This window comes from Strigops habroptila, chromosome 6, assembly GCF_004027225.2.
Source record: "Strigops habroptila isolate Jane chromosome 6, bStrHab1.2.pri, whole genome shotgun sequence".
NCBI lineage: Eukaryota > Metazoa > Chordata > Aves > Psittaciformes > Psittacidae > Strigops > Strigops habroptila.
The window spans coordinates 42552251-42696429 of NC_044282.2; the positions used below are offsets into that span (position 1 = coordinate 42552251).

Here is a 144179-nt window from a genome sequence, read left to right on the forward strand (position 1 = left end):
AAACTGCTGAGTTTCATGTTAAACATTTTGTTCATTTGGATTTTGGAGCCCAGTTGTTAACAGAAAACTCTTCATGTTTAAGAAAACTGGCATTTTTAAAATGTAAGTGAATAACATTTAGGCTTTTTATTCTGACATCACCCCCAGGAGAATATAAATATAATTTTTTAATATGATAGCATGTAAAAGAAAGATATTCCAGGCTACCTGAGTTCCTTAGTATGTACACTGTTGTTACGTATGATCAACAATTAATATTGTTAAATCGAGAGCCCTAGATGAAGATAATCCATTTAGCAACGTACGATTTGAACAGATTCAAGAAATAACTTTTCATGAGATCTGTATTTTCTTCAGTTCAGGGAGTTCTCTTTTCAGATCACTATTTTCCATCTCTTTGTTTTGCCAAGACTATTTCTAAACTGATCAAAAGAAGGATAACTTGAAGGTTCTTCTATTGATCTAAAACAATTTTCTGAATATGAAGTTAGATTGACATGCATTTTTATCCAGCATTTGTCTTAGTACCAAAAAAGGGAATGATGAAATAAGCAGATAGCTTGGGTGTGTCAAAACTAGCAACTAAGATTAATATCCCGTATTAATTCCTATTACCTAAGTAAATATGAACTTAAATTGCTATTAATTATATCTTTCCCTTTCTTAGATTTTTCCATTCTTCATTCACTGTGGGAGTGATCCATAGTTTCAGTTCATGTTCCAGTTTTGAAACTTTTTGTTAATATGATTTGAAATTGTGTCTCTTTGCTTAATTTAGTAGGTCATGAAGAAAAAAAATCCTTATTTCTGAAATGCGAGAATAAAGTATTTATATACAGAGATCATCCTGAAGGATTGCAACAAAATGACATTAGGCTGACAGTTTCAAGGAACAAGTTAATCTTCTCTACTACAGACTCTAGAAGGCATTTCCTATCTCTCTTGACTGACTGCTTTGGAAAAACAGACATCTAACTTGGCAGGACTCCTAAACCTACCTGAACAGGTTCCCAAAAGTAGGTGGCACAAATATAGATATATTTTCAAAAATAAAAATGCTCTTTGGATGATGGGTTGGTTAGCGCTAAATATCCTTACCCTGCATTTTGTTTTTTAACATTTATCAGCAGTGTGGCAATAAGTGCTACTCTACGGAAGGGGATCTCTGTGTATCAGAAGAAAAAGCCTTGCTATAAGAGGAAAATTCTTGACATCGTGGAATTCTCAGTTGTGATTAGGAATCCTCAAAAAGAAAGTCTGTTTCCTTTGGTTGCCATGTTCATGACCAGACTCCAAGGGATCTATAGGAAAAGATGCTGGCAACCTGCACAGGAATCTGCAAAGGCAGCCAGGGCTGCTTCAGAGCTTCAGTTCTAACTGGCTTCAAACATTTGAGATGTATGGGGTAGCCTTTTCAATGACAGAAGTAACTGACCTGAAGAACACATAGATGTCAATACAGGAAAAAAACCCTTAGCACAGACTGATTCAAAGTCAGTATTGTTTCTGCTACAAATGTGAGCTATTGGAAAGCTACATTCAGAGTATGTATTGCTTCAGAGTGTGATGGCCATGGAGAAAATATAGATTGGATTGTTTTCAGAGGCATGTATCAATAATCTGTCTTATACATAGTTTGAGCAGCAGCCTGGCTCCTAGTAAAGTCAGCAGAGTAACGTAGGTTTCAAGTAAATGTAACACCATGCAATGTTTAAAATCTACCTCGAAGTTACCAAAAGAATCCTATTGATGTAAAATCAGCTGGAACAGGCCCAAGTATTTTCAGCATTGCCAGAAGGAAACAAGGGGTTAGTCTGAAAAGCATGAAATCAGATACGCAAAAGAAGTGATCCAAAGCACATCAAATACAATCTTTGGCTGCAAAATCTTAAAGCAGCTTGTCCTGGTTCACATTTGTAAGAATCTGATGGCTGACAAGAAACCAATTAGTGTAAGAGACTGATGTTTTGAATTTCTGGCTTAACTGTGGCCTTAATTTTAACATCAAATATGACAGAAGGAAATTGGGAACATTAAAATACAAGACAAACTGAAGGGAATACCAGGCTGAGAGCAAGTAATAGCCTGAGACAGGTTTTAAAAGTTAATAGGCAGACCTACTTTCCATAAAAAATGACCACTACAGAATGTATAATTCAAATCAAAACCAGTATTTTAACAGACATCACCTTTGCTTAAAAAAAGTTCATTTTGCCCTGAATGTCTGCAGCTGATAAAACCTTACAGAATGGCATCTATTTAAGTGACTTGATACTTTAGTAATCAAAAATCTCTCCTAAGCAGCTGGAACTGTCAATCTGTGACAATACTGTTGCATCCAGGTGCTTTATTTATTTCCCTCCAAAGCATTATCTAAATTTATTGTAAGGCATAACTCACATTTAATTGCACGAAAATTAGAGTCTAAAATGATTTTAAACCCTTGGAGACAAGGATTTGACTAGTATTTACATTTGGAAAATAAAATGTCTGAAAGCATAAAAGGCTCTGCAAATATTGTGAAAACAGGACTTCAGAAACTCAGAATTCTAATGATGTTTGTTGTGAGACCATATATCTCATTTGACAGAACAACAACTTTCATTTACAGGAATGATGTGAGAATTCAGGCTGCCAAAGCTAGTTAAGTAGCCTCTTCTCCTCCCTGCCCCAACTATTTGATACAGTAGTTAGCATTACTCAGATGTTTCAAGGGAGGCCAGAGGAAGGTCAGGTTTAATTGCCCTGGATAATGTCAAACATAGCCCTGAAGCATTCAGCAAGTCAGATACTAAAAGGCCATGCATAGCACAGGAGTAGTACAAGACTGGAGAAGGATGCACAGGTGGAAAAGAAGAGAGGAGGGGAAATTTGCTTCAAAATTTCTTAACCAATAAAATTACTTTGATTATTGTTTTTGTGAATTGAATTAATCATATTAAAGTAGTTTATGGAAACATATCATATACTTAAAAAGACCTTCAGGCTCATATTACCACAACAGACAACATCCCGAGATTCAGCAAGCAAGCAGCTCCTGGTCCTTCAGCTAGGCAGATCTTCCATGTGGTAGACAGCTATGTTCTGCTCCTCTAGGCACTGCATGGCTTGCTTTCTCTGTCTCTCATACAGACCTTTGTATGAAAGAAAATTCTCAAGCTGAAAGACAGAAATATGCATAAGTGTGCTAGGAGTATTTGCCTTTTCTGTAACATTAAATGGAATGTGAACTTTGCCAGGTAAAAGGCTCAGGAACCATTGAAGAGAACTCCAAAGCTGATAATACCTACAAGCTTTATAAAGGCAGATGCAAAGACTCATCTTAATAATGTAAATGGCAGAATTCCTCTGCAGTCTACAGTTACCAGAATTTTTATTTCTACTGCTAAAAACCAAATGTAGGTAAAGAATTACAAGATGGATCAAAGATATAGAAGAACACATGGATATCAATCTAGCATTAGGGTTAGTTCATACACTCCTGGCATTTAAGGAACTATTTGCACTTAATTTTAGATGAAATTAGCTAAAACCTTTTCCAAAGAATGAAGCTTGCTATTTCTTTTTATTTATTTTTCTTACATTAGTTATGGCATGGGAAAAGCCCAAAAGATTTTCTCTGCAGTATTTCTAATTGAATTAAGAGCAAGAACCAATCAAAAACTCACAAATATTTTCCCATGAATGTTCAGACTGAAGATTTGGATAAATTTAGATTCTCAATACAATTTGATTTCAAAATGTTCTGGCTAAGTTTCTTAGAAATAGATGCCTATAGGTAGGATGCTGTATCTAAATTTAGGTAATACAGAAGAAAGGTCTAAATTTCAAAAGTTCTGTGGATCTAAGTATCCACAATAAACCAACATAAACAGCTGCAGTTCAGCTCCCTCTAGATCAGACAATTCTTTAAAAGATTTACTGCAAAGGCTGGCAAACAACAATTTTTGTCTTCCTTATGATCCTATCGGCATAAGCTATGTACAGAATTGGTAGAAATATACGTGATATGGATTTAAGACTGTAAAGTTTGACACAATTTGTAAAAATCTGGTTTAGAAATTTCTGCAAGCGTGATTAGAGCTGCTGTAGAAATTTATTGAGCTTTTAAAGGAGAAAATCATTTTTCAAGGACATGCCAGTACTCAAACCTGAGGAATTTCCGCCTGCCATATTACTCCCAGTTTATTAAGGCAAACAGAACAGCACATCACTAAGGAAGACCTTCAGTCAGGCTGAGCTGGTCCTTATCCAAACATGGATCCAAAATAACCACCCAGTGCGTGTGTGTGTGTGCGTATGTGTGCGTCTGTGTACATTCAGAAAGAGTGAAACAGAACAGCTAATCAAGAAAGACTGTCCTGAGATGTTTTTGTGAAAGGGTTGGTAAACAGGAATGTCTGGCCTGTTATGAGAAGGGAGAATGGGATTACATGTTTACTTGTTGCTGAAGATTTGGAGATATTAGCCACAATGGAAATTTACACCTACACCTAATAGAAATACTTTTTCAGCAGCAATGGCCTGCAAGGAAAAAAAGAATGGAAAAATACGTTAGTACAAAAGTTTTTCTGTTATACTATTTACAAAAGATATTTTTAAAATTATGATTTAAAGTTAAATTACTAAGGAATTAACAGATTTTTGCAAAACAGGTATTACAAAAAGTAGAATTTGAACACACCATAATTATGGTTATGGTCATATACTTACCACAAATGAACATAAATGGATGAAATGACGTAAGCTGTCAAAGAAACGTCAGGAATAAACTGAATAAGTTTAACAAACTTTTTAAAATTTTAGAAAGCATAAATACCATTTTAAATAGTTAATCAAAGTGGGTGCATTAATTAAAATGGATGTGAAAGAAAGATCTGTTGATAACAGTTGCACACTGTTTCTCCCTTAACAACTACCTGACAAAATGCCTGTAAGAAAGAAAAAAACCCTTCTTTTTCAGTTTTCCCCCTGCATTTTGTATCTTTGGCTGGTATCAGGGTAAAATGAGTGCTTTGGGTTTTAAGCTAATCCTAATGGTTTAAAGATAAACTTCAAAATGCATCATCCTGTCCCATTACCAAAAGTTGAATGCTTTTCTTATTTACATAATTTGTGGACAGATGGCTGCCTAAATTCTCTGAATATTGAAAATTTTGGAAGCATACAACTGTCAGATATTATTATTTCACCAATACAAACTTGGCGTATTTAATGATTATGATTGACTGGTTTTGGTTTTGGGGTTTTTTTTTGCGTTTTTTTTTTTTTCCCCTTCTGATTTCTTTCAATGGATTCTTGCAAAACTAACAGAACCTTTAGTCAGCTAATGTAAATTTTCTAAATCCCAATATAAACCAGATATAACATCTTTTGAAGTTTTGTTTTCTGGAAAGGACAGATTTGAAGAAACTAAGTTGTCATATGTCATATATATGTCAAACCACACAAAATACAGAAGTAGGAAAGTGAGTCTGGATCCAAAAGCTGGTGAGTGTATGCATTAGAATCTTCCTGTGAGTTGAACTCTTGCTGGGTAGACTTGGTAGATAATTATTACCATCAATATATATTCTCTGGTAATAATTCTCTTTTATTGTGGAAAAAGAGAATTTACCTGATAAGCAGTGAACAGCCTCACAAGGAAAAACTTGCATGCACTGAAAAAACTCAGACCAGTGGAGAAAGCTATGTCATCTTCACATGTCTGAGGCTCTAGGACTGCCTTCCTATAGGTGACAGAAGTTGCTTAGGAATGAATTCAAACTCTGGTTTGAAAATATGGGTGGGGGAAAACAGTTTAGGGAGACTATGGAAACTGTTAAAAGAGGAAAAACACTATCTTCTTCCCTTTATCTTTTTCAAGTTTAAGCAATGAAGCTATCAGAAATGGATAGAGATGGTAAGGCTTTAATCACCTTGGATTTACCTCAAAAAATCCTTAGTCCTCTGAACTACTATGAGGAATATCCTGAGTCCACTAGAAATCAACCAAGACCCAAACTCATGCTGAGGGTGAGAAAAACCTAAGTTTTCATTCATTTTGTCCTTCAACTGTGACATTTAATCAAGCATCTTGGTCTCTGAAAGGATGAACAGACACAGGTAGCAGGGAAGATGAATTCAAATGCTTGAAGCAGAAAAATCATTTGATATTTACAAAAGGCCAGAGTTGGTTAAAACATCCTTGTAAACTTGACATCAATATGTATACATGTGTTAGTGAATACACACCAGCAGAAGAGTCTTTGTAATGCACCTGCAACAATACTGACCTGCCTGTCCAGTGACCCATCGGTAATCGTGTGTTGAGAAAAATACTTAGATGTAAAATGCTTAGACATACAAAGGAAAAAAATATTTCTGGGCACCATGAAATTCAAAATTTGAAGCTTACAATATGGTAAGCCATAAGATTTCCTCCAAAAAAAATTCTACTTTGACTATTTAGGATGGTGAAACATTTAATGTTAAGATGAATTATGATTAAGTTACCTGCTGATGTTGAACACGGACCATAGAGTCCTAACTATGACCCTATGGGAATTAGCTTGCTCAAAATAAAGCCTACGAAGACTGACAGGAAATTGGGCTGCCATATATAAAATATAGTCCCAAAATAAATATGTAAAGTACTTATATATAAATTCTATTGTCTGATTGCGCTTCAGCAATAAAAACAGTTGGTTTATATGCTGAAGATAACTGCTTCTAAGAGCATGGTGACAAATGTACCTGCTCAATGCCACAGCAGTACTTTGCCCCTAATCTTTGTTCCTTTCATTAAGCATCTCCTTCAGGGAAGCCCATGGCTCTGAAACTCATTTTTTCTCTTCTAGTACAGACACCTACTGATTTGGTCCTACAGACATTTATCCTCCCAACTCCCCACGAAAACTCAAGATGCCAGGCACCTCATAGCTGGTCTACAAACACATTTAATGCTTTGTGCTAGAGGCATCACCTTCTTCCATATCTTCTCTTTCTTCTGGACCTGAGCAGACATCCTGTAGCAAAGGAACACATACATGGACTTTCTTTCATGGAAAACCCTCTCTTACCAGAACACAAGTGTCTCTTGGGTGACTCTACATCTCTAGGTTTTTGTTTCTACACCTACTCCAGGGAACCTCCCTATATAACTACCGGTTTCTTACAGATCTCTTAAGTTTACTGAATCATGCAACTGTAAACCATTTTTACTGTAAAAACACTCTTGGAATTAGCCTAAGCCCACTGATACGGGTCAAATCCAGCCTGTGTCAAAGGCATCAGACAGTAAAGTTCTGTATTGCTTTAGGAAGGTTTGGTTTTGACAACCAATAGCTTTTCTTGCATTTAGGCTAATCCACTGAATCCTCTTTCCTACATTATATTTAGATGAAGAAAGGAATGTTCCAGGTATGAGATACACTTCCCATTCAACATTCCTCCTAAAAATGCAGTTTGGATTTAGTAATTAATCAGTGCTATCCTCCAAAGTCTATAGACTATCATGAACACTCAGATTAGCCAACCCTCATTTTTCCCCAAACTCAGCTAAGGCAATCCAAGAAACTGAATTTACATAAACAATAAAAAGATTTTACTGTGCAAGTTCATAAATACTGACAGTTTCATGGAAGAAGACACTTGAGATGAATTAAGAAGCTTTAACAACCCTACACAAAGGCAGGTACACTGGCTGAAAAAGCAGCCAGCATTCTGAAAATGACTAATGAAGTACTACAGCACAATTCAGCTAGTGGATGCTACAGCTTTTATGCACAACTAAAGTGCAGCAACATGGTATGATACATGCAGGAGTGATTCTTCATGAATATGTGGCATATTGAGCTTCTGGGACTCTGATATTATTATTGATCCTGTTCACTGAGTCTTGATATTGGATGATTTACTGTTTTCTTGCTTAATAAGCAGTAGATGCAGTCTATGAAAAAAAAGTAAACAAGGAATTTGCTTTCTTACCTCAAATTGGCAGATGCTACAACAATCCTTCTAAAGGCATATATTAACACTTCCACTGCAGCTACATAAAGCTATATAACTCTTTCCAAATGGTTGGAAAATACCTTCAAAAAAAAATACCTGCAACAGTATGGATCTGTTTGGTGGTGGTATATGTCTGAAGACAGATCACATACATCTGTCTTGTCTGTGAGGCAAAGAATATGAAGGATTTTCATTGAAAGGCAGTAAATACATTTGACTGTTCCTTCAGTCTCTTCTGCCTCATTTTGAGTTTGTTTATTAAAAATGTGTGGCCCAGTCTGAAAGAAATCGAGAAACTTTTGCCAGTGAGTGGAGTGGAATGATTTTCTAATGAAGTCTTCCTCTCTATGAGGCTAGAGGAAGTATGATTGTCAGCTTGGCATTAACTCCATATAAGAGACAAATTCAGCATATCCAGCAACGAGAAGGAAACTAAACTGGTTTTCAAAAACTCCAAGTCTCATTCTTACTTCTGCTTGGATTTGTTACATCAACTTTCAAGTCAGTATATGCATCTATAAAATGAAGCTGATTTACAAAGACACTCAAAATTAAGTTGAAATCCAAGAATGATAGTACTACTATGTAGTACTACATTACTACATAGTACTACAGTACTACATTACTACAGTACTACATTACTACTATGTAGATACTACAGAAGTATCTTCCCTATCTTACTGTTAATAATTTATTCTGTAATTTACTCCATGTTGCTCTTTCCTTAAAGATTAAACACTAAAAAAAAAAAAAAAATCTTAAATTGGAAGAAGCAGGAAGAGTTGTGGAAGCTCACTTGTGAATCAGGCAGAGATATCTCTACCTTGCTTTCCATTTGTGGAACAAGATCCTACCATGGGACATCATAAGCCCACATATTTTCTGGGAGGGACTATTCATGCATTTTATTAAGCAAACTTTCAGAAGTGCTTAAATTCTTCAAAGATGAGGGCACTATAAACAAGCTATCAGAGAAGCTGAACTGCTTAACTGTTACAGAGTTGTTTAAAAAAAGGTCTTTATATGCCTAAAAAGGACAAATACTGGGGACAAGACCTACAGTAGTTACTAAGAAATACTGCAATGCCTAAAATGATTTTTAAAACCAAGTATAAAGGTAACTTCTTCTGCTATACCTGTGAATAAAAGATTTGTGTTTACTAAAAGTAACAAACTCCAACTCAGAGATGCTTTGCAGAAAAATGGAAAGCATTTATTAGTGAGACCATAAATTATAATAAATTAGCATTTTTTTCAGCATGTTTAGTTTGAAATTGTTCATAATTTTTCCCTCATGTAAAAAATAAATCCATACAGCAGGGCAGAACTGACACAAGACACAAATTGGAGTAGATTTATACAGCAACTTGCTCAAAAATAAAACTTTGTCATAAATTGACTATCGACTACTGCTTAAGAAATAAATTTAGAGGAAAGTTCGGGTCATTTGATGCATTTCAATTCCATGTTAGAATAGTCTTGATCAAGAATCTCATTTTAACAAAATCTGAAAAGTTAAAATATATTTTTCAGTGTAAATATATTACTGCTTCAACATTTTTTTCTATATGAATTTACTTGTTACTTATGGCAACATAATTGGCTGGAAAGACGCCAGTTTGTCCTCCTACTCTACCTTCCCACCAATCAAACTGGGAATCTGTTTTGGTTGTGACCATGATTTTGTCTCCAGCTTTGAAAGTCAAGTCACCTGGCTGTTGTCCTTCAAATGAATAAAGTGCTGTCACTTCTACCGGATTATTCCAAGAGTTACCTGAAATGAAAGAAATTGAATGAAATAAAATTACTAAACTACACATTCAGTAAGTCCTTAAATATAATATTCTTAAACGACAGTAGAAAGCTGTGACAAAGACACCAAAATAATTTATCTGAGCATATAAACCGCTGATGAAAAAACCCTTCCATTTTCACTACAAGTGAATGAAATTTGGATTCTAGCCTATCAGTACAGTCTATTTAATAATGTCATATTCTATACAAAATAAAGATCAGCAACTTTTTCTATATGCCTCATATGGTCAGAGGCAGTGCGAACAGAAGCAGTGGGTTGAAGAAAGTGCGAATACTTTCTGAAAGATTGCTGAAGAGAACCAGTTTTGGATTTTAGTTTTGGATTTTAGTTTTGGTATGTGTTCTCTGTGACATTTTCTTCACAGAATCTGCAAAACTTAAAGCAGGGATTTGATTTTTTTATTAGTACTCAGGATATAAGATGGTAAAATACAAAATATCTACAGCACTTCCCTTCTTTTTCCAGTGGGTTTGCAGCATCTAGGATCTGGTGTATCTTGCATGTTAAACAAACACACAAAACATGCTAGTAGAAAGAACTGAGCATAGTTTGATGTACTGGAAGTGACTTGGCTTGCATTGTGGTATTTTAGACCACATATACATGTGGCTTTTATTCTCTTCCCACCAGTCTCTTACATAACTTTCTCAGTCCTTAGCTGGGGTTGGAATCATGCCATGAGTTTTCTGATCTAGTTTTAAAGTCATCTAAAGTCTTGGGTACCATCATCCAGCCTCCATTCCTGCTGACACATTTTAGCCAATATCTCAATGTTTATTACTATTGAACTTTTAATCTAAGTGAATATCTTCAATTTGCTAATAATCATTTTTGCTATCAATTCCTTCAACTGTCTGAACTAAACGACGTAACTGTATTTGTTTAATGTTGATGTAGAAAGCAGTTACATCTCTTGCATGAATGCATCTAAAAGTGAAAAATGGAAGGCGCAATGGAAGAGTAGCTAAGAGGAAATAATGAAGATGTTTACACAGTCAGGTGGAGAGATTTTAGGATGTATGGCTCATACGGATATGATGGCTGCACAAATGCTGAGATTAAAGGCTTGTAGCATGACCTACACCTGCTTATGCCAAAACTGTGTTGCAGGAGGGGAAACCCAAGCTCATTTTAGTCTACATGCTGCAAGTACAAATCTACAAAGGATGGTGAGAGAAGCACTAATACAACTTTTTTTTGTTTGGAAGTCTGTTGTCAACAACTATACCCACAGAACTTTTCTTCTAGTTGCTTTTAGCATCTCAAAAGCAACAGGAAAAATCCTTTCCCCTCCAAGCCTCACAAATACAAACTGTAGCCAAAACAGGACATACAAAAGAATAATGAACTAAAATGTATGCATAAACACCTTAGATTTTTTCCCCCTAGTATCAGTCAATACATATATTCATTCCATAGGCCAGTTCTTTGCCTTCATGATCTGCATTTGTAGCAATCACCAAAGATTTATGAAAAATTATTTGGTTGTGTGCTGGGAGAGTGTTGGTTGCAGAGAAGCCAAATGCTGTTTTCCTTGATCACAGTCTCTCCCTCCTGATATCTATATTCATGATCTGAAGTCAGACAGCACTACTTCTTTTAACGTGAAAACAAAACCAGATGAGAATATCCATGTTTATCAGGTCCTTATCTCCACCAGTTACTCCAATAAAAAAAAAGGCAGCAATACAGCTTTTCCAAATATCTTTTTTACTTTTACACTTGAAACCCTGACAGAGTATTTAGCAATTCCATGATCTTCCTCCAAGAATTCAAGCAATTGATGCAGTCAGGATGATATGACGTGGTTCCATGCAAAGTGCGGTTTGAGGCTAGATATTTTGATTGAGGAAATCACAGCAAAACCCAGGAATGTAAAAGACGTTTTTACTTTTTAATCCTATGACTTAGTCGCATATAAAAAAGAAGAGAGGATGTGTTTTATCCCTGTGCCACATTCAGGCAGCACACATGGGTAAAACTGCATTCTGTAAGTTACAATTAAGGCTCCAAGTTCTTACCCTTTTGAGTTCTTAATCACATGTGTTTCCATCACCTAAGTGTTCAAATGCATAACCATGCAAGGAGAATTAGAGTTATTATATAACTGCCCAAACTATAGTAATATACTTGGAAAAATTAGATAATTGTCAGCACAAAAGAAGAGGCTGAAAGTACTAAAGGTGATGGTGAGAGCTTCTTTTCATTACATTCAATAGAACAGTCACCACCACGTTAACATGCTGGACTTTTGGCAATGGCAGCAAGTAATAGTTACCTCATCCATGGCTGAACTTGCTTTAACAGCAAGACTGTAATTCCTCTTACACAAACTACTGAGTAAATTGACATTGGTTTGGTAAAAGTAGAGAGAAAAATGAAGGGAAACTAGACATAAACTAAAGCATGAAAAGGCAGAAAAAAAAATGCATGTGAGAGATTAAAGTGTAGAAGTGCATTTGATACACCACAATCTTGCCTCCAATTATTGTTTGCTCTGTCATATTAAAAAGATTGTTTTAAGCATTTCCCTTACCACTTTCTGCTTCTGTGCAAACATACAGAAACCTCAAAGCACTACAGCTAATTATGAACATTGAGTTCTGTGTCCTTGCTCCATTTGCTACCTTGCTACCATTTAAAAGCATTTTCCAGCTTTATTCCTGTCAGCTATTTTGTAACAATTCCTATTTAATTTTCCCTAGCAGCTCTTTCCCATCCCACAGTTTCATTTTATTTCTCTCATCTCTGTGCTTTACTTCTGTATTTTTGTAGCATAAAACCAGATAAAATACATATTTATTGCCTCCAGATTGCAGCATCCCATGCCTCATATTTATGTGGATCATCCTAATGTATAGGTATCTTAAATGAATGCACTGTTATGAAATCTACCACATATATTATCAGGGGGAATTATTTCATATTCCTGTTTCCCCAATTTCAGTTTTATGTAAAATCGTTTTAAATAAAATTGTTACAGTCAACATGAAGATTGTTGAATGCATATACTGAAACCACATTTGCAGCTCACAAGATGGTGCTACAGTGCTACACACAGGATAAGATACTGAAATCATTGAGATTTATGAGTATGCACACTGAAATAAAAACAAATTACATTGTGGAAAATCCTTAATTAATGGTATCTGAATAAACACAGCACACTTCTACAAACACAGTGGTCAAAACAGAAATACAGAAATTTTGGCTGAAGATCGATTAGTGCAGCAGCCAGCATACATATTCAATGCTCTAGCATACACAGGTATGGTGTATGCTTGTTAACAAACTGCTCTGACCACAATATCCTTTCATTTTTATTCATCTTTACATACCATAATGATTTGAACCTTTTGCTAAGGACTACTGCTATAGATTAAGGACTTAATGAGGTATAAACTAGAGTGAATTTACAGCCTCTTGGCTGCGCTGCAGTACCAGTCCCAGAGTAAATGAGAGAATGATAAAATTACCTTTAATTAGAGCACATTTAGCACAGAACAAAAACACTCTCTAGAAAGTTGCTATACAACAGATACACTGGCTACATTTCTATTAATTGGTTGAAGAGTGCCAGAAGCCTTTTTTTGACTTCGAGACCAATTGGCACAGTCTGGCCACATACCTACCAGTACACACTCACCACACAGGGAGGAGAGCCACATCCAAACTACCTATTGGTTTCTATACTGGCGTAACTCCTAAATCACATCTGTGAATTATCTGGAAAAGTGCAAGGTGAGAATAATGCCAAAGAATTTTCTAACAACACAACCACACAGGTAACTGAGTTACAGTGCTTGAGCCTGTGCCTTCACACTGTTTAATTTACTAGTGGATGTAGTCACTAGTTTCACATTGTAATGTAAACCTACAAAATATTAATAAAACCATAGGCTGTTTCTAAGACTGTTTTTTAGAGAAGAACACTCATTTTACATCATTTTAGGTTCAGCTTATTATGCTTCCAAAAACTGAGTTGGAAGACAGAATAGTACAGTTCAGCTGTGGGTCCCAAATTTAATTTTACTGGCATAGATATATATATTCCCTAGCCACTGAATGCCTGATCTTGAAGAGCTTGCAGAAGAAATTATATAAAAACTGTAAAGTGCTGCTTTTAGTCATTGACACAGCAAACTGAAATAAATTTCATGTGCTTGAGATTAGTGGTGAGATTGCTAAACATCCACTTTGCAAAATTCACTAATTATCAGCAATTAGAGAGCTAGCATGATTTTGTGGGTCATGTGTGCACCTATGTCATGGTTCAATCACAGCTGGCAACTAAGTACCACACAGCTTCTCACTCACTCCTCCCTGATGGGATAGGGGAGAGAATCAGAAGGGTAAAAGTAAGAAAACTCATGGGCCAAGAGAAGAACAGCTTAATAGTGGAAATAATGATATAATGATAATAATTGTAATGAAAAGGAAAACAAAAAGAGAAAGAAACAAGCCCCAAGAAAAACAAGTAATGCAAATGAAAAACAATTGCTCACTGCCAGCCGACTGATGCCCAGCCTGTTCCCAAGCAGCAGCCCCTTGGCCAGCTTTCCCCCTAGTTTATACGCTGAGCATGATGCCATATGGTATGCAATATCCCTTTGGCTAGCTGGGGTCAGCTGTCCTTGCTGTGTCCTCTCCCAGCTTCTTCTGCACCCCCAGCCTACTCACTGGCAGAGCATGAGAAGCTGTAAAGTCCTTGACTTAACATAAGCACTGCTCAGCAACAACTAAAACATTGGTGTGTTATCAGCATTATTCTCATTCTAAATCCAAAACACAGCACTGTACAGCTACTAGGAAGAAAATTAACTCTATCCCAGCCAGAACCAGGACAATCCATATGATAGAAACGAACTGTACTAAGTCAAACTATTACTTCTGGCTTTGGGTTCATCTAAACCGTATTAAACAGCTTGCACAAAAGGAGCCCTGGGACTCAACTGCCACCGCCAACAAGCCATCTGATCGAGGGGACTGATGACTGACAGGGTAATCCTATTGTTGACTGTCCATATATTACACGCTTTCTACTAAATCTCTCCTTTGGTAAATGAGCGTGGGGTCTGCTTTCTTTTGAAGTTGAAAGGTTATAACATTGCTTCTATTGGGATGCAACATACCCTATGAAAATGTGATTGTCTAGGTAGATATATTTTTCCTTGGAACTGAATAGTCTACCATCCTTATTTTTTTTCGTGCAACCTTTAGAATGCATGGCTAGTAGTTTTTGATATTTAAAAAACGATGTGGATGAGTAACACATTCTAAATACTAAATTCTACTTTCTCTGCATTTTGTAAAGAAATAGAAGTGACTGGAACTGTCATACAAAATGTTAAAAGTCAGATGAGTCTCCAGCATCAGAGATGACAGAAGTTGTACACTGCTGCCATAAAAGCTCCACCAAAAAGTGTCAGCTTACAGAAAAGCTGCAACAGAATTCTCATTGGTGGAATGAAGACAGAGAAAACTAAACAACCACATGAATCCTGTTTATGCAACAGAAGAGAAAACCAACAAACAGATCAAACCATGGAAAACAACTAATGAATCTAGGCAGATGCACACATCTATGCTTTTAAAAACAAATATATCAAGTATCAAAAAGGTTTACTATCACTAATCCAGTGTTCAGAGGCATTGAAAGCCTTGGTATTGCTTGTAGGTTTAGGACGAGAGCTGTAACTAGCAGGGAACAGACAGAAATCTTAGTTCTTTACCTATGATGGGACACTGGGCGTTTGTTTAGAAAGAATTAATATTGAGTTTATAATTAGAGTTTGGGAAAGGATTCAAGGCAGGCTGAAGAACTAGGTTAATTACAGTGTCCTGCAAATCTCCAAGTAAAAAATGATAGTTGGTGCCAGCAACAATGAAGAGTTTATAGATTTTAATTACTATCCTTAGCAAATGGTCTGGACAATACCACCTGCTAAGATACTATTGTGAATATAAACACTTGGACAACATGGTCTAGGGTGAGGTGTCCCTGCCCATGGCAGGGGGGTTGGAACTAGATGATCTTAAGGTCCTTTCCAACCCCAACTATTCTATGATTCTATCAAATACATACCTTGATTATACTCAACTGCCTGAAGGATATTTGTCCCAAATTATCATATTAAAAAGGAAGACTATTCTCAGGCCCCAACGCGACATGTTAAAGTGGAAGACAAACATTAGCTTGATTCAACATCTTTAAATGAACCAGCAACATGTCGTTGCAGCAAAGGTGGTGAACAGTATCCTGAGCTGCATTAAGCGAGAGTCAGTGGAGGAATGTAAAGGACGGGCAAAGTGACAGGGCAGGAAATTAGCTTTGAAGCAACAACTGAATCTAGATGAGAATAAAGGAATATTGAATTTGCAAAGGTCAGACAGAAGGATGTTGTAACAATTGAATCATAACAAGACAAAAGCCTGGACAAAAGTGGAGACGGAAAGAAATGGCAGCATCTTTGAAATGGTATTGAAATGGTAGAGAACAATCTATAAGACTTATTGCTCAGAAAGTGAAATTCTAACGATGATCACGTGCTCTGCAGTGGTCACGAACAGGCAGTTTCAAATTCTATTTGATCATTTTTAGCTTGAATTCATAATTAGTGAACCAAAGAGTATCAGAGTAAGGGAGGAAGAGAGAGATCTGGAACAAAGATAATTATGAAATGTCTGCAGAAAATGTTATTTAGCAAATGAAAAGGGACAAAGGACAGCTAGCTGGGAAATCTTAACAGAAAAATGGAGGGCTGATAAGAACACCTTCTCATTGAGACACTGGAAATATATATATAAAGGCAATTATAGACGCAGGCCAGCAATGGAATTCAGGAAGCACAAGTATTACTGAACAGAAGGTGACAATTAATCTACCTATTAGGCTAAGGGAGGATGGAATGCTATTTCTAGTATGTGGTTATAAAGAGGTCACCAGAGATGTGGAAGTAACATTTACATCGGTGAATGGAGCAGTACCAAGGCCAACTGCAAGTCTGGACCTGCCCATGCTCCTAAACTCCATGTCTCCAAATCAGAGTAGTTTCTTTCATATTGCCTACTGGGGACAGTCTCCGGCACATCAAACTTCTAAAATACTAAGAACAGCCCACTACATTTCCTAGATCAAAATCATACCAGGAACTTGCTAGCAATTTAATGGAATAAACGATACAGTTTCAGTGCCTAAGCACATTCTATGGCAATGTTTAATTTATCAGCATAGATAATCTTGAACCAGGTACAAGAGAAACTGTTTTCAAGAGAGTCCAGCATAATACTGAAAAACTCCAAAGCAACAACATAAAAGAAGATTAGGTAACAGGATTATGATCAGCTATGGGCTTCATACGACGAAAGAGCATAAGATGCTAACACCGGGAAGAGATATTGCTAGAGGAAATTGAAAGTTCAAAAGTTGAAAGAAGGGACAAGATATGATGGAAACCTGGGACAGAGAGGGCATAAAACAATGAGAACCTCCTGAATCTATGAAAGCTAAAAAGTTTATAGAAGATATGAGTTGAGGATGAGTAGAACCATCCTATCTGTATCAGTATCCTCCTTAAAGACACCCAGAATGGACTGCTATGAGGGGACAGGAACTGGCTAGGATCTAAAGAATGGTCTAGTAATGCAAGACCTCCATGCAGGTGAGACCGGGAGCATGTTTCTAAATAAAACACATTCTCTGACACAGGCTGGAGTCTGTTGCACACATTAAACCACCTTTTTGGCCAGTCCTCTTTTTGCCCCCTTTATTCAATTGGAGAGGCTATTTCAGAGCCATATTCCCCCAGCTGGCAAAATTGCTTTATGTCCAGCATCAAGTAATTCACTACTAGTTTACATCTATTTTTTTGTTTGTTGATACTGATACTAGCCTTTGGCTGAAAGCTTTCCTTCTTGACATTTACCTTTCTTATGCTTTTATAGTCAACCCCCTTTTTTTTTTAACCTACAGTTTAGTCCTGGATTCTTGAGGAAACCACTAATTATTACTACATGCTAGTTTCCTGCAAGCTGCTCAATCCTTTAATTTTATGGATCTCCTGCCTTATACCACTATCACATTTTGTAATTGCTTTTAACTAAGAGTTTTAAACAAGAATGAATACTAGTTTTAAATTAACAGTGGCTTTCATCATAATAGTTCTTATGAATCACACTCTAATGACTTGGAACAAAGAATACTTCTGAAAAAACAGAAGATGATACTCTAGGATGTAAAGAAATAAAGCTACAAAAGTACGTAATTTTATGTTTATTACTTACTACATGCACACATCCAACAAAAAAAATAATCTTTCCTTAAGACTATTTTTCCTCTCAGGGTTTAGAAAGTAACCAAGATCATTAAAACTACATCTGAAAACAGGATTCTGTTATTAAAATAAAAAATACATGGCTTGCAATGTATGTGACTACCAGTTTGAATATTTCACCAAATTTAAAAACCTCTTGCATATATAACTCCGTAAAAAACACTGGCTCATTTACTTGCTAAACTGTAAACCAAGGAAAAAAAAAATCTTTTAATTTTTTTAATGATTAGATATTAAGAAAATTTTATATCAGTGATGTTCTAAAATATTGAAACAACACTGCCTCAAAATATCCACTTTATGACCACATGCAATAATAAAATCATGACAGATACAACATGTTATTTCATGTGACTTTTGGAAAATAGGCACCTTGGAGATTAAGACCTCAACAGGTAGAGTTCACTGGACACTTCATAATGTTTTATGGATATAGAATTTTAACGCAACTAATAGTCCATGCTTTGATGATATTTGAATTCCAAGGCTTTACTATTCTTAAGTATTTTCTAACAAATATTGTTTAGGTAATGTGAACTTCGGCTCAAAGTTGGGGCTCAGACCCATAAAGATGATGTTGAGTTCCTGGTCACAACTAGATTGCACTGAAGTTAAGTCAGCTTACTGAATTACCTAGGTTACAATGTCATGGTAAGCAGAAACAAGTTACCTTGTAAGGTTAGATTCTCTTACTAGGCAACATTCATTCCCAGGCTTCATCATTCACCATGTCTAGCAAAAGGCCTAAACCAGCAGCATCTTTGGAAAGTGACAACTGGTCTGTGTTTGAGGACTTAAGATGGAAGTGAAGTAAGGTAAATCAGAGAAAGGATGAAAGGAAGTGCTATATGAGAAAGTGCTATAACAGAAAAATTGGGCAGCAAACTAAAAGATGTCATGGGTTTCTTCTCAAGACAAGATGAAACATCAGCCAGCAGAGTGGGGAAAGTAAAGCAGCTGTATATTGTAGCATGTTACTCATTGAGACTCTCTGAAGAAATTACCTTTTCAGGTCCTGTATGGCAACCAAATATTACATGTGCTAATATACCAAGAAAGAAAGTCTCCATGCAGCTCTCATTCAGAAAGAAATATAGTAGCCCAACTGTATCTTAAATAGTAGAAGTCATGAAAATAATTTCAGTTCTTGAATCATACCAGTATACAGATTAGTTCTTTTCCAACCTAATGTACTTTATTTTCCATATTCTTAGACCACACCTCTCAGCCTTTAACCTAAAAAGAAAGGGTTGCATCTCAGCTTTTAGAGCAGAACAGACATATACCTACTTACAAATTTCATTTTAGTTGTTTCTGGGCAAATTACAAACAAAGTGTTTGTTCAATCTTACAAATGAAATCTCAAATGTCCTATCCACATTAAACTACTAATTTCCTTAATGGCTTTTATTTTGTTTGTTAAATGTAGATTCACCTCAAAAAACCCTCAGCATACACAACACAACAACATCAGATCTCACTGAACAGATGTTTGGGATGGCCTAAATATGCAAGGTAGATTTGACATTTTATAGCTACAGGTACTAATCTGCTATAATCAGATATAAACATAAATCTTTCTGTACAGGTACTTGAAGCATGTCATATGCCACCATTGATCCAATTAATCTTCAATAATGTTCATCTGATCAAAGGTCAGGAGACATGATACTCAACAAATCATGCTCAGAACAAATAACCTCTTGCCTTAGCTGTTGCTCTGCCACTAAGTATAGCTTGTTTTGGGTAAGTAAACAAAACCCCTTGTCTTTCTCTACTTCCTGAAAAAAAAAAACCCAAAACCCAAAACCCAATAAAACCAACTCCTTAAGATTCGCAAAGTATTTAAAGTTAACACTGAAATTCTAAAACTATTCCTTCTTCATAACTAAGAAAACAAGGATGGATTTTTTTGGGGGTACCTGAGCTTCACTGACACTGCAGTAAAGCAGTACTCTTAAATGCCCACACAAATGTCTCTTTGTGCTATGAGTTACACAAACCTGCTCTGAAAGGGAGGTCAGGCACTAGCTGCTTTGCTCTATTCCACAATCACAGGCAAAGAAATGTCCTATATCCAGAAGACCTGATGTCTGTTTTGTTACAGCAGCTGTAGCTTTAGGGCAAAGTGTTCAGGATACCTCGGATAATATCAAGGAAGACCTGCATCATTCCAGGAACTACACTCTTTAATATCTCTTGATAATAAATGCACACCCCTGTCATAGAAAGGAGTGCAAAAGCAAGTGTTAAGCCCTCTTCAACTTCCATAGGAACTGTCTCAGCAAACCCTATTTTCTGAATTAGTTGCAGAGCTAGATGTCATGTATTACTTCAACTAGGTACTTTGTCCAGGTTTCCAGTGTTACAAAGCCCTCTAGTTGATTTCTGGAATAACTTAATAACTACGTTCTACATCAACAAAGAAATGGTGGCTGGAAAAAACTATTCCATGTTGCTAAAGACAGTACAAAGCAAAGTTAGCCACAGCTGTTCCATACAAGGTATGTCACCCCCAATTTTGCTCCAGAGCCTTAACAGTTAAGAAATCCATCATCAGCTGCAAATCTGTTATGCATGGAATACAAGTATTATACACACTTCTATAATAGACTCACAAAAGCAAGAAAGAGGATCAAGTACTTTTGACCTCTCCCACATAAGGTAGAAATGGGCAATTTAAAAGCAGCTTCCAGGTCACCAACTTGTGTCACTACTGAACAGTGTCACGTCCAGCAAACAAAACTGGTGGTTTCATTGGTGGTTGAAACAGACCTGACTATCTTTAAAGTTTAAGTTACTGTGCAAATTAAGCTCATTCAGTACGAAACATATTTCACTTATTTTGAGTTTCTGGCCTAGTAGGGAACATGCTGGCTCATCATCTTCATCTGCTGATGGAATGCTTTCTATCTTTGTTTCAGCACAGTCAGCTTTTGCATTAAAGAAGTGCCTTTTCTGTTAAGCATCTGTGGATGTATTTGATATTTAGGGTATAAAAAACTCCCACCTCCTGCTTGCAAGAGTCAATTCCATAATAGTACTTCTGCTGATTACTTTTTGGCTTTTTCTGCCTTTTCAAAAAACATTTAAATTTTCATTCAAACTGAAATGGTCAAATAAACTATATCAATGCCAAGGGCTTTATTATGTTCAAGACTACATTAATGCAAATAATGCTTGTGTTGAAATCATACTGCAAAAGCTGAGACGCAATGCTAAGTATAACCTTCATATTTTGCAAAGAAATGAGCACTGTTTTATTCAGGTCAAACTGACGATTTAGGAATAATTTGTGGATCTTTTATTACGTTGACAAGTTTCTCCATGTTTCCTCTACACATACCGAGTTAACATCTCAACTTGAATACACTGTCTCTGTATTTTGCCTCTCAAATCTCTGTACTGTCAGATTCAAATTCTGATAATGAGTTACTTGCACATGATTCTTGATGTAAGTCTTAGCTTTTACCCCAGTCTGGGAAAGAACCTACAGCCTCGAAAAAAAACCCAAACCAAAACAACCTCACAACAAAAAAACCCCTCTGAACCCCTAAAAATATCCCAACACCCAAAAGGAGTAAACTCAAATTAATTCTATATCGTTTCTGCCAGTTTCTTAGAGTAATACCAATAGAAAATTATTTTCAGCCTTTTGTGGAAAAAATCTTCTCTGCATTGGTTAGAAAAAATAGTTAGAAATAGCAAAATTATATGAGACAAAGAGGCATCTCGTATAGAAATATAAAAAATAATCAAAATAATATTATTGTAAAAGGCCTCATTTGAAGCGCTGTTGACAACCCTCATCGCCAATGCTTAAAACTGGACAAGGAACAGGATGACCAGGAACAGAAAACCTGTTTTCAAGAGGAAATGAAAATGAGCTTCACAGCATAAAACTCAGATGAAAGAGGCTACTATTACCAGATAAAGGAATAAGACAGAAAAGTATTTTAGCTAAAGAGCATGAGACAAAAATGATTTAATCATGCTAAGAATAAATTTAGATGAAAAGCAGAAAGAAATGTCAAGTCATTAAAAATGAAAGATTCAGAAACTGCTTTCTGTTAAAAAAAAAGGCTGGAATTTCATCCCTATTTTAATGTGAAATGTAGCACTTTCATGAAAACATTTAACTTATGTGAACACCTGCAATATATAGAAAACTCTTGCTAATGTTAGTTGGGTTAAAGGGCTCAGGGGCTGTTGAAATCTATACTAGAATTTATTCTTGACACAATTACTTATTCTCATTGCTGTTATGTTACTCTACTCCCAGTACAGCTATCAATTCTACCTATACCACAGGCTTCATCAGCTTCTAAATTCAAAAGGTATTCAACAAATGTTTCCTTCCTCTGCCAAATGGTGACACAAGCAATTGTACTTCCACTTACAGCATCCCATGGCACAATCCTGTATCATCTGATCACAGTGTAAACTGGTAGGAGAAAGGTAGATACCCCTACTTCATCACAGAACAACTTCAGTAAACTGAAGCTAGAAACAGCACAGACCCATGAACTGGTGCCTAAACTGATGAGTGCAAACTCTCCAACTTGCAACATCCACCCTCATGAGGATGAAGCATCTTGGACTGCCACCATCACCCAACCTGTGTTCACACTACACTTCCCAGGCAAGCACTGCCAACCTTCACTGAATACTCAATACATCAGCCTGGCCAAAAACTACACAGTTATGACAAAGTTCATGAAATAAAACAGCAAACAGTTCTGTAGTTTTCAGTTAAAATTAAAAATGGTATTGACAGTATTCATACATGAATACAAAAGTATTCATACTTTTGTGAACATGATGCAATGCTACATATGCTTTTAGGTCAAGTGAAATAGTGGATGTGTAGATGCTCCTTCAAAAGAAAAAGCTTATAGTAACTTGTCGTGGTTTTTAAGCTCCTTTTGCTCTTGGAGTTGATGAGTCACTTCATCCACTGTTGGTGGTGCTACATCATTCCAGGTCATTCATGCCAATGAGTGGGCATATGATGATGGTGCACTCCATGTAAGTTTCTGCCACATAGGTCATGTACATTCGACTTCATCTGGATCTACGGATGCATTCCCAGCATCCGGCCTATGATAGATCATCTGTAGAATGGCTGGTTCCCTCGGGGACTAGAATGTCAATATTGGGATCTTTTTTATTCCCTCTTAATAACAATAAAGAGTGAAAAAGCTAAGAGCTAAGCCTGAAGACTGATTGCTTTCACTAGCTAGAACCACACTCTCAACAGAACTGGAGAGTACAAGGTTGAGAGTCGTCTAAGAAGGAGAAAAAATTACCGCTACTGATGAACCCAGGACATAACTACATTTGTGGGGAAAAAAAAAAAAAACAAGCAAAAACCCCACCAAACCCCAAAACAACCCCCCACCAAAAAAACCAAACCAAAACAACAACAACAAAAACCCACAAAACAAAGAAAGAAACAAAAAAATCCAAACCAAAACCTAAACCCATCCCTTAGTTCAAGTATGAGGAAATTCTGACTTGCAGATGGGATTCAGCCACTAACTCCAATTCGTCCAATGTGCAACGAACATGAAGGCAGATTTTGCCCCAACTCTACTTCCAAACTTCCTCTGCTGCCCCATACCCAGCTGTACCACTAATCTTACATTCTTCCCCCTCCTTCTATTGTAGTTGACATATAACAGAACTGGTGGAAGGAGTAGGGAAGAGACTGTCTGAGCTTTATGGCAAGGGACCAATACATGAAACTGTGTACCAGAGTAAGTTTTTCTCTTCTATTTTTTCTTTACAGAAGAGTCTACTATTTTCTCTTTTTTTCTTTTTTTTTTTAATTTTCCTTTGACACCTTCCTTGCTAATAGCAAAGGACCTGCTAAGAACACAAACATGAGAGGAAAGGGGGAAGAAGGGCGCAAGTCTCACACTGTATGAACAAATTAATAATACCTCACGCTTCCCTTCCATAAGAGTAGAGGTCATTCCCAGTTGAGTTTCTTAATGAAACAAACAACTGGAAAAAGACTATTTGAAAGTTGCCTAAGATGGTGATAAAATTGTTAATGAGAAAGTGAAATGCAATGGAATATAACCATAGAAGCCTCAATTAAATCTTTGCCAGATGTCCCCAGGAACAGGTAAGAAGTTCTTGAAACTGTAACTTTTTGTAAAAGTGAGAAGCATTATTACACCATTTCTAGAAGAGTTACTTGTCCTACTAATTTAGTTTGCATTAGTGTTTGCCTTATTGATTATTTTTGCCTCCTATTCTTATTCACAAACCGACATTTTTTTCTACAAAATGTGAATGACCTTCTTGGTGCAATCAGCAATGGCCAGCTGACTGATCTGCACAATGTAATCCTGAACTAGCACAGCCAAGGTAGAGGCAGGACCCCAGAGGTCCCTACATAACAGAGAACACATCACCTTTTTGGGAATTATGGCACTTAATTTTACTGCTCATGGAAAAATGTATTTAAAGTGGTTGTTCCATCAGGCCAAAACCGAATGAATTCCCAATGAAAGGAAAGTAGAATCAGAGTTTTCCCTTAGCACTTAGTATAAAGTAGATGTTCAGTATCCTTCCAGGAACAGATATGCAGCATTTTCTTCCATCTCCTTCCTGCCTCTCACCAGAGATAAGGTAAGTTTTGGGGACCATGTGGAAGGCAGGATGTTCTCAAAAAGCAGTTTTCAGATGTAGTGACGTTTCTTGTCCCTGCTATCAAGATGGATCTGTAAGCGTCACCTTATCATTATTGCAAAACAATCTCCGTTTCTTAGATCAGTGTTAGCTTTCATCTCAAGTCAATCAAGCACAGGGCATTTTGCCACAGTCTGGATAGAAATCCTGTATATTTAACATTTCCTTGAAGTACTTGAAAATCCTGTTTGGCTTCTATTAGTATTAATGAAGCAGAAGCTCCCATACTCCCAAAGACTTTTCCAGATAAATAGATAGGAAAGCAATTTAAACTTGCCTTTGTCATACTACTTGAACAATAAAGAAAGAAAAGACTATCTAACGCAGTACACAGCACTGAAACAACTTAAGCGTATATTTCATAAATATGCCAAAACATTAAGCTGCCTGATTGACAAGGGCCTCAGACGAAAGACTTTAACTTATACCATTTAACATTTATATGTTCACATGAACAATTTCATATTTTATCTGCTGTGAGCCACACTTAAAAAAAAATAAGTATAGATTGCACTGAGATTTTCCTGTGATTTAGCTCCAATTTCCTAATTTTTATTCCAAAATGCCAAGAAAAAATACTGTTCCTTGTGCCAATATATCTGGCTCATATTTAGCATAACAGCTTTCTGCCACTGCATGCTCACATCAGAAAGACACCAATTTCATCTTAGCATGTCTGACCTCAATCTCTGTGCCTCATTGTATTTTGAGTTAGTTGATTAAACACAGCAAGTTATCTGTTTCAGTATGACCAGTGAAGTCCGGCATGCTACATATTTTCCTCTCAGTTTGCCACAACATAAGCCACAAGCAGCTTGATTATCTGACTTATTACATTCATGTTCGTAATAGTATGAACCTAGTAAAAGTGAATCAGGGATAAAAATAGTCTCAAAAATAATTTCCTGGGATTTCCTGGGTTTGGTTAGTATTAAGAAAAAGCTCATAACAGCAAGAAAATTAATACTGTGGGGGACCACCAGATGGATATTTTATTTTACTAAATATAAACATGTCACAAGCCTTGCCATGAAAAACACAAAAATAGACCCAAGCTTAGCTAAAACTCTTTAAAACAAAAACAAACTAACAAAAACCCACAAAGGAAAAAAAAAAAAAGGTATTTTATTTACTTTTCTGGGGGTTAACTTCTTCACGTTTACTAAATTAGTAGACAATGTCATGAAGGATTATGACAGATACATCATATATCTCACTTTGTAAAAATTTTCTACAAAAATATCTATTAATCACACTGAGATGTCTTATTGATTTTACAGTTTATAATCTGCTAGAGTTCCTCCTCAAATTATAGCATAGAAGGAACAGATTTCTGCACAGCTTGATGAAGGTTCTTGCTTACAATGTGAAATAGCTCAACTTGATCCTACAGCAAATCTCTGCCTTTCTTGGAAAAGGAAAAGTTCATGAACTGAAGAATGAAGAGTAGCATTTTATCAGTTCCAGATAAACAGCGCCTAAAGGAATATGCACCTATCTGATTTTATTATTTTATCCAGCTTTCAGTTAATTACTGAAATCGTTATCTTTCATTCACCATAAAAAAATGTCTACTCCACTTCCCGATGAAGATACACAATGGGAGAACAATTTCATTAACTAGTTAACTTCCTTATCTACAAGGTGTGAGTAACAGCTCAGAAATATCACAGAAAAATATGGAAAAACTGAAAGGCTTCCTTTATCAATGCTCCATCAGGTGGAGCAGATTTTTCTATTTATCTCCAAGTTATCATACATCCATTACTGAATAGACTTTTAAAAGTGTACAGTCTAATGCCTAAGAAAATGTCTCAGGGACAACATTTCTGAAATATCATCCAGTGACAGAAATAAATCATATTTCTATGGATGATTTCATTTCCAGTTCAAAAACAAAATGCATTTTTTCTCTTATTGTGAACCATGGAGCCTTCCTTCATCCTTAAAACCAACCGATTTTGGATTCCTTCTCCCTTCCAGGTCTATGCAGATAGCATGGTACAAAAACCATTTTTTAATCTCACTTAAGGAGAAGTTAAAAGGTTTGATTCATTTTTACTTCAAGTTGGCAAATGAATCTCCAGAAATTTAAACTATTTTAAATGTATTTTAAATCATCTTGATTCAGAACAGACAGAAAGCAGCAAAACCTACAATATTGACAATATTCTAGAAAGACAGGCTTTAAGTGTATGTTTTGTCACAACTAAGGAAAAGCAAAAATTTAGGTATACACCAGGGAAAAAGTTAGCCCGAGACCACAGAGACACCTGATTTTTATTGGCTTCCAAACTGATGATATACTTTTACTTTACTATTGTGGTGTTTAGTCCTAATTACCACAAAAATGCCAAAGTCAAAAGTCACTCATCAAGAGGAGATTTGGGCACATTTACATTTCTTTTATAGTTTAGTTGTCAGAATTTTTTTGTCAGTGGGTATTTCTAAATGTGGAACTGCATAGCTGATATAAATAGCTGCATGTTAGATTTCCAGTTAAATTTGTGTTGTTCTAAAATAGTACTAGTTTTGTTAAAACTGAGTTAAGCAGCATAATAGAAAAACAAAGTGATTGCTTCAACACACATTATGTGCTTGCAACTTTAAAACAGGCTTGCTTTGCTTAGAGTGATGCTCTCTTTCAGCAGCTCTAACCAAAAATTATATCGTTTCACTATACTGGTTTTAAACAAGCTCAGCAGTACACATGATTAGAGGTACTAATTAACGCAGAGACAGCTAGAATGTTGTCCACATTGCAGGTTATATTTTGTCTTTTCCCTGAATTTGATCGATATTATCCTACAGGATAACAGCTCTAAGAATAACAAGATCATAAGTCAGATGGAACCTGAACTGCAGAACAAGCATACAAGTAAAATAAGAAATGGGAGATGAAGTTACAAGTAAAAATTAGGCTATTGACCTCAGAGAGCTGCAAAACAGAACAATAACCATGAAAAGCAGCATCTCTGAGAGGGTTTTAGTTAACACAAATTGAGTTTACTGCAACCTCATGGTACCGCCTAATCAAAAAGGGTTTCTTCACTATGGGAGTGGTGAGGCACTGAACAAGTTGCCCAGAGAAGCTGTGGCTGCCCCATCCCTGGCAGTGTTCAAGGCCAGGCTGGACAGGGCTTTGAGCAACCTGGTCTAGTGGAAGGTGACCCTGCCTGTGGCAGGGGGTTGGAACTAGATGATCTTCAAGGTCCCTTCCAGCACAAACTCTTCCATGAAACTGTGACACTTTTTTAACTGTTTTAACATAGAGTAGCAATATGTAAGATGGTTAAAATAAAAAAATGAATAAACAAATAATAAAAAAAGTAAGGACTGGAGTTTTGTTCGTATTCATTATGGCTTTTAGGAGCCCAAATCTTACTGAGCTTACATCTCAGAAATTGCTATTTGTAGCACTATTTAAAACTGCAGAGGAAAGAGAAAATTACTTATGACAAAGAGCTCATCAATCTGTTTAGCAATCAAAAGAAAGATCAAGGAAGATCAAAAGGTGACTTGATTACAGCACAAGTGTCTCAAAGGGAACAAGAGGGGAACAAAAAAAAAAAACCTGGGTAGGAAAGAGCTCTATAATATAGTGAAGAAAGCCACAACAAACATCATTGTCTAAAAGATGCAGACAAATTCATATGGGAAGGCATAAATTTTTAATAATAAGGTTGGCAAATCACTCAAACTACCACTGAAGGAAGGAGTAGTTTTTTAGCTTCTTAAAACCAGTGACATTTCTCATTTGCCTCTGTGTCTTCATCAGCAGGCTTGATATAGCACTTTTTTCAGCATGTAAGAATACAGGTATATGCCTAATGGGGCAGCAATAATCTGTTAATATTTTCATGTTTTTTTCAAAGTATAACATTTCTGACAAATTTTTTTTTTTTGTTTTTGTTAGAGTTTTACTGTAATCAAGCTTGGGTGTGATGACTTTATGCACAATAATAATCTTAAGAGTTCAATGTCTGCAGATAAATACTTTATTCAGTTCAAAAATCAAAATCAGAGGGCACACATCTTCCCCAAGATAAAATGAAATTTAAAACTATTTAGTTCAAGTAATTGTGGATGGTAAGAAAGCCTTCTGAGAAAGTTTGAGAGAAATCTAAAGAAAACCTTGAACACAGGCTTTAAGGCACAAATTCTTATGAGTTTCTTAAGCAAATTATATGACTGCTTAAAAGATGCAAACAGCATCATTACTTTTGCCAAATTATGACAAAATTATTACTAATACTGTTATAAAAAAACCTGCTTTTGTGTTTACAATGAGCATTTTGACTTACAGTATTGTAGCCATAGGCCCACCCTCTTGTCATAAACATTTCTGAAAGGAAACACATTACTGAGCAGAGGCAGAAAGAAACACTTAGCAAGCATGCATTTTTGAGGCCAGAGAACTCAAGCCCAGGATGATTTTGGTAATTGTGAATGAGTAGTGAAAGAACAATGTTTCGACGGAAAACATTTTTTTTGCATTTTCGTCCCCATTCCTGCCTCATGTCTGTTTCCTGATTGTTACTGCATCTTGGCAATTTGAAGGGATTTTTTTCCAAACATGTGAACCAGTCCTTCCCTGATTAGCTGAGCTGAAGAAAAAGTGAAAAAATACCTGACTTCTGATTCTGAACAAATTGCCTGTTCATGATTTGGTTCTCAACATTCACTTTAACCCAGACCCTACTTTTACTAGCAGATTGCTACTCCTGCTACTACCAGTTCAGCTGGGAAATCATGTCACTAATGTTTTCAGGATCTTACAGTCTTCAGCAAACTGCTAGGAGAATAGACAGCTAAGTCAAGTAACCATTTATTTACATTTTTGGTTACTTGCTGCTCCATGGCAGTACCCCAAGCAGAAATAACTAGAAATCATAACACTAATGAAAAACTACTATCTATGAATAGATATTCTAGTGTGACAAACTATCAACCTAATGTATCTAAAAAAAAATGTTCTGATAAAATAAACTTCTCCTGAGTCTACAATGCCCAAGTAGTCCACTGAAGAACCATGGGTCATTTATATCACAGATGTAGTAAAGAAACCTTCTACCCAGATAAAGTACAGCTAAATCGTGGTAATAAAGCTTGTAATGCCCCGTTGGTCCTTTTATTAGATTGTACAGCATAGAGGGGGCAAGTAGAAAAATGAAGCTGCAAATCCCTAATTCCAGTAATGGAGGTGGCATGAACTATCATACTCATAAGCAAATCTAATTCCTTTATCTTAACAGTCACCAGAAAAACCTCTACTACTGTAGAAACTTCATACTTCACAACCTCAACAACTGTATCAGCTATTGGGTTTTGGTTGATTGGTTTGTTTGTTTCTTTTTCCCCAGAATTGTAAAAGGTTTCTGCAAATTATTAATTTTTTTAAAAATAAAATTCGTGGTATTTCAAGTTTCTGGAAACATTTTAAAGCATTACTGAACCTAATTTTACAACTAAATGCATTACCTTAAGTATTATTCAGTTACATGAAAACAATCTACTTGCATCTGAGTTCAAGTATCACATTATCAGTTTAGAAAAACATGTTTTTCATTTAAGAAAACATTTGAAATAGGTTATATTGCATTACCTATCTAGATAATACAGCCCACATAAAATAATTAAAAATGTTTCATCCAGAAGTCTAGCTCTTCTTCCATCTAATGCGAAGAATTAATGTTTCAACCTTTCTACTACTTTTGCAACTGTTGCAAAACCAAAGCTTCATAACACAATGCCATCCTCCCCTCTCCCCACCCAAAAGCAAGTCTTTACTACTGGCAATCCAGACCAGCTTGTTGCTCAGCATCAAAACCTACCCCTGCATCAGCCATTACACCTAAAATGTAGTTTCCTAAAGGTTAGTTTCATGCACTCTTCTATTAGTTAACTAAAATATATTTTTTTTTAACTAGGAAGATGCAAAAAACGTTGAAGATTTTTTTTTTTTCAGATCACTGTAGAACATCAGTTGCAGCAAGTAATCCTGCAATCAAAGTTGGCTAGTATGAGCTCTAGCTGCTACGCAGCTCTGTTGAAATCATCTGGACTATAAACAGGCAGGAAGAGATTATTGACAGAAGGTATGGCCTTAAGGCTCCTTCTATTCCATCATCCAGCATTAATACACTCTATGTGACTGCCGTGAAAGGGGCTTCAACTCTATTCCAGCCTCCCATCAACATGCTTGTAGGCTATGGTATTGAGATACTCAGGGTAACTGACTTTAACCTTGATTTTTCCCTGTGATAAGAGCAATTCTCTAGCCTTTAGAAACATATAGTACTTCTGAGGATTCAGATAGCATTTGAACTGTTTCCTATGGAAATACATTCTGCAACAGCAAGCAAAATATACCATGCCAAGCTTGTAAAGTAAACAGAATTACCATGAGACATCATTTCTTGCAGGGAGTAACATTTACACAGATCCTACTGCCCCTTGTACTCCTCAAAAATAAGCTTGTGTATTTCTAGAAACTGTTAGGAATCCTCAGTAGTAGACTGATCAAGTCAACATATTTATTTCAAAGAATCCTGAAAATGATCAGAGATGGTTCTTGAAGATTTTTACCTTGTCTCTTGCACCTGAGTGAAAGAACACTCCCTTTAATAGAGTAAACGTGTGTGCAAGATTTTTCTCCTGCTTTAGTAACCTCTTCTCAATTGGTCCAAAAAAGTGAGAAAGTTTAGTTTTAGTGGCCAGAAGACCAATTTTTCTTTGTTTTTGGATGACAGCTGCTGAGTACAGATCACTAGAATCATCATTCTTTTCCTGGTAAAGTCATAGAGCACAACAGCAAATTTTGATTCTCAGGAAGTCTCTGATCTAGAGAAGTCACATCAACAGCTGAGCTTAAGATCCTCCTATGTTGGTCCCCTCAACAGACGCACACGTCAACAGCATGTATAGAGAGAAGGTATGAAGGAGAATGTAAAGACAATGACACATATAATTTATCTTACTTTTTAGTGAAAAATCTCTAATTACATTAACCAAGAAATGAAAAATACAATGACGATTTTGACCTTCAGACAACTATTTAAATACTGTGTTAAATCACAGTACTCTACCTAAAATAGACTTTTCACTGTGATCTATTATCAAGCTTGATTTTAGCTCCATTTTCAAAAGTTTAATTTTATTTTCAAGTGATGCATGCAATATGTGAAACTGTGTGTACACAATCACGTATATACAAACATATATGTATGTAATATGAAATGCCTTGGTCTTGGTTTTGATCATAGCAGAGACCATTAAAACATTTGTTTATCAAATGGACAATATACTTCATGGTAGAAATAATTTATTTCACTGACTTTAAACAGCTAACAGTCTTTTACCTGTGAAAGGTGAGATTCCTGATGGGAGAGAACACTACGGCAGCCAAGTGAACATAATCACTTTTTATTATATTTTTTTTCCTAAGGGATCACAAATTTCCAGATGATAAGCCTCACACAGTTCAAGAGTACTGTGTAGTACTGTGCAGTACTGTGCAAGTACTACACAGTAAGATTCTTCCATTAGAGCCAAAACTGTTTTAAACTTAAGAGAATCAGAACAGAACAAAAACCAAGTAGTTCTCGACTCAATACATAAACCTGAAAGAGTATAACCGCGATGGAAATCTGTGTTTATGCCAGCATAATCAGATATGACCTGTGGAACCATTTTTTAATTAAAACAGCAGTTACAGTACCTTGCATAAGGACTTGGACACAAGCTTGTTGTATCAGCTTTCTTTTTCGTTTCAATTAGGTGGTAATATAAAACAGTTTTACTGCTTTCAGTTCATTTTTCGAGCTGACTGAATAAAGCAAAAGAACTTTTGCTGTTCAGAAAAAGAACACTGATGTTGGAATATAAGGCCAGGGAATAAGATTCACATTTGTGAAATATTTTCAGAAGAGCATACAAGATCTGATTCTCATTTTAACACATGGACAAGCAAAAAAAATACGTACGGCCAGATATTGTTAGATGTCTTTCAAAGTACTTTTAGGATTTCTCAGATTGCACACTGCATTAGTAAAATATGTGTAAGCTTAGTACTTACCCCCAGAGGCATAATCATTTGGAAGCTCAGGATAAAGTTTGTTTGTATTCTTTTTAGCTGAAAGAGAAAAAGTAACAAGTTATATAATATACTATCATATATTATTATATTTCATATGCTGCTTGTGTAATACATGTTCAATAGTCATAAAATGATTGCAGTTATCTAAGGAGCAGTACAGAAGAAAGAAATAAGGACTTAGCCTTATATCCTTGTCTAGAGAAATAAATCAAGTTAACAATAGGAGCTGTACATTAAAGCCTCACTTTCAATGACAGCACTTTGGCACACAAACTGTTACGGAGCCCAAACTGCCTCCCGTGCTCTACTGTGAGACATCTACCTACTAAAAGATAATGACAACCTAAAAGAGAAACTAAGTTTTCTAGAAACCAGAATTTCTAGAAGTAGAACTAGCAGTTTCTAGTAGGACTGTTCTTTTTACTAAGAAGCTTCATTGTATCATGGGGCAATAAACATCTATGGTTCCCTTTGAACACTCACATGCTTAAGTAACTATACAAACACTATATATAGCAAATCAAACAAAATATTTACTCTTTAGTGCTCATGGCACTATCTGAACATGCTTTCAGTGTTTGCCCAAGTTTCTGTAGAGACAGCTACTACTATAATAATTGCATAACATTCATTAGCTTCAGTGTCTAATTTTATATAGAGAATTAATGATTATCAAAATGTTTTTAACCTGGTGGTGTTGGTCTAACAGTGGGTTTAGGTGGTTCAGGTCGCAACGATGGTCTAGCAGGTGGGTCATTTACCTAAAATGTACAAATTTTAATAAAAAAAGTTGTATCACACCTGAAAGTAGATTGTAACTTCAGAGCCTAGAGGTGTAACAAGTTACACTGGAAAAAAACCCACAAAAATCACTCTTTCTCCACTGAAATTGTATGAACTCGAGAAGCACACTAAAGAACTAGTGACATACACGACTGTAATGTAATTCGCCATGGTTTAACAAAGATGGAAGTAAATTACTGTCTATCAGTAACATTAAAATCTACAGGAAAACATCTACAGTCTTAGTATTACTTTGTAAATGTGATTGTTTCAATGGAAGACAATAAAAATAGAAAAACAAAGAGTATCCACAGCAAAGCTGGTATTAACTTGATTATTATTAAACCTGCATGTTATTTGCGGATTAACTTGATTAGGAATAGTTGAACGAATTTTTTTAATCATCACCTCAGATTTGATTATACACTATTATAAAAACAAGGATGTACTTTGTTATCCTGGAGGATGCAAAGCAAAACCAGCAACATTCTTGTCCACAAGAGCCTACCATGGCAACATTAGAATGAATGCATTACTCACATGCAGTATCTGCCATGTGTTACGCCTTTAAGCATCCAATAGTGAAGAATGGCACATGAACATCAACATTACCACTGACTAGGAACAGTCCAGGAACAGAGAAAGCCTATGTGAAAGAGAGGTGCACAAACCCTTCTTTGTTCCCTGACAGCTTTTCCTGGATTATTTTTCTGCTCTTCATTTTCATATACTTCAGTGAAGGATGCTAGAGTTTCATAAAGATCTTCTGCTTGTGCCGGAAAAGGCACATCACCAAGCAAGATGGCACTAGCACGAATATCCTGCCCATAAAACCTGATACAGAAGAAAAGATGCCAAGTATTTGATCATCGTTACATTTCAATGTCTAGATAAATTCATCTTGTGCAAATGTTCCCCCCGCCCCGTCCCTGAATTTCTCATACTGATCATATATCGCGAAGTGATAGAACTAATTCAACCCTGTAAATTTGGAATAATAAGTAATTGCAGCAAACGTGAATGCTTACCTACCATCTTACTTCAAAATATTCTTGTGAGTAGTATTTTGTTTTCCTGGTCACACAGTATAGACCAGCTAGACCTTTTGAAAGCCAAGCACACAGCAAACTGAATAAACACCACACCACTTTTCCAAAACATTGTAATAGAGTCTTCAATGAAAAAAATTCCTTAATGGAATTTTATGAAGATAGCTAAAAGCTACTGATATGCTGTGATTAAAATGAGTGTCAACTCTTTTCTGATACTAGCAGATCCAAAGTTTTCATAAACACAGAACATACAAGTGCAAGACACTCAGAGGTTCTGTGGATTTTCAACTTAATAGGATGCAAAAAGGAAGCACCATTTCATACACTGGGCATTTTTCCAAATTCACTGATGCTGTAAACCAGATTTTTTTTGTTTGTTTCAAGTGGCCTAAAAGAATATTATTATGCAGTAAATACCTCAATACCTATCTTCTACATGGTGCTGGGTTTTGATGGCAAGGTTTTGGTAACGGGCAGGGCTCCAGGAGTGGCTACTGTGAGAAGCTGCTAGAAGCATATATATATATAATCTCTGAACATTCAGCATCATCTCGACACCCATTGCAAGATGTCTAAATTGAAGAAACCCTTGTCCCTCAAGAAACTCTAAACTCAGCATAGTATGTTCTCACAACAAAGTTTTTTCCAGATTGAATGTGTCCTAGTTAATTTTGTCACTATGCATTCACTGAATCTTCTAGATTTGAAGATAACTTACTTGCGATTTGTTTCTTTCCTTTCAATTAAACAGGTTCCTTCCAGGGATACACCCGCAAACAGACCTCGAGATTTGCAGTATGTATAGACAGCTGCAGAACTTCTCAGGGCAACATCCCCTTCTAAGTTTCTAGGAGGAAAAAAGTTTTGACTAACATTCTTCAATATGGCTTTGCAACAAGAACAGCAATTGTCTTTTTATTTTAATCCTACAAAAAGTCAGCAAAAGTTTTACTTCCCTCTGTTCTTATAAACTCTATTGAATATATTCAAGTGGGTCAGACTTGAAATCCATTTTCAGTTCTTATTTTAGACAGGACCCAGTAAAACGTAATTAAGTTGGTTCCTCTGAAGCACAGAACAATGTTGTCTCATGTGAATGCTCCACATTAGACCTTCTCTTTCATTCAGAAGCCTGAAATATTAACCTATGTTTTAATCATGTTTTAAAATTATCTGATTATGTTTGTGGTGACTTGGAACCCTATTCAATATATTCAAATCCTCCTTGATTTTATGGTGCCCAAAACAGCACAAAATATTCCAAGTAAGACTTTATCAGACCTCAACAGACTTGGAAGATTACAATTTTTGTCCTACTCAGGACGACATAATATTCTAGGTTTGAAGATACTTCAGGCAGTCAGCCAGTCCAACCTCCTGCCCAAAACAGATACAACATCAAATTGAGAACAGGATGCTCTGGGCTTTGTCTAGCCAGCTTTGAAGACTTTCAAGGATATAGATTCCACAGACACTCTGAACAACCTGTGCCAGTGCTCAGCTATACTCATGTTGAAATTTTTTTTTTCTCATATCCAGTCAGAACCTTCCTTGTGTCAATTTATGACTACCATCTCTCACTGCCTTGACATGCACCTCGGTAAAGAATTGGGCTCTGTCTTCTTGCTGATTCCCTTTCAGGGAAGACCTCAAGGTCTTCTCCAGGTTAAATAAGCTGAGCTCCCCCATCCTCATTATACATGTACTCCATGTCCCTGGCCATCTTGGTAGCCACTCACTGCACACAATCAAGTTTATAAACATCTTTCTTGTACTGCAGGGCTGAAACTGGACACAATATTCTAGGCTGTCTATGAAATGCCAAGTAAAGGGCAACAGTCACTTCCCTTATCCACTGGTTAGAGCTCTATTGATGCAGCCCCCTACACTGTACAGGATGCTGTTTTCTTTTCAGGATGCTTTCGTGTTCAGCTTACTGCCCACCAGGATGCTGGCACCTTCCCAATAGGGCAGCTACCCAGCCTGGCAGGCTCTGCCTACATAACTGCAGGGAGTTCATCTAACCAAGGGTGCAGAACTTTGCATTTGTCCTTGTTTAACTTCATGAAGTTTCCTGTTGGATCTTTCCCCTATACCTTCCAGGTCCATCACTCAAAACGGTGGCCCTACCCTGAAGTACACCCCCTGATTTGGTGTCATCCACAAACTTGAAGAGAATATTTTGCATCTGCTCCTCCAGGTAACTGATAAAATATCAAGGAGTGGTCCCATAAGAGCCTTCTGAGGAATTCCACAGAAACCTGGCTTCTGAGTACAACATGAATCATTTATCACTGTTCTAAAGCCTGCTTATCTGGTTTTTCACCTATTTGCTAGTCTGCCCCACCCTGACACCTAGGCCACAATGGCCCAGCCTGGACACAGAGATGTTGCAGAACAGCATACTGAATGCCTTAGAAAGGCAGATGACATTCACTGCTCACCCCTGATCCACAGATCTCTCTCATCTGTGGAACAGGAATCACCTTATCCTTTTATTTTGTCAGAGAAGATGAAAAAAAGGTCAGTAAAAAATTCGTCATTAAAAAAAGGCATAAGGAGGCACAGGTCCCATGAGAATAGTCTGAGGCAAGCGGACTAGGTAAGCCTGGAGAAGAGATGACTTAGGGGGAACTTAACAGCAGCCTTCAAGTATCTGTGAAGAGGCAATCCAGAATATGAAGCCACCAGCAGTATATGGTGGAAGGATACAAAGGTATGGACATAAACTGAAGCAACAAATGTTTCAACTGGATGTAAGGAAAATATTTGCACCATGAGGACAGCTGAACAGTCGAGCAGGTTTCCCAGAGAGCCTAAGCAGTCTCCATCTTTGGAAGTTTCCAAGACCCAACTGGAATAAAGGCTTGACAAACCTGATCTGAAGTCAAAACAGACCCTGCTTTAAGCAGGAGGTTGGAGTAGAGATCTCATGAGGTCCCTTCCAGGTTAAATTATCCTGTGATTATATCATCTTAACCTTCAAAGTGAGCTGGTTTAACCAGCTTTAAGGTTTAAAAGTAATTATCTGGTGTATTTTTATATACTGTCAGGCAGATTTGTGGTGACAGAAAGCAGAGACCCGTAGTTAACGAAATGATAGCTCAGTCAGGCACAATAACGCCTGTGCTCTTTATTGAGCCTACTCAAGCAGTCTCCTGCAAAACGAGAATAAATCTCGGAACATTTTCCTTCTACCAATAAATGCGTTTATCAAGAAAGAAACCAAACCAAACCAACTGACCAAACAAAACTACCACAAACAAAAATGGGCAACAAGTGACTTAAAAGGTGTAACACTACAAGAACAGTATGATCCAGTCAACATACAGATTGCCCAGGTTGTTTTGTAACATATCAAAAAAAGTCACGTTAATGTCTATATATAGATTTAAAAACTATCTTCCTTACTTAATTCTACCCCATATTTAAATCTACCCCATATAAGGAAAGTATTTCACTCACCTCCCCAGAGGTCCAATTGCCACGGTAAGATTTCCTCCAAGTGTAAGATTACCTCCTTTGGCAAAAGCTTCTACTGCTCTTTCATGATTCAGTATTATTACTAAATCTGAAACCTATAAAACATGAAATAAAAGTAGCATGCTTTTTAAGAAGAAAATTAGAACATCATGGGAGAAGTATCATCAGTTTTGTAGGAAATCAGGTGGAAGCCGCAAATGAAAACTAGCACCAGATTTTTTAAGGCATTAATTCAAGTAAGAGTCACTCATTCTCTCAGAGAATTACTTCTGTACTTGTAAAGAATTCATTTGAAACATTTTCATAATAAAGTTGATTCTTTTTCTGCAAGGTATTTTGAAATTAAAAGTCGAATTTGACTGATTTTTTCCCAAGCATTGATATGGTCAGTATGTGATAAGCAACAGCTGCAACAGAAACCCTATTTTAATTCAAAATTTCCTAATTAACAAATATTTATTTTCTATAGCTTTTGCAAGCAGTTATGAAGGCATTTTCAGATGTGAGGGGAGATCAGACTAAGAAAATAATTTTGATCTTTCAATAATGGAATTAATAATAGCAAGACAGATCTTAGTAAACAAAAATTACTGTTCAAAGAATAAACAGCAAAAAGGATACACGTTATCCCATTATTGACAAAACTTTATTTTCTTGAGAAAATTAACTGTTTAATATATATAAATGCATATATATATGTGAATTTATATTTAATTTTTTAAGACTTGAATACATAAGATGTAGCCAGTTTCTTCAAGAAACTTAACTAAATAACTGAAAAGCTAACAAAGTATTTTTGAAAGGTTCAAATGCAAAATGGAAAAAGAAAAGAAAAATCGCTATTTTTAGAAGACTTTATTTGCCTGGAGTGTGACACAAAATTACATCAAAGAACTTCTACTAGTATTTAAGTTTATGCCAATTGCTATCAGTACTGTAAAACTGTAACTCTCTTTGATTACAGAGCCTTGGGTGACATGGTCTAGGGTGAGGCGTCCTTGCCCATGGCAGGGGGGTTGGAACTAGATGATCTTAAGGTCCTTTCCAACCTTAACTATTCTATGATTCTACAATTCTATGATTTAACAAATTTCAATAAAAGTCTCCTACAACTCTTCTCAAACTGAGAAGTGTTTTAAAGAAAGAAAAAGTCTTTCAAACACAAGCATGATCCTGTAAAGATCAATTTCTTACCTGAGAGCTCAGTAAACATATTACATGTATTAAAAAATATAATAAAAAAAAAATACTGCAGCAGTACCAGCCTGCTCAACAGAGTGGATTACACTTTTGTAGCTTATTATGTTGGATTATCTTTTCAACAGATACCTTGATTACCCAAGAACTGCTGTGCTTGATCTTTCACCTGATGGACTTGACCAAAAGCCAGGTTCAGAAAAAACTTTCACTTACCCCAAGTTCCAAACAGTGACAGCAGGGAATACAAGAGGAAATACCAAATTATTTGCAAAACAAGGCTGGCCCAGAAGTATCACACAGTGTAAGACAGGCCTTTTTTATTAGCCCCCTGGTAACCTCCACCCCATCCCAAAGAAAAGATGGCTGACATGAGTAGTTTCTGAATCATCCAAGGATGGAAAGAGAATGTCATTCATGATGCTGTTACCTCCTCTTACCCATTAAGAGGATGAATCTACAGCTAAAGCTAAATTAGTGAGAAAACTTTCAAGGAAAACATCTAGATGAATTTAAAAATTGGTCTTTAATTTGAGGTACCATGTTGATTACAATGACTTCTGAAGTCTGTGATTTCCTTGTTGTGTAAAACTACCCGTAAGTACCACTACAACTATGCCAACTATAATCTCACCTACAGGAACAAAATTCAGCCTATTTCTACAAGGTTTAAGTTTATATATGACTAAAAGACTGCTGATATTGGATTCTGGGCTCCTAAGCCACTTAAGTATTTCTGAATAGCATCTCTTCTCTAGAAGAAATAAATAAGATTGTGTTATTATAATGCCAGTAAGGAAACAGTATTTTGTAAGCTGACTAAAATTTCAAATGAAGGGCACAACACTGCTCAGAAAAAATACACCATCTCAGAAGTAGCTTCTGTATCAAAATTATTTGAGTAAGTATCAATAATAAATGGCTACATCATTTAAAAATATCAGATGGAGATGATTAAAAGTTTCATAAATTAATCAAAATATGTGAAAAGTCTGTTTCATTGTCATAAAAGAAAACCAAAAAAACCACCCAAAAACCCAACAATCCCCCCCAGCTTCCCTAACACACACTCCCCCCCCCCCCCACCCGAACCCTGCGGCTCAAACTCAATGTTTTGTAATGCATTCAGAACCTGTAGTCATGAAAACTGAAGAAAAACCCTTACAAAAATCAATAATTTTATATTCACAGCATCCTCTTAAAAGTGCACAGCAATAATGCCTGAGATCACACAGCAAACAATGACGATACAACAAAATATTGATCCATTGCTCATTATGTGTGTGCTGGCTGACTGGCTGTCAGGAGCTGTTTAGCTGTAAGAGACACAATGGGAGCTGGTGTGGACCATCCGTGTCAGCTATGCACGGATTCTTCTGAAGAGCAGAACACCCATAGCAAGAGATCTTGCTGGCAGCACATTGTTACTTTGATTTTCCTTGGGAATAGGCAGAAAAGAAACTAAACAGAAATAAAAGAGGGCAGGACTGGAGGCTAGGTTGGAAAAGAGAAGGAAAGATGGAAACAAGCAAGAGTGAAAGAGCTGTGAGGAAGAAGGGACAGGAAGCAGAGGCAAAGTGCTGTCAGGGCTCAGATCAACAGGATTTCTCTGAACATGTTGAGGGTCCCTTACTTGGCCATTTCTGCTGGCTGCAAACTGGCTTGTTTTCTGCAACATTCCTAAAGAGGAGGCACCATCAGTTTTGGTGTTCCCAAAGTCAGTAATCAGAAGTTTGAGCGGGAAATGCATGAAGAACAGTAACATTAGCCAGGCTCCGTTTTACTTCGCCTTCAATTCCTTTCACTGTTTCTTGCCAGATGGAGTCCTTGCACTCTTTAATAAAGCACTAGATACCGTATTAAGTATAAGATAGTTTTAATTAATTCCAATTGGCTTATAGGTGTATATTGACAGGAAGCTTTCTGTAAGGGAAAAATTCAGTCTTCTAGAAGCGAGAAATCAAGCAAATAGCTGTTCTGTCACTTGTTTTCATTTAAACCTCTTCAAGCAAGTAGACTGACAGGATCAAAATCCCCATTTTGTTTGTCTTATATATATGAATTCTGTAATAGCTTTTTAACATAGAAAAATAGATTCTACTATTTCACTAACATTTAGATCTTTGTCAATATATTTTTACTTCTTGCAAAAAAAGTTACGAACAAGTATTTCAAATGAAAAATTATACCTCAATTCCAATTTCAAATCCACCACCAAGGCCAGCAATTCCTATTGCAGAAGGAGCAGACCAGGCTGTCATGCAAAACAAGACAAATTTACAAAATTTTTACCATGTTACAAAGAGTACTGATTTTATTATTATAGTTAAAAACTATCAAATTCTCTATTTAAAACTATGTTCAAAACCATTATAATGGAACCACATAACTATACTGGTTTATCTCACATGAAGCAATTTAAGAAACACAAACCCTTGTGATCTAAACAAATCTTTATTACAAATTATTTATCATACAGTTGTCCACAATTGGATATAATTCATTCTTCTAATGAATTTTAAACTACATGCTTTTATATTTCACCCTTTTCTACAAAGACACCGAAAGCATTTACATCTGGTCAAAATAGGTATAATATTTTGAAAATAGCTTTCAAACCAAACATTGTCATCTACTGGCTTGACTCCTCACACAGCTCGTGTTTTACGCTATGAAAAAAAATACTGAAGGTTTTTTTTTATTATTATTATTCTCTTTTAATTCTCCCATGAAATACAAAAGGAAAATATCCACTTACTTCCATTAGGAAGACGAGCTAATACAATTCCACTTCCACCTCGAGCAGTCACCAAAAATCCAGCTTTGATAACAGACAAAACTGCAAGGCCTTTGGCCTTAGCTATTACATGAGCTGAAACAATAAAACAATTTATTCAAGATCTTGTAAGAGAAGTTCTAAAAGAAGGGGAAAATAAAACTTTACATTCAACAATTTTGAACACAGAAGAGTCAAATAATCAAAGCAAAAGCTTAAAGAAAACTGCAAAAAGAGCTGAACTGATAATGATGCCTTGTGCTGATTTTGGCTAGGATAGAGTTAATTTTCTTTCTAGTAGCTAGTATGGAGCTGTATTTTGGATTTGTGTTGAAACAGTGTTGATAATACAGGGACGTTTTAGTTATCGCTGAGCAATGCGATATTGTTATTACAAACAGTCAAGGCTTGTCCTGCTCCTCACCCCACCCTACCAGGGAGTAGGCTGGAGGTACGCAAGGTGTTGGAAGGGGACACGGCCAGGACAGCTGACCCCAACTGACCCAAGGGATATTCCAGACCATACAGAGTCATGCTCAGCAATAAAAGCTGGGGGAGGAAGAAGGAAGGGAGGGACATTCAGAGTTACATCATTTGTCTTCCCAAGTAACTGTTACATGTGATGGAGCCCTGCTTTCCTGCAGATGCTGAACACCTGCCTGACAATGGGAAGTGGTGAATGAATTCCTTGTTTTGCTTTGCTTGCGTGGGCAGCTTTTGCTTTACCTGTTTAACTGTTTTCATCTCAACCCACGAGTTTTCTCACTTTTACTCTTCCAATTCTCTCCCCCATCCCACTGGGAGGGAGTGAATGAGGCTGGGTGGTGCTTAGTTGCCGGCTGGGGCTAAACCCACATCTCCACTCCACAGTCAACCACAAAACTTGTCACAGGTCATGTTAGCCTGCGTGCTGATCCATAAACTGTCACAACTGCTTCATCTATCCTGGTTAGCTCATATAGAATTAGTCTGCATACTGCCATGAACACTGTGAGTACCCTTAGCAAGATAGTCGACATTCATGTCTTTACAGATTTTGGAGGAGAGGAGTCTGAATTTAAACCACAATGACATACAGCAGCCTAATCAGCTTATATCGTTAGACATATTGTGGCAAATAAAGTGTCATCATCCTGCAAGTCTTTTTACAGACCTTTTGGAACATAATAGTTATTAATTCAAAGCCACAACCAGCAACACCAGATGAAGGAGGACACTAGTAGAAACACAGAATAACAACTGCAGAAATAAAGAGGACAGAGAAAATAAGAGTACCAAAGGAGAAAAATACCCTGATCTCTCTCCTTCAACTTATTTTCATCTAGCTAATTCTAATAAACACAGATATTCAAGAACTAGAGCTACTCTTCCCTTAAAAACACATTCACAGGGTAAGCATGAGAGATGGTCTGTCCATCCTAGAGGGAAGCCTTCCTGTACAGATACCCTGTAGTTGCAAACATGCAAAAGATTTTTCCCAGTAAGTAGTGTCTGCCTAGAATAGAGCAAACTGAAACTGTTCACTTCCAAAATGTTTTCACAAGAGATATGGCACCCAAGATCTTCATTCCTCTCTAAGTTATGGTCAGTGAAAACAGGAATTGGTAAAAAAAGCATGATTGCAACACAGGGGAGTGCTGGAGACTTTATCTGAATCAAAACATTTGCTTTACTCACGAGGTATGATTTTATCAGGTCCATTTCTGGAAGTTATTTCAGTAAATTCTCGCAATATTTTAGCTGCTTTTTTAGCTTCTGACTTCAGGTTGGAAGGTATAGGGTTATTCACTGTAAAACATGAAAAAAATTATATCTATGGTCAGTTCGGTGTAGCTCATATAAAAATAAAAGTGTAATTTGTATGGGAAAAGTGATTCTTTACAAATAAAGGGTAAACCAAACAAATGGGAAACAGCAAATACAAGAAATGATCTTCTGCATCAGACCTACGTTTTGTCTCTGGTGGTTGTAACAGAAGACACCACTTAGAAAGAACACACAAGCACAGTTCTTTTCCGCTATCTGTTCCCCTTGTAATTCCTCAGAGTCCACACTGGTAACAGCAAGGATGTAGGAGATATATCCTCAGTTGTTCCTGCCGCTATTTATGGGCTTGTTGCACATGAATTTGTCTAATACCTTTCAAACCTGCTGATACTCTTCGCCTCCAGAACTCCTGCAGCAGCAGTTCACTACCTTGTATAAGTATACTTAAATACTTGATTTAAAATAATCTACTAGTTACAGTGAATGCCTGCTAATTCAAATCTCATGAATTCTGGCAAACAACTACCTTATTCAACTCATCCACTATCTTCATGCTTTTACAGAAAGCTACAGCCCCCCAGCCTTCTCTACTTCTTCAGCCCAGCTTTCATAGTCTCTCCTCAGTGTAGTTGCTCCATCACTCTGATCAATCTAACTGCTCTTCTCTGTACCACCACCAACTCTGCTGTCATTCAAACTGGCAACTGTTGACCAGTGACCGCCAAAAGGTTAACATCTCTTCAGGGAACTTCTCTTACAGAGCTAAACTTGCAGTATGTTCTGAAAGTGAACAAAATTCTGTTTCAGACCAAGACATCTCCTTTAGAAATCTACTTGCTCTTGAAGGGCTTATCGATATTTTTTCTCCAGTGTGACCCAACATAAACACCTCTGTAGATTTCAACTCAGGAAAAAGCAGGGTTTTGGGATAGATTGTTTGCTTTATAAAGCTGTAGACTACAGTAGCAAACACAAAAAATCTTGACATTTACCTCCAAAATCCATGAGATTATAAATTCTACAGAAGTGTGTTGAATCCATTTAGATTTACCAGATCAGCTATCACTAATCAAGTAGTGAACAGAATCAACTATTATAAGATATTAATACTCTGCTGTGGTATAAATACCATTTTATGTATGAACAGTCACATTTCACCTGTAGATTGCCAAAAAGAGGTCTTGGTGAAGATAAAAAGATATGTTAGTCTTGATTCTTCTATCTACTAAAATCCATCCAACCTACCACTTAAATTATTATTCTTGTCCTGTCTGGACATATCAACACCCACAACTTCGAAGTTTACCAGCAAGAAATTGTAATACATTAATACATTGTCAGACCAAAGATGCATCTAGCTTCATGTCTTGTGCCTGAAAACAGCTATGGACAGTATTTCTATTAAACTCCACTGCTCTTAAACTCACAAAAGCACAGAAAAGACTGTGCATAGAGAAACAACTTTCAGTCAAAAGTGGCCTAGTTTTTTTAATTGGTGTTCCCTGAGCATTAATTCAGCTCTTCACTCTAGGCAACACTCCCACCCAAAACCATAGAGGTGAGGACTAAATACATTTTCAGATTAAATCAATGAAGCTTGGAGAGCAGCAATTCAGCTCAGGCTAAGTGAAACACCTAGTGGCAAGTCAGTCAAGTTTCTGGCCAGGTTCCATTGCCTAGAATAGGAATTACACCTCTATTTTTTTAAATTAACTATATTCCTCAATATGTTCTCCAAGCAAGAAGGAAGACTGCCAGAACAAGAAAGGTTTTGACAGCTGGATCTCTGAACTAGCTTCCCCTGCGAAAGCGTGCAGCAACACATTTGGCTTCAGTGAAAATGCAGCAGGTATAACATTGGAGAGTGTGAAGTGACAGTAGACATCACAAGGTTGTGCAGAAATATCAGCCTCTGGGAACGGAAGGAAATAGATGCATAGCATGCCACAGACTCTAAACTGCACTGCAGTAACAGAAGACATACTAATTCTACCTCCTAATAATCCCTTCTGTTTTCAGGAGTTTAAGATGATAGCCTGATCTCCATGTGTGAAAGGACAGGGGAAGTCAAAGCATTAAACTCTGAAGCTTCTGAGGACCTTCAGAAAAACCTATCGGCATACACAATTTTCTCTGTTATGGCACTAGAATTGTACGTCAGCTTGCAGCAGTTTTGAGCATGCATTTCCTCCTTGGTTGGAAGCCTTCACCAAGCTGGATCCTGGCTACACAGACATGGGAAGGAGAGAGCCCAGCATAGCCCAAACAAAACACGGACAATTGCTTTTGGTAGATTAACAAACTGGGCTGGAGAAAATGTCTCCATGACTTTTACTGTTTGTACTTGACATTGGATTTTCAAGGTCAGAGGTAAAACATTACCAACATGTCATAAGAGAAAAATAAGATTTTTGGTTTTGTACGGAGATACACCAAGGCAGTCACAAAAAGCATATTGCAACACCATTCTTCTCAAGAACGTATGAAAGCTACACTTTTAGTATAACTCATAATATTGTAACACACAGTGCATGTCCACTTGCATAGTCAGGTGCACACTTTTGTATGTAGGTTTTCACTTAAGATATTTTAGAGGTATAGAGGTCTTGAATACACATTTCATGGTACTTAATTATTTTTACAGTTCAGTAAGATTAAAGTGGAAGATATGCTTCATTTTTACTATCGTAAAAACGACAGCTACATGCCTGACCATGCATGGTTCCTAGCAAAGTCATCATGACAACGAAAATAAGACGTGTACACTGGAGATAAAGAAAAAAAAAAACATGGCTAGGATAAAAAACACTGCGGAGCAAAAAAGCAAGCACTATCCAGCTTCTAGATTACAGAGAAACTTCTGTGCTCCTCTCACTCTTCTTCCTTATCTTCAGATTCATTCCTTCCTCCCCTTTGCTTGTCTTTGCCCAATCTCAGAATTTGGAGGAATATCTCCGACTCATTTTTCTTACTACTAAGAAAGGAAGAAAAAGCTCATATTTCAAATGGATTAGAAGAGAAAACCCTTAGCTAAGTCTATTAAGAAAACAGGAGATGTTTTCAGACCTAAAAGTCTGCAAGAGACGAGTAAAAAAAATAAAAAAATCACTTCACAGTCTTCATATGCATTTTCAGATTTAGAATTGCTTCATAAAGATTTGATGGTTACCAGAAAACAGTGGGTGCATGTTTATGTACACGTAGGACTTACTATTTAATTGAAGACCATTCAAAGTTGAACTTCATGAGCCATCAAAAATAATATTATTACCATCTCACTGTCCCTTCAATTCTCAATACAGAAGTGGTTTCACACCCAGGTTTTGGTCACACCTTGGGGCAGGAGGGAGGATGTCACAATAACCCTTCTCAGTGTTTACATCCAAAGTTTCACAGGATACCTAGGATGACTCCATGATTTTCCTACCTGGCTTATTTTTATCCTGGTGTTGCTATTTAGGAAAAATTTTTTTACTATGAGGATGGTTTTTACAAACAGGTTGCACAGCAAGGTGGTAGATGCCCCATCCCTGGAGACATTCAAGATCAGGTTGGACAGGGCTCTGAGCAACTGGACCTAGTTGAAGATGTCCCTGCTCATTGCAGGCGGGTTGGACTAGATGACCTTTAAAGGTCCCTTCCAATCCAAACTATTCCATGATTTTTCTGCACTATGATTCCAAACATTGTACTTCCAAATGCAAACATTGCACACAGAAATAGCATTACTTGAGCAAACTGAAAATTACATATTTTTATTCCCATACCTTTTTTGTGTCACATGATGTGGGGTTCCTCTATTACCAGGAAATAGGGGAGGTAGAGAGAGATGCCTCATCTACCCATGCACTGCAACAGTAAGCATGAGAATAGCCTAACTTCCCATCCTCACAATAATAGCAGAAACTTCACTTTGTCGCTATATTATTTGTTTCCTATATCAATATCACTTCTGCATCGCCTGGGTATCCACGGGAATTCACACTTCCATTGTCCCTTGCTTCTTCCCTTCCTGCCACAGAGTGAAGCAATGCAGGATTATTTTTCTGGACTAAGAAACAGCAGGCAGATTTGACAACAACGTTCAGTCAGTTACTTTGCATGGAGCCAGATTTGTGTACTTTCAGAAGTGGTCTAAGAAATAGGTGATCTTTCTAAAGCACAGAGGTAGGGGCGAGGGAAGGAAAAAAGGAAGAGGCTGAATGCCTGCCAACTGAAGAGCTCAAAGCTACACCCTGTAGAGAAGGATTACAAGAAAGATGACTTCTGCCCCGACGTTAATGTAGACAAGAGAAGGTAAGAAAATTAAAGTGGCTTTAATTGGTAAGCAAGCATGGCACAGAAAGATTTTAACAACAATTGACAACAACCAGTAATTCAACTGATTAAACACTTTCATTGGTGCAAACCAATAGCTACTCTAAGTGGCTACCACATGATTCTTTCCATAGTGGCTCATTTTGAGTGCCTTTATTTATTTCCATAATGTTACATGGATACTAAGGAACTAGCAGGATGCCTACAGGGGTCTTGAGGAACTGACAAGTTGTCTAAAAAAATCCACAAACAACAAGCCAACACCCTGACCTTAATTATATACAATATGATGTTTGCTAAAGCCTGGCTGGACTCCCATTTTTGCTACAAATGCTAAAGCCATAGCAAAAGAAATCTAATATTTTTATCACTGAGGAAAGGGGAGGTTTGGCTCTCCCTCTTGGGCTATGCCACACTCAGGATTTTGTTAACAAAATTAAACCACTAATTAGGGACACAGACAACAATTAACACTTAAAAGGCAAAGTTTAATGGTTAGCTATAAAGTATGGGTGAAGCCTCACTTGTATTATTAAATTTTAGATCAGTTTCACAAAACCTTGTTCAAAGAATATTATGCTTCTTCAGTAAAAAGAAAGTGGAAAAATCACACAAATATGTCAAAGACATCAAAAATACTTATTTAGTTTAAAAAAAAAAAAAAAAAGAGTGCGTGGTGGTTTGCACTGTGAAATGGTGGTGTATGTCCCAAAATACAATAGAAATAAAATTATTAAAGATTATAATGAAGGTTAGGAACAGAATCTTGTTTCTACTTATTTTAATCACTGTATAAACAGACAACACCATAAGTGGGATTTCTGTGACATGAAAAATGGATTAAACTTCCGTTCACCTATCAAATTGTCCTCCTCCCCTCAAGCTTGCCTTAGGATTTGAACCGTGAAAATCTTTTCTTAAAAACTGATTTAATATTGTAAGTCTATTCAAAAGATGTTACAGAAATATCTGCTTTTTAATAAAAGTACTGTATGAAATATTTAGACATAAGTTCCATGTTTAGTTTACCCTTCAATAACGTAAGGAATAATCCTGTAGCCCTGTCTTCACTATTAGCTTTTAAGTATGCATATGTAATTGTCTGTTTTGTATTCAAGTAATGCTCAGGAAAGAGGTAACCAGGAGCAATAAGACAGTAATATCTATCAGGAGGATATACTGACTGATGGATTTGGAATGCCGTGAACAGTGAACGTTCAGCTGGGAGCAAGCTTCATTTGCACGCCTGCTTGTTGTTGAAAAGAGAAGAGATTGAGCATATGTGAGTCAGCAACACAAACCCCATGCGGGAATATCACACCAAAATTGATTAACTGCTTAATTTGTAAGCTGATGAGGCAAGTGCGTCAGCCTCTAATTTACATTCTGACTAACAGTAATAATGTGTTGGCTGAACATTTGGTGAAATTATCTGAGCAAGGTGTAATAAAGAATAAATAAAGCCTTTTAACTTAAAAGCTGTAACTTATTCTGATATAATCAAAATTCTGCTGAATACGAACAGACGAAATAAAGCACGGTGGTGTTATAAGAACCTGAACATCAAAAATACAGTTTCAAAGATCGATGATAAAGTGGAGACAAAAGCCTCATATGTAGATTTCATACTTATGTTGCTCATGTATGTATGAGCTTTAAAGTTATTTGGTGGATCACGGCTTTGGGTTTTTTTGGCTACAAAATAAGATGGTATTTGCTGCTGTTTTCTCTAGGAGCTTCAGACAGTAACTCAGTCTTTGCTTTCACTTCACTAAAAAGTTTAAAAAAGCACAAGAATACATTAAAGCATAGCTGATTTGCTAATACCCATGGTTACAGCAGCAACATCAATGCTAAAAAGCTTGTATGAATAGAGACCATTCAAATCTATGATTAAGAACATTCATAAACATGAGAACTAGCATAGTCAAGAAAGGTTACAGAACATCTAATAGGAAAGAAGAACCTGAAAAGCAAGACAGTGCAGTGATGGAAAAAAGCCTAAACAAGAAATTTCAATTCAGCACTACAATTAAAGAGATTAATGTAATTTTGGTTTCACAAATGTGTAACATTGTGGTAGCTAGCTCCAGCCTTGGGATTCACCTGGTACTTGGAAGTCCTAGAACAGTGTGCAAGATGTGCATTGTAAGCATTTTGCCTAACCCAAGAAAAGTGAAGCGATATAGAGCAGTGGATGACTACAGCAGACTATGTTAAACATGTCTCCATCAGTCTCCCTCCACTTACTACTTCCAACCCTTGAAGCCAGTGGTAGAAAGCAAAGAAGCAAGGTCAATGAAATGGCAAGAAAAGAGCCTGTGGAGTCCAGGTAAAGAGTGGTAGAACTTGAAAAGGAACTTGGGGGAAAAGGATGGAATAAAATAAAACCAATAACCACTCCCTTTAGTTGAAACCCAGCAGACTTCTGTTGTCAGAGCCTGAGGTCCTTTCTCCTTGTTTTGGAGCCAACAGCAATAAGCAGACAGTTCCTCCTTAAGACTCCAAGGAGCATGAAAGAGGAAAGCCTAGAACGCACACTTTGATCATCCTGCTGGAAAACACTAATTGTATGGCTAAAAGGAGTCAAGGAAAGCAGTAGCAGAGAATGAGAAAGTAACAATTACTGACACAGAGGTTCATGCCAATTGTCTATGTTGTACAATTCTGCCATAGGCACCTGGAGAACAGCAAGTGAGGCAAAAGACAATAGAAAATGCAATCAGCATAAGGCTATGCAAAGTTGAAAAGGAGAAAGTTGAAAGCAAAGTTGAAAAGGAGAAAACAGGGTCTCTCCATACAAGGAAGCCTTATGCTAATGTCATGTATTTCTACCATGTCCTTCTCATCACTTGGATGCCTGAAATTTTACCAGCTTTCATGCAGTACTTTCTTCAACAGGCTTGGAGTGAGTAGTCAGTGCTGTGTCAGAGATAGGAAGAGTTATGGCAGGGCACAAGTACTACAGCAGGAACTACATGGCCTTGCAGAGTGGCAGCTGAGCTGCACTTGCTTCACAAGCCTAGAAGTCTTTGCACTGTGAATTACTGTAACTACTTTTTTCCCCTTCCCCATCCTGGATAACAAGAAGTTTACTGGATGCTATGACATTAAGCTGGTGCTGGTAGGGAGGTGGTGGGCGAAGGAGCACAGATCTGAAAGTTCTGCAGAACCTGCAGCCTTCAGCATATAGAAAACAAGGAGCTGGAAGCATTTTAAGGTCTACCTAAGCCAGACAGAAATATAAGAAATCAGATTTTATTCCCAAACACTGCATTGGAAGGAAGTGAAATAGTACTTAAACCTGAAAATTAACACCTCCCCACCCCAATCCATGTTAAATCTAGCCTGTTTTTCCTCGGTGTACCTGCAATAACCTGCTAAAGTTAGCTGTTGATGACAGCCTGCGCACAGGAAAAACCTTATGAGCAAAATAAAGTTACAACTAAATTCAGCCTTCAAGAATTCAAATATTAAAAAGGAATGTCACACAACAGAAGACGGCACCTTCTCTAAAAGGAAAACAGACCAACAATTGTATTTCTTAAAGCCAGCATGTCACGGACATTTCTATCACTATATAAAGCTATTTACAGTATTTTGAAGATTTATTTTTGTTTTATTGAATTGGGAGAGGGCTATAAAAAGAAATCATTCTTGAATTTATGAAGCTTACATTTCCAAAGTTAAGTGTGTATATACTTATATACTTACAGTGATTTGGGGGTGGGGGGGGAATGACAAATGCCATTTTAAAGATTAGTGCTTTTGAAAACCTATATGGAATCTTGCATTGCATCTGTATGCTTAGTCCGTGACAGCCAGGAAGTCAGAAAATGACAAGAAACCTAGCCATTTGTATTTGGATTTTGGTATGCAAATACACAGTATGAAGTCAAACCAAAACCTACAGAATCACAAACCTTTATTCAAAAAGGAACTACTTCAAAGACGGAAGCCTTTCCACTGATAGAAGTGAAGCAATGGAGATAAAAAGCAGATTTCTTCCTTTGTTCTCATCTCTGTAAGCCTGTGGGTTTGTTTGATTTTTTGTCTGGGTTAAGGTTTTGTCGTTGGTTGTTTTGTTTTTGGTTTTGGTTTTTTTTGTTTGTTTGGGGGGTTTTTTTGTTTGTTTTTTGTTGTTGTTTTTTTGGTTTTGGTTTTTTTGTTGGTTGGTTTTGTGCTTTTTGATAATATATTACTTTGAGTTATGGAAATCAAAATACCTCTGAAGATAATTTGAAGGAAGCCAGTATTATTGGAAGCTTCTAAATGTAGTAACTCTGAACCTGGAGACGGAAAGTGCCTCAACCCCAACCTGCACTTGTACTACTTTTACTATTATCTGGTATTCTGAGGAAAGTTGCTCTTTGATGCCTTTAGAAGCACCTAACTCTGGTTAAGTGGTTTCTGCTATGAATTTTTTAACAGAGAATCACAGAATCATAGAATAGTTAGGGTTGGAAAGGACCTTAAGATCATCTAGTTCCAACCCCCCTGACATGGGCAGGGACACCTTGCCCTAAACCACGTGGTCCAAGGCTCTGTCCAACCTGGCCTTGAACACCGCCAGGGATGGAGCAGCCACAACCTCCCTGGGCAACCCATTCCAGTGCCTCACCACCCTCACTGTAAAGAACTTCTTCCTTATATCTAATCTCAACTTCCCCTGTTTAAGTTTGAAGTCATTACCCCTTGTCCTACCACTACAGTTCCTGATGAAGAGTCCCTCCCCAGCATCCTTATAGACCCCCTTCAGATACTGGAAGGCTGCTATGAGGTCACCATGCAGCCTTCTCTTCTCCAGGCTGAACAGCCCCAACTCTCTCAGCCTGTCTTCATACCGGAGGTGCTCCAGCCCTCTTATCATCCTCGTGGCCCTCCTCTGGACTCGCTCCAACAGCTCCATGTCCTTTCTATGTTGAGGACATCAGAACTGCACGCAGTACTCCAAGTGAGGTCTCACGAGAGCAGAGTAGAGGGGCAGGATCACCTCCTTTGACCTGCTGGTCACGCTTCTTTTGATGCAGCCCAGGATATGGTTCTCCTTCCTTGTCAAGTCTTTAGGCTGTTGTCCTCTCAGTACAGGGGTTTTGTAAACTCAAGCTTACAGACATACAAACTGAGATGTTAGCAAATGACATATCTGAAAGCAAAGAAAAATGTTTTGAAATACAGTAATTACATAAAATAACACATCCAAAAATAAGCTTAGCCTCTGCACAGGCTATCTCAATAAATTAAATTGTATGAAATGTGCTAGAAGTATTTATGCTCGTTAGCCATATTAGAGTGAACATTGTCGTGGATAGTGTCCAAAAGCATACAAGATTTTTGGTCAGCTGCTGGTGTAGAGAAGCTGCCTTTTTGCATTTTGCTACCAATTACGTATGCACTTCTACACCACGGAAGCTCATTATTTTTCATGTGGAATACCCATTTTTTAATGCTAAAGAAACCCTACAGCATGAAAAAACTCCCACGCCCACAGTTTCATTGTGTGCCTATTTTTAATTACTTTTCTCAATAAAGAGGAAAGGACTTAACTCATCCAAACACAAAGTTTATCACTTGGTAACTTAATGGGGTATCAGTCCTGAATCATAGAATGTTTGGGGCCGGAAGGGACCTTAAAGATCATGTAGTTGCAACTCCCCTACCACGGGCATGGACACCTTCCACTAGATCTGGTTGCTCCAAGCCCCATATAACCTGGCCTTGAACAATGCCAGGGGTGGTGCAGCCACAGCTTCTCTGGGCCTGTGCTGTTACAGTGCCTCACCAGAAACAATTTTTGGCTAGTATCTAATCTAAGTCTACTGAATTTGGAGTTAAAAAAAACAACCCCAAATCAAAAACCTGTAATACACAAAGCCACCCACATCATCAAAAGCATTTGATGAGTTGGGTTCCTAGCTGTTACTTAAGTCATCTTGGAGGAAATTCTAGAGATGCTGAATTTCCTCTGATCTCCTAGAAGGATGAACTTTCTTATGAGAGCTGAAATACGTGAGGGTAAAATGATACTGGCATAGCTGAACAATGCACTTTAAAGAAAAATGTGTTCCCTTTGTATACGCAAGACGTTGCAACTAGGTAATGCCTCCTAATTTCTAAGGCACTATGGCATATGAAGACAGTCGCTAACTGCAGGAGGCACAGCTGAATCAGAGAATTTGCTCCAAAAAGCACATCAGACATCTGTTCAACTGCATGGAGGCAGAGCAGTGGAACACCTGTAGCTAAAAGTCTTCAAAAATCCTTGTAACCTAGCAATTACAAGAATGCTAAAATCCTGAGTCCAACTGAGTTGTAGCCTTTGCACTAGGAGAGAGGATAAACACAAAGGGCACGAAGAAGAAATCACTCAGTTTGTATAAAGATAGTCAGAAAACAGCATTTTCAAGAATACAGAGCCAGTGGTATGCTCTACAATGAGCACCAAAGGCAGAGTTACCCTGGGGGTTGTCTGAGACTAACAAGTGAACTCTTCTAATAGTCTGTTCTACGAGAATTGCAAGCTTTTGTTCAAAACATGCCACCACACCTATCCACTCTACCACCCAGGCCCTGGGAAACTGTCTACGTAAAACCCTTTTAGCAAGTCTTTCATATACACTTGTTGTAGTATGTTTGATGTATAAACAGTTGGTACCAAAGGGGTTGGGTGCTGCCCACCAAGCAAGATACATAGGATTGCGAAAGCTAAGTCAGAGCTAGGAGTTCAGTTCTGCCTATCTCTCCTCGTGTCAATACAAGAGTTGGCATGATCTATGAAATTTGGATATGGGAGTAAGGGGGAAACACAAAAGGGAACCCCAACTTTGGCTTGCTAACTCTTTTAGTCATGAAGAATACACTTCAGGGCAATCCAAGCCTGTAAACAAGTACATTAACCTTTGCACAAGAAAGCTCTAAAACAAAGCCATGATTTTCAGAAGGAAAAAAAAATAAAATCCTAAAACCCATCTTGTTTCTATCCTCACCAGGGATAGAAGCATACAGAGAACAAAAATATAACAGACTACAACCCCAATGTGTACTACATGATAGTCCCATGTGCTACAATAATAACCTACATGAAAAAAATTAGCTACATTAACAAAATACAGACTCCAGTTACTTACTGCATAAAACATTCAACACTTCCATCAGTAAAACTATCACTACCATCCTGACCTTCTCATGTCGTCACTTCATAGATGTCCCAATTCCCTATGTGTATGCATCAAATCTAAGAAGTTACCAATTCCCACAATGAATTAATTTCTACAATTAATCACACAAGAAATTTCTTCTAACTAAAAGGAACATTAAAGAAATGTAAGCACATCTTGATATTTATTATTCAAGAGTTTGAAGAGCCCTCATTCTACCTAAGCTCTTAGATTGCCTTGTTTACAATAGCGTTCTTCTCCCACTAAGTCATACTGCCTGTTTCTCTCACTAACCTTGCATTACAGACATCTTTATAACAATGTAATGGATGTTTAAAAAAAAACCAACCAAAATAGAGAGCTTATAACATCAGAAATATGAATTCTTAGTGGTGAGAAACCATGATACAAGACAAAGAACAATAGTGAATTCTGTTAAAGTTCATTTCAAAGGTATGAATTTGACTTTAACTGAAGAAGGTACAGACTCTGACTCTCTTCCCCTGCTGAGGGCTGAGAATGCAGAACACTTATGATAACGATCCTCCCCAGGACTGGAAACGTGAAATACTTCATCCCAAAGTCAGGGCTAGACATACACCTACACATTACATACGCACACAGATACTGGGGTTTAGAAGACCTCCAGAATGGTCTTTCAAAGCATCCGCTTCTATATACAGCTTCAATCTCCCCTGACCCACAAATGCATAGAAAGTTGGTGGTGGTGAATCTGCTTCCTCTGTTGACACCTCAAGGCACTCCACCTGATAGAAAGCAGGAGTAAAGGCACTCTACACTGCTCAGGTTGTATAACACGGCAGAGCTATGCGTGAGAATTACACAACTGACTCATCTCACCCTTCCCTCCTGTGAGCCCACATTTGACAACTGAGCAGTGCCATGGCCCCTTTTGAGGTCCACCACCTTGCACTCCTTACACCAGCCAGCAGGCCTGCGAGACAGCAGAATGCTGCAGTGCAAAGGGAGGGGAACGATGGATAGAGAGTCAATGTTTCTGATTACCAGTAATTTTCACTGAAAAGTAAAATAAACAAATATTTAAAAAATGCAGTTGTACAACTACATTCATAAATGAACAAAAAAAAAAGTGACATATGCAGGCCAGCATATGAAGTTGCATAAAAGGAAATGTGCTATTTGTTCCACTCGACCGAAAACAGGTTATATAAGCTTTTCAGGTTATAAGTGTTACTTAATCATTGCTTTCATGTGTAAGTCACAGATCTGGCACAAAATTCAGAACCCGGTATTTTTGTTTAACCTCCAAAGAGCTTCATTTTGACTGAAAACCAAGGTAAACAAGCCATAGAAGCAGCAGAGGAATGCAGTCCCGGCCACACCTTGCCATTGCAGAGCCAGCGTTGCAGAACGCAGCCAGGTACATGGATAACCCTACAGAACAAGCCATGTAGAAAAAAAAAAAAACCCAACACTCAAGCTTTTCTGGAAAACAAAGCACTTGTGTGTGCTTAACTTCACCAGCAGCCTGGTGAGGCCAACACTGTATTTGACACCTCCGAAATTTCTTCTTGGAGGATGCACTACATGCCGCAACATTAGGCGAAATGGGAAATTAATGGGAGAACTACTTGTTGCTCGCAGTGTAAGAGCCTGTTTAATCTGTGGCAAGAGCCTGACTGGGAGTAGCCACCCAAGCGGCCCGCCAAGGGCTGACTGGCCCTTTAGCCTCTTGCCAGCCCTTCTGGGTGCCCTCCGCAGCTACAGGGCAGGCGAGCGGCTTCCCCCCAGTACCCCACGCCCGGCCCAGCGGCCCGCCGGGCAGACGTTCAGCCCACCCACCTGCCCGGGAGGAGAGCGACGGAACCGCAGGCAGGACGGAGTGAGCCGCCGCCTCAGCGGGGGAAGCCCGGGCGGCAGCCGAAGAGGGCGAGAGCCCCGCGCCGGGATTCCCGCGCTGAGGAGCCCATCTGCCCCCCACAACAGTACTCACTCCTGCCCCGGCCGAGCGCCCTCACTTCCCTTCGCCTCGCTCCTCCTCAGCGCCGCCGCCGCACTGGGCAGCGCCGGGGCGGCCCCGCCAAGCCGCGCACCTGCCGCAGGTGAGGCGGGCGGGGCCGAGGAGGCCGCCAACCGCCTGCCCGCTCGCGGCTCCGTCCTGGCCCCCCGTCCCGCCTGGCCCCAGCCCCGGCCCGTCCCGGCCCGGCCCGGCCCCGTCCCGTCGGTGCGCGCGCGCTTGGCGCAGTTCGCCCCTTTTAGTTTGGCCCAAATCAGGCAAAATCCGTAGCCGACTGTAACAGCCGGTGCCGTAAAGCGCAGCGCAGGTGGCGCGACAGTTGGGAAGGTCCCCTCCGTGGGTGTCTGCGCGAAGATGGCGGCGGGGGAGGTGAAGTCGGTGCTGTTCGTGTGCCTGGGTGAGCGGGGCGAGGGCGCAGGCGAGGCGGGTCTGCGCGGCGCTTCTCCCGGCCTCCTCCCGCCGCTCTTCGGGCGGGGGCCCCGGCTGGCGGTGTACGGAGCGCGGTGAGGGGAGGGCAAGCAGAGGGCGGGTAGGCCCGGCCCGCAGCCCCCGCGTCCCGGGCGAGGGTGGCTCTGCGGGTGTCTGCCTTCCCGGGGAGGGCCGGAGCGATAGGCGAGCATGGAGGCAAAGAGCAGCATCCATCGCCTTCCCGTGCGTCTTTGTGGTGGTACAGCAGCAATGAGTAGGAAATAACACATGGAATCCAGCATTGGTAAAGGCGAAGGTTATGTGTGGGGAAGAGCGGCACCTAAATACACAAAATCAACGTGAGCTCTGAATTAAGTACTGCTGCACGGAGTGGTGGTAAGGAATAGCTTTCTGAAATGGGCTGCTCAGTGATTTGCTTCTAGAACAGCGGGGAGGGAACACTGCAGCAGTGCCTCATGGACGCGGTTTGTGGTTCTGAGCACGTGCCACTAAAGAGGGAGCGAAAACGGTGACGAGAATGACCGAAGTTAATGGAACAGTCTGTAAGAAGAGGGTAAATGTGGTAGGAGTTATGTAAGAAAAGGAACTTGGTGGAGGTAGAAGTCATGTTGAGCTATGGAATTGCGGCCATCATGAAAAAAATAAGACTATTTTGAAGGGCTACCTAAATGAAGAACTAAGAAATGTTATTTATTTATTTACTTTTTTAAAGATATTCTGTATGTTTTGTGAAGCTCATGTCATAAGAGGTCATGGAAAACAGAAGTGTAAATGGGATCAGAAATGTTCTGGATGCTTTCCTGAAGGTTAAGACCATTGGTTACTCATAAGCAAGATAATCTTCTGCATCTTCACAATCAACAAATTGCTAACCTGACTACCTGGATTATGGAGCCCCATTTTGTACATGCTTTTTCTAAACATCTGCTTCAGCTTCCTCCTGGGGATAACAAGCTAGACAGCTCTTTGCACTGATCTAAGAGGGGTTTTAACATTATCTGCGTCCTAGTCCTTATAATCTTACCTGTGTGCTGAGATTTGATCCCTGTGAATCCCTAGCATTTTGCCATTCTTGTTACAAAACCATTGGTTAATATGTTTGGGGTTTTTTACTGCCTGCTTTTCCGTTGTAAGAGGAGAAGTGCAGATTAATTAAATAGCAAAACAAGAGTTTAGTTCTGTGAAATATGTTATGATGTTTACCTTAGGGAAAAATCAGCCCCTAATAATAATTAAGGGAAAACATTCTTTAGTAAGGGATTATCAGTTGCTTTATCTTTGGGAGCCAGTGTCCTAGACAAACATTTTTTGCAGAAAAACATGTAATTAATATGCATCCTTCTTTCAAACACTGTGTTCTAAAGGCAGTAGTAATCATCATCCCTAGGTGCTGAAAGACAAGCCGGCAGGGAAGAAGAGCGGCCTGGCTGAGCAGAGCTTTGGGCTGCACAGCTTTGGCTGTGTTAGGGAGAAGCTGCTGCCCCAGCATTCACACACCATTCAAGGAGTTTCCCTCACAATACCTGGGACTTTAACTGCTAAGAGCAGAGCTCCTTCGCAGTGGATAGCTCTGATGAACTGAGGGGTGCCCCTTTCAACTCCTCACTCATGCACACACTCACTTTTGGGGTGTGCTTTCTCCTCCTTTGGGCTTGATCCTAGATTTCCTGCAGCAGAGTCTCAGTCATTTGATTCCAGGAAAAAATGATAATTGAGTGGTACAGCAAAAAAAAAAAAAAGCTGTGTGCCTCCAGAGATGGACCCTGAACAAAGACATCACTGGGCAATTTACTGTGATTTATGCACCTGCCCCTTGTATGCCTTTTTAATCCAATGGTTATTTTTTGGTCTAGAGTCTTACGTTACTGGATTGTCTTGTCTTTGTACAGATAGGTCGTTAACTGTTCTTACCTTGTTGAGCTGCAGCTTCTGCTGACGGCAGTAGCCTCTTTCTGATTTGTACTTCTTGTGCACCTGCTTGTTGCCAGACCACAGGACACTAAAAAAGTCCTAGGTCTAGGGTAAACGTTACTTAGCAATAGCTAAAACATCAGTATTGACAAGATTCTTCTCACACTAAAGCCAAAACGCAGCACTGTACCAGCTTCTAGGAAGATTGCCAAGAAAACTAACTCTATTCCAGCTGAAAGCATACCTAGGTGAAAGTCCATAGCTTACAGCCTAAGGCTTCAGCAAATTTAGCTGCTCATGCTAAGCAAGTAAAGCTAAGCAAACAGCATTCTAAACCACACAATATTATAACACTGACTCAAACTATTTAAAACTTACTTATTTAAGCTAAATAATTAATATCTCTCAAAAGGCTGGAACTCACTTAAAAAAGGAGAGTTTATGACCATTGAAAAAGGGGCGGGCATCTCAGGAGGACTACAAGGATGTCATGAGGTTCTGCAGGAAGAAATTTAGAAGGGCCAAAGCCCAACTAGAACTTAATCTGGCTACTGCCATAAAAGAGAATAAAAATGTTCCTATAAATACATTAGCAACAAAAGGAGGGCTAAGGAGACTCCATCCTTTACTGGACATGGGGGGAAATGTAGTAACAAAGGATGAGAAAAAAGGCTGATGTACTTAATGCCTTCTTTGCCTTGTTCTTTAATAGTATGACCAGTTGTTCTTGGGGTACCCAGCCCCTTGAGCTTGCAGACAGGGATGGGGAGCAGAATGAAGCCCTCGTAATTCAAGGGGAAATGGTCAGCAACCTGCTACACCACTTGGACACACACAAGTCTGTGGGGCCAGTTAGGCTCCACCCAGGGATACTGAGTGAGCTGGCAGAAGTGCTCACCGAGCTGCTTTTCGTTAGCAGTCCTGGCTAACTGGGGAGCTCCAAGCTGACTGGAAGTTAGCAAACGTGATGCCCACCTATAGAAGGTGGGCTGGAAGGGCTGGAAGCAGGATCCAGGGAACTACAGACCTGTCAGTCTGACCTTGGTGCCAGAAAAGGCTATAGAGCAAATAATCTTGACTGCCATCATGTGGCAGACATGGAGGACAACCAGATCAGGCCCAGTCAGCACGTGTTTGTGAAAGGCAGGTCCTGCTTGCCCCTCTTGATCTCCTTCTGTGACAAGGTGACCTGCTTAGTAGATGAGGGAAAGGCTGTGGCTGTTGTCTACTTAAACATCAGTAAAGCCTTTGACACCGTTTCCCACAGCATTCTCCTGGAGAAACTGTCTGCTTGTGGCTTGGACAGGTGTACTTTTTGCTGGGTAAAAAACTGGCTGGATGGCTGGGCCCATAGAGTGATGGTGAATGGAGTTAAACCCAGTTGGCAGCCAGTCACAAAAGGTGTTCCTCAGGGCTCAGTACTGGGACCAGTTCTGTTTAATATCGTTGTTATTGGATGAGGGGATCAAGTGCACTCTCAGAAAGTTTGCAGATAACACCAAGTTGGGTGGAAGTGTTGATCTGCTTGAGGGTAGGAAGGCTCTGCAGAGGAATCTGGACAGGCTGGATTGGTGGGCTAAGGCCAATGTTATGAGGTTCAACAAGGCAAAGTGCCAGGTCCTGCACCTGGGTCATAACAACCCCATGCAATGCTACAGGCGGGGGGAAGAGTGGCTGGAATGGTGCCCTGTGGAAAACAACCTGAGGGTGTTGGTCAACAGCCGGCTGAACATGAGCCAGCGTGTGCCCAGGCAGCCAAGGCGGCCAACAGCATCCTGGCCTGTATCAGCAATAATGTGGCCAGCAGGGCCAGGGCAGTGATCATCCCCCTGTACTGGGCACTGGTGAGGCTGCACCTTGAATAATGTGTTCAGCTCTGGGCCCCCCACTACAAGAGAGACATTGAGGTGCTGGAGCCTGTCCAGAGAAGGGCAGTGAAGCTGGTGAAGGGTGTAGAGCACAAGTCTTATAAGGAATGGCTGAGGGAACTGAGGTTGTTTAGTCTGGAGAAGAGGCTGAGGGGAGACCTTATTGCTCTCTACAACTACCTGAAAGAAGGATGGAGCAAAGTGGGTGCTGGCTCTCCTCCCAAGTAACAAGCAGTAGGACAAGAGGAAATGGTCTCAAGTTGTGCCAGGGGAGGTTTAGATTGGGTATTGGGAAATATTCTTCACCAAAAGGGTTGTCAAGCATTGGAACAGGCTGCCCAGGGAAGTGGTTGAGTCACCATCCCCAGAGGTATTTAAAGGATGTGTAGATGTGGCACTTGGGGACATGGTTTAGCGGTGGACTTGGCAGTGCTAGGTTTATGGTTGGAGGTGATGATGTTAATGGTCTTTTCCAACCTAAACAATTACATGATTCTATGAAACAGTTCATATGCATGGATCTGTAAGCCCACCATGGGGATTTGACTGTTACAAGTTCCTAATCCAGTTGAGTCTCTGAGGAACTGTTATTAATGGAAGATGATACAATAATTTAAGTATGGGAGTGAAATGATTACCATTAAGCTTGAAGAAAGGGTGAACAGGTAAGGACTGATGTTAATGGGGTGGATTTTTTTTAAACAAATGTTGTAAATACCTTTTTTAAACTCCTGTGTTACTGTGTTATGACAAAATAACCATGACAGTGTATGATGACAAGCACTTCTTTTTCAGTCAAATACATACTCTTTTCAGTTAAGTTTCGAGGACAACTTGTTTCTTTTTCCTGCTTTAAGTTCACTTTTTTTGTTAATTTTGAAGAGTGATACTTATGCCCTAATAGATGTTTTCCTCCTAAATTTTATTAGAAAGAGTGCCTATGGTTATTGCTGAAGAGAGTACTAAATAGATTTCTGGAATTACATTTATCTGTAGTATTCTGTGCACATTAATTCTGAAGTTTGCTACATTCAGTGAGAGCTGATCCCAAAAACTGCAAGCCTTCATGAAAGATTACATTTTATTTCTACGTTATTTTGGAAGAGACTTATTACTGAAGCATCTATTAACTGTATTATTTGTAATGAGATAAGTATATATCCATTACACAATAAAATACAATCTAGTTAATGTACATAACTACATTAATTATAAGGCTTCCTCATCATTGAGAAATAAATGAACATAGGTAATTATATGAATATATATATGAATGAATATATATATGAATTATATATATGAATTCATATATGAATATATGAAAAGGCACCAGGAAATAATATTTTTCATGTAAGGCAAAGAAATAATTAAAACTAGAGGTGAAATGCAGTTTGCTCTTTTTACGCTTAGCTAGCTCATTTAATTAATGGTTGAGGTCCAGAAATGAGCTTGATATGATGCTCTCTCAGCCTCTCTCGCTCTGCTGGCTTGTCCACTCTAATGTAACAACTGCATGGGCATCTTGGACCAGGCTCTGGCTTACTGATCTCCTCCAGGTGTGGAGGAACAGCTGTAAGACAGGTGAACAGTAAGCAGAGTGGGTTTGGCTGGGTTCTCTGAAAATTGATGTTTGTCATGAACCACTGAGTATGAGTGATCTAGACTGCACAAAACAAGTTCTAAAACGACAGTTAATTTATTGGTTATGAGGAAACTAGGTTACAGTTGCAGAGAGATTTGAGTTCCTAGTTCAGTTGTCACAGTCCATTACATGCATTTAGATACAGCCAAATACATGGGATAAAATGCCATTTATGGCTGCAGAATGGGAAAGCAGTAGGTTGGATAAGACATTGAAGAAGTCATGGAAAACAGCTGCTGTAATGAGGGTTCTTTGCAAGCTGACAGAAATAATGCCATTTTTTTTCTAAAGAAGAGAATGTTGGATAAATATAAGAAAAATACCTTCTGTGCAGCACTGGTAAAGGTAGCTGTAGGAATACATGCCTTATTTAGTCTGTGTTTCAGAGTGGTGCAGAGGTACTAGAGATTTTGAAAGCAGGGTTGTAAAAGCAATCTTGGGATGGACTATGGTGGTAGGACAAGGGGTAACAAGTTCAAAGTTAGACAGGGGAAGTTTAGATTAGATATAAGGAAGAAGTTCTTTACTGTGAGGGTGGTGAGGCACTGGAACAGGTTGCCCGAGGAGGCTGTGAATGCTCCATCCCTGGTGGTGTTCAAGGCCAGGTTGGACAGAGCCTTGGGCGACGTGCTTTAGTGCGAGGTGTCCCTGCCCATGGCAGGGGGGTTGGAACTAGATGATCTTAAGGTCCTTTCCAACCCTTACTATTCTATGATTCTATGATTGGAAAATACAATTAAGATGTATGCTTAAAAAAGTCTGATAGTTGTGAGTAGGTGCTTATGTGTTGGAAATCTTAATTTTTTTACTGTGGAACCATTAGGTTGCTGGGAAAAGCTTAGTATTCCAGTAGTTGGTAACTCAGTATCATTAATCTTGGTGCAGGGAAAGATTTTTAAAATGTGAACATGAGCAAATTAGCTGATGTTTTGACTACCATGAATCCTGCAAATCATATTGCTATTTACGTTGGTTACATTGACTAAGCCTTGATTGGCAAGGGACTTTTGAAACCTAGTGCTCCTGTAGACATTCCCATTTAGATCTCTTGAGCCAAAATGGAGTTCTTCTTAGATACATATACATGCATCAGCTAATATTCTACTTCTGAGAGAAATCCCACTGTGTGTTGATAGTGGGGAGGGATATATGAAAGTCAGATGTCGTTTTGGTAGCCATATACTTAAGTGTTTTAGATAAAAAGCTTAAGTATTCAAGGAAATTGTCTGTGAATGGAAAAGCCAGGGAATCTGTAATAACATCAGTCTTGAATGGTTCCTTACAAAGCTAACTGAATGTCAAGTGTGACGTGATAGACTTAACTGTAAAGAACTAGGATTCATGATGAACTTCAGACAGGAATTTGAGTATAGAACAGAATAGAATGAGTAGTAAGTTTTAAATGCTTTTTTATGAAGGGGACTTGATGGATCATGCAAATCGTACTGGGAAGCATTATTACAGTCACTCAGATGAACTGTGCGTGGAAAGATAAGTGGAGTTAAACGCAGATTTTTAAATGTGAAAGGATGAAAGCTAGTAAAACTTCTGTAACACAATAGACAGAAAAATAAAGGAAAAAGAGAAAAACCTTTGTTTGCTTTAGGGAAGCTCTGAAAAAGTTAGCTGAATAAAGAACAATGAAGATACAAAAATGATTGAGAGAATAGATGATTAGATCAGCAGTACCTAGAGATGAGTTATAGACCTGAGCGTGAGATGGATTCAAGTTGTTGTTCCTGTCAGTAGAAGCAATGCTTCCATTTCTGTATGGGAATGGGTCAAAGATTAATGCAGAGACTGCAGTGAGGACTCCAAAAATGAAGCACTGGCTTGAATAGCCATCAGTGGAGTCCTTGTTCCTAGCAAATGAGTGAGAAAGCATGACTCCATAAAAGTGATCAACAGATGGTTCCAGTACTGATTATGTGATTGAAATTTAAGTCTCTTATCTTTGAATCATCATATTTGGAGACGTTTGTAGGATTTATATCAATGGGCAGACTGTCCGGTACCTTAGGTACTGTCTTTCTATGATTGAAAATGTCACTGCAACTTAAAGAGGTTGAAATTTTAAAAAAACAGAGAAGATGGAGATTCAGAGAACTTAATACAGTCATCTTCTACATAAAAAGAGCACGAGCACATCAGTCAGAAATACGACAAAGGAGAAAGGAACACCAGAGGAGGATAGATAGCAGAGATAGGGCCTAGGTAATGTTTAAGGGAAATACGGTTCAATACCAAGGAGGAAGGTAATCTCCTTATGAATATTTTTCTGAGATTTCTCCCTTCATTCCCCAGTTACGGCTGTCAGTCCATAGCTTTGGAAATACCGTGCATCTGAGGAATATTGGCAAAGCCTGGAAAGACAGATATGGGATATAAAACTGAATCTGAAATGGATAGAGATTATAGTTGGAAAGGGACAATGACTGGAAAACAAAGATTGAAGTTTGCATATGTCAGTGAGAAAAGATAGGGCTTTGCATTAATGATGAGCTGCACGATAACAGTCACAAGGAGTAGCATGAGTAAACAGAGTTGGTTAGGATGAAAATAACATTGCAGAGCATGAGGAGAAAAGAGGTTCTGTTAAGTTGGCTCTGGGATTCTGGCCATAGTCCCCAAGAATAGATTTGAATGATGACTGCAGTTCCTTAATAGTGTTAATACCTCCGGTAATATTTGGAATGTGTCATCATGGAATACATTAATTTTTAAGTCACAAACTAGGTTACGTGTTTGTTTCAGAAATAATGTAACTACAGTTTCTAGTAATTGCTAGAAGTAGTAGTTAATATATTTAATCAGTCAGTGATCATGGTGCCATTCATGATGATATTTTATAGAATATCATCAACATTGATATTTATGGCATTTATTTTAATTAGTGAGCAGGTTATAGAAGAGTGAAAGTTTGGAACAAGTCATTCAATCCAGGTAAAGCAGAAGGTTAAACAAATAGAAAAAGCCATGAAGGATTTATTCCAAAAGTACCATTTTGGAATTCTGGCAGCTGGTTAATGAATTAGTAGGGCCAATAGTATTAATCATTGTTTATTACTGAAATTTTGAGTGTAGTAACGAAACTTACTGTTTATGTGCAAGTTGTGTGGGATCATTCATACAGAGGAAAAATATCGTACAGGAAGAAGTGGGTGTCCCCAACAGCTGATGTAATGGAAACAGAATTTAATAGTTTAGAAGGAAGACTTAAAGGTCACCCGTTTGAAGCAACAGGAGAAAGAGGGAATGGACAAACTAGAAGTAGGGGATTATGATCACAAATCTGATGCTCAAGAAGGAGTCAAATGTGATTGTAGAAGTTATCTCAGGTTATTTCAAAAGACATGAGTAAATATTTAATTTTTTTTTTTTTCCCTCTTTTATAAAACAAACTGGTAAAAACCTTTGCCTGCAGTGTAGTCTGTGGTTTTATTTGCTTGTATACAAGAAAAATAAATTCAAATTAGAACAAGTGCAGCGTTGGCTTAACTGGACTGATTAGATAAGGAGTCAGTTAATTTCATGAGGAGACCAGGAGCTTGGTTTGTTTAGTTTAGCACAGCTGTGCTGTATCTGTTGAAGGAAAGAAAGGTTTTTAAGATAGATAGTGATGTTAAAGATCAGATGAACATAGACTTGCAAGAATAAATACTAAGTGAGAATCTGAAGGTTTCAGGCTACCATGAGAAGGGAGTATTCATGTATGTTACCATGTTCCTTCTGTTTCCTGTTAAAATTATATTTGTTAATGCTTAACTTTAACACTCAAAGAAGTGAGATTAACTTTTTAATGTATTATATTCTTTAATGTTTTTATCATTAAGTGCTACCCTGTTTTCTCACTTACTTTATAAATAAAACCAACTTTTCCTGCTTTAGTTTTCTTGTAAGACTGATTTAGTTTCTCTGCTTGGAGTAAACTAGTTCAAACAAAAGAAATAGTATGCTTTCTCCTGGAAGAAGATTTGCTGCCATCAAAATTCACTTAATGTTTCAGCAAGATCCATTTCTCAATGGTTAGCCAGTTCCTTTTGCCCCTTTAGTGAGCTGATGTTTTCTAAAACTTCGACTGCAAATTTCTATTACTTCAGTGGCTCACTTCCCACATCAGGCTTTTTTATAGTTGATATGATTGATGGCAAGTTATTAAATGCCCAGATCGTAGCAACTTCTTTCTCTTTAGCACCAAAGTATCGACCTTGATACTTAGTTTGAAAAATCCAGGCATGAAAATGAGGCCAAGTGCCTGATCTGATTTGTTGTTTTTGGTTGTTTTTTTTTGCTGCTGGAAATGTAGCTTTGTTCATGGGCACTTCTTTTTTGGGTTTTTTTTTTGTTTGGTTTTTTTTTTTTGTTTGTTTTTTTTTTTTTTTTAATTTTTTTTACTCTTTGATATTTGGCAAGAACTTAATCAGTAGTAGCAGAATGATTTGTTTAAAGGTATAGAAATGAGTGTTGCCATTTGTGGTCTTTTATACTTACCTGCTCAAAAGTAAGAGGTGAGCAAAGTCATACATTCTCTTTGGTGGAAAGCGAAGATTCGTTTGTATGATTTATTGTACATCTTGGTGGCATACCAAATATTATGAGTATCCATCTAGTTACTCAATTTCTGAAGTATGAAAAGGTAGAAAGAGCTAAAGTAATAGTTGAATAGACTTTTTATTGTTGTTGAGATACTTCATTCTATTTCAAAGACTATGTATTTTTGCATGCATTTTTGAGAGGCCTGCCTTAGGTGGTTAACTTATTTACACCTTCAGCAGTAGAGCATTTCTACTGCAGGTTGTTCAGCCATTTCACTACGTTGGTCTTTTTTGTGCTAGTGACCCAGAGCTGAATGCAGTACTTGAGGTGAGGTCTCACCAGAGCAGAGCAGAGTGGGAGAATCACCTCCTTTGACTCATTGGCCATGCTCCTTTTGCTGCGGCCCAGGATACAGTTGGCTTTCTGGGCTGCAAGTGCACATTGCTGGCTCATAGCCAATTTTGCACTTATAAGTATCCCAAGTCCTTCTCCACAGGGCTGATCTCAATCCCTTCATCTTTCAGTCTGTATTGATACTGGAGGTTGCTGCAACCCAGGTACAATACTCTGGGTTTCCACCCTTGCAGAATCTCTTGGGTAATGTAAGCAATGTAATAATGTAAGCAATCCACGTTCTTCCTAAGTAAACAAAAATGTAAATAGAAATCTTTGGTCTGTGCTGACAAATCCACACAATTGTTGATTATTTGGTTTTAATTGTCTTAAATTTCACTTTAATCTCCTGTTTCTATAGGAAACATTTGTCGCTCTCCAATAGCTGAAGCAGTTTTTAGAAAACTTGTAACTGATGAAAAAGTTGAAAATAAGGTAAGCTATTTATTTCTGTTCCTGCCTACTAACTGGCTAGGAGACACATTTATTAGAAATATAAACAGTGAGAAAGGAAACATAAAAATATAAATTTGTCTTTCTGTAGTGGAGGATAGACAGTGCAGCAACATCTACCTATGAAATAGGAAGCCCTCCTGACTATCGAGGACAGAGTTGCATGAAGAAGCATGGCATTACCATGAATCATATTGCCAGGCAGGTACTGTACTTCAATTTTCTTTAAATATGTGTATGTATTTGTTTTGTTGTTACAGTGGATGACAGACAGTGCTGCTGTTTCAGACTGGAACGTGGGGCGCTCCCCAGATACAAGGGCTTTAAGCTGTCTAAGAAATCATGGCATTGAGACAGCACATAAAGCACGGCAGGTAGAAGAGAGTATATTTTCTTTCTTGTTCATACCCATGCTTTGTTTAGTCCTAACCATTACAATCAAAGAAGTCATTTGACCAATGCATGGTTAAGCACCAAGTAACAAATACTATGTTTAGTTTTTCAAAGGACTCTGAAGTGGCCTATCTCTTACAGTTGAGGTTAGTGAGTTTTCTGTTATTAAGCTTCAGTGGAAGTAAAACTAGGAAACATTGGAGCAATTTCTGCATTGTGGAAAAATCCTGCCTTCAAGTAGTTAGTATTTTGGGAATTTTTAATACTTTTTAAAATGGACTTACTCTAGTAATCTGTGCTGCTGCTTTGAGAAAGGAATTGTATTTTATTTAGCAGGTCCAAAAAGAAGAAGAATACCTGTTCAGCCATATCAAAAAACTTCTGCTTTTGCATGAAGACCTTTTAAAAAAAAAAAGAGTGCTAAATTAGAATGAAGGCACTCAAACCCAAGATTAGTAGCATGATTGGTGGTAAGCTCAGAGGAAAATGTACTCTTGAAGCATTCTTAACTCAAATACAGGTTTGTCTTCTAGTGAAATCATCTCAGTTTTCATGAACAAAAGAATGTGTATTTCCATGCTGCATTCCGGAAAGATTGGAAATAAATGTCTGCATCTATTTAAATAATTCAGACACTCAAATAAATGCACATAACTTACTTTGGTTAACTGTTCTCTGGATATAAGATAGTCCTTTAGGGCTTGACCTTTACTTAGCTTGAGTTTATGCCACTAGTTCTTGTATTGACAAAAAGATCAAGTAGTCTTGTTATTACCTTCCATTTCTGTTCCCTTCAGAATTTTCCTAGACCTCACTGAGGTCGTATTTACTTTCTTCACTTTCAAAGACTACATGTTTAGGTTTTTAACTTTCAAAAATAAATTCCCTCAATTAGTCAGTTGCCCTCTGCTGACCTCTCCTGATGCTGATCTCCGTTGTATAATAAGAAACAGGATTGAGCACAACGTTGTTTCAGATATTCAGTGTTTTACTATTGGAATAATTGTGAGGGAAGTGTGTTCTGATCTTTTCCTTTTCCAAGTTCTGGGTTTACTACTTGTCAGTGCTTTATTTATTATTACACGATTGTGTAATGATAAATAATACTCATTACACAAGATAAATGGTACTGAAACTAATCAGTTGGTGTTTATCACAACAGTGTAATTTGTTTGCATTCTTAAAAGACAAACCTTGGAAACTTGAGAAGTGTTCTTGGGTATTACTAGGGTGGTTTATGAGTAGTTAAACTAAAGCGAAGCACCCAAAACTAGTTGATCCTCTGCTTTGAAACAAATTTATATAATCTCCTTTGGCAGAGAGGGAATGAAAACATTGTAATGAAGACATTTGCTTATACAGTCTGGCAAATTAAGATATTTTTAAAGCAGAAGAGCCTAAAATGTTACATATACAGGGAGAGAAAATTAACAAGAATGAGACAATAGAATGAAAGACTAAGAGGATGAAAATTTTTCTGAAACATTCCAGTACAAGCAGTTTCTTTTATGAAGAAAATTTCAAATCCCTGAACTGCAGGTAACTGTTAATTTTGCACTGATGTTAACTGTGTAACTCAAATAATGGTTTTCAAACTTCTGTCAGATGGTCTCTGCTGATTCTCTAAACTGTGGACCTGATACGGTCTCGTAGTTCTTCTGGAAAGGGGGTGACTCAACAGTGTAGAATAGGAGTTCTCAAAGTGGTCAGGTTAGTACAAATGGAAGTGTATTTGTTTCACTGTTAGAGACATACTCAAGGATAGAATTTTGTATGTGACTTGTTTCAGAATAGATTAAGAAAAATTTAATACAGGAGCTGCAGAAGTAGAGAGGAGGGAATTTATTATCTTCTGTTGCCTTTGAAATACTGTCGTAAGATGAGTACCTCATGCAATTATCCTCTTTACTTCTGGGGAAAACTGTTACCTATCCAGTGAAAGGCATTTTCTTTCATGTAATTTTGTGCATAATTATGATAATCATGGATTGTATCTTTTTTTTATTCAAAACTGGCATAAATGCTACAAGAATGATTTATGTAAGAGAGAATGTTAAATTGGTTACATCTTACCATCGTATACAGTGATTGTTTAAGTGAATTTTAAGTGAAAAGTGAAGTATAACAGTAAATGTATATATTCATATATAAAATAAAGGGTATTTCAACATTTTAGTTGATGGTAGATTGCTGTATGTTTATGCACTGGTTGAAATTCTCTAAGCTCTTAGCCTGCATGCACGAAACAGATAGGTATTAATCAGTTTCACTTTTATTCGTGCTGAGACCAAAATTGATTTCTGTATAACTCAAACCATGCATTTGCCTTTAACACAACCTTCCTCTAATCTCCAGTTGATATTTAACACTGTTTCACAATTGGATAAATTTGAGGACTACTGCCTCTCTTTGGTTTTTAGACAGAGAAAAGAAGATTTCCCTTCTCTAAACAAAGGGAACTGTTTAAGAAATAAATTAGAATGATGATGTGTTTCTTCATTGATGACCTTTAATAATGGTTATATGTTGGGGTTTTTTTGAATGTAAAGTTATTGTTGTCTGTGTAGTTCCATCCAAACTTGACTACTTGAACTCTCCACTACTCTTCTCAAAATGTACATAAATTTTTATGTCCTCAATTTCCTCTCCCAAAGTACTAGTTTTCATAGTTTTGAGGAGTATCTTCAATTCATTGTCGTTTGCTCAATTAAACTTTTTGTATCTGACATTACTGTGAGGCTTATGAGCACAAGCCAGCCAGTAATCTTGCTTTTAGGGCTGTGCTAATGCTGGTTCACAGGGAAGTAACTATCAAGTTGTCAAGTACACAGGGAGTGTAGGAAGTGTGGCAGGTATGCTTTTCCTTTTCACTGGTTTTTATGTTATTCCTGCATATGTCTGCACTACACATATTTTCATAGGGGCCAGTGTTTAGCCATGTAGAGTGATCAGAAGAAGCTTGTAGAGGTATTGCTTAGAGTTGCCAGGAGAACGGAGCTATTTCCACTGCAAAAATATTTTTGTAGGTCAAAGGCACTGCATGAATACAGCAAATATTTTTACAGTGAAAACAAACAAGTCTGCATTAGTTTCCACCATTAACCATTTCTTTTCAAATGTTCCCTCCCCCACACCTCACCCTTTCAATTCTCCTTGTGTGGAATATTTCATTTAATGGCTTTAGTCTGGTGATAATTTCTGTATGTCTTGTCTTATTGCCCATTATGGGAGCTTGATCACTATCTATTTGCTATGTGCACCAAAAAAAGAAAGTGGGTGTTTTGCCATCTAAAAGTTTTTTTTTTTAAATATATAAATGATTTTTTACAAGTTAAAACTGACTTACAGAATAATGTGTTTTGCCCTTTCGTCTGTTCACTTGCTCACTCACTTGTCTGGCACATCCTTCTCAGAGATGCTTGCCAGAAAAACCTGTACTGAACAAACTTCCACAGACTATGCGTGAAATGCAGTCTTAATGTGAACTCATTACAGATTTTATTCCATGTATGCATCTGCATTATGGACACTTCGTTCAGATAACACACTGTGCATTGTAGGCATGGTCAGAGAATGTTTTACCTTAAGCTAAGGCTTAAATGTAAAATAAAATATTATACTGGTAAAAATCTGCAGCCATCCTTATTCAATACAGATAACATTAGTACTTAAGTTAGTGGTTTATCTGCAATGTTTGCCTACCTGACTCTGAACTCAGATCTTGAATTTAGAATTTAGTTAATATTCGTGTTTAGGAGTCAGTACTCCTACTACAGGAAAGAAAAAGAACAGATGGTATGGTGGTAGGAAGATGTACAAAAGATCCCAGGGTTTTTCACATCATACTATAAATTTTGTGAACTTACATGGCCTAAAATACTGTGAATGCATTTCTTTTTAAGAGATTGTAACTCATACCATCATACTTTAGCTTTGAATTTCACTTGGTCTCTTTTTTAGTGTATGTAATGACAAATTTCTAGATTAGAATTATTGCAGCTGGTTCCAGGTCACCTTCATTTTTGTTTTCCTATCAAGAAAGTAATTTGTCTACATTTTTACTGCATGGTTTCCACTAACCTACTTTAGTTTTAGCAATTGGAAAGCATTAGAAATGTCACTTGTAATGATGCTCTAAAAAAGTATTGGTGAAATAGTCAACTTTTGTGGGAATTCTTGCAGAAATGGGTAATTATGGCAGAGTACACTTAAAATGTCTTAAGTTATTGTAAAAGTTGATGAAGGTACACAGTTTTATTCTTTCCATCTGTGTTTCTTTTAATAAATCAGAACTACAAAATTTCAAAGTACTTTCTTTCCCCTTTTTACAAATCAAGCACAGTTTGTAGGCTAAAGCACGTATTTTTAATTCTAGGTTACTAAAGATGATTTCCAGACCTTTGATTATATACTTTGTATGGATGAGAGCAATCTAAGGTAATGTATGAAGAAATGGAACAGTTTCATGTGGATTACTTCTAGTGATGTCTCGTGAGTCACTTTGAAGGCAGACGGCATATTTTACTGTTGAGCTTGTCTTGTGGGGTTTTTGGGGGGAGGGAGAATGGTTTGTTTTTTTTGTTTGGTTTGGGGTTTTTTTATGTTTGTGTGAATGATATCCTAATAGATAGATTCTTCACTTCTAGTACGTGCAGTGAGCTAGACCTCAGTGGTTTATTTGTGTGATGCATGCCACTCAAGGATTAAGGACGTGGAAATTTAGTATGCTTTGTGCTCTACATGTGCAGCTGATGCCTGTACAGTTAAGAATGAGGATGTACTGTCTTGATCAGTGATCTGGCTTTCTAATTGCACGGGATTTAAAAGACACTGTGGAAACTTGGAAGGGATTAAATATGGTGCGGGGTTTTTCTTTTCTATTTTTGAATAGAAATGGAATAAGCTGTGAGATAAGTAAGGTTGTTAGCTGGGGAAATGTTGTTTGTTGCTGTTAGCCATGTTCTAATTAAGTGTGTCTTTGAGGCAATTTATGCTTTAGAAAGATTTGGTGAAGTAGCTGCCTAGTGTGAGAATTTAGATATCGTTATTTCTACTTAATCACATACATATTGGTGATTGGGGTTAAGGAGCTGAGCTTTAATAAAGTACAAGTATCAAAGTGCTTGTAAGGACTATTACTTGTAAAGTTAGTTTAAAAAAACCCAAAGCCCAAATAAAACCCTGTTAGTAGCACATAGACTTTCAGAAGCAGCACTACTTAACTAAGTATTATTTTGTTGAATTTTGTAGAATGTGTGGAATGACCTCTCTTACACAGCCTCCATGAATGAAACACTTTGCTTGATTGCAGCAAGTCTCGCAAAGGCATGACTAGGCTTACTTCTATTTTCACTTGAATTCTTGAATGGAAACTTCTTCCATATTAACAATTCATATGATACGAGCTGTAGAGCAGAAGAAATGTCACAACTATCATAGGGATATTGCTACTGCTACACTTAAGTTTCACCTTAAACTTGCACCCAGTTCAACCATTTTCCCTGAGAAATGTGCCTTTTTGTAGCACTAGGAGGGCAGGCTGATTCCAGGTGCTGATGGAGTGCCAGAAAGGGAAGATTTGTGACATCCCTTTTCCTTAGTACCATAGCCACCTGGCCCTCTCCTGTTCATTAAGTGGTATGCTAAAAGCCTTGAAGGAAATGGTTAGACATTTTTTTAATAATAAAGGGCTAGAGAATTTAATGAGAATCTATAAATTCAAGCAATAACTTCTTGGAAGAGTCCTGATTTTTCAAGGAAAAACAGTATTTTGGTCTCACTGCTATTTCTAAGCTTTCTAAAATTATTTTCTTACTCAGAATTAATAATTAGAATTGAATTTCTTAAAACTGATTATGCTTATGACTAAGTATTCACGGGGTTTTTCAGCTTTTTAATGTTGGGTAAGTAAAATGATCTGAGATGTGTAATATTAAAAGAATTTAATATGTTCTGGCAGTTCAGCATTGTGAAAATTGTAGTACTGAGCTGCTTTTAATCTGAAGATGATGAGAGGTACATTATAACTGCATTTGGGTTAATAGCCATTTGTAAGTAGGTGGGGAAAATACCATCTTGAAACAAGTATGTTTTATCAATGGGAGACAATGTAGAAGAAACAGGACATGACAATGTGATGAAATGTTACAGTATTTCAAAGGGAAGACCAGTCTAGCTCACCAATTTACCATTTTCTGTTAACCAAATATAGTAGGACTTGACAGGAGTTACAGAGGTAGTGTTGAGAGCACTTGCAGCATACCAATTTAAAACACTGGTTTTGAACAAATGGGAGCAGCTTACTTATACTTCTGGAAAAATATCTAGATAATTTCCATTATTTTTTGTTCAATACAAGCTAAAGGTGGATATTGAAAATACTAATGATTGATTTGAGGAAGAACTTGATAAACGTACTGTTACAAAGTTCTGTTAAGCCTTAAGTGAGTGCCTGACTGCTTGTTTATGCTTTGCATTAAGTTTATGTACATGTTCTCCATACTCAGTTAAAAGAAAAAAAAACCCAAACCACACAACATGAAAACAAACAGCAGTGTAGAGAGTCCACGGAACTGACAGAGTCCAGATGCATATTATTTTCCTGTGTTCTCTGGAAACAGTCATTGAGCATCTCATGCTGATGCCGAAAAAGTTTTGAAGAAAAATTCACAGAAAAATTTTATTTTCTCTCTTACAGAGATCTGAAAAGGAAAAGCAACCAAGTTAAAGACTGCAAGGCCAAAATTGAGCTGCTTGGAACTTATGATCCACAGAAACAACTTATCATTGAAGATCCATACTACGTATGTATAAAAGAATTCTTTGGGTGGCTTGATGAAAAATTGTGTATATATGGTATATAATCTTTCCAGATCCCACATACTGACATGTGACACATGATCTGATGTTACATATAGCCAAGTGTAGACATATTTTTTAAATGACTTAACAAAACAATATAAATCATTGGGATAGGAAAGGAGAGCATGTCTTTACGCTTATAACAATTGTTTAAATTTAAATAAGGCAGTGCGCCTATGTTTTCGATATTGGATGAAGCCCTAGTTGGTCAGCCTCCTTGCAAAGAGGACATAATCGAGAAAGACAGAGACAAAGACATGTACAGAGATGGTCAAAGAAGTTGAATAATATCAACTAAGAGCAACCAATTAAGTTAAAATTTTTCAGTTTAGGAAAGAGAAGTGGATGAAGGTGTGGTAGGGTTCTGTAAAATCTTGATATAATGGTAAAAGGTGAGTAAGGAATTGCTATTCATTACCCAAGAAGTACAGAATATCAAATAGCATATGTGGGAAGTGGGTTCAAAACAAAAAGATGGTTTTTTTTTCCACGAAGCATTTCATTAAACTCTGAAGCTCAACATGACAGGTTACTATGAAAGTAGATTAAAAAAGAAAAGGCTTATAAGGGCTCAAAAACTGAATGGAAGAATTACGTGAAGGAAGAGTTCATCCAGGACAGTTGAGTACAAAGTCACAATGTTTGGCTGTAGAAACTCCTGAGGTTGTTCAAATTAGGGAGAAATACGCAAAAACTATCAGCATGTATTTGTACTGTCTTATTCTCCCCTAGTGTCAGTTATTTACCATTACTGACTATGGGGAAACCAGTTTGCAAAAACTTTTTGTTTGAGCCAGTATTGCTGTTCTTACGGTTTTTTTTTTTTTTTTCCTCTGTTCTTTTCTAGGGGAGTGAAAAGGACTTTGAAACTGTTTACGAGCAGTGTGTTAGATGCTGTAAAGCGTTTTTGGAGAAGTCTCATTAATGCTTCGTCATTTTATTTCTGAAAGAAAATAATTAGCTTCTCCTGAAATATGTAAGGTTTACTTGATTGATGTATTTAAATTGTAAAATTATGCCTCACTACGTTCAAAACTGTTTCAGTATCATTTTATATTTTAGGTTTTCTGTCATTAATTTAAAAGCATAGAAAAGTTTTAATTGGATTAGATGATCAACCATTTTATCACACATCAATGTGGTACTAGAAAATATAATTCAGAATAAATTTATCTGTAAACTCTTCCAGTGCTTTCTCACAAGCACTGCAAAGGTAACATCTTGCTTCTTTATCTGCTATACTAACTAAACTGAGGTCTTCTCATTGTGCCATTAGTGAGTTAATTTAAATGAGCTTTCAGTGGGAGTCTGTGAGATAATAGTTCATGTTTGATAATGTAGGTGTGTCATCCTAGTGTTGTTAGACAGCCTTTGGACTGATGCTGTTTTGTATTGAGCCTGCTAGACTAAAAGAACTGCCTGCCCCCAGACAGACACTGCTCTTAGCACTATTTCAAAGCTTAAGCAACCAAAACCTCTGTGTGTGTCACCAGGATCCTCTGAAAATGGGTTTTTGTATCAGTTTAAGTGCTCAGTTATTTAAAGAAAAAGTAATATTTGTTCTAGTACATTTTTCTACTAATTAAGAAGAACACAGTTCAGAAATAGTGATTGATGTTAATAGGCCTTCTCCAGCTAGTCTTCCTTTGATCTTTTGGTCAATTCCTAGTGCACTGATACAAGTACATGTAACATAGTATTTACTTTAAGGACAGAATAAGTCAGCTTAAAAGCCTAAATGTGAAATGTACAGCATGTATCTCATAGTAGTAAAATACTCAAATATATGCAATATATTCAGTGAGATTTGCTGTAATCTCAGTTCCTATGTGGGTGTCAGACAGTATTTTCAGATTTACTCAGGAGAATTGATAGCCTGTCAGAAGTGTTCTCTGAGAGCATAGCTCAGCCCGAAGACAGTCCATCTGTAATGTAATGTAAAGTTAACAGAAGGCCAGTAAGTAGAAAGTTCTGCTTTTGGACAAAAATTGAATGCTTTGTAAAAATCCATGTCTGTCTGTCTGAACATCACCTTTCATTTCTGCCTAGAAATGCAAATGTACTGAGATCAGTAAGATCAGTAATGTAACTGATATCAGGAGAATTTTCCTATTTTCAATAATGACAGCATTGGTATGAACTCACATTACCACATTGTCTGTAAAACTGGATCTATAAAACTTGCTTTCTTACTTACGCAGCCGTGTTTTTGCCTCTGTCTGCCTTCCCAACTGCTAGAGTAGCCTCTGTATTTGTCACCCACTTTCCCCTCTGAGAGAGGGGTGCATTTTGATAGAGGTGCCTGTTATTCCTGAGGAGGAAGGAATCCTGTTGTCACTCTGCCTGTGCAGCAGCCTGCACAATGGGGGTGATCCAACGTGGGACTCTTGCTGTAGAACAGCTGTGTTTGTATTAGTGAGGTTTCTGTTTTGTGCTAAAATTTCCATCAGACATAAAACTTAAGAACCTGCTTACAGAAAGGCAAGTGGTAGAAGGAACACTTAAATACAGAAACCTGGATCTTTGTGCATTTTTGCATTACCAGTATTTTTGACTTTCAAAGAACAAGCTAGGAATTCGCAAGTTAATAGATGTTTCACTTCAGGGACAAAGAATAATACATATAGGTAATATTTCAGGTGAGATCAAGCACCGACTCTGGAATAAATTATTTTCCATTTCTTTTATGAATGCTTTGACAAAGTACATGAGGGAGAACGATGAGCAGCTAGGGACAAACCATCTTAAATGTGGTTTTATGCACTGACCTCAGAAGTGGAAGTATTTAGATGTAATCTAATGTTATTCTCTGCCAGAAGGACCATTTAAAATACTCCAGTGAAAATGAAATAATTCAAAAGATTGAGAACATGATGGTTTGTGCTTTCCCATTCATGGCTGAGTAGGACCACAAGTAGGATGGAATTGAACCTATAGTTTCCTACATATTAAAGTTAAGATTTAGAAGTCTTAAATCTTTGAGCTGCTGGGGTAACGGAAGGGAAATAAAAAGGCATGATTGTTTACCTTCACTAGGCTTAGGAATCTTCCTACAAAGTGACATGAAGTCAAAATTGTTCGGCCTTAAGGTATATTTTCAGCAAGTAATCTATTGGCTAAATCATTCACCAGTTCTACTAGGAAGAAGCCGATTGATTGATTTTATCCTTAGTGGGTTCCTTTTGGAGAAGGGGAAGGAGAGCACCATGGTAATTTACACCACTTGTAGAATACAAGAATACAGAGCAGGATTGCCTTCAGGAGGGACGGTTGCACAGTACTATTATTTGGGTTCCAAGAGAAGCAGTGGACATCGGGTTAATACACAAGTCTTGTATCATCCAGATGCCTAAGCTCTTACAGGTTTAAAATGCTCCTCATGAAAAATGTAATGTTGAATGAAAAACTACAGAACTGACTGCTCCTTCCCCCTCTCCTCCCCCACGGCTTGTTTTACTTCAGGTAGTAAGGTTATATCCAAGACTAAATACAAAAAAGTCTGCTGTAGTATAGTTGTATCTCCTGTCAAAGCATGCTGACCTCTGCTAAATGCAGAGAAGACTTCCATGGGATTGATTTATTTATATTAATTTATTAAATCATTAAATAAATTACTTTTTTCCTTTTACAAGGAGATTTTCTAGAAGAATTTTATTTAACTGGATTTCAGGTGTCGTACAACAGAAAGAAAGATGTGTACTAATTTAAACTCTCATGTTCAGTCATATGCTGTGATCTGACCTCAGTCTGTGGAACCATGGAGAAGCAGAGTTCCACCCATCCACGTTTACTGCAGGTGAGCAGCCAAGTGAATCCTGTAGGAGTAGATTCCTTTAACTACCAGTTTTCCAGTATGCATGGGTTACTCCCATTGAGTAATGAAACTTCAGCATTTAGTGAGCACTGAAACCAAATAGCAAATATGTACCTCTCCTTTCCTAAATACAGCCAAGTTCTAGGCTGGGATATTGTACTTCTGCCTTTTTTTGCTTCTGAAGAGCTAGATGCTAAAGCCTCTGAAGTGTGCATTTCAAGAATCACAGCTCCTAGCTGTTTCTCAGGGGGGAGAGGCATGTGTTTGGTTCTGTTTCTACATTTTGTGGTTTGAATTGAGGGTAAATGGAAGCTAAATGTCAGTATTAAGATAAAAGTACCTGAGGTTCATCTACAGTTCACAGATAAAATTTTTCTTCCTGTTTAAACTATTTTATTATGACAACTGGATTTAATATCTGATTTAAGGAAGAAAGGGAAATGGGTATTAAGGCTTCTTGAGTTCACTGACTCCTTAAAAATGTTACGACACTGAAATGATTTATTGGACATTTACTGGTTGTATCACCTGGCAATAGCATGAATAGGCTACAGATTTTTTACTTTTTTTTTTAACATGTAAACAAAACCCCAAAACAATCATTGGTCATAAAAAAGATTATGAGCCTGTAGAGAACTGGAGCACCCTTGTGGTCTGGGCATTTTGCAGGACTGGAACACACAGCTTGGTCTGTCCTCACAAATCCATGGAGAGTGTTCACACGACCAGACTCCTCTGAGGTGGGTGCACCTTTCTTTGTCACTCTAGTGAAACTATCCACACTCAAATCTCTTACGGAAAGAGGTCTGAGTGTGGATAAATTGTAGCAGCTACAAGAAGATAGCTTGTTTATCTGGATTGAGTGAACAGAAAGCAAACCGAGAACAACTTAATACCAAACACTTTATTACTTACGCTTGTTATTTACAGTATTTACATATTGCACGTTCGCTGGAATGTTTTATACATTTATTATATAAAGTAAATTAATGGCAGCTTGTGTTTGTGTACAAAATCCATGCTCCACTGTCCCAAAAAATATGTCTGCTTGGAATCACGTTCTGTTTGTCATGCAATTTGTACTCCTAGGGTACAATGTGACCCCAATGCAAGTCTGTTTTAACCAAACTTTTAAAAAATTGCATAAGCATGAAGGATATCAAGTGACCACAACTACTGTGGAGCAGATCTTTAGTAGTTCTAGATATACAAACAAACATTCCTTGAAATTGTAGAATTAAGCAATAGAACATCAGTTTTCTTGGTGAAATATTTGTGTTTACATAATTTTTGGCAGCATTACACATCAGTTGTAAAGTGTGTTCTGTAAAGAATGGAGCATTAAGTACTACTGGCAGTTACACTACTGTAAAGAATGTCAAACTGCACACTGTTGATGACATACAAAACACATGTTAAAAGAATTATGGGAAGTAGTCTGTCAATCTGCAAAAATAAATCTCTTGTTCACAATGGAATATGTTATAAAGGTAGTAAGTTCTATTTCCCTGTTGGTTTCCAAGGCACTTCTCTTGGTTCTTGGTGTTTCTTTTCATGGTAATAACATCTGGTGAATTAAAAGAAAGAAAAAAAATTGCCTTTCATCATTTTTATACTTGCATACATGTGTTTAAGAATGTGTTTATCATATTGAATCAACAGAACTGGAGAATTCAGTAATAACTTTGGAAATATCCAGTAGTGCAGTTCTGATTTAGCTCAGTTTAGTTCACAGCAGCCTGACTGCTAAGTTACTGTTTTGTTTGTTAATCAAGGCTGAAATTTTGGAAAAGGTCCTTTTTTGCAGTGGTTCATTTTAGGTAGATAGATTTGGAAAATACAGTTCTACCTATTGAAAATGTGCTTATGGTTATGTTTAGCCTGTTCTAAAAATGCAGTTGTGAAGTTAAAAAGTGAATAAACCTCAAGGATAGTGTTAACAGATTGCAAATTTCTGTCTTAATGTCTTGGTGTCTTGAAGCTGATGATACGATGCCCAGTGATATAAATATGTCAAGGTAGGGCTTGAAGGACCTGGGAACGATTTCATGTTTAATTGAGCCCATTAGCAAAGAAATTTGGACTCATGCAAACAAGAAACAAACAGAACTTTCTACAATTTGATCATATAAATGCAGCCCCTGGGATGTGTAAGTGCTAAGGCAGCACAAACTGAGTAGGAGTTGCAGGATTTGCTGCCCGTTCTGTTAAACCTTCCCGGAATAGTTTCTTGAAATGAAATCAAAACCATTTTTATGACAGTGGTATCAAAATGACTGATAGAAGATTACAGGTTTCCACCTGCTTATGTAGTATATTGCCTATACTCTAGAAATCTGAATTTGAAGATTAAGCAGTGAAGGTTTCCATGACCCTTTTCTCCCACATCTTGTCTTCTGAGAAAATGTAACATGACTGTCTCTGCATATACGTATGTAGAAATCCATCCTCCCTCTAGTAACTTCTGAGTTTATTTTCAGCAACCACATCTTCTAGACTTGCAGCAACTCTACCTAGTTTCATGTGTTTTCAAGATAACCTGTTAATGCCATTATTTCAAAGTAAAAAATGCACTTGGTTTTACTGGTCAACAGGACCTGCATGGGTTCCATGCTCTTACATGCCAAGAGATTTCAGCTGAAGATGGTGTTTCATAGACCCCAAAAGTCCATGTAGGAGATAAAACAGAGCAGTTCTCTGATACTAGAGTTCTGCTGATGTCACTTTTCACAGTTGAAACTTTTTCATATAGTCTATCTGACTGTATGTAACCATCTCTCCCAGGATCAGTGCGAATTCTCTGATTTGGGTTTTTCTGCGTTTTCTACTGCTGAAGTGTAATTTGTAACAGAATCATTTGAATGCAGAGTCAGTTGGACTTAACATAGTCCATTGGAAATCAAGCCATTGGTGCATATAAAAATACTTGTTAATACTATTTAAACATATTTAGTTTCACAATTTTTTAAAGCTATTAAGAAATGTAATAATGTTACAAAAAAGCTTAATGTAATTTAGGGGTTTTTTTTCCTGACTTTGCAGATAGGACAATACTTTTTCAAATATCCTTCCTTAGAGGGGAAAATGACATAAATTTTCCTTGTCTTGCATTTTCATCTAGCTTATTTTCTATATCTGTGCCCCTACTGTACCCTGTTTAAGATGTGGTGTTTAAAAGTGATGTTTAAACATGCTTTTGTTTTGATCAGTGTGTGGTACAACTGACAAGTTAAACACTGAGAATTTAATAAATAGTTTTTTTCATTACTAATACTGATGGGAACATGCAGCTCACTGAGGGTGAAAAATTGGAAGTAGACAGGATGCTCATTTGTCATCTCATCCATACCTGCCTTTGTATGGATCAAAAGTTTTGGGTCTTAGATTCCCAGTGCTCAGCTAAATTGCAGTTTTCTAAATCCTTGTCATTTTCAGAAACCCTTGAAAAGGCCTCAGATTTGTTAGCATCGATCAATCAGTTGTCGTACTTTTTTCACATCATTATGTTATATACATCAGTCTAGGAAAATTAGACTGGAATTTAGCTGAAGGATGGCAGGTAGTTTTAGTGGAGATCCTGAATGCTATCTGACTAAAGCCTCTCTTGGGAACCTAGGTAGCTATACAACTCCTTTCATCTCTTTCATTGGGTTCTTGGTTCTCCTTTGTTCCAGTTGTTCCAATTTTATAGAGCACAAATGAAAGCTATTGTAAAGGCATATTACAGTGTTCCAAACTTGGTTCTAGTTATTACCAGCTCACGATGATAAACTCTGTAAGATAAAGCTGATCTATATAAGAATTTAGTGTTTTAAATATTAATATAAGCTTTAAAATACTGTGCCAGTAGGATTTTGTAGCTCAACTTCCCTGTGCTATCAAAAAATTCCTTCCCCAGGTGAACATCCAGGTGGAAGTCTGCTCTAATGTCAACAGATTGCAGAGATCCATGCACTGAAGCTGATAAAGCTCGTAATGTTCCATCTGGTGCTAGCCACAGAGAGACCCCATAGTAAGGAAAATGCAGAATTGCCTCTTAAATTAAAAGCTGGACTATGCCACACTAGTAACCGTGTACACTGTCTGCCTCTTTAGTTCAAAGCAGTAGTTCTCGTAAAAGACTTAAAGTTACTGTGGGTACTGCTTCCTGTCACCAAGCAGAGGTGATTAAATGTGTCGTGGGAAGTTATATGGGATGGATCAAGCTATACTTTCTAGAAAAGGGTCTGCCTTCACTGAATAATATGCAAACCTCACATCTTAATTCTACCTTCACTTCTTTTGTGAAATGAAAGCACCTGACATTTCTTGAGGGCACTCGATGCCAATTTGAATTGGAAGCTGTGTAAGAGAGAAAGCAATTAAGGGCTGTTGTTTCCATTGTTAAAAAACACCTGAAGCAAAACATAACAGCTCAAATATTGTTTTGGTTTAAGAATAGTTTGAAATAATGGATATATTAAACGGTGTACAGGAATGGGATATTTAGTGTGGTATTTTAGTTTCCTCTATAGGCATTTAAATTTTCTAAGTATATCTTGTATTTTCAGCTTTTTTAACATACATTACTAGTATAGTCAATATATCTTCAGGGGTTTACACAGATTCTGAGTTCCAAAGGCAATTTCAGTTATCAGAGTGCATTAGCTTATCTGAATTTTATAAGGCAACTTTGACCTTCATATATATAAATGTTTATTCTTGCCCTGTCATGTACCCTAAGCAAAAAATACTCTATTGCTTTTCCTTTAAATATTGCTAATTATATCTGCTTCTCTAGGAAACAAGCAACTGGTAGGGGGGTTTTTTTTAATACACTTTATAGAATATAAAGCTCATTTTTCTCTGCTTAGCCTGAGATTCCTACTCCTTGCACTAGTCTTGTATTCATTAGCGTAAAACTGTTCGTGTCACTAGTTTTATTTTGTTTGTTTGAAAGAACTGTAGAAACTTGAAAGTCAATTAAAAAAAGTTAAAAATACAGGAATACTTGTCAGTACAGTAATTAGAAGAAATGTTCAAAATGAAAGTATATAATCATACACGATAATGCAGTCCTTAGTCCTTGAACTATGTCTTGTGGCGCTAGGAGGTTTTAAACATAGGTTACGAGATCAGTGTTGGTCTCTAGCAAACACTTAAGGAACAGGTAGCGGAAAAGGGAGGGCACCAACAGTAGCACCTTCAGTTCTCAAACAAAAGCAGTAAAATCTGTATGACTGTAGCAGACTGATTGTGACAAATGTTGACAAAGAGGCCAGATTTTCAGATTCATCACCATCTGTCACAGGAAATCCACAAAATCTGAATTGGGAACTTCAGGTAAAGACTTCAGGAATCTTGTTCCTGATATTTCTTACCTGCTGCAGATACGGACAACATAATGGTTGTTGGATGTAGCTGCACAGGGTGGAGTAAAGCAAGCACAGAGTATGGAACTATTAGGAAACTGGGAGAAAAATGAGGCTGAAGAACAGAATAGAAAAAAGCATCAAGAACAGGACTCCAGCAGAGCTGTGTTGAACACAAGGTGGTGTTCCAGAATAGAACAAGTCAGAGATGGTGCTGGTGGCAACCAGGGAACACAGCCTGGGTTGCTGACTGGGGGCGGGGGAAAGGCCTATGGACTGATGTGGTAATACAAGTATGCTGCTCTGCCCTCACTCATGCAAGCTCAACAAGTAAAAGGGCTGTTGCTGGGTCCCTGCATTGCTTACAGCTGTGAGACAGGCAAAATGTGAACATACACTCAAAAAAACAGAAGATGGAGCCCAGTTACATATGTGTAGGATAAATGAGGAAAAGTGAAGGCTCCATGATGCACTTGTATCACACATACTTTTAGGTATGTACTGTGACAGTAACAGATGCCTAATTCCTGTTTTCACTTCTTCCTGTTTGATCTTAACAGTGAGTTTCAATGTCTTGAGTGCTTTAAAGCTATGATAGTCCAAAATACATTTAAAGTACAAATAAGAAACAAACCTATCCTTTTTTTTTTCCTTTTCTTCCCCCCAGACCCATCTCTAAACATGGACAGATCTCTGTGTATCTGAAAAATGCATCATCTTAGTTTGCCCAAGTATCAAAGAGCAATAATTCATCTGTAGTCCAGCCCACTCATAAGCCTCCAGTGAAATGGAAATCACATAGTGAGCAAAACAGGAAATCTAATTAAGAGCTTTGTGGAGTAGTATCACATAAGAAATTTTTATTAACTAATATTCAAGCATTAGTCTGAGCTTTAGAACTGATACTAAGTAGTAGCCTTATAGCAGAAACCAGAAGTGTTTACCTATTGCCTGACTACAAATAAACTTCATATACCAGAAAGCCATCTTAAGTAAGAAATGGCTTTGAAATCTCTTCTTGCTACGTACAAGTGGTACCATGTTCAAAACTTTGCAACTTCTTGAAAATACCTTGAACTAATTAATGATAACTACATGCTTTGTGGAAAGGTAAATGGAAAAATGCAAAAAGAACCCATTTTTCTACAATTCAGTCCATGACATGATGAAAACAAATAAGGGCTGCACTATACTTCTGTGTGAGAGGAGATATCTTACCCACATAAATTGAACTGATGCAGTGGAGAAGCTATGAGGAGGAATGGTGCTTAATTTTATGGAGACACCTGCAGATCTCAAGGCATATTGGTAGAGAATAGCCTTCCTCTCTACCAATGGAGGTTACTTAAGAGTGCTGATAGTATTAATGATTTGTGCCTGTGTGCAGAATAACAGAAGTGAGGCTTGCTGTTCATGTTGAAACACGCCTGCTAGTTGAGCTAAGGTGTTGTTTGGCAAAATGAGGTGGACTTTTTTAAAAATAGACTCCCTGCTTGAGCTGTGAACTACTTTAGTTACTGTTCCTTCATATTATGTGTTTGTGTTTACGTGACAAGATGTAAAGGTACGGATAAAACTTTCTAAGGAAAGGGAGAAAAGAATTCCCTATTCTGATGTATCTGCTAATTAGTATTGGCAATAAGATTAGTCACTTATCTTTCACAGGTGAGTATCATTATATAATGGCTTATTTGTTCCTTGCTTTCTGGATTTTACAATTGAAAGGTTGAATCACTAGCATTTCTCCAGTTAGATCAAAAGAGTTACCTATTGTTAACTTTTATTTGTCCTAATACTATATGCAATTGTTTCCAAAATTCCATCCCTGAACATATGATGTATGATGTATTCACATCCCTGGAAGTGTTCAAGGCCAGGCTAGATGGAGCTTGAGCAACCTGATCTAGTGGGAAGTGCCCCTGCCCATGGCAGGGGGGTTGGAACTGGATGATCTTGGAAGATCCCTTCCAACCCAAACCATTCTGTGATTCTATGAGTAAGAGGTTCCTCTCCATGGCTGCAGATTTCAAATTAAGACAAGAAGTAATGTATGTTATTGGACATTAGAAACATTCCACATTGAAGCTGGGCTAGCTTAGGTTTATTTTAGGAAGTCAGGCAGAAAACACTTAAGGAAATATTGAGGAGTTCAGTGTAAATTCAGCATGCTGAATTACAGCTAATGTATTACCTCTGCCCTTGCCACTAGAAAAGTCTTTTTTTATGTCTAGCTGGAATCCTCTCTTGTTGCAAAGTTAAAAAAAAAGGACGACTTTTTTATCAACACTGGATAGAAAGAATGGCTTGTAGCTACTTTTTATTAAACTGAATAGCTCCATCATGTTTTCCTGCAATCGTCTTGTCTTTAGATTAAGTAATCCCAAATCCTTTTAGCTGTTCTTGTAAATTGAGTTTACTAGGTCTTTGGTCATCCATATTGCACTTCTTTAGACTCTTACAAGAAGCACCTACAGCTAGGTCTTCAAGTGTGGTATCCTTAAATGCAGTATTGCAGCAACAGTGATTATTTCAGGTGGTTTATAAACAATGATTCTATTTATAAATTCCAGTATGTTGTTTGCCTTTTTTCAAGTGTCACATGGTTGTCACACTTAGTATGTGATTTACTACAACCCCTACGTTATCTACAGAACTGTATGTCTACCTATTCACAACATGCTATGTATTTCTGCAGTTGATTACTCCTGCATGACTTCATAATTCTGCTCTTTAAATTTTACCCTGGTTTAGACTATTCAGTCAGAACAGTGTCAATGCATTAAAAAAATAAACTAAGATGCTTAACATTTACTGCTTTTTCTCGCTGACTCTCCACAAGATGTGTATTTTGTGACAAAGTATCTAGGTTTGATAGCATTTGTTATTGACAAATCCATACAGGTTATTATTTATCCTTTTGTCAGAGCTCACATTTTTGTCTCGGGGAAAGGTTGAGGACAGAATGTAAATTAGTCTTTTTGTATTCTTATGTTTCAGTTTTCTAGGAATACAGATAGTTTGGAAGTTTTTTTGGTTTTTTTTTTTTTTTTTGTTTGGTTGGCTTTTGGTTTTATTTTGGTGCATGGTGAAATTCCCCAAGTATTTGTAGGAGACAGAGGTACATCTAGGCAAAAAGGGAATAGATAAACCCATAAATACGAGAGGTGAACACAACGAAAATACCAAGAAGTCCGAGTAGCTTAAAGTTGGTTTATCAATGCTACTAATAATACATTTTAATGGAATTGCTTGAAAGCACCTGCAACCTATCTGCATTTATAAAGCTTTCATGTGTATATCTATGTATATATTAATGCATCTTAAAATGCACACCATAGATCTACAGCTGCACACATAAAAGGGCTGCTGCAATTGTGTACTGAGTCAACTCTTGAAAAATAAGCTACAGCTGTTGTGTTTTGTTCTGTAACAACAAATTCACTCTTATAACTGTATACTGCTATGAGTAATTCCCAGCTGAGGCACATGGACTTCTCTATAATGACTTCCAGTAGGGGGTACCCTTTACTTATTGCCAGTATTTGCCAGATTAAGACAGTTACTTCAAGTACTCTGAAAGGGAATACCTGAACCAAAGGACAAGTGTTATTACACTCCCCTAAATTTTCATGTATGAAACATCAATTCCAGTGCTTCGCTATGCAGTAGAGTGTCATTACTGCTATGAGAAAGCTTACCTTTATCCTTCCATGCACATTGGGCTTACTGCCAACCGAGTCAGAAGCCTGGCACATCTTTTATAGTCTGTTATAAAAAAAGAGCATAAATAAAATTACTGAAGTAACCAATTTTGCCTTTAAAAATAAAAATTTATAACAGTGTTCTAATTATTGTCGTTATAAATTAACACCTTTGTTTGCAACAGTATAGAAATCAGATTCTTAGATTTAGAAATACAGTGTGTAAAAATTGCATAACTGAAAGCCATGTCCAACGGCACATATAACTATGCAACCGACTTCTGCACATGCACTGTCTATAAACAAATAGCATGACTGTGCTTGGAGGATCTCCAAATGTATGTGCCCATGAAAATTTATGTATCTGTGTCTGTGCTTAAATGTGGGATGTAAACGTGACTGCAGTATTTTCATGCTAGAGGAAGAATAAGTAGTGCTTATCCATCTTTGAAATCCAGCCCTCAAGGGAGCAAGTCAATCAACTTAATATTAAGTAATGCAACTCCAATAAATTTTCTTCCTGGAAAAACTGTTAAATTAGACAAATAACGTTTCCTAGTCATAGGAATGTTAAGTCCAGCCTGAGCAGGTGACCACATCATACAAATTCATTCATAACTGTCTGGAGTTTCATCTTAAAACTAGTAAAATTGTTTCTTTTCTATTGTTAGTAGTCCCTATTTTGGGTACCTTCTGCTTTTTGATGCATCATAATAAGGGGCAGAACCAATGTCAAACTAAAAAATTAATCAAGAGGGTTTTGGTTTGTTTTTTTCTTCAACATGGCAAACTGAAAGCAAATATTGTGAAATTTGGTTATGGACAGATAGCAGAGTAAATTACTTTTTAGGTGCCAATGCTGCTATGCTGTACAAAGTACTAGAAGGTATGCTTTTGTACTGGCTACCACCATGTTGCAGTACCATAGACACTTTTAATTTGTTTGGCCTTTGAATTTCTACACAGAATGAACAGAATTACCTGGAATCAGAATATTTTCAAGAAGTAACATCACACTGTGCATGCAGAATTCAAGCAGGTTATTTACCTCATTTTCCTAGAAGAAAGTTACTTTAAGGAGATGCTAGTCATACAGTCTGGTGACTGATGTTGATTTTCGTTAGGCATTATTTCATTAATGAGTATCTAATGTTTTCTAGAGATACAGTGTTAACAATCCCTAACTCACAGCATGGACATGATAGAATTGCCATTCATACAAATTATTCTCTATTATCCAGACATCATGTTGCATATGTCACCTGCCAGGTGGAAAAGGCTAATTTAGACTGTAAGACCAACTAGATTTTAGCTCAAAGTACTCATTAGTGCTGAGTCAAATGATGTTTGTGTTGTGGTCCTTAAGAAACAGGTAATGTGACCATTTGGTTGTTCAAAGCAGACTACTTATGAACAACTTCCATCTCCATCCATGTAAACTGAACGTGATCTGGTTAGCCATTATGTGTAAATCCTTGTCTTTCACAGGTACTCCTCATGTGAAGCCTTACAAATAGGGAAAAAGTCTGCAATTCTTACCAAATATGCCTTTAAAATATATTGGGCTGAAATATTTATTAATACTTGAAACTTGGAATCTGTAACGCTTGTTTCTATTCCCAGCTCTGCTGCTGACCCAACTGGTTGACCTCAGACAAGTAAAATAAAGTGTGCTTCCATTCTGAAAAGGCTGTACTAAAATAGCATCTGCGTACTCAACAGGTCCACCTCAGTATGAGTCTGGAGTCACATCTACTGACTGATAAATGTCAATGTGTGATTTTATTTTTTTTTTAATTCTCTGTGCTGTCAGCACTGATGAGATCTTGTAAGTTGCATTTGCTTATTTGCGTCCATCAGCTAAGCCTTAGCAAGTTAAACTTTTGGAATGCACCAAGACAGGGGTTGCAAAGATTATCACTGGCAACATCACTGGTAGATTGGTAGCTGAACAGTCAAAGTATAAAATATATTTAACATAAATAATCACTGAAAAGGAAATAGCCCCACCTGGATTTCTGATCTGCTTGAACTTGCAGCACTAGAAATTAAAGGTTTGTGAGAGAGGTTTGTGAGAGAAGTCATGTGTTCCTATGAAAAGCAAACGCCTTTTGAACCAGAGGCATATACATCAGTACTGTGTTTACAGCCATTCTAAGCAGTGTATTTGCAGTGAAAAAGTTATTTCCATTTTCCTCACGGTAATGCTGGTGCTGTTCTAGCAACACTGTAAAACATACTTAGTACATTTTAGAGCAATCCAAATTCTTCATTGCACAGAATGTATTGTAACATTGTATCACTACTGGTACCTTGTAAAGCTATTAAATTTTAGTTTCTGGTTTTTTTTATGAAAGCCTCTGGCTTTGGGACTTACATGCTGGGATGGTGCAGTCCCTTGTATTGTGGTAAAGCCGATGAAAGTGTTTACTACATTTTGGGCTAAAGTAGAGTGGACCTGAAATAGAAGGAAAAAATAAGTTATGAATCAGCACAGCTCACAGAAGAGTAGTGCAGCTTATGGTATGTACATGAAATGATGGATACGAATGCAAAATTAAAACGTACCTGTTAAATGCTTTAAGAACTTGTCTTTCATCCTCAGATCTCTGGGAACTATTTCTGTCAGACAAAAAAAAAGAACAGTCACTCTGCTGCACTGGAACTTATGCTTGCCAAGCACAGTATAAGGACAGGGAATAAACTGTCCAGCAAATATCACCACTGCGTCTTGTCAGATGCACAGAGGTCAAAAGTTCTTTGCATACAGTAGGCCAGATTGCAAACATTTGTTTTACATAAGAAGCCACAGTAAAATGCACTGCGAAATACGCTGTGATGATGAAAGAAGTGATGTCTGTTAGGTGTGCACTCATTAATGATAATGACAAGTGAGTAAAAGTCAGATCGTAGGTCTCTATGAATTACATTATCAAGGCTACCTAGATTTAAATTCTTCCACAAATTTTAGTTCATGGTTGCATATTCTGCTAGTAATGAAGACTCACAGGTATATTCAAATATATTCCCTCTTTTGTCATGGGTATGTTTGTACAAGCACTGTCCTGCTGCAATCATGAAACTGGATTGATCTACTTACAGGAATTTCCTCCCTCCCCTTTTAGCAGTAAATAAAATTCACAGGAAATGATCCCAAGCAAATTGCTCTCTTCTGGCTCCCTATGTTTGTGGTTTACCGCCGTGCGTTTTGCGTTCGGCAGATGGCAAAATGAAACTGGTTTACTGAAATCCATTTTAGCTCTAACCCTTGCTTGTGTCTTCCTGATTTACAGCTATCTTTGATTGCTTTCCGTTACCAAGTCTATGCTGATAGCATAGTGCTGATTGTGTACGATACACTACATGGTGCTTTATTTATTTGACCATAAATGCCTGAGCAGCCTTTTTCATTCCCCTGGCACCTCTTACCAGATATAAGGCAGAGAGCATTTCCATCCAGATCTGAATCACTTGTGAGGTTAGACACTTCTCGAAAGTCATTCTTCATTTACTTCTAACTTTAGTCAGTGTAAGTAAAATTGACCTTATCATATTTGACCTAATTATGTCATGAAGAGCATTAAAAACACACATGCTTTACTCAGAAATTTCCCATGGGACAAGCTCACTGGGAAAGTGATGCCAAAACTGAAATGAAAGACTCTAAGCAGTAGTTCCTTTTCAGAGTTGCTGGGAATAACTCCATTATAATAACAGAATGAAAAATCCTGCTTAGGAGTCAGTAACACCACTACTAACTAATCTGCTCTCAAGGAGGTTTATTATTTACATAGATAACTTAGCACAAACCAGATGTTTTGCACCAATACACTGATGCAGAGTGACCAAAAACTATGCCCATGTTCCAAGTTGAAATTGAGAGTCCTGCAGATCAGGGTTCCCTCCTTAGTCGGGCCTCCTTAACTTTTCAACATTTATAAAACCAAATGTTCTCACTCTGCTGATCTTAAGTGGAACAAAATTGTCCTCCTTTGTATATTCATTAATCACCCAGAATGAAGAAGTAACATTTTCATGACAGCCACCAACAAATGCAAGTCATGGCGATATTTGAATATGAATGAGAATGAAGAAGAGGTACAGTGAAGCTTTGTGAGATCAATAAAGGCAAAATAAACAACACTAACAAAATGAAAGCCAGTTTGGGAAAAGGTGAGTAGACATCTGCTAGCAAATACTCCTAAAGTCCCTTTCAGTAGGAGGGGTAAGATGAGCAGCAGTAATGCTGTAGGGGTTTGGGAGTGACAGCAAATGGTACATGAGATGTGGCAGCAAGAGAAGCCACATCAACTTTCAGCTAGATGCACAGAAGCACATCGCAAAAGTGAGTGGTAACGATCCATCACTGTGTGGCTTGGTATGACTGCTTCCGTACTGCTCTATACAACCCTGAACATGGTCTTACAAACCAACTGGGACTTCCACTGAAGGTTACAGAAGAGCCATTCCAACGAGTAGGAAGATGACTGAGGAGGGTCCCAAAATGGTCACAGCTTGCACAGTGACAGAGGAGTACTCTTGTTCCCTTCCTAATATTTCAAAGGTGCTATCTCTGTAGTACAAAAGGGACTCATAAGTGAGGCGAAAAGTTTAATGAAGCTGAGCTTCAGGAAAGACTTCTAGCTGTGCGATCTATAAGGACATACTATAGTCCTGCAGGGGAAATTCTTACTAGGGTTGTTTCCAAGAAACACTTAGAGGAAGCACATTTTAAAAGGTGGTAAACTTCCAGGAAAAAAAGTGTTTTCATCCCTTACTACTTTGATCTCAGCCCATTTCGATTTTTTCCCCTTATTAATAGGTTTTGTTCGAAGCCAACACACAGGAAGTTGGACTTTCAGTTAAGCACATTATCCAGAGAGTAAGAGGCTCTGAGATGTGAATGGAGTTCTTCTATCCCTAATTGCCATCTGTGTCTCTTTCTAAAACCAAAGGAAATCTGCAGGTATTTTGAGCAGTGAATTCCTGATATAAAATTAGTAACTTGATGTGATGTCTCATTCACCAAGGCACCCTGGGGAAAAAGATCTCCCAAGTCATAGACTGTGACTTACCAACTCTCTGCTCGTCCTGGTATCCTCCGTAGTCAGCCACTTCCCTTCGATCTAAGTTATAGTCGTGCTTGGAGAAGTACTGCATTCCACTGTCCTTCTCCAGGTGGTACCTTTTCAGTTCCTGAATGATCTCCATGATCAGATTTAGGAGACTCTGCCTGTCCTTCAAATCTGAGGAGTCAGTTTTCTCTTTGCAGTATCCTGCTGAGAGCATTAAGAGCATCAGCCCCAGCAGCCCAGGAGACCTCAGTCCACTCATTGCGGTCTGACCCGAAGGGTGCAGGAGCAGATGAGAAGGAAGGATCCGCTGCCGCGGGAGGCCGCCTCTTTCACTGGAAGACAAAAACGGGGGTGGGTCAGAGGTGGGGAGACTCATGGGGGTGAAATCGGAAACATTACAGAAGGAAAGCGCGGAGGGCGCTTCGCAGGTTACGAGGTGGTGAGAACAGCGGGCAGCGCTGAGGGTCCCACGGGAGGGCAGGCTGCGCGGCTGCGCAGCGGGGCGCGGAGCGAGCTGCCTCGGCGGGAGCCCCTCGCCCGGCGCGCTGCCGCAGCAGCTCCCCAGTGGCAGCGAGGTAGCGGCGCGTTCCGTCCTGCCCCGCAGCGGAGCGGAGGAGCCGGGCGAGGGGCGACAACTTTCCCCGAAGTTTCTTGCCGGAGAGCGGCAGCAGCTGCGCACCGAGCGAGCCCCCCGCCCCGCGGGGCGCCGCGCCGGGGCTGCGGGCAGGAGCGGCGGGACGGGCGGTGCACTGCTGGGGGACAGCCGTCCGGGGACAGGGAGCGGCAATGCCGGCTTCCCCTAGGGGCGCGGGTGGCCCCGGCCACCTCCACAGGGAGCAGCAGCCAGCCGCGGCGGAGGGATGCTGCCTCATCCCGGGGCCTGCTCGCATTCGGACGGACGGCTGCTCCCTCCGCTGGGCGCCAGCCCCATGCACCGGCTGCCCCGCGCTCCGTGCGGCGGCTCGCCGCTGCCAACTCCGGCGGGGGTCCGGCACGCGGGCTGTCACCGGCGCGGCCCCGCCGAGCCGCTGGCCCCGCGGGGCGGGAGGGGTGGGGACAGAGACGGGGAGGAAGGAGGGCTGCTGGCCCTTCCCGGCCGTGTTACCTGTCTCTCGGTTCCCCGGAGCCAAGGCGTCTTTCCCCCGGGAGCCGCTCCCCGGACGGCAGCAGCCCGCGAGCGGCGCGGAGTCCCAAGTTTTCTGTGGCTGGCCCGCCCGCCCCCCTCACGTCCCTGCGCTCCGTCGTATCCACAAACTACTCCATCGTCGGCAGTCCCGGCGCAGCTGCTTATATAGGCTATAGGATGGACATGAGACGGCAGATAGTATCGACTTGGAAGTGGGTGGAAAACAATAAAAGTCCACTTGGCAACCCCGGGAGCGTCGCTGCTTGCACAAGCCCCCCCCTTCCCGCCCTCCCCTCGCTCCCGCCCCGGTCCCCCCCGTCCCTCCCCCTCGCTCGGCTCTCCGGGCAGGGCTCAGTCACTCCTTCGCCTCTCTCCGACGTAAAGAGACGGTCCCAAGCGTGTGTGTGTGGAGTGGGAGGGGGCGGCGGCGGGAAGATGGGGACAGGGGGGTGCGCCTCGCCCGAGCCTTTAATTAGAACCGCGCTGAGGAGCCGTTGAAATATTGATGTCCCTGGCGCGGCTCCCCGTCAGGCGGGTCCCCGGCCCCGCTCCCGCCGTTCCCCCGCGGGGGGCCGGTGGCGGGGGCAGGCGGGGAAGCCGCCTGTTTACCGGGAACTCCGCGCCCGGCCGCGGCGGGGAAGGGGAGGTGTTGGGGCGCGGGCAGGCTGCCGGGGAAGAGGAAGGCTATTTTCTGCTCCCGCTGGCCGGGAAGCCCGCGGAGAGGTGGCTGGAGCGGGGTCTGGGCAGGCGGGAGGAGCGGGCGCGTCGCCTTTCTCGCCGATTCTTGGCACGGGCGGTCCCGGGTGGCCAAGCGGCTTCCTGGGTTCGCGGCGCGGCGCTGCCTGGAAGCGCTCCCAGCGGGGCCGGGTGCGGTGGGGAGGAGGAGGGAGAAAGGCAGTGCCACTGGGAGGAGAGCCCCGCCGGCCCCTCAGCAGCCGGCTCCCTCAGAAGCGGTAAGACCCGAGCGAAGGGGAGGTAGTGTCCGTGGTGGGTGAGAGTCCCCCGGGAGCGCAGCGCTTCCCTGTGAGAGCGAGAGCTCCCACAGCGAACACCCGCGGCTCGACCCCGCGCTGCCCTCCCCGCGGAGCCCCTCGGAGCGGAGGGCCTGAAACACGATCCGCCTGAACTTTCCTGTTTACTTTGACTGTGTGGATAAACCTCTCCCTTGGCAGCCGAAACGGGCAAATACGGAGTTGGACCGCGCCGCGGGCGCGCTTCCCAAGCCCCGCAAGCCGGCGGGCTGCGAACGGGCGGTGCCCGCAGCCCGTCCCCTGCGGCGGGACCACGGCCCCCCGGGCACCGCGGACAGGTAGCGCGCGCCGCCGGCCCCTCATCAGGCAGCGGCAACAGCGGCCCCCAGCGGCCGCCGCCCAGCCTCGGCCCGGCGCTGCCGCCGGGCGGCGCTGAGGGGCGCGGCCCCGACGGGGGGCCCGCCGTTAGCGGTCACCCCCGCGCCGCTCCCCTGCGGAGGCGCCGCGTCCCGCCGGGCAGAGGGCGGGCGGGCCGCAGGGCAGCGGCGGGGCCGGGTCACAGTCCCGCGCACCTCACAGAGTCGCCTGGGTTGGAAAAGACCAGTAAGGTCAAGTCCAACCATTACCCCAGGGCTGCCAAGACCACCGCTAAACCATGTCACTTGCAGCCTTGTCTACACGGTTTGTGAACGCTTCCAGGAATGGTGTCTCCACCGCTGCCCTGGGCAGCTCAGCACCCTCTCTGTGGAGGAATATTTCCCAATATCCAATCTACAACTTGAGACCATTTCCTCTTGTCATATCACTTGTTACTTGGGAGAAGAGACTGACCTCCACCTCACTACAACCTCCTTTCAGATAGTTGCAGGAAGCGATAAGGTCTCCCTGAGCCTTCTCTTCTCCAGACTAAACCACCCCAGCTCCCTCAGGTGCTCCTCATCACAAGACTTGTGCTCCAGGCCCTTCAACTCCTTCCTTTATGCGATTGTATTCCCTGACAACTGCTTTATTATTCTTACCTATATTACCCAATTTATCTTTCCGTTAAAAACAACATATAAATGGCATGTACGTGTGTTTTCACAGAAATCTTTGCCCATGCTGTCACAATGAAGTTACTAAAAAAAAGGAAAAAGGGACAAATACAGCACAGGATGAAGAAAGACACCCGGAGGCAAGACTGAGCAAGAAGGCTCTGTCAGGAGTCCAGAATCCTTCCTCCTCTTTGGCTTCATGGTTTGTTTCCAGTCACCTTAAGACTCGTGAAGAAAAAAGTAAATTGAACGAGCAGTTCAACAAGTGAGAGAGAGGCCCTTTGCATGAAATAGCTTGGTATGGCTGTATTTAAAAGTTAGTCATGCCAAATATTGACACATTAGGGTCACCGAATGGAGATAGGAAGGTGGAAAATGAGCCAGGTAGTATACAGCCTGCTGTTCTGTTTCTGTGATTACATTTCAAGTAATCCTTCACTCAGAGTAATCTGTTTGGAAAAAGGTGGATACAGCTGCAGAACTGGAAGAGGTGTTCGGGAAGTCAACTGAACACCTGGATGGGTTCTCACCTAGCTTACAGCTACAATTTCTGGGTCATTTTAGTCACCACCCCATAAGGAAGGAGCAGCCTGTGTTTTGAATACACACCAGTTCAACTCAGGAACATTAGGCTGCATCTTTCCTAGTAAGTTAGGTGTATCCAGACATGCCTGTTATGTTTGGCACAGAGACCAGCTGGCACAGAAAGACCTGTGATTTCTGAATAATATGGTTTATGTAGCTTGCTTCCTTTTGAGGAGACAGTGGACGTTATCAGAAACTGCGTTAATCCCTTTTATGAGGTAACTCCACCATGAGTCTGGGAATGGGATAGCTGGCACAGGCCCAAGAGGCACCGAGGACAAATTAACATTATAGAAAATTTCATTCCAGTGCTCAGAAATATTCCCTTTACATTTACTAATAGACACGTAGACTCAAAGTACAATAGTAATACTGAGATAGGAGGCAGATAGATAAACAGTCTGTTGCCTTTTTATGCATGCAGGAACTGAGGCAAGGTTCTATTCTCATTTGTTTATGCTGAATTATATGAAGATATGAAATAGATCTCCTGACTTCAATGGAGTTACTTGAAATTCACACTGATAGACTTAGGATGATGCTTTGATGTTCCAACAGGTTACATTTTCTTAAGGATGTTTTCTTAGGGCTCCATCTGAGCTAACCATCTACATGCTAATTACCTAAATGCTACCAAGCTCCTACTCTGCATATATATTTCCAAAACTGCGATCCCTGAGACTTCTACCCACCCTCTGCCTGACTCCTGTGACTTCTAAGGTGAGTAGGTGCTCTGTCTGCTGTGACTGCTCACAGGTTCTTGGACTTCTTCCCTGGATACTGGGAAGCACCTGGCTTTTGCAACACTGAGCAGCCAGGATGGTGAAGAAAGCATTCTTCCAGGGTTTACAAGATGTAAGTTTTAATCCCTTCAGGCAGAGATGAAAGATGAACACACCTTCACAGCCAGGACAAAAACCTGCTTGCTTTCCTTGAAAGAAGGTGGAGAGGGAGATATGAAACCCGGTGTCCAAAAGCATCATGAACCTGGGAGAGCAGATCATTGGAGGTAATAGTATACAATGAGTATTCTGGCTTGTCCCGGAGGGGTAGATTTCATTTTAAAACACCTGGTGCGACTTTTTGTCCTGTTTTTACAGGATGTTGAGTTAATGAACAGATTTATTTCTGCAATCAAAATTTATGAGTCAATCAATCTATGCTGTTATTAAAAATGCCCCATCTTTAAAGTAAAATTCATGATCCTCAGAATAAGGGCCTTGTGAAGTAAGCATACACAAATGAGAAGATCAAATGCAGTATCTGGTGGATAGTTTTAATTGGTGTACTGTCCCGTATTCCCTTGGTGGTTATGAAACAGAGGCACTACATTTGGTATTCGGAGCAAATGCCAGGCAGAATTTCTAGCTTTGTTAAATAACACACATTAGTCACTGTTTTCACCAATTCCGTTCTATTACGCCATGCTGAGACAGTAAAGGAAAGTGATCTTGACTTCTTTTACTTACATGGTGTACATGAAAACAAGAAAATGTGTTCTCCTCAGTTCTAAGACTGGTGAAATTTTCATGCTAAGAGCCTTACAGTTTCAAGCATGCTCTTGTTTCAGCTGATTATAACAGACATAAGGGTTCCTATCTATATTTAATAAAAGCAAGTGCAATGTTTTCTGAAGTGATTGCAGAGCAGAGCTGATTGTCTAAATCGGGCTCATAACCAATACATGAACTGAGTGTACACTTAGGATAAAATTCTAATGGACATTCGTATGGCTAGGCTACAAAAAAGCTTCTTCTGTTGCTCTTTATTGACCTCAGAACCTCAAAATGATATTTTGAAATAAGGTTTTTTCCTTAGACATCACATCAATGTTCTCACAATAGAAAAGCAGTGTTTAATCTTCAGGTTACACGTCAGTCCCATTAGAGATAAATGTGATGGAATGAGATGGGGCTAGTAATTCTGTTGGTTTAATTGAGTGGCTATCAGTGGGCTGACATGGCAACTGGACTTCCAAATTACTGACCACACACATGGTTGTGTGTGATACATGTGTGATAGTTACTTTTCAAATCTATATAGAAAAATACATACATTGCATCCAACAGATGATACTTTCCAAAATTTCTGCTTCAAGTTATGAAAATGCAGAAGATGTTTTCAATATAATGTATTGTGCATAAGTATAAAATAATATTTATGCACCTGGAGCAGTCATCTCTGTGAGCCTCCAACTCTCAGAGGCAATGCCCAATGACAGCTGCTGAGGAGAGTAAAGATGAGGCATTAAGAATTCCTGTAGCACTGAAATCAGCCAGAGAACATATATAACTCAAACAAAAACTTCAACAGATGTTAGGGATATTAAAGCCAAACGAGCATTTTAAGGGCTTTCCCCACTTCCTACCTGATGCAAATGCCAACAGGATTAAAATCCCATCAATCATTGCTGCAACCAAACCTGAAGAACCTTGATACGGTTCCCAAATGTTTTGTCAGTATTACGGCCAGGAACAGCTTGATGTCTTGATGTTTGGTGAAAAGTTTAAAAAAAAAAAAAAAAAAAAAATGAAATAAACCCACCACAGAAACCCCAAACCAGATTTCTGGCTAGAACTATTCTCTGCATGTAAATTCAAGGCTAAGGACAACTCTGAGTTGGCCAATGCAACAGTTACTGAGCCAGTTTCAGAATTGTCTTCAGTCAAGTTTGCAGTGCTGCACCAGCGCAAAGCTGGTGTGGAAATCCTACTGAACCAGCAGGAGGACTTTTACGTCTTACTAGAATAGTCTCGCTTTTTTTAGTTGCCTTTCATGGTATTCAAAGTATCACCTGAAATCTCCAGAGACCACCCCTCTGAGTTATTTCATATTTAGGTTTTCAGAGATACTTTTTTTTGCACAATAAAGATTAATGTCCCAGCGAAGCAAGTCAAACCTCTCTTGGCTGTAGACTGTTGCCTATGTGAGGACACTAAGGTAACCCCTAACTTTGAAGCAGCTAAGGGAGGGTAGGGGGGGTTAATCCTGTTCTAAGAAACTGGCTTTCAGACCATAAGCAGCTCTACAGCTACTGTGCAGCAGTGAGCCTTCTATATATGTGTTCACTGTTGACTCCTATCTGTTCGCGTAGAGTTGTATAGCTGCAGCTGCAGGAACTTCCTTGCCCCATCCAAATAAGATTATGAGTAAAAGCCCTAGCTGATGTCTCATTAGCTGATGAGTGCATTACACTTTCTAGCTTGCTCTGATCTCTCTGTGCCAGAAGGAGAATATCTTCAGTGTGCATAAGAGCTCAGCAGATTTGGAGGCAGAGTAGCTTCCTCTTTCATTCCCAGCCATGGTTCTTAGCTTGAGGAGACAAGTGGATCACATGTGTGTTTTAGTGCCATTGCTGATAAATGATAACATGTTTTGATAGTATAGCCTAAATTTGAGAATGGTATCTCACAGTGTGTTTGCACCACTTCTTAAAAAAATTATGCTGAAAACCAAATGCCATTTCAGGCAACATAAGGATATCCCATCTGACTCACTATCATCATCTGAATGATAAGCACAAGCATTGAGAGCTTTAAAAAGCAGGGGTACATCTTTCCTTCTGTGGGTCACCAGTAGGCAGGCATGCTGCCCAGTAAGTGAGCAAGCCCCATGACTGTCTGGTGGAGAGCTGAATGGCTTTGTACAGATCAGATATAGAGCGGGCCTATTGGCGTGATCGTGGTCTGGTGACTGCTTGTAGGCAAGCATACTGTTTGCAAGATCATGTGCCTACAAAAGCAGCTAAGGGAGGGTGGGAGGTTAATCCCATTCTAAGAAACTTTCGGGCCATGAGCAGCTCTATAGCTACTATGCAGCAGTGAGCCTGCTATATGTGTGTTCACTATTCACCAGTGGTTCTCTCCTTCCAGAAACCAGCACTGCAGTCCCAGTTTGTGACCAGCTCTATAATGAAATGAGCTGCCTTCCAGAGTAAAGTCAGAAGGTTTACTCAACAGCAGCAGACAACTAAAAGACCAGCCTATAGGTTTAAGATTTCAACTCCTAGCTTTTCTTGATTTTGCACTTGAAGTGACACAAAGATACAAAAATGCAGAATATGTTTTCAAAATAATGTATTGTACAGCCACTAGCCCAGATCTGTGAATGGTGTCTCTTCTTGTGTGGAAGTCTGCTGGTCCTTTAGGGGAGAAAAAACATCCTGAGTCAGCCAGACTGCTGGAAGTCCGGGACCTGGCATACACAGGCTTCATCTGCAGGAGTAAACCTAATGTGCTCAAGAGCATTGATAAAGTCTGTGGCACTTAAGCCAGCTGGCACAGGATAGGCCACATCCGTTCTGTCCATTCTTCTAACTGCCTGTGAGAGGACAGCCTTACTCAAACTACTCATTAGGAACACTTCCTGGGCTGCCTAGCTTCCCAACAATGCCCTGCAATCGATCGGGACAGTTGTCATAGGCTAACCACATGCCAGGGACTGCTCCAACAATTTACCAATTTCAGTGGCTGGGTTCCAGTGCCAGGAACCCTCGCTGGTAGCATTCAGTTTTGCCTTCTGGTATAGGCACAACCTTCCCATGTTGGAAGGGATAGAGGCGGCTGCAAACAGGCCATCTCTCTGGGGACTTTTACCAGTTGGTAGAGCTGACAGGAGGGTTTTTTGCATCATGGCCTAAATTGGAATAAAATAAGCATCAGAATCTGGGAACTGCAGCAGCTTCAAAAAACAGCTTCAAAACTTGAAATCAGCTTAAAAAAGAGTTCCTTGTCTATGGTTAGGCAGCTGTACACGGCTTCCACTGGAGGCAGCAAACAATCAATGTAAATTGGGCCAAATCACAGTGAAATCAGCTTAGTTACAGAACACAATAAGAAGATTTTGTCTGTATAAATGCAAGAGCTTCTAGATCTTGTATGGCAATGGACCAAAATTGTCAATATCTTTAGTTTTAGCCCAAAAGAAGAGAAAAGGTTAAAAATAAATGTTGTATGACCTTTACAAGCTGGTCTTTCTCCTAAGACAGAAAATGACTTTGCCTCACATTCCATTAGTTTTAACGAGCTATAACATACTTACTGAATATTTTGCTACTTGCCATTGCTCTCTTCAGCCCCTTTCCTGGCCTGATTTTCCTCAAAAAATTAAAAGTCTATTTTTTAATAGAGGAATGTTCACACTTAACAGAATAGTGCCATTTTGAGTCCAGTGAAAACGTTCTGTTCGTTTGAGGGGTTGATTAATATTATTATTGTTGTTATTATTATTCTTCATTTTTTTGTCTTATTCTAAGCGAAAATGTCAGGTTTGTCCAAGTTTGTGTCACAGAACATCAATGCCAAATGGTTCTGAAGCTGAAAACTGACTTGGATTTGACATTTATCACAAAGTGGGACCAATCTTCAATATTTATGGGTTCATCCATTGTTGGTATTGAAGTGTCATATTAAAAAAATCACATTGTAGCAGTTTTTTCTGCAATTTTTGCTCTAACTTGTTCCTGTGAAGGAAACACAGCTAAACGTAAAAGAACCAACAACAGCTATAACTATGAGAAGACCTTGTGTTGCTGAATTAGTACCTGTTTGTTATCATAAAAGATAAAAATCTGAGTGATAATTCAGATTTATGTTATTCATTTAGATTTTACATTGAGCTTAGCCTGAATAACAGAAGCAGTGCAATTGTTTTCACCTTTTCCAGTTGGCACAGTCATCTGGGGAAGTCTTCATGCATTTTTATAACGATTTAGTGACAAATACCACAAGGGAAAGGTTTCTGTCTTAAAATGTTAATTTCCAATTAAATTATTCAACCAAGGGGTTATTTCTCTTGTATGGAAATTTTGTAAAATGTTGTTCTGGTATACCAAAGAATTTGTCTCTGTAATTAAAGAAATGCAGATGGGCTTCTGTCACTGCCATCAGGTATTGCACATAGATATGACTATTTACGCCCATCTTCTTACTTATTTTGCAGTGCTAAATATCACTTTGGTAGTTTCAGTTAAGTCAGGAATTGCAGTCAGATGTTTCTGTTAGAGGCTCTCATCGAGGGAGAATGTTCCCTGGTCAATGTTGCCCAATGCAGCTGTGACCTCTGCAATTATTTGATTTAAATGCAGGATTCAGAGTAAAAAAAAACCCTTCTTTCAGACAGAGCTATTTGTCTCCTGTTCTTTGTCCATTCCCCACTTGTTAAAGGAGCAAGAGGGCAATACTCAAAGGAAAAGGGTTTTGACCATAGTAATTGTGATTAGGAGCTAGATGAAATCTGGAACATCCATTCTCTGGAAAAGTCCTAACATTTCAAAACGTCTTTCTTTCAATTTGAGGCAATCTCAAAATCAAATAAAAAACCTTCCAAAATATTGATAGTGGAAAATAAATACTAAAAGAATTTCAGGAAATCAGAATATCCTATGATTTTTCCAAAATTGAATGGTGAACCCAGCTAATACAGAAGTGGGAGCACTCTTGGGAATTCCCCTGAATTAGGATTAGCATGGGGAACATGTGGAACAGGATGTCTTAACAAATCAAGTCTTGAAAGGCCTTCCAGGGTCTTTAAAGCTGGAATCTAACTAGATTTCCCAAGGCTACGATGTTCTTGGCTCCATGATGTCCCGCAACTCCTGACTATGCCAAGAAACTTGATCTTGAGATTGGCTGTTCAGTCTGTTAAGTCCCCAGTTGCCTGTCTGTAGAGCAATCTGTTTGGTGCAGCTTACTAGGGAGCTGCATTTGTGGTTTGTCAGCGGTTGATAGAAGGTAAAATATTCCAGCAGAACTTTATTTTTAACAAAGGAGTGCTCCTCTAATGAAATATTGCCTTGTTTAAAAACATCATACTAGCTTTCTTCATGTAGTAGGAAGAGTAAGTTCTCAGTCTGAGAAGTGGGGTGAAGGAGCAGAAATTAAAGAAACATGATCCATTTACGGTGTTTCTTAGTAGAAAATGCTAATTCCCCCCCTCCTCCTCCCACAAACAAGGTTACACTTGCTGTGTTCAACAAGCAAGTCCTTGTGTAGGCAAGCAGTTACCTGCCAAACAGTGAGGCATGGAAAAACAACAGAAAAACTTCTGGGTTTTATGTTCATTGCAAAAATAGATATTTTCATCTTATTTATATTAATCTATATTCAAGGTGAGATGACCCTGATAGCAGAACAGCTATCTGTCAGCAGTGTATCCCAGGAGAACGGCAAATGAATCTGGCAGTTTTCTGTAGCATACTTTGGAAAAGAAACAGTATTTCAATATTGATCAATATGTGTCCAGAGTAAATTGGTGCTCTGATTAGTTGCTCCAGATAATGTGGAAAACAGGTACATTTTTGTGGCCATGAAAGGAAAATTGCTTTGTTCTCTCTTATCTTACCCAAAGGAATATCTACAGAAGATCAAATTCAGGTGATACTTAACTTAGTAGAACCACATTAACCTTGGTCCTAGTTCTCTCAGTTGATGAAATATCCATTTACTTTATGTCTCTAGAAAAGTTCTTAATGAAGCCAGCCCCAATTAACCATTCAGACATCAGGGGATTAATCACAGCTAATGGAAGAAAACAGAGGTAAGTTATTGTGTTTACTTGCCCATTTTAACAGATTTTTATGTTATTCAAGAACCACTGACTTGTTCCAGATTCTATTAGAATGTTTCTTTTTTCACTTTCTACAGTCCTTAAATTGTTTTTATGTTCTTTTTTTGCGATACTTCCACTTCCCCCCACCCATCCTTTTGTAAAAGGAAATATCAAAAGTTTCATAACATGCCAGTAACAGTCTCACTACTGCTGTATCTAGATTTACAGCTGTATATCTTTTGTTAGTAAACTCAAGTGCCAATTCATTCTGTCATTTTCCTACACGATGGCACTGGGTTATTGTATTTGTAGCACATAATTTAACTCTCTAACAATATGATATCTGTGCAGTTACTTTTGGCAACAAAACTCTATCTAAAAAAATATCCGTCCCGTTTTGTTTGACAAAACCTATTTTTTTGTAAAGTCTATGTTGACTGAGATTAACTAGAAACCCATATTTTAATTCTTTATTTATTAATTTAAAAATAATTTTCTATTCATTTACCGCTGACTAGAATCAGACTAATCAATTATCATCCGTATCACTCCATTTCCTCATCCCGAATGGTGACAAAAAAAATAATCAGTGTTTTCAGTCTTCTACAGTTTCGTTCTCACTGTAATGAATAAATAAAATTAAAATCAGGAGGCCAGATATTTCCTCAGCAAACAATAAAGTGTTACTGGAAACATCTTACCGCCTGTAAGATGCTTCTGTGTTTTTGATGTTGTCTAATATCTTTCTCAGTTACTAGTGAATTAAGGATCTTTCATTTATTCCTATGTGATCCATGTATCTTACCTGCTTTCTTCTAAAGACAGAACGAAAGTATTAATTGAATAAATGTTCCTTTTCTGCACTATTAATAATTTAACAATTCATGTCTAGTTAAAAGGCCCGTTTCATTGCTGTGATTCATTTCTTTTTCAGTGCATTAGAATTCCTCACTCTTAGCTGTGCTACAAATGGATTTTTTTTTTCTGTCATTGTTAGCTTTCCTATAGTTCAGGTGGTTTTAGCTACCTATCATTGTGTTTCAGTGTTATTAACATGACTTTTGTAAAGGAAAATCATACCTCAAAATCTACTGTGCTTTTTTTGAAGGAATCAGATTGCATTGGGGAAATCTATCTGATACAGTCAACAAAATCTCTCAAAAGTCTCCTATATAAATAAACCATCCACTGAATTAGGACCAAAGTCGTTATATGGGTGAATAGTTGACTAGAATACAGAAAACGGAGATTGGAGTCAAGAGTAAATTTTCATAGTACAAGAAAGTTATCTATCAGTAGAGCCCTTCAGGGATCTGTGCTAAGATCGATAATTTCCAGCATATTCATAAATGAGGCATTCCTTGGAAAATGCAATGGTGTTTACAGATATGAAGTTATTCAGAAAATCCTGACCGTGAAAAATCAAAAAAGAGTCTTAGAAGACTGGATGGTCACTGTAATGGCAGATAAAACTCAGTATAGATACATGCAATGTTAAGGAAAATAGATGGAGAAAATAATCTAAAGTTATTACCTTATTACTATGCAGAAAGTAGTATGATCTCTGAGCTGACTACTATTTTTTTGGAATTATGTCTTGGAATTAGAATAGATAGTTTTGTTAAAAATGTCATCCTGGTGCTCAAAATCAAGTCAGTATTAAGAACTACTTAAAAAAGAACAGAGAACACAGTATAAACAACTCCGTCCCTTTCTATGGAGCAGGGTGGTCTGTCTGCACTTGTTTTCCCTCCTCTCTCCGCACTGCAGAAATACATGCTAGTACTGGAGGAGGTTCTGAAAACTTTGACAAAGGTGGTCAGGTATGTGAAATAGCTTCTGTACAGGGGATAGTCCTAACCTACTCAGTGACTGAGTAGGTTACGACTTTCAACATGGAAATTATATGAGTAAGGGGTACATGATAGATGAGGTCTGTGAAATCAAGAGTGCCATGGGTGGAGTAGTGAATAGGAATGATTGTGCTTTCCGTTGCAAGGTCTGGGGGCCTTAGATCAAAACAGATGATAGGAAGCAGTTCTTAAAATGCCTGCTTTATCTGCAAAACACCCTGACACAGGATGGTCCAAATAGGGAAAGTTTAAATGTATTCAGAGGTGACTGGAAAAGTCTATGGAAAAAAATAAAAGGCTATCAAATTTAAAAAGCTGACACCTCTTTCCTCTGAAGCGTGAATGAGCTCCTGGGGATTCCAAGAGTAACTTTTTTCTGATAAATGTATCATTACATGCATGCACTTCTGTGCTATTTCCTGTGTGCCCTATTGATAAAGTCTGGGTGCTGGCCTGTGTGGAATCTTGGTTTCAACAGGCATGACCACTCTTCAGGAATTTTATGGGTGAGAGAAAATTCAGTGTCGGCCATTAAGAAATTTAATTAAATACATTTAAGAAATGTATTCGTTGCAGTCCAGAGCTATCAGAATCAAAACTGACAGTTGTGACTGTAGTTTGGTGCTACATCTTAAGTCTATCCAGAGCCTGTTTGCCTTCAATTACCTCAGAATCAGCTACAAACTGTGTCCCTGGCTCTAACTTTTCTCTGAGCTCTGAGGACACCATAAAAAAATAGCAACTAATTAGCATCTTCAGTCCCTATTTTTATAACTATAAACTTATTTCCAACCTAACCATAGTTTTTAACCAGTTTGGTTTATATCAACTGCAGAATTTAGTCAGTTCACCCTTGCTGGTGTCCAACACCCTTGCTCTGCAAATTTCATAGAATCTAATAATAAATATGCTTTCTGTCATCATTTGTAAGATGTCATTAATAAGAATATCATGCCCAGTGTTACATTTAATAAAAGTCAGTGAACCAGCTTTTCCCTATAGTTTTTGATAAATCAGTTGCCCACATTGCATACAGTCCTCATTTTAACCACGTAGGTTTTGAGGGGCCCTGACACAACCTGAAATCCCTGAGCAACCAAACCATAACTCAACAGCATGGGAACCTGCAGTCATAAACATTTTGGTCCTACAGGAACCAGCCCACTTGCTAGCTCTTGGGGTTTAGCTTCTTGTTACTGCTGCTGTAACCTGCAATCCCAATCCCACCTCCCATCTAAATTTTAGTTATAAGCCTGCAGAGCAATCAATCTACCAAAGAGATAGACTTGAATAGAGGACATATGAGCAGTCAGCAAGGGAAGTTGGATAGTTTGTCTTCCAACATGAGCCTGAATTTACTGCAAAAGTCTTGGCAGTGCTAAGTAGCCTCCATCAACAAGATCTGTTCGTGATTTATGGGGCAGATGTATTGGGAAACCCTCTCACACCCAAAGAAGAGATACTTCAGAGGTCTGTTCATATTCAGTTCCTTTAACTTCAGAGAGTTCACCAGTGCAAAGCATTCACATATATTTTGTTCTTGTCACCTTTTTCTTTTTTTTTTTTTTTTTTGTTGATTGAGGCTGGTAGTGCCTCCTCCACTTTCAGTGGTTGCTGTTTCTGCACTGGCTGTAATATTCTTTTATTTCTCTTCCCAAGGATACTTCCTCAGATTTTCCATATCTTATTTTGTTGCTGTTGTGTGTCGGGAGTATTAAATTACTTAACGGTGGTTACTTTGCTTATTTATGGGGGTAGGTGGAGAAATGCAGTCACAGGTTATTTATGCTGCTACTCATGGCAGCAACAAGTTACTTTATATTTAGAAGTAAATTTAGAAAATGTTAACCATAAACCATTCTTGGTAACTCCAGCCTTCACCCTACTCGTCCAAAGATTTTAATTGTACAGCACTCGTGCCAGTTATTTGCAGTCCTGAACCATAGCCCATCTCCAAACCGGACTGTTAGCTTAACAGTAGCCCAGGATCCCATCATTCACTATAACCTATTCTGAGTTGCTGAAAACCAACTATTTTTCTTATATGATACTATGATCATACTTGCTTCAGAGTTAAATATCACTAATGGCTCCAAACCTCCAGCTATTCCTGGAGATCTCATAAAATCTGTATAATAAACAAACAAATAAATAAATAAAATATCAGCAGTTTCTGTTGAGAAGCCTTAATTGGAAACAGAGTTAACTCTACTGTAGACCAAAGCCAAAGACCCATGACCAGTATGATCTCTGGCCATCATTATGATCCTGTAGATGAGTATGCTTTGCTCTTCAGCTCTGTTACCCCCATAAACCACCTACCCATACTTTCTAGAAAATAAAATAAAAACCATTACATGCCTGCTGGTTCCTGGTTTTATCCTAGCCCTGCAAGCTTTGCAGGGTTCAAGTTTAAAGCTAATTAATCTATTCTTCCTGTTCCGAATACTTTCACTTTACCAGCAATGCAGTGATGACTCACAAGAACTAATTTTGTTAGTTCCCTCAAATAGAGTTCATGTGTCTTCTTCTGAATCTAGCAAATCGACTATTTGTGTTCCGTAATAAAATGATACGCATATGCTTGCAATAAGCCCCAGAGGTTAATTTCTACCTCAGTGAATTAAGGTCCAGGCTAGAAGGAGTAGGAGAGCTTGCATACCAATTTTTCAAGTATTTGTGGATTTTAAAAGAGCAGGGCTGCTATTGTGTATATCCTGATTCTTCTGTAGTAACTGAAAAAATGTCTTTACTTGAGGAAGATGGGCTTTGTTGTTTTGTTCCCTGGGTAGAATTGCTACATTCGCACTCTTTTGAAACAGCGATCAAGAGTTGTTCGGTGGAGTGATACCAGCAGTCCTCCTCCTATGACTGTGGCTCACTGAGATCCAGACCTCCTTTGGTTGTCAAACCATGCAATTTGTGGAAGGCAGCTTAGGAAATCCCAGACCTGCTGCAGGAATTCTTGAAGGAATGGAAGATCACAAGGCAAAATGTAGTCTAGCATTGACTAAAACTAAAGGCTAGATCTTACTAGTTACTCAATAGGAATATATGACAAGCATTCTCAGGATCTATTAGAGTATCCATGAACCAGTACTGTATTTTACTTCAGTAAGAAAGAGCAAGTTGTTGATCTTCATGGGGTTCTGTGGCATGTTGTGAAGGACTACTATAATATACAGGGCCTGTATGTATTATGTTTAGCAAGTCCTTGTTGTTTTCAACTGGCTCTTGAGTTTCAGGACTGAGGCACAATCAGAGATGCAGAGATTCTATCCTCAGCAGCTGCCTGGAAAGTTTTCAGAGACGTTTGTTTTGATTTTAAGGACATGCATGTATTTGGACACTTATATACAGGAGATTGCACAACTTCTGAGTACAGAAAGCCTGCAGCATACAGTAAAAGAGTAGCAGAAGATGGGTGTTAATAACATTAAAGAGTTAGGCAGTGAATAGATCAACCATGTTAGTTACAAAGTGTGACAAATCTGACTTTATTGACTGTGACACATCTCGTGCCACAATTACCTTTTGTGGATGTTGGAACATATAGATGCCCTTATCTCAGCTGAAGTATCGGTGGGCTAATCTGGGGTTTCTCTCGTGCATGGGCTGCAACAATGTGGACAGGGGATAATACTGCAAGCATAACTGAGAAATGAGCTGAGAAACTGATCTGCTTTTATATGTGCCTTTTCCCTGTTAGCACACATGCATTCAGCTTTCATGGTAGAAGTTTCTCACCTACTCTTGCTGTTAGGACTATGTGTGCATCAACAACAGCATTCTTTTCCCCTCTCTGAGGAGTTTGACTACCTGTGGTCAAGGCCAGCTCTGATATAATGCAGCCGTATCACCTGGGATCAGACTGCTGAGAAAGGAGTTGTGAAAGAGCTGTGAGAAGCTGTGTTGGAGGCCTCAGGTGGCTTAGGAGCTGAATTTCAGTTCAGGCCCTTGTCCCTGCTCGGTATCGAACCCTTACATTCAACCCAAACCCGCTTTCACCGTACCAAAGTAGCTAGAGAAACAGCTGTAAAACATTTACCTGTGTCACATCCAGCACCCATCTCATTTTGAATTAATGTCTGTTATGCTCCTAAGTGGAATCTTTACTAAAATTATAAACTGCTAATTTTCAATAAATCAGTGATCAATAGATGGGAATTCAATAGATGGGAATTATAGCTGGGTAGTAATTACACTGGAGCCATCCACCTCTGTCAGTTCAAGCTTTGCTTTTGCTGTCCTTTGAGAATTCTAAAAAGTTAAATTTTTACTGCATCTTATACAAGAACCTCACACCTTTTCCAAAAGCCTAGGCACTCAGCTGCAGCCAGGAGATTTCATTCCTCCCTAAATCCTCAGGTAAGATAATAGTCCCCACCAGTTTCCTATCATTACAAAGTATTATAAAGTGAGACCAACTGGCTGATAATACAGTACTGGAATAAAGGCCCATGCTATTCAAATAAAAGCTGGTGCCAACAGGAGTCGGGGAGTCATGGTTCATTCTGTGGCAGTTATGACTAACAGATGCAAATTGAGAGCAAAGATTAGGAACAGTGATGCAGTTCATGCTGGCAGGATAGATACTGAAGAACTTCATCTTGCAGGCATCTTGCAAGCCATGCAGAGCTAAGATGAGTATTGAAACCACCAGGGCAAACACTTTTTTTTTGTTTCTGGCTAAATGTAGATGTACGTTTCAGGATCAGGTTCAGGTTAAGGAGAAAAAGGATACAGGTATTCCAGACCCAGCCTTCACCCAATTTCTGCATGTTTAGCAAAATCCAGCAATAATCTTAAGAAATCAATTGCTCATATTTTTAAATTTAATCTCAAAATCGGGGGGCTGAGGGGAACACAAAAAGGGTGAAAGGAGGGGAGGTGAAAGCACCATGCATAATATGTCTATATCCTCAAATTTCTATAATCTCCTCTCCCCAGTAGTACTACTGACACCAAACTCAAATCTTAATTTCAGTCTTATTTTCAGCCTACAGTAACCTGGGAATTAACTGTAAGATACTAAACCTTGCCAGGTCCAGACCAAGCCCCATAATGGCTTTGTCTTTCCTGCGAGGTCTATAGGACCAGAATTCTAGCTGATTTTGGTCTGAATGAGAAGTTTAGTTCTGCAAAGGAAGGGATCATACTTCTATGGAAAAGGTAAAGTGTGGGGATAATTTTATGGTATGGAGTAGTATTAGGAACAGCAGATAATGAAGTTTTTTCAGATGTATTTTGCAGAGGCAGAATGAGGATGAATGTTTTTAGAAAAAATTACTTCTTTTGATTTTTTAGGTGTGATGGTTCTGTTGGAGGATTTACTATTTTAATCAGGTTTAGGAGTGGAAATAAGGTGAGAGAATCAGATGAAGAAATTAAGTTTATTGCTAGACCAAGCAGAGCATATAGGGCTAAGAAGTTCTTTTAAGGAGTTTCCAGGCCCTTAAAGCATAGCTGAGGAAAGGGTTAAATGTGATCTGTACAAGAGGTGCTGAAAAGTTTTGAGAATTTTGTGTTTTCTAATGCCTGCAGAATTAGGATGATCCCACAGCTGGCCTGGGTAAATGGTTTTATTTCTGGTTTGAATATGCTTCACATAAATCTAGGACGAGTGCTGTAATGATTGTAAGGCAGTATAACAGTTCATCAGCGACTGAAAAAAGTTGATTGTTGCAGCCTGTGTAAACTAAAGCAAAGACTAGTATTTAAAGGAAAACTGTGGTTAAGACTAGAGTAGGGGCTGATGTCTAATGACTAGTGCAAAAGATACCCAAAATCTATGTTTATTGTTCCATCGAGCTAGAACTACAAAGTCTCACAAAGCTGGGATAAAAATTTAGCAATAGAGGTGAGTGGGTTTTCCATAGATTTGAGACAGATTTAGATTGTATATCTTATTTAAATGTATACTTATGCTTATTTTAAAGATCAGGTGCTATAAAGTGAGGCCTCTAGAGCTAAGCTGGTTACAGTACAGTTCAGGATCTTCTGAGCCAAGACAAGGGATGGTCTTGGAAAGCCTAATGTCATTGATTGTTGGTGAAAGGAGGTTATTTATTACAGTTAGGTTTGCGGGGATGGTTTTTTTTTCTTCTTTTTTTTTTCTTTTTTTTCTTTTTGAGACAGGAGATCAGCTGTAAGAGAGTTGTTTCTGCAATTTCCAGATCTTGTTTTCTGCCTTTTTCGCAGCTTCCATAAATAGTCTTAGCCATTTAACACTTTCTGTCCCTGACTGTGAGTCTTACGATTTATATGTAGCCCGCAGCTTCAGTACTTTTTAAACTTAACCGTCAAACTGAAATGAAATATAAACCAAACTTTAACAACAGACTTGTTGGCCAGATCCATCTAATTCTGACCTATTTGACCCTGCAAATCACACATAAAGAACTGAAAAATTCTGTTCCTCCTTTGCAAAGTTAAACTTCCACCCAAAATAGAAATTCTCTTTGTACCCTACAGTTGTGGACTATACCATGCCATGTATGTGACCCACTTCGAGCCTCTCATAGTATGCATTCTAGAGTGCAGGACTACAGGAACCATAAAAAAAATCTTGTTAATCTCTTCTTCATATTCACAAAGTTAAATCAAAGCTTTTTTTGGGTATTCACAAAGTTAAATCAAAGCTTTTTTTTGGGTATACTCTAATCCATACTTGTATGGATTAGTTTACCGTTGCTGGTAAAACCTTCACATGCTGGAGAATTCTTTTTATAGTCTCGGGACTGAACTTTATTTCTATTGATAACTATACCCAGAACCTCATAACATCTAGAAAACTAACCAGCTCCAGGATCAGGTCTTGCACAGCTCTTTGTGCTTTTCAAGTGCTATCAATGACACTATGGTCCTTCATCTCTCCAAGTCCTGATTTTACAGCTTTTCTTAAATGAGCAGTTCACATCTGCCTTCAAACTAAGCAGAAGCCATTGTCCCTGACACTTATATGCCTCTGTATTAGCTCTCTAGGCACTGAAGGATCCAGAAATTAATCTAGATCTTCAGTCTTCTTGTCTCAGACACTAAATCAATTTCTAATCCAGCCTTAGCCATACTGATAGGCTGAATTCCATCCCTTCACTCATTTAATGCTGTTTTCTTGTGTTGTCATACACCTAAGTGTGATCAGAATCCAAAAATAAAACTAGATTTTCAGTCCAACTATAATTGTAACCCTAAATTTAGGCAAATATCTCAGAAAGATAAGGAACTAGCTAAAATTATTGTGTTTTTAAACGTGTTTTAGGTTATCATTATTGGTGCTTGCATGGTGCCAAACCTGGCAGCAGTGTCAGGAATTTGCCAGCACTACTATAAGGAGTGCAGTGCTGGAATAAGCCTCATTTCTGTTCTCCACCACAGGACTTGCTCGATATGTGACCTGTGGTAAGTTTACTTCGGAAGACCATCATAAGGTTCCCTCCCACTTGGGATCTAGTTAAGAAAAAGCAGTATGAAGCAAGGCTTTTCTTATATATACATCTTTATTATACATGTGTATATATGTCTTCGTTACAAAACACATAAATGTCTTTTTCCTAATAATATGAATAAGTTTTAAAATATTCCATGGTCTGAAAGAAACTTTGTTAGAACTTCTCGCATGCATTAAACAACAGACTTTGCATCCCCAATTTATTATATAAATGAGGTTGCTGCCCACATTCAGAATAAAAAGTCAGTACTCCGTTGCCAAACCTAATTAAAAGTGTTATGTTTTCTGTATCAGACTTAAGTGTTTACCTTTTCACAGATGCTTCCTTGTGTTTTCTATTCATGAGTGAGTTCTTAAATGACGTAACATGCCCAGAAGACTTTGTAATCCAGAATTTGTGCTTACTAAAAATACTTACATTCTTTTGCTTGCTCATAAAAAAAGTGTTACAAAAATCTCAGAATTCATGGAGAAAATAAATATGGTTGTGGGGTGGTTTTTTTTTTCTATAGGAACACTGTTGAAATTGTTGCTGGATAAAATATCAACATAAAGTGCTGGCTTTGACTTCTCTATGGTAAATTATTCACAAATACGTATTATGTGCTATGATACAATACCAAGTTTTAAAATTATTCCTTAATTTCCCTAAATTGTGTAATTAAACCAATTTTAGATTTATTATCTGACTGTTCAAAAAAACCCATTGATTTTTGAATAATTGAGAGCTAGAGCTTTAGATTCTGAGATGTAAATTTATGTTACCAATATATGTTACATTTAAAATGATAACTTACTGGGGAGTTGAACTAACTACAAGGTTTCTTGTAGACCTTATGAAAAATTACAATGCTTTATTAGCTTTTTTTTTTTTTTTTGCTCCTTTTGTGGTTTACAATTACTTCAGTTGTAGTGTTTCTCTACCTCCCTTCCCCAAAAATTATCCCAAACAACAGAACATAGTTGTATTTCATATATAAACTTAGCCCTAGAAATAGATGAAGCATGCTAACAGGCGCTGAAAAGAAAGTCATCCCAGGACTGATATTGAATGATATTTCAAGTGTCAATAAACAAGTAAACTAAAGTTACTACAAATATACATTGATTCTGTACTTTATAATAATTGGATGTATCATTGCATGATTTGCTCAAAACTGAATAAATTTAGGAAAAACACAAATGATCATTTAATAAACATAAAGAAGTTAAACTGAGATTAACACAGGAAACCTTAATGTAGACATTTCTGAATTTTTTATTTTATAACTTTGAAACAGTAATAAGGTAATTTTTCTATAGCTGTTTTTAAGTACCTGAAAGTAAATCACTCATTTGTATTAGATCTCCCTGAATCTTTAAGTAGAACCAGTTTTTTGCACAACAGGAGGATTCATCTTGGGCAACTATGAGCACAGTTTTTACATTTAACTTAGATCCCCTAATATGCAGCAGGTGCTTATTTATGTCTTTTTGCCTCTTAGCATGAAGAAGTTCAGCCATCTTTGGGGTCTCTTTAACTGTCATCTATAAAGAGTCTCTGGTATTGAGAGCATTTAGTAAAACATACAGCCCTCTTAAGCTCCATAAAAATACCCTTTTCCTGTCAAAGTCTATGAAAATATTTCTTCTGACCTTCAAAAAACCCTTAGACGTGAGACTTCTTTAAAAATAAAAGCATAGAAATGCATCTTTTTAATATTTACCCCAGACTTATTTCAATAAATACTTGTGATTTTTCAGTTATATTCAAATGAGATGACAGGATTAACATTATTACAGTCTAAATGTGCAAAGCTCTCTACTGAGCAGTAACAACTATCATAGTTAGTCCTCATTTGTAAAATAACTGCATTAGCTCTACCAACTGCCCTACCCCCATATAACCACTTTTGCTCCCCACATTGACCCTATCAGCTTTTCCTTATTTAAATTTATTTAAATTCACAGTTGCCTTCAGTTTTGCAGTCAGTAGCATGGTGCCAAAACTGATTTTTTATATAAGCTTTTCCCACGTTATTGTATTTCTTCATTTAGGAAAGACAGAGTTTAATGGCCTAAATGCTAAATTAACATGCAGCCTCCCTTTTCCTACACTTTGCTCATTTTGTACATGCTTAAAGCATTTAGATAAAGCTTAGAGAACTCTGAGCAGAAATCTTTTACTTCTGTTCCACCATATGGCTGGGATTGGTACTGAGCTGGCACAAGGTGCCCTGTATAAATAGAAGCCTTTGTAAACCTGAGCACAATTTTGTGCCAAGCTCAGCCAAGCTCAGTCCAATCCTTCTTCCCCACTGTATAGTAGCATGTAGTTACAGCCTTCATCAAGAAAGCAGAGAACCTGAATTGTATGCCATATGCAGCCCAAGGGGGATCATGCGCTCGAGGAGAATACATCTCCATGAGAATATTATTCTAAGGCTGCTTCGGGTGGTGTTGACCAGACATTTTGCATCTCTTCAGAAGCTGTGTTGCCTTCTAGAAGGAGTTCAAGATTAAGAGAGTAAGAGAGACAGAAAGAGAGAGAGCCTGGAGGATGGAATGTGACTTCATAGCCTAGTGTCCAGGCATCTCTGCTGAGAAGGCAGCTCCATTTTAATCCTCCTCCTAGTTCACTTTCTACATTTTATACTAAATAGTTACCAGTTCAATAAATAATCCTCCTCTTTCCCAGTAGATTGTCCTAGCCACCTGGTAACAGTGTTATGTCTTATTTTTTCATAAATTTGAAAACATGGATGATTTTTAAATCCTTCAATGTAGAAAATGGCTATAGGAGATATGAAGAGTGTCCTTTTTTCTTGCAAAACAACAACTCTTAGAGAAATACATGAGTCACTCTAAGATGCGTGTGTCTGTAAATGCATGTGAGGCTCCTTCAGACTGAGGAACAACGTGGAGTCTTTCCCACACTACACAAGGGGTGTTTGAGTATGCACTAATCGGTATAAGATGGAAGGATCACATTCTTAGTATTTCTCTGGAATAAAACACTAAATCCTCCTTAGCTTCTGACAGCACAGAAATAAGCATGTCAGGGACAATTCAGCAATAGGGATGTTCAAAGACACACTTTCCTTCTCATAGCTTTTCTAATAGCTGCTTTGACCTGGTGTCCTGTGAGCTATTGGATTTGCATCCTATTCTGAGGTGCCCAGCATCCACAAATACTATCGAGAGACTAGATCTGAGTTCAAGTTTCAGGGGTCTAAAAGTTAGCTGCAACATGTAACTTTATTATTACCTAGCCTAAGCTTGGCTGTAAAAAATGTACTTTTGTTTATCTAAATGTAAATAACCAACTAGAAGTTATTTTTTTCAGATTCGTGTAGTTTTTTCAAGCTACTTTGTCAATATCACAACGGGAACTTTACTAACTGGTATATGTACTTCCCTCAATATTTTATGCCTTTTTTTTTTTCTGATTTTTTTTTTTCTGCAGGTTTGTTTCCCTCATTCCTGTGTAAATTCTCACTGAGGTTCCATCATAAAAAAAGAGACAGATAATCCTGGCAAAGTATCTGCATCCCTTATATGTCCATGTTTAAAGAAGTCTGACTAGACAGGACTTACACCCTACAGGCATTCTCCTCCTAATAGAAGACATCTGTTGAACGTGTTACAGGAGCAGGACTTCATAAGGCTAACAGGAGTTTTTCTTTATTTAGTATGAAAAAGAATGGCAGAAGCCCCTTGGCAATTCAAAAAGTAAGAATATATTTGGAGTGTTTTCTCAAAATCCCTCACAGTATGTGATCTAATTTTCTTTGGGAAGTAATGGGTTTTAGCTGCCTTTTATTTGAATAAACTGTTTTATTTGGCTTTACACTTTGTAATGGGAGAAAAGAGACAAAATGCAGATGTGAGAACCATACTTAACACCACAAGATTTTTCTACCTGCAATTTGATTATCTATGGTCCCTAAATATTCCAATCACCTCTGCTATCCTGTGTTACATAGTAGAAACAGTAGGGTAACCCTGTATTGCCAGATGACTAGTCTCTTGCAAGTCTTTTTTGTTTCCTCCTTCTCACATAATTTTGTGTCATACAGGGGGAAAAATCACGTCTGCAGTTTTATTTAATTACATTCAGAATAAACTAGGGATTAATTAAACCAGAGTCATCGAAGAAGGTAACAGGAAAGTCCTGCACTGTAACTCATAACTCAGGGGCCAAGGGGATGTGATGAGAACTCTCTAATGTCAGTTTTTGTTCTCTGTCTCTTGCATTCTATTTACATACCACAGGGGACAGGTGTCTACTGCATTTTTTGTGAACTGGTGAAGCTACGAAGTTCTGGAAAATCACTCTTAAAACCAGTTTTCATCAGAAAAGGTTCATCAGTCTGTTAGCAAGTGCTGAGACATAGAGTTGAACTATATTGACTTTGTAAATAACCTATTCTGTTATATCTAATGAGAACTAATTTGGCCAAACTTAGCCCTCATGGAAGAAGTTTCTCAAATTATTTTACTAAAAATATGTACTTACCTGACTTAGAAAAAATTGTTTAACAAGGCAACTTAAGCATATTTGAAGTACTCAGACTTGAGCTAATCTCTCATAAAAAGGGATTCTGACATTTGGTTTAGCAACACTACTGCTCTCAGAAAACTCAGCATGGGTTGAGAAGGGAGATCTATTATAGCCATCTACAGTGAGCAATTGATGTGGTTTCGTTAGGACTGCTACAGTTAATGTCACTGTCTTGCAATTAATGGACAGTGACTGGTATAAATTATGTGGTGACTAGGTAGACCTACCCTGCTTTACAATATGATAAGCTGCAAATGTAGATGAAAGCAAAGTTTTGACCTCTTACATTGTTGAAAGAGGTTTCACTGTGCTGGTTTGAAACTGCCTACTTATAAAAATATTTAAAATTATTTTCACAATTTTATATCATTCTACAATTCTTTGAGTCTTTATTGAATATTAAGCTAATTTTAGCTTATTTTGTATGGCACATGAAGATACGTGACTATTACTGCTATATCTCCTTTTAGAATATACTAGTGTTTACTCAAGTTTTTCATTGTTTTTGTTGAATGAAATATTCAGAGTAATCAATGGAAAACCTCAGTTGTCAAAGGTAACTTACTTCAGTTATAAAATACATAGAAGTATTTATAGAGAACTTGAAAGGCAACATTTAAAAAGACAAAGGACAGCTTTTAAAATTTCTGCCTTGTTTTAACTTTTCAGAGTTTTCCTTCAGGCTATATTTTGGAAACTGAATGCAAGCGTGAGGTTCTGGGATTCATACATTTGTGCGCAATATTGGATTGAAACTGTGGTGGGCTGACGTTGGCTGGACACAGGTGCACCCCAAGATGCTCTATCACTCCCCTCCTCAGCAGGATGGGGGCAGAGGAAGGGGTGAAATGGAAAAAACTTGTGGGTTAAGATAAAGGCAGTTTAATAAAAGCAAAAGCAAAGGCCATGTTTTTTGTAGAAACAAAGGAAAACAAAAGATTTATTATTCCCGTTAGCAGGTGGTGTCCAGCCACTTCTGGGAAGTAAGGCTTCAGTACATATAACGGTTGCTCCAGAAGACATAGTAATGAATGCTCCCCCTTCTCCTCCTTTCCCTTAGCTTTTATTGCTGAACAGATATCACATGGTATGGAATATCCCTTTGGTCAATTTGGGTCAGCTGTCCTGGCTGTGTCTACTCCCAGGATCTTAGCCACGCCAGACTGCTGCTGAGGGGGGAATGTTGGAGAGGCAGCCTTGTTGCTGTGTGAGCACTGCTCAGCAGAAGCCAGAACACAGGTGTGTTATCAACACCTTTCTAGATACCAGTGCAAAGCTCTATGATGGCTTTTACAGGGAAAATTAACTCCATCTCAGCCAGACCCAATACAGTGATAAAGAATGAACCTCATTATAAAAGTGCTGCCTCAAAATCTAGACCTAATCTATGTACACCCCTTTTTTTACAGGTGTGATCGCTCTTTAAAACTGAACTTTGTGTCTTTTTAGACATATTTGACAGTGTAAATGGAATGAGGTTTCTAGTTTAAAGGATTCTAGTTTAAATCTGAAGAAAGATTCTTGTGAATAAACTTTTTTCAGTTGTATCAGTTATAGTCTTCTTAATTTTGAAAGGATGCTGTCTCTAAATCTGTTCTTTCCACTATCTCTTTTTTCTACCTGACTTAACAACACTCATACAGCTCATCCTTAGCAGTAGCCACAGAGAAGTAATTCAGATAATCAGAGAACAAAAGAAGCTAGATCACAGTGTAAGAAGTTGCAACTGTTCAGTTTAGCACCACTTCATCTTTGATGTATCTTCAAAGCAAGAGCATCACGGATGAGACAAAGTTATAAAGTACATCTGAATCATCAGAATGAGTGTTTTCTTTTTATGGGCGGTATGGAGGCCAAGATACAATGGTCTTGAAGAAGTGCTGAACTTATGTAGGTAGAGGCAAGTAATAAGATTTAATCAGAATTAAGGTTCATTAGTTTGCTTTTCTCAAGGCTGCTGCTTGAATTCTGTCTTCTGAGTAAAAGATTTCAATACTTTTTCTGGGTTAACACTTAATTAAGATCACATACATTTGGCATTTATAAATTTGTTACAGCTTCCTTGATACCCTAGGAGAGATAAATCAAGTCTTAATTGACATGATTTGCTCATAGCAAACTTGAATTACACTAGTCTTTATTTTTTATTAGTGTGATACAAAAAAACTTGTAACAAATAGAAGCAGAAGCATAATTCCTCACAGTAAATAAGAGGAAAGTACCTTGTTCTGCATATGTCCTTTACTGATAATGTGTTGAAAGCTCTCATGTATAGCTTCTACCATAAGTTAGGAACATGATAGGGCTATAGAATTGACAAAGCTTATGAAACTGGAAGCTTTCTTATGATGCATGATTTGTGTAAGACTGTAATTCAGTGTTAGGAATTTTCAATGCTTAAATAAATGTGCCAACAGTCAGGATGCCTGATATACAAAGGACCTATGATGCGGTTAAAATTAGAAGGCATGTGCTAATGGAAAAGCACAACAGAGCTGTAAATTTAGTGGTAAAATTTGCAACCATGGACAGAAAAGTAGGTATAAGAAAGAAAAGGACTATAGAAGTCTGAGAAAGGTCATCAAGCTGAATTTGCATTGGAAAAGTTTTCACAATGAGAACAAGGCATTGGAATAATCTCTCCAAGGAACTGGTGGACTCCATAACATTGGATGCTTTTAAGATTCAGCTGGACAGGGTGCTGAGATAGCTAGTCTAGGTCATGCTTTGCCCAGAAAGGTTGGACCAAATGATCCTTGAGGTCCCTTCCAAACTGGTATTCTATGGTTCTGTGATTCACCAGTTTGTCTATGAGGATGTGATGGCGACTGCCGTTCGTGTCACTAAACTCAAAATAAGCAACAATCACTGACCTCCCCTTATCCACTGAGCCAGTTGTCTCATTGTGGATGGCTATGAGGCTGGTTATGTCTGATTTCCCCTCGCAAATCCTTGTCGAATACTCCCAATCACCCTTCTGTCTTTCATATATTTGGAAATGGTTTCCAGGAAAGTTTTCCCCATCACCTTCTGAGGTAGTGAAGTGAGACTAGCTGTCCTGTAATTCTGTTGATCTTCTATCGTGGCCGTCTTGAATATCCCATTAAACAGCAAGCAGTGCAGTTAGAAAGGAGTTCTAGTTTGTATTGCAGAGCCCCACTTCTCTGGGCACCAGTAAGTCGTAAGCATACACATAGTGTATCCATAGTGACAGAAAATTGTTAAGATCTCTAAAAGGAATGTAAACCTAGATGGTATACTTAAAAGAAGCTCTACTAGCCAAGGAAGTGGCTTTTGCCAGTCTGAAGAGGGTGTCTGTGTTACCAGCTGCTGGTTGTAGACAGAGTTATCCAGAGAAATTGTACTGAATGCAGGTGCACAGGGGCTGGCAGCAGGGTCTGCAGGGTCAGCCTCTGTGAGGCTCCAACCAACATACAACAGGGCACAGCCGAGCCCCACACCTGAGGTTGTGGTGTCTCTGGGGTGACATATTTACAAAAGAGCAAAGCACCACACAGGCAGAGGAAGAGGGAAAAAGCAGAGTGAGAAACAGCCCTGCAGACATCTAATTCAGTGAAGAAGGAGGGGCAGGAGGTGCTTCAGGCACTGGAGCAGAGATTCCCCTGCAGCACCCAGGAGAGACCATGGTGATGCAGGTTTTTCCCCTGCAGCCCATGGAAGAGCATGGAAACCATGCTATCCATGGAGGGCACCACAGCAGAGCAGGTGGATATGCCCTGAAGAAAGTTGCAGCCCATGGAGATATCATGCTGGAGCAGGTTCCTGGAAGGAAATGCAGCCTGTGGAGGACCCAGGCTGGAGCAGGTTTACCCTGAAAGACTGGGAAAGGGGAAAAGTATGAGAAGAAGCAACAGAAAGTAGCTGTTATGGACTGACCACAGTCCCCATTGCCCATCCGCCTGTACCACCTGGCGTGGACGTAGGAGGAGGACGTAGAGGAGTTGGGAATGAAGGAGTAAAATTGAACCTAAGGAAAGTGGGGAGAGGTAAAGTGCTTTAGTTGTCTTTGTTTCTCACCATCCTACTATGTTTTTAATTAGCGATAGATAAAATTAATTTTTTCCATGCTGAGTCTGTTTTGCCCATGATGGTAATTAGTAAGTGATCTTCCTGTCTTTCTTTTGACCCATGAGCTTTCCATCTCATTCTCTCCCCCCATCCCATTGTGGGGGAATGAGAGTGGCTGGATGGGGGTCTGTCTGATGGCCTTTGTCTTCCTGCAAGATGCAGATAGATAGACTGTCTACCACAGTCCTTTGTCTTCCTGCAGATGCAGATAGATAGAAACAAAGTTGCTCACATAGCAGTCATAGCAGGGAGGAGCTTGTAGGCCAAATTACTTATTCCTTATACTTTTTATAAAATTCCCAAATATCTAATTGTGCAAGATGAAAAGAACATCATATCTATGTTACAGTTGCATTCATTGGGCATATCCAATTTTTAAGAGGAAGGTCCTTCCTAAGGAAGAATTCATGACAATATATTATTCCAGAGAAAAATATTATATGTTCCTTAATTAGATGTCTTTGAAAAATGGGTATTTCAGTGCTGATACTAAGCAGGGACTTGTGAAAATATTTTACTTATGAGTCTGCATTGCGAGAATTGGCCTAAAAAAATGCAACTGATTTTATTATGAAAAATATTAGAAGGCACAGGGGAAAAAAATAGAAATATGACTATTTTATAAACAAGGAAATACACATACAATTGCATAACTAAATGCAGCAGATCCAGTAAGTATTGGCTGCATTGAAGTAAGCAAGAGTTTTCCCTTTCGTGGGAATTTCATTTCTTAATAGTTGTCAAGGAATCAAGGGACTAATTAGAACTAAAATAGTGCTCGTAAATTCCTCATTTAGCTTTATTGCTTTTCAATAGGGTATGACAGACTCCATATGTTTAAATTTCCAAATTTAATTTTCATATGTGAAATTATCGTATTCCAACTAAACCTGAAGTATGCAATTTAATCAGTTAATACATTTTATAGCAAAAAAAGAATGATAGAATTAATCCAGTCTGGTATTAAGTGTAATAAGATCAGAATTTTGTCCAGTCATTCTTGTGTTAATCAGGATTTATTGATCATATCTTGCTCAAAAATGAAATGTATGATTTTACTTTCTTAAAATTTTGACAGAGGTTGTTCCAATTGCTTGTTGTTTGTATAATATATTGTAAAAGATACAATGTATTGGAGGAAATTCTGTTTGAGAGCATACAGATAAACAGACATGAAAGATTTTGGAATCAATAATACTTCATGTTATAATAGTCTGAAAGCTTTTGTATTTTCTCAAGTGTCCTTTCTTTTTATGTTAGGAAATTATTTGAGGGTTCACAAAGTTAATAGGTGTCATGACATTTTTCTATTTTTACGCAGCAGGTTTTAATATGAGAACACGGAGAAACTTCTTCCACCCAGGCTTTCCTGCTGGAAGGAGGGACATGGCACTTTGTAAGTTTTCCAACATATATACAATATATATATTCCAGGCACGTGATCTTGGCAAATGACAACATAATGGACAAAATCTTACCAAATCTAGACATATAGGACTATTTACCTTAAACCTAATGTTAATTCTAGTTAAGTTTTATAACTTTCAGTAGGCTGTATTTTTGCTATCTTTTCATAGTATTTTTTCTTTTGCAAATGAGTAATATTACCTACGTATGTCTGCGAGACGCCTCCTTGTAATGCACAACTGATCTCTTTATGTCTTTATATGTCTTTGTTCCATCTTCTTTATTTTCTGTCTCCCTACCTCACAAGCATGACCTTTAAAATGCACTGTTTGGCCTAGTAGCAGACAGCTTCATATTCACACTGAAAACCAAGACATCTAGCTTATCTAAGCCACTACATGTGATAGAGGCCAAGAGCGGTTGCATAGGAAATAGTATTCCTAAGTATGTCCTCCCACAAACATTTTTTATAGAAACTTCAGGAGACTAAATTGTATCCACACCATCATTTTTAATACTGTTAGATGAATGTTTCTTCCAAAATTACACCTAATTACTTTTGAACCTGTTTTTATATCTTTGTTATCCAGAATTTGCTGTGGCATTGAGTTAGCATTGTGAGAAAATAGGTTTTTTTAAGACTTTAAAGGGATCATCTGTGATCACTTCAGCTACTTTTAAGTATTCATTGGTGGTTTTCCACTTAAGGAGTGGCTCTGAAATGCTTAAAAGCCCATAGACATGGTCATGACAGACAGGAAAGAAGTTTCAGCAAACGTCTATTAACCTCAGTCATTATCTCCCTTCTAATTCCTCTTATGGATTTACCCTTAAGAGGAATTATTAGAAAGCCAATAGAAACTCACTCATCTAAATCCCTTTGGATTTTTAAAGAGTATAATGAGCATTTTCATTTCCCATCTTGAGACACTGTGTGGTATCTCTTTACATTCCTCTATCACAGCCCTTCACCCTTGTCAGAAATGGATGGATGAAACAATATCTTCTGTCTTTCTAGCTTCTAAAGGCATTGTTCAACTCATCTCAGCATTTGTGCAGTGGCTGATCAGGACTACTACAAGAAACTTGAAATACCAATACAAATCTCACTGAAGTTAATGAAAAGATTTCCATTGACTCCGCTGGGTGCCACATGGCTCTCAAGCTTCAGAAGGGCAAGGACCTGACAGCCTTCTTAAGAACATTTCCTTTTATATGTTTATCATGTGCTAGAGCCTTTTGTTACCAGGCTAGAATGTTTGACATCTGCTCTTGGATGCTACCTTTGAAAATATTGCATGAGTATAAATAATGACATACTGGAAAGGCTGCTTAGCTAACGACAATATTGAAAATATAAAACTGCTGAGACATCAGTGCAAAACAGAGTGTGTCGCTTATCTACTGTACCATTTTATTGCAGAAGCCAGACTGTTAAGGGCTCAATATCTTTCCAAGCTGTTAAATTGTATTATCGCTCAGCTAGAATGTTATAAACACAGAATCAGTGATCACAGTCACAACACAGCTGATATTGTAGTATATACATGTAAATGCTATAGCTGATGCCAAAGCCATAGATTTACCTTGATGTTTATCTGGAAGGAGAAGAAACAGCTCACCCTGAAATTCATAATGCCTCTGAATGAGGAAGTAGTAAGGAGGTAAAAGGTATAAGGAAGAACAGTTTCACAGTAATTTTCTTACTTGTCCTATCTTGAGTCAACTGAACCATCTGCTAGGGTTGGCTGTCTTTAGCTCCACAATAGAAGTCCATATTTAGCATGTAACCTCAACCCAGAGTCCAACACAGCACTCACAATGCTGGTGTTTGACCTTTAGGAAGATGCTAGATGAGGAGGCGAAAACATCTATTAATGTGTTACGTAGGAGCCTGGCACAAAAGTGCCTGGCTAAGGGTTACAACTAGGTTTAGAGGTATGTTTGCACCTTTACAATATGAATAACTGATTCTCTGTCTTTCCCAGCATTTTGAACATCCTACTTCAATTTCCTACTAGAATATCCTCATTGCTAAGCCGTAAGTAAGACTGAGAAGATGTGAGAATAGAACCGTAACCACTCTTCCTGAAGAAGTTGTGCCACTGGTTGTATAAAAAACCAAGCATCTGTAATGTGAGAGACAGTAAGAATATGTGAGCACACATATCTATTGCCCAGTGATAAGGTCTCTCTGCTTGGAAGAGAGAGTCTTGATAACTTCCTCTTTTGCCTACTAGGACACTGGTTTGAAACCTTAAACAAAAAAACTGCTTTTGACCTTTGTTGATAAATAGATCAAAAGAGGAGTCCAAAGCTATTTAAAACTGCAGATGGAGAGAAACCTCCCCAGGGAAAAGGTGTTCTGCCAGCATCTGCTGGCAAGTAAAGGTAGCTGCCAGAGTAAGCTAATCCTCATTTGCAATGAAGTTATGAAAGAATGTGAGGCATTGCTAGCATTCCAATACATTTTGATGCTTGAGATTTTATTTGGAATTGAAAAGCTGTGTTGAGGGATCTCAGTACCTGGGTGAACACGTAACCATGCTGTGGCCTGTGACAAAATCAGGTTTAAAAAGAGTAGAAGTGAGAAAATGGGAAGGAGACATCAAATTCTTTTCTTTGGCATGTTAAGAATTTAGACAGAACCCCCAGATTCCTCTGCAAGAGGTGAAACCTTGCTGGGGTGGCTGGAAAAGGCGGGCAGAGGAGAAGGGTGGTAAGTGCAGCAGAAAGACAAGTGGTGATGATGGTAACATCATGACTGGGGCAAGAGATAAACCTTCCCGGGTGATGAGGTTTTTTGTCCATACAAACTTAAGAAAGCCTTATAATTTGGTTTTTGGTGTATTTTGGGTTTTTTTTGTTGTTTTTTTTTTTCTTTTTGGTTGGTTTTTTTTTTTTGGAGGGGGAGGGTTGGGGGGGGGGTTGGGGGTTTTTTTGGTTTGTTTTTTAATTGTCATTATTTTGCAAGTGGGGAAATATTATTCATTACTGAGTTACCAGACAGTGTTGTTTACTTTATCGAGTTTCTCTAGGGTGCTTCTGGGGGAAGAAATCTGTAGAAATTCTACCCCCAAATGGTCAGAGGAAAACATGCATCATTGCATTAACACAAAGGGCAAATGTCTGGGGTTTTAACGGCAGGTGGCATCTAGTATGTGGATATTGAAATCTGTGATAACAGTGTGCTAGGCAATACGTAAAGGGCAGGGAATAAGACTCAGAAAAGTTTTTTTGAACAGTTGTAGGAGAAAGAGAAGACATCAACTTGGTTTGAGAGAAGGAAAGGTAAAGTCAATTTCAGGAGGAACAAAGATGTTACCAATTTCACTGTCCTTAATAGTAGGTATGTGATTGGTGCTAGATCCAGAGTGAGTTTTATCTACTTAGCAGGTAGTTAGGGGGCAAATGAGAAATGAGCGCTGAGAGAAGAGAATTTTGGTTATACAGTGAGTTTTCCTACATGGCTGTCTTTCAGTTTTGAAATCATGCTACTCTTAGGACATAAACAACTAATTCACTATAGAACTAACTAATGGACTTGCAATAGTGAAATTATTTTTTTGTTGTTTATTTTATAATGTTATTTATAATTTTTAAAACCTTAGTATGAAACTTCAAAGTCAAGGAATGATGGCAAGTGTTCTTCCTATAATCCGAGGATGAAAAAATCTGAAAAGTATTCAAAAATACTTGAGCATTGGAAAACTAAAATAATTCTTTTCACTAAAGCATTAAGTGGAAAATGAGCTTTTTCTGTAAGCATTTCTGGTCTCATAACAGTGCAACAGCCATTATCAATTGTAATTGTGAAGGTATTTGGAATTTGAAATCTATGGCAATTTTTCATGGATTATAACATTCAGAAATATATTTCATTTTATCAGTGCTACTATGTATGAAAATATGAGTAGCAGAACCCTTGTGTGGCCAGGCAGTGATAGCCTAGGGATCAAAATGGCAGATTAAAAAGATACCTGATGGGAAGCAAAACCTGTGGATCTCAATTTGTAATGTAGAAATACTGAACAAGACTATTTTAACTTTCAATTGTTTAATCCAATTCCATCAATCACATTTTGTGAAGTAAAATGTATTTCCTGGACCTTCTTTTTTTTTGAAGATTTCCTGAAGTGATTAAATATCTTGTTTCTACCAGTTTCGGTTTCAACATGCAGTTTCAAACACTTTTTTTTTTTAATTACGAAGCATTTTTCATCTAATCACTAGATTCCTTTATGAGGTAAAAAATTAAGCAATTAAAAATCATGCCAAAAAGACCAGATGATCAAAACTCTTCAGCCAACAGATTATTTCAATGAAAATAAACACCTAATACACTTTCAAAGAACTCAACTCTAGTTACTTATCAAAATCTTGACTTTCATTCTTTGCAACAGTTAACCATTAGTTTCTGGTTTTCAGTGTGAATTCTCCTGTTACAAAAAAAACCCCAAAATCCAAAACAAAACCCCCCAAAACCACAATTATAATTAAAAATCTATATCGGGGGATCTTGTCAAAGGGAGGGAATGAAGAAGAGGGAGGTAGACTGTTCTCACTGGTGCCTGTGGACAGCACAAGAGGCAATGGGCACAAACTGAAACACAGATAAAGCTATTCAAACGTAAGAAAAAATGGACATAGTCCTGCGTTACCTGCACTTGTTGATCCTACTTTGAGCTGGGTGTTGAACTAGACAGTCTCCACAGGTCCCTTCCAGTGTCATCCATTCTGTAATTCAGTGATTCTAATTCTGCCCTGAGTATTTTTATCCTCTTTAGCACATGATTAAAAAACAAAATTAGAGTGTTAAAAGTAAATGGGATGCCTTGTTGATTGACAGAATACCATTATTCTTGAAACAACGATTCTCTGGAAACAATGATTTTCTATGCTCTCCTCAGTCTGTCAAACTAATGATATGCTTAAGGATTTTATAGGTTTATGAGGTTTGGATAAAAGGTAGTATAAAATGCAGAATGTTATTGTACATGTTAACACATAAGAAAGTCAGCTACCATCAGTAGGTCTTTCTAGATTACTACTGAAATTTGAGAAGCAGCTACAGGATTAATTATGTAATGCTGCCCACATGATTCTATTTTCATGTGGAGAAACTGATGCAGATGTGTTGTAGGTGTGTACAATCTCTTTTAGCAGTGCACCTAGTTTTATTGGGGATGTTTAGCTTTATTAAACAATAGATATCGTTTCATTCAGATAACTTGTGGGCAAAACTTTTTCAAGCACAACTTCTATAATAAAACCATTTCTTACAATTTCTTTGATTTGTTCATAAGTAGGTAGCCCCTAATTTAAGATATTTAGATGTTTATTTCATAGTCTTTTGAAAGCGTTTTCATTAATTGCAAATGAACATCTCCCTACATAGGTGGTCACGCATTCTGGCTATGTTCTTCATAGTCTAGAGTAGTGCAGTGCTATAATTTAGGACAGCTCTTTCCCTACCTCTCTAATTTGGCACCATATTCCAGAGAATGTTTCTGATGCATGGTACTGATATTCAGACAGCAAGCTATTAAACAGCAAGACCTTTGTTGACTCCTTATTAGAAGCTAGTATTTCTTTTGAGAACTAAAGACAATCCTGAAGTCCCTATAAAGGGAAAGAGATACATAGCCCGGGGGACAGGCTGTTAGGTGTGGTCCCCAATGAGGCAGCTCATTATCAGCAATGAGTAGTTGGACTACATAATGAAGTACATAATGTCAGGATGTCTGGACACTGGACCCATGTGTAGAGTTGCTCTTCACAGCTCTTATGCCAGGAGGCAGTCTGGGGATGCACTAATAGAACCAATTAAGATATTCACAACGGTGCTCAGGTACATCTTGAAAGATGTATGGGAAGGACAAGCTGGGAGTATGAGCCTTTTTGGTGAGTCCAAGACATCTGGAAAAGTTCTCAAATTTGGTGATGTGGTGGTCATAGCCTATCCTGTTCAGTCAGCTCTCAAATCTGTGTGCAAGGACATTGTGCATTGACAAGAAACATAAAAGCATGGCTTAGCTACTTTTCTCCATCCTCTCCCGGCCTGGACTTGCCCGCCTTGGCTCATCCATCCTGTCCCCATTCCAGGTCTTGCTCTCTTTCTGTATGTGTGCCACTCTGATGACCACCTGTACTGTTATTACTGTGTTCTCACCTCTATCTGATATTTTGTGTGTATCTGCCCTACCTTGTTAGTTCCTCTAGCTTCTACCTGTCCAGTGGTATGATATGCAGATCTGGAGTTCTCAAAAAAACCCTGGTCATGTTTGTTCTTTCCCGCTTTTTCTCCTAGCTCAACCTATGGCCAGGTTAAGCCAGTTCTGGAAGCTGAAATATTTCAATTTTGTAATTATTATTATTTATATTATCAATTACACAATATTGCGTAGTGGCTGGAATAAATGTCAGACAAAGTTTCAACATGGCCCATGTGGAAGTTATTTCTTGGAAAATTTAAAACACTGGTTTCTCCCTTTCTGATTTGAGGTTTTCTGAGATGCAAAACCTGAATATTTAACAGAGGTTTAAGGAAACTTTTACAATTATTACCTTTTTTATACACCAAGGACTGAAAATAAAGGTTTTATAGATCTGAGTTGGAAACAAGATAGTAGTTAAAATATTGAAGGGCCTAAGTAAGTGAATAGGCTAGGCCAAAATATTGTAGTAGCATGATCAATTGTAGCAGGATAAAAATAGTTAGCTGAGTCTTTTCTCCTGAACTTCTCTTAGTCTGAGTCTTTGTGATGTTACAGAAGAGAAAGTTCCCAAGAGACTAATCAATCTAACAATATTGGATTCCTGTGACATTCAAAGGAAGGCGAATTAATGTAAACTGATCACTGTAGAATCCCTTCCTTTTCTGTAGCTATCTTTAAGAAAATTTATGTAAGGGGCAGCTTCTTTGCAAGCACTTTTGACTGTTTTAGAGCACAAGTGTATATCACACTGAATGTGAGGAGAAAAGATCTCATGATGCTGTAAATATGTGTGGCCTTCCATGCTGTAGTTCAAAATGGCTTGTCTTAGAAGATTCTTTAAACACTAGTCAGACAGGAATGTCGCTTTCTCTCCGTCCTGTATGATATGCAAAAGGACAGTGCAGGCACTAGTTTAAGGTTTAAATGGTGACCGTCAGATGTTGGCCAGTCCATAACATTAATAAGATATATTTTTCTAGTTGTATCTTTTTAATATGATAGATTTTTAATGAGAATATAAATTCCATACCCACATGAAGCCTGATTTCCTAACATTGCCATAAATACAGGAACTCGTACAGATATGTATCTCCTAACTTCCTAATGAATTTTTTCTGCTGCTTTACATTACCCAACATGGAATGGGTTGCCCAGGGAGGTTGTGGATGCTCCATCCCTGGCGGTGTTCAAGGCCAGGTTAGACAGAGCCTTGGACCACATGGTTTAGTGCAAGGTGTCCCTGCCCATGGCAGGGGGGTTGGAACTAGATGATCTTAAGGTCCTTTCCAACCCTTACTATTCTATGATTCTATGATTCTATGATCTTTTATATGCATCATACATGAAGGAAGAACAAGCCTGTCAGTCATGCAGTATCTCATGCATGATCAGAAGTTCATCTGGGATTTCCTAGTGTATTCTTTATCTGTTCTCCAAAAAGCATTCATTTTAATTTGCCAGCCTGCTTAAACAGGAAGATGCCTATGAAGATTAAACTTTTATGTTAAAGGGATGATTTAATAAGATAAATATATAAAGCTATATGCAGTTCTTAAACTTCATCATGATTCCTGTGGGGTGATAAAAACATCAGGTTCTTGTTGCTTGATGAATGAATTTGAGCTGTATTTTCTGTCATACCGAAAGAGAACTCACTATTCATGAGAGACTCAGAGTAACATAGTTGGTATTTTATTTTAACAACATCCATGTCTATTAAAATGGCAACTACTCTGCATTTTTAATTTACAGTGTGTGAAACTGCTTTGCATGTCTCCCTAACAAGACAACTACCAAAAACATTCAACAGGGAGCAAAAATTCCATGTTTCAGTCAAAAGAAACATGATCAAGTTTCAGAATAAGACAATGATTTTAACTCAGGTAAATGCTTAATCTAGTACCCCCTCCTTTGCATATGGCTTTTGCTTTGTTTTGGGTTTCAGAGCTCCTTATGTGAGTGTCATGAATAAAAACTATTTTCATTAACACTATTAAACATGAACCTATAATTAAACAGCCTATGTTTGTATGGGTATCTAAATTAGATTTTAGTACTGCTAATCCAGTTAAAAATTATATTGCTTGAAGCATTTGAGTGCTCTCAATAGATCATGTTATACCACACCCCTGAATTGTATACAAATTAAGAAGACAAGGACAGCAAATGGACATTGTGAATGTCAGCATAAAGGTGCTATATATGGTATGTATATATTTGAACACTAACCTTGTCAAGGATATTGTGGACTCCCGAAATTTCTTTGTGGAAAAGGTTTGTGCTTGTTCATATTTGGCTAGACCTCAAGTTGCACTGTATATAATTTAATCAATCACTTTCCAACAGTAAAGACACGAGCCTATATCACTTGAAAACAAAATTTGTTGACTTCAGGTCTCTATGTCTATGATTTTGAGAAAAGGATCAAGAGTTCATATTTTTTCCGAACTCAGTATTTCTAAGTACGTATTTCAACAGAACACTTTAAAGTGACTTTAATTTGTATAATTTGCTATTTTAATTTAGAAAAAACAATAAAAAATAAAATAGGAGTTGTTCTGGAGATTGTGTGATATAAGGCCAAGAAAGTCAGGGCCAATTTGCTGCAATTTGGAAAATAAAGTGGTGGGAGTTACTATGTAACAAATCCAACTGACTGTGAGAGAACAAAACTTATTTTTAGTTTTGGTTTCAGAGTTCTGAAAATTAATCCTCATCCTCATTTAGGAGTCACTCATGTAATAACATAAAGCCTCTTAGTCCTTGGGGAAATGCCATGGACAGTGCTTCCCGTTACATCAGAGGTTGAGCTGTCGGTACACTGAAATCAATACAGCTAAGAGGATGATTTGGTATATTCCCCTTCTCAGCTCTGATTCATCATTACAAGTCATTTTGCTTTCAAAGATTTTTTTTTTCTTAGTCTTAGTCTTGTCCTGAGCAACCAAAAATACATGCTTTAGGAGAACAGCACTTTATCAGATTATTGCTCCATTGAGAAATCAAGACCTGTTTACCTATTTTGTTTCAAAAATGCTCTACAGAAACTTCAGAAAAAATACAGACAATCAGGATATGTCCCCTTTTATTCTTTTTTCAAACACTGCTAACAATGTTATCAGAGAATTTACGATGTAGCAGAGAAATTTGCAGAAATAATGGCCAAAGGATGAATATGAGAGGGAGACAGAGATAAAAGCTTACAATAAAACCAGTGAGATCTGATCTAATTCTGGCCATGTAAGAACTAGGCTTCTGAGTTTATCTGTAGTCAGAAGGGACAAACAATCACCTCATAAGGGTGGTTAAACTGCTGATAATTAGTGATAGTATTCAACATTTCAGCTCCAGATGACACCAGCAGATATCTATTTTGTAATGACCTGTATCACTCTTTATTTCTATTGATTTTGTTGAATGTCCATTGATGATAATGAAAGTTTAACAAACAGCATACCTGCAGACATCTATGTGTAAACACCTGGTTTTAGGTGTCTTAAATTCTAAATTTAATTCCTTCAAGGTTGGGTAACAGGTAGTGAGAACCACTGCAGAGACTTCTATTGTCAACTGATCTGTTGTGTGCTGCCATCTACGCACTCTTAATTCATTGTAAATGTGAGAAAATGGTATTACCTTAAGTTTCAGTGAAAGAAGTTTAATCTAATGCACTTTAAACACATTTGAGACAGGCTAGTGGCTACACATAGGACTGGATACCTCAGTTCAATATATTTACTCCAATCCATCAAGCCATGTTAATTCAAACTGACTTCAAGCAATAAGGCTGTTAGTGCTAGTTTTTCACTCATCAGTCCCCTAATTTAAGTGCCTAAACCAAAACAGGTTCTCCCTGAGTGGGAAGAGACAGAAACATGTCCATTTAAGCTCATTCTCCTTGTTGCCAGGAGGAAATGCAAAGCTCTTCTACTTTGCATTACGTAATTGCTATTTATTGAGCACAAAGGAAGGAGGAAAAGGAAAAACTGATTCATTATCCCAGTGATTAGACAATTTATCTGAACTATGGGAGAATTTATTTTCATCCTTACTTCACTGTTCTGGTGATTTATTCAAAGAAACATTGATTAAAAGAAATGTAGGTGCTTAAACAGTTTAATCAACTAAATAAGGCAGAGCTTTTGAGGTTCCAATATTTGAATATATGTGCCTAAAGTTGAACTAATATGTAGGGCATAGTCTTAGAGACTGGTAAATCTGCAGAGTACAGCACAGTGGAATATCACTGCTCAGATAGGCTTTTTTTGTTAACTTTGATAGGCTTTGATTATCAAAGCAGGAGAGAACAGCATATCAAGCTCGCTGGAAAAGAGGTTTTAAGAAAAGGGTGAAATTTCAAAATACAGCATGGAGGAAAATAACCCAATACTTTGTTCCAGAAGCATCAGAATAGCCATCTTGAAATGTATCCTATACATATCAAAATGACAATTATTAAATAGATTATATATATTTAATATATAGGTATATATATTTTCAATTATATAAATGCTTCGATTATATAAATGCACAAAATAGAGAATGAAGTGCAATTGTAGATATTACAGTATTACATTTAATGTCAATATTAGTAACATTATGTCATCCAGATGGATGTTGACAGGCTTGAGAAGTGGGCCCAAGTTGACCTCATGAAGTTCAAGAAGGTCAGGGGCAAAATCCTGCACCTGGTCTGGGGCAATCACTGGTATTAGTACAGACTGCATGGTGAATGGATGGAGAGCAGCCCTATGAAGAAGGACTGGGGGGTTCTGGTGGTTTTCAGTTAAGAACAGAGTTATAACTCTGTGGATTGGGTTTATAACAGCAGATATACAAGAATGGTGCTTGCATTGCATGATCGGCTCCTGTTCTGTTTTCAGAAAATTCATTTTCCCAAGTTAAGAAAGAGGCTTGAATGTGTAAGAACCAATAATTGAGAAAAGTTCATATACTTTGTGCATGCATTGCTAGAGATTTTTTTAAAGTGCAAATATGTACCATACACTGCTTTTTTTTTAAAGAAAAAAGTTAATTTCTAACTAATTATATTAGACAAATATTTCTTCTGTTTATCCTGAACAATCATCTGAACATACAGAAAACTTGAATTTACCAGGCTCTGTATGTATGTTAAAAAGATGCAAAGAATCCATATGCTTTAAAGGAGAATTAGATTCATCGATCTTCTCTTAACACTCATTACATAGATGAAAATGGAGAACTGTATCTCCTTTCTAGGTCTCAATTCCAATACCTTTTTAACTAAAAATACTACTTATAGAAAAAGAAATGATTGGTAGGCTTAGATGTAACATGCTGTCTGAAAGTATGGGTACTATGAATACATGGGTACCAAAAAACAAATGCATGGGAACAATTAAAAAGAACTAATCCATTGTATCAGTAAGAAAAGAAATTAATTTCAGCCTGACAAGACAGCATCTCTTCAAGAAAGCATCTCTTGTTTTTTTATACAGGTTATACAGATAACTAAACTGTCCTTATTACCACCTCTGGGCTCCCTCCAGTGCTATATTAGGTTCAATGGCTACATCTGTTTCATGTAGTTTTTGCATAGTTTTCTCATATTCAGCTTAGGGGAAAAGTTTGTATGAAATGTAGTTTTTTGTAGTCATAGATTCTTTTAGGGGGCATTTTTCAGATTAAGCTATTGCTTTAGTGTTTTATGTTCGTTTTTGGATGCACATCTTACAGTTTACTTGAGAGTAGTCAAGTTGAAAAATTGATGTGCAAGACAGTGAGGTTCTGAATTCAGTTGAAAGACATTCCCAAAGGGAACATAGGCAGAATGTTTGACATCTGCTCTTGGATGCTACCTCAAGTTCTGCTATTATCACCGTCCCAGGATTCTACCTTTTGGGTTGACTGGAAACTGGCTGCCATTGGCCTTCTTGGCTGCCTGGGCACACTGCTGGCTCATGTTCAGCTGGCCGTCAGTCAGCACCTCCAAATCCTTTTCCTTTAGTCTCTCTTCCAGCCACTCTTCCCCAACCCTGTAGCATTGACTGGGGTTGTTGTGACCCAAGTGCAGGACACAGCACTAGCTTTGTTAACCTCATACATAGCTGGATTGTCTCTCCTTCAGTATCTGTATCACAGAATCATAGAATGGTTAGGGTTGGAAAGGACGATAAGATCATCTAGTTTCAACTGCTCTGCCGTGGTCATGGACACCTCACACTAGACCATGTCACCCAAGGCTCTGTCCAACCTGGCCTTGAGCACTGCCAGGGATGAAGCATTTGCTACTTATCCTCTTTGTAAAGATCTTTATTGTTTCTCAGGAGTCTGGATAGAACATAATGCAAAATCTAAGCTATGAAATAAATAATTTCAACTTTTACCAGTAAACAGCTTTCAAAATTCAGTCCCTTTGTGCAGAAAAGTTCACTGACCCTCTAACAGGCAAGTAAAAGTTTGATTCATACATTGGGACCTTAGTGAGGTTATGCATCTTAAGATTTTTTCTAGAAATAATTTTATCATTAGAGAGAAAAAGTGTGAGTAAACCATTTATTTAACTACATATTCATTCATGTAACTCTGCATTTGTTAGTAGAAGCAAAATCTTTGATAATTTTGATGTTTCAAGGCACACTAGCAAATATGTTAATGCATCATTTAGAATTTTTCTTCTGTGGAATATTTAAAATAACTGGGTAAAAGCCTACAATGATTATAGTATTTAATAATATAATCATGGAAATTTTATCTTACCTGAATGTAGGGCTGAAATTCAGTTGCCTAAGCATTTGCTGATATATTAGATACTTGGAGTATTCTGTTTGTTTTACAGCTGCTGCTGCAGGTAGGTGTGGGTCTCTTAACTTCTGTGTCATCTCTGTTGGCTGCATGAGGATACCTCAGATAATCTTCAGCACCTCTGTATAGACACCTGAATCGTTCCTGAAATATCTGAAAGCTGTCCTTCTAAATCTAGTATAATTATAATTTTTATAGTCAGTGGAGAGAAAAATATACTTGCAGAGGGTGACTCAGGTAACTAACTCATCTTGGACACCTATTTTATGATGCTATGAATCATTTGATTAAGATGCCTCTTATACTCCATTGCATGTAAGGGGAGTGACTGAGACTCAGACATCTAACTTTTTAGACATAAAAAGTCTAGTCACTTCACCTAGTCAGGTTGCTAGGTGAAGTGAATCTTTTCTGTATTCACAACTAACACTATAACTTAGCACCATAGTTTAAATTGACTTTTTTCGGTCTAAACCCTCCAAAGATGAGTTTCATTTTTCAACTATTTTTAATTGTTGAATCAATCCTGGACTGAAAACTCAGGGGAAAAAAACCCAAACCAGGATAAATTCTGAGAAAGGAAATTTATTTTGTAAATGAAAAAATGAAATGGAAACACTGACAGTAAAATATATTTGTGCAGAAATTGCTTGGGTTTGCAGTCCTAAATTTCATAATTCTATAAAAGAATTTTTGTTTCTTCTAAAATCTTAGTGCCTCCATGTTTGATACTGTGCTGTCAACAAGAGATTCTGAAAAAAACATGGACAATGCATGTCTACACTCTGACAGTGGAAGTCTGTAGAGGAATATCAGGTCATGATTTCACAGCAGAATATGGAAGAATGAGCTCAAACTCAAATAAAAAGCCTTCACACTGTTTCTGACCTAAGCTTCAATGAGTTACACAAGGAAAGGCAAAAGAGAGACTTGACTTTTGTATGCAAGTATCTGCGTAAGGAACAGGAATCTGCTAATAGAAAGCTCTACAAATCTAGCAGGCAAGGTTATAAAAAAATTTAAGGATTAAAACCTGAGGTAAGTAGAATTTGGATTATGATTTAAAGCATGAGTAAATTATGTACTAGAAAAACTTCAGGTAAACAAAACATGAAAATTCAGGAAAACCTAGTGGCCACTGATGTGCATGAGATCAGAGCAGAGAACCACAGTGGCCTTCTCAGTCTTCAACTATCTACAGCCAGAAATTTCATGATGACTGAAACAGAAAAAGTATCAGCAGGGCCATTGCTAATTCTGGTAGAAGACATTGCTTTTTCTCTGTGGTGCTCACTTGCTGATTATCAAAGATTTATTCCCAATGATAAGAGTTAGGAATTCAAAAGAAAACTGTATCTTAGTATTTCTTCAAACCTCTCTGGGGATTATGATTGTCATACTTGCTACTGTGGTATACTAAAGTGGTGATGTTCTGTCTCCTCAAGTTTCTTGCAGGTGAAAAATAATTCTTGTTCAAAGCTGAATAAGCCAGAATTTTAAATGCTCATTAGATTCTGGTACACTTGATGTCTCAAGCAGGTCATGCTAGTTTAAAGTAGGATCCTTCCTGTTAGCTGATTCCTTCTTTGCTTGCTTGCTAGCAGAAGTCTCCTCCACTTTAGATTTACCCTGCTTCTGTCTCCTGCCTTTTATTTTTATATGAAGTCTTGACAATAACTAGAACAAAATGAAACCCCTTCAGAGCCTGAGTGTCAAAAATCCTTAGCTCTTTACAGGGCCATGCACTCCAACCCGGGTGCATCTAGAAGAGGCCATGTGGCTTCTGTGGCCTCATGAGTCCATGTGGCTTTGTGGAAGCAAGTCACACTGCTAGGCTGATAGACTTCATTAGTAGGAATGATTTGTGGGAAACTTTCTGGAAATTCAGCTTTAAATTTTTTGTCATTATGTTCACTCCTAAACTGGAACATTCTTTGTCTGAAAAATGCCATAAAGATGCATAAAGATGTATTGTGTAATTCTTTCTTCATTTGTTTCATAATGTTAATTAGTTAGGTCAATGCATACTAGACCTAACTGTTGGTAATATTTTTTGGATATATGCTTTTCAGGTAAAGATGATTTTGGACAGTACAGGTAGAGATTGCACATGTCAGAGGATTGTACTGATACAGCCACCATAAAGGATAATTGAGAAGTGACTACAAAACCCACAAAAGTCTTATTTACCCAGCAGATTTATTGAGAGAAAGCACTAAGCCGGAATTTGTTAGCATGTGTGAATGGACTTTAGCAAACTTGTCTTGAATAAAAAGTACTTTTATGATATTATATGGACAACCATATGTTTTTATGAACTGAGTTTGGACACAGGTTATTTTCCAACCTTCTGTCACTTTAAGTAGAAAAAAAAGATAACATGAATCAGAAAATCAATACTTTGATATTAGGGGTGAGACTACATTTGGAAGCTACGCAAAGCTAAAGTAATAACAAGTCTTCATTAACACTAGGCAATAGCAGATTACTTGTCTTTATCCAGGCTAGCACATGAAGCAAGAGGCCAATGAAGCATGTGCTTTGTTAGCAAGTCTCAGCAATGTTTTCTGAAAGCAAAGGATTATTAAGGGTCAGAAATCTAGTTCCAGTCAAGAACATGCTAAGTTAACCTGCTTATGAATCTTTATGTTTATACAGGTAAGTGGAAGTACAGGAGTGCACATAGATTCACGTTTTTTTCAGTATTTGCAGTGCAAGCAAAGTATTGCTGTTACAATTTCATTCTCCAAATATTTCTGAAAAAAAGAACTGAAAACAGGTACTATTCATAAGGTTTCTAATTAACGAGATTTTATTGATCCTTCTCTATATCATTAATAAATGGAACAGTACTGGTCCCAATATGGAACACTTCATACAGTTTTCCATTTGGACATTGACTCATTAACTGCAACTCTTCATATGTGGCCAATTCCTTATCCACCAAATAGTTCACCCATCAAATCGATCTCTCCTATTAGAGACAAGAACGGTGTGTAGAACCATGCCAACGGCCTTATAGAGGTCCAGGTAAACGTCATCAGTTGCTCTTCCTTAGCCACCGATGTAGTCACTCCATGTTATAAGGCCACCAGATTGGTCAGCCCTGGGCATCCTTCTTTAAATGACCCTACTCTGAGCGGGAGGTTGGACTGGGTTATCTCCAGAGGTGCCATCCAAACTTAATACTTGTGTGATTTTGTGACTCAATGATCATAGTTTTGGAAAGTGACAAATTAAAGGGAAGTATTATTTCAGTGGTGTCTCTTCTTTAATACAGGGTAAAATTATAAAAATGAGTAAACATACATGTATGTCATCCACAAAGTTCTTTGAGAACTGTAAATATTTTTATTGATTACTATTTGTAATAAACTGCAGAATATATTAGTAAAAATACTTAGTTGTTTCAACTTTGAATGATTTGATGCAGCCTGAGTAAAGAACTGAAAATATGTCACTTGCTCACATGTAGTGATAACTGAAGTTATTTGGTGAGGCTCTTTATCAGCAATGATGCTGTGAATTGGAAAAACCTAAATGTATATTCTTACCACTTGCCCAATTGATTATGATCACCCATAAGCTGTTACAGAAAAATGAATGTGGTAAATCAGGCAAGATTAGTGTGAAAAGTCTTATAGTCATTGTATTTTGTTAGGCTTGCTCCAACACAGGGAGTTTTCCTTCTTCAACATGCAGACAATCTTTTGGATTGAGTTTTGAGATTATAAAGAGAAACCTGGACAACTGAATTTGAGTTATGAATTTTCCAACCAGCTACCTTATTTCATTAGTGTTTGACTTTGAAGAAGTGGTCCATTACAATTTGACGTGATCGTTAGACATAACTGTCAAAGAATTATCTGTTCTCTATTAACCAGAGCTGTTATGATTATTTAATGATTATCTCGGCTAGCAAAATGGGGTGCTTTTATTCAGCACTTCATCCAACAAAATGAAAATCCTACCCTAAGTGTTACTATTACATTTTCATAGCATTGGATTTCAAAGTAACACATGTGGGTAGTATCCCACATATATATAAAGCATATACTTAACAAATGTGAAGAGTGAATAAAATTTTAAACTATAGTTTTATTGACCATAAAGAGAAGCATTAAGAGAAGCAATATAAACATGTACAAACAGAATAGCAAAACCGTGGTAGTTCTTCAGCAGTGCAATATACATCTTTCTAACAGGACTTTCAAGCAGACTCTTAAAATTTTTTAAGGTGTAGTGCTACTGGGACTAATAGGCCCAGATTTATGTCTCCTAATTTTAGCTGTTTAACTGAGGAGCTCTGCAGTTCAATGAAGAGAGGAAATGACAGGTATTTTCAGAAGGTAATTCACTCAGATTTGTGCTCTCAGATAGATTGAATTACTGAAGACACCTATTTCTTTTCATTGAGAGTGAAACTCTTGGGTGATTAGATAACTTTGCTATCTTCGCTGAGTATCTAAATCTAAAGAATCTAATGTGCTCCCAAATCTGGCTTAGCTGTGGAGCTGAATTTTCACTGGAACTAAATTTGTTCCTCAAATTCTACCAGTGAAGGGTCAGAAACAAATGCAATTAGTGTAGATTTTTGCTTGCATCCATCTTTGGGATGCCAGTCTCAGTGGGTCTAGAAAAGCCCCTGATATTCCTCCTGCCAAACTGATCTAAGAAAAGAGCAGGGGAAGCCTTAAAAAGGGCAAATCAGTTTACATTCTTTTCAGCATCTAGAAGTACAGTGCTTTCTCCCAAGAACTCATATAGCTCACTTTCTTCACTGAGAAAATGCCACAATCTTTTCATTGCTGAAGATAGGCAGGAAATTTTTTTTTCCTGCTGGAAAACAAAAACAAACAAACAAAAAAATTGCCATAATGAATGACAACTAAATCTTCAAACTTTCATTTAATTTTTATCTAAGGAAAATCAGTATCTTGTCAATTGAAATGTCTTCTTTTTTTTTTTCTCTAATCTTTATATGTGTCATTTTGGTTTGTGCTTTAGAAAGACCACTGTTCTAATTTGCTTGCATTTAAAATCCAGAAGGGATATCAAACAGAGAAGATACATCTTTATTTATGGCAATTTCAGAGATATAGAGAAAAAAAAAAAAATCCAAAGAAGAAAATAATTATAATTGCCTTCCTTGTGAAAATCTTTTGCTTTGACCATACACAATTTATTATGAAAACAATATTTTCTTAAAAAATTCTTCACTTGGTTTAACTGCTCCTCCCTCCCTTTTGGTTTCCTATCTTTACAACATTCTATCCTTACGGCAGTGAATCTCTGCAGGAATCATATTGAACCTGCTAACTATGCAAATCTCTAGCTTTTACTATTGGCTTTTTCGACACAAACATGAGGTCTATTGTTGTTCTTCTGTAGCCTGATACTGCCACTACCATCAGTATGGTAAATTTTAACTGCACAGCAATTCATAAGAAGAATAAAGAACAGAAAAGATTAGCTCAATTGCATTTCAGAATTTGCTAGTGCATCATTTGAATGATTCAGTTCTTGTGTTGTTTTTAAGCTTATTTTCCAGAAGGCATTCAGCAATTCACTGGTTGAAAGCTAGCTCTTGCATCTGTAAATTTCATATGCTTGATCTCCAGCTGTTTCAACAATCCTAAATCACTATACACTCTTGAAAATTTAGACCAGACTTCAACATTTTTAATTCTGTAACTTGCTATTGGTAAAGACAGGTGAGAGCTGGAGGAGTGTGTGATCAGCTGAATAACCAAGAATGTGAGTCAACAACAGCAAGATTTGCAGATCTCTTTAGTTACCTGAAAACAGAGATAAAAGTACATAGAAGAATCAATATACCGGTCTAACTCAGGTAGTAAATGAAGTAATCTTCGAAGTCAAAATTACAAGTTGAAATGCTGTACACAATTCAATAGTTCTTTCAGAATCTTTAGGTCTCTGAGTATTCTTCAAATCTTGCTCCAACAGGCTGCATACACTTTAAAAAATAAAAATAAAAAAAATAGCCTTCTGTTGTGCACGAAGACAATGTCAAGGCAGCAGAAAGACATGAGGCCTGATTAGATAAAACTGTTGCCTCCTATTGAAAATTATTTCAATTACTATGGAGCTGTACTTTTCAATAGAATAGTTTTGTTCATGGTGGGTTTTTTTGGGGAGGGAAGGGAAGTTAGTGATACTATTTTTTTTTCTAGAGGTTTATTAATTCTGATACAGTGACAACAAATATGCAGAACAGTTGATAAAACATCATTTACCAGGAGCTGAGGAGCCAGTGTGCCACAGCCTAAGAAGACTTGAAGATACTCACAGAATTACATGCAAAACAGTTCATGTGACAAGAGCAATAGCTTTTGTCAATTCTTTCAGCTTTCCAATGTTTTATATAGATGACCCCTTGTTAGACAAGTTTCATAAATTTCCACTCATCCACATTCTGAGTCACTTACTCAGAAGTTCTGGATATATCTGGTAGAAGAGATACAATGTTAAATATGCTTTGTCTCTTTGCTAAATATGCCCATGTCTCCCCATTTGTCTTCCTGCCAGCTCTTTATGCTTATTTAGTAAAGAGGGAAATAGATTAAAATACTAGGAAATGTGGTGCATCAGTACCTTGCAGAAAAAGAGCAAAGCATGGCAGGAAGGCTTTTTGGGATTGTTAGCAATG

General features: G+C 38.2%; 3 protein-coding genes across 10 annotated transcripts; 1 reads left to right on the forward strand and 2 right to left on the reverse strand.

The window, feature by feature from the left end:
* Positions 1-9183: 9183 nt before the first annotated feature.
* On the reverse strand, positions 9184-57765 carry SH3YL1 (SH3 and SYLF domain containing 1). Of its 5 annotated transcripts, none has more exons than XM_030489448.1 (10): positions 57449-57632; positions 43910-44020; positions 42215-42328; positions 41646-41710; positions 38242-38354; positions 35495-35623; positions 34396-34558; positions 33630-33702; positions 32921-32977; positions 9184-9766 (listed from the first exon to the last, which is right to left on the reverse strand). In XM_030489448.1, coding segments are annotated over exons 1-10 (1026 nt in total). In that variant the 5' UTR covers positions 57450-57632; the 3' UTR covers positions 9184-9566. The 5 variants fall into 5 exon arrangements, 2 of the variants coding, with proteins under 2 accessions (XP_030345308.1, XP_030345309.1); XM_030489449.1 differs by having other exon boundaries at positions 34414-34558; positions 57449-57604; XR_003991826.1 differs by having other exon boundaries at positions 9611-9766; positions 38242-38347; positions 57298-57765.
* A 1-nt stretch (position 57766) lies between these two features.
* On the forward strand, positions 57767-91986 carry ACP1 (acid phosphatase 1). Of its 4 annotated transcripts, none has more exons than XR_003991829.1 (7): positions 57768-57869; positions 68613-68686; positions 68796-68909; positions 73473-73534; positions 75795-75900; positions 76806-76934; positions 90448-91986. XR_003991829.1 is itself a non-coding variant. In XM_030489452.1 (6 exons), exons 1-6 carry the CDS (start codon positions 57827-57829, stop codon positions 76881-76883), a joined length of 477 nt encoding a protein of 158 aa, XP_030345312.1. In that variant the 5' UTR covers positions 57767-57826; the 3' UTR covers positions 76884-78928. The 4 variants fall into 4 exon arrangements, 2 of the variants coding, with proteins under 2 accessions (XP_030345312.1, XP_030345310.1); XR_003991828.1 differs by lacking the exon at positions 90448-91986 and adding an exon at positions 79681-82286; XM_030489452.1 differs by lacking the exons at positions 68796-68909; positions 90448-91986 and adding an exon at positions 68965-69078 and having other exon boundaries at positions 57767-57869; positions 76806-78928.
* ALKAL2 (ALK and LTK ligand 2) lies at positions 80658-95269 on the reverse strand. Its single transcript, XM_030489453.1, has 6 exons — positions 95005-95269; positions 93900-94231; positions 91393-91446; positions 91202-91282; positions 88822-88888; positions 80658-81339 (listed from the first exon to the last, which is right to left on the reverse strand). The coding sequence occupies exons 2-5, from the start codon at positions 94156-94158 to the stop codon at positions 88824-88826; spliced, it is 459 nt and encodes a 152-aa protein (XP_030345313.1). The 5' UTR covers positions 94159-94231; positions 95005-95269; the 3' UTR covers positions 80658-81339; positions 88822-88823.
* Between the last annotated feature and the right edge of the window lie 48910 nt (positions 95270-144179).

Coding starts and splice junctions, on each gene's coding strand:
- SH3YL1 (XM_030489448.1), bottom strand. Junction 33,703..34,395: donor CTGTCAGGGAACAAAGAAGG/GTTTGTGCACCT, acceptor TGTACATTTTAG/GTAAATGACCCACCTGCTAG. Junction 9,767..32,920: donor AAATGATTATGCCTCTGGGG/GTAAGTACTAAG, acceptor CTTTCATTTCAG/GTAACTCTTGGAATAATCCG.
- ACP1 (XM_030489452.1), top strand. CDS start 57,827: ATGGCGGCGGGGGAGGTGAAGTCGGTGCTGTTCGTGTGCCTGG. Junction 57,870..68,612: donor GGTGCTGTTCGTGTGCCTGG/GTGAGCGGGGCG, acceptor CTGTTTCTATAG/GAAACATTTGTCGCTCTCCA. Junction 68,687..68,964: donor ATGAAAAAGTTGAAAATAAG/GTAAGCTATTTA, acceptor TTGTTGTTACAG/TGGATGACAGACAGTGCTGC.
- ALKAL2 (XM_030489453.1), bottom strand. CDS start 94,158: ATGAGTGGACTGAGGTCTCCTGGGCTGCTGGGGCTGATGCTCTTAATG. Junction 91,283..91,392: donor GTTCTTAAAGCATTTAACAG/GTACGTTTTAAT, acceptor CTTCTATTTCAG/GTCCACTCTACTTTAGCCCA. Junction 88,889..91,201: donor GGACTGCACCATCCCAGCAT/GTAAGTCCCAAA, acceptor TTTTTATAACAG/ACTATAAAAGATGTGCCAGG.